Below are 141,847 nucleotides of genomic sequence, written 5' to 3' on the forward strand. Positions count from 1 at the left end.
AAGCCACAGAAGAGCAACTAACCTGAAGCCATGAGAATCTCCTGGCTCGAGGTTGCACCCTACAAAGCAGAAAATCGTGAATAGACTTAATCTTGTCCCTTCCATAGGGATGCACAAAAACGTGGAAAACTGAAGAAAAATACTGTGCCAGTTAAAAAAAAAAGATACAAGCCTCTTTCCATCTTGCACAGGACAGAACGGCAGCCCATGCAGTGCTCTGGCTCACACAGCACAAGGATAAGGACACAAAAACAGCCCGAGCTTAAAAGGGTCATCACACCACCAGCACACAGGTTCTGCTCTGGATCACTGCAGTGCCTGGCCAGAGGTGCCATTTCAAGTTGATCCTATGATGAGAAGGCAATTTCTATGCAATTTAAAGGCACAGTGGTCTGAGAGATACCCTGCAAGCTTCTGCAAAACACTTTGGAAAAAGATTGAAGCAGCTGAGCCAGTAACCTCCCACCAAGTCCAGTCCTGTTTTTAACAGCCTATATACAGGACATCAGCACAGCAGCGGCTGTGTTCCACACATCACAAACCCACATCCAACCCCTCATGCCCTAATCCCTATCCAGGCTTTCAAAAACTGCAGCTAACATAACACAGCTTCAAAAGTAGCTCATTCTCAACTGATCCTTTATAACAGGACTGCAACCACTCGTGCAGCAGCACATGGTTAATAGTGCCTGCTCCTTCTGCACTCCTCCTTGGTTCTTTAAATTTCTACTTACACTTAAGCTTCTTAATGAAAAGACTTTTCCCCTCCCAACATCTGGTTAGGCAGAAACGCCGCCCTTTGGGAGCAGCAGCCACGTGTGCTCCCCAGGGAAGGAGTTTCCTGTAAGCTGCACCCTCCCTGCTCCTTGTTTGCCAGACTGGCCCTGGCAGCAGCCTCTGCTGGCAGCACCTCCTTCCCCACTGCTGCTACCCAGGGCCCAGCCCAGCCCCAGCTGCAGCTCCCAGCTCAGGGATTCTCAGTAAGGTCTAAATCTGTGTCAGCACAGGATGAGAGGGACAAGCTCAGAGTTAGGAGCTGCTGGTGTTGCACTCCAGCTTCTCCTGCCCTGGCTGTAGGACCAGAATGTGCTTGTGGCATTTCAAGGGGCCAGGAAGACCAGAATACAGGCACAAGTTTCTTATTCAATTTCTGTCAAAATGTAACAAAAACCAGAATTTCTGCAGCTGCACAGGGTCTTCACTACATCAAGGGAAGGGCAACACACGCACACTACTGCAGTACATGGATAATCTTTATTGGTAACATCAGTGGAGCACCAGTAAACCATTACTGACTGTAGTGGTGACACACAGCTGAGGCACATGCTAAGGCACTTTTATTATATAAAAAAAATTTAAATTCTTCTGTGACAGCAATTAGGACAGGAGGCTCCTGCATTAGAGCACTTCAGGCATACAGTATGGTGCTTCATATTTAAATCTTACTTTGCTCATAAGTAGGTCTAAATGCAGCATATACAATATGGTTAAGAATACAGGTAAATCCAGCAACCAGTGTATGGTGTAGAAAAGTAAAGACTATCTATATATAACCATGGTCCCAAGAGAAAGGCAGTGATAAAGACCTTTATTTTTTTTTCTTAATTACTTATTACAAGAAATACAAAGGCCTTACATATATCTGTGCAGATTAAAGGGTTTTTTAATATACTCTTAGTCAATGGTGCACAATAACTAATCCCAACCCCTGGTTACAGAGCAGGTGCAAGAGGCTTGGACATGTCCATAAGAGGAATTTCCCTCCCCTCATCCCCACCCTCTGCCCACTACCCTATTAAATTCCTCTAGATTCTGTCTATTACCATTAAATATATTTGGTCCCCTAGAGATTCTCAGACAAGCACAAGGACATTGCTCTGCTCCCCCAGCCTGTCATTAACTACTGGTCTACACTACCTTAGATGAAACCGCTCAGAGGCAGAGACACAAACAGGACATCATTGCACTTCAAAGATCTGTCCAGACAGGAAAAAGAAGGGAGGAAAAAAGCAAAAAATGGGGAAAAAAGAAAAGAAAAGAAAAAAAGAGACAACTTTGGCAAGTCTCCCAAGTAAGCGGTCCCAAGAAGAATTTCCCTCTTCAGCCCTCCCTAGAAACACATGAAAGAAGAAAGGGCAAATTGCCATGGCCAAAGCACACCGTTTTTCCTGAAACTGCTCCCAAACCACATGGGTGGGCAGATTAAAAGAGGCAGAAGTCTGAGGTCACTGAACATGATTGCCAAAAGCAAACAAAGAGGGAGGGGAAAGAATACAGGACAAAGCTTCCCTGCAGCTAGAATTGAAGACAAAGGAGATTTACAGCAAAAATAATCTTTCCCTAACCCCACTCCCTCCAAACTGTGTAAGGATTTACCAGCAGACATGGCACAGACAGTTCTATGGGCTTCTGCAGTGGCCAAACTGATGGTCCAATTTCAGAGCCCTGACTCTTTGGCATTAAATACAAAGAGATTAGGAAACTGCAGAGAGAAGAAAACTAGGAACACAGATGCCTGATGGCTCCAGATACACAGACTTAGGCTTGCTCTGCAGATGCCCAGCCAATTTGGGAGAGGGTTTGCTGAAAGTCCAATGGAAGAGGGGAGGGTAGATGGGTCATTCCCTCACATGTAACCTGGGTCAAATGGGAGCACTTATTCAGTAGCTTTGGCATCACCAGCATCTGCCTTGCCATCCACTTCCTCGTCGGAGCACTCTCCTGTTCCCTTCCTGACCATCCGGCGTGTCATGACAAACGGCAGGTCCCCACGCCTAGGGAAGGACACAGGGCACATCAGCAACGTTCCACAGAACTCACACAGGCAGGACAGGCTCTGGGAGGAGGTGAGACAGCACCTGGCCCTGCTGTTGCTGTGGGCAGCTGCACAAAGCCCATGCTGCACTGGCTGCCAAGGGGTGGCACAAAATGTTCCTCCTTACCTGAGTTTGCTCTTCAGGGAGCTGACTTCTCTGTTCATTGCATCCGCTGTTTCGGTGGCATCCTCCAGCTCCCGTTGGAGCTTCCTACGGGACGCATTGGCTCGCTGGGCCTCCTCTTCTGCTTCCTCCAGCTGGCGCTTCAGCTGCTTCAAGCGCATGTTGGCCTTGTCCGCCTGAGCATGTACGGGGCAAAAAAAAGTCCTCAGTATTTCCCCTGAGCTGCAGCACAGTAGTTAGAGTAGCAAAAAGCAGAGTTTCCAAAGCCCTTTCTTCCCTTTCTGAAGGGAATTGCCTAGGACTTGAGAGGTCCTATTTTTTTTTTTTTAAAGAATTACATTTTCATCTGTCTCATCTTGTAATTATTACAGTGACAGAGGAGAAGTGAAATCCATAGGATAGCAAATGCCTTGGTCATAGAAGGAAAAGCCTGCTTCCCAGAAGACTCACAGACACTGCAGGTCACTGTACCCACCTGATCTTTGAATTGCTCAGCATTACGCCTCTCATCATCCACCTGCAGCAGGATGTCTTTCAGCTTCTTCTCGGCACGGCGCACCTGTTTGCTGGCAGCCTGGCGCTCCCTGAACACAAACACGGGGGGCTCAGACAACAGCTTATCTCCCACTGTCCCCAAGAAGATCACCTGACCTGGGCAAGTTAGAAGTGAGGAAGATAGCAAAAGTCCTCCTTAACTTAGGAAGAAATGACCAAAAGGCTGATGTCACACAGACAAGAGCTACAGAGAGGCAACAAGTGTACCACAGCTACAGTTTTAAAAGTGGTAAAATTCAAAAGAAGCTGTAAGTGTCTACTGTGAAAAACAAGGAAGGCGTGCCAAGATCTTACTTCTGTACTACCCTGTATACCTAGGATGAAGCTCTGACTCAGATAAATCAGATTTAAGAAGAGTGTAGAATCCCAGAGGGGGTGGTAGGTTGTAAAGCAGACAGAGTTTCTCCTAGTACATACTTTGTCTCCATGTCCAACTGCTCTTCCAGCTGTGCTATCTTTGCTTCCAAGGCCGTGATGTTAGCCTTGTACTTGGACTTGACGGCGCTCTCCATCTCCTGCAGTTTGAGCTTGAGCTCCTTGTTCTGGCGCTCCATCTGCTGGCGAGCGTTCTCGTTCTTCTGCGCGTTGCTGCGCTCAGCGTTCAGGTCAGCGTTCATCTGATCAATCTGTAGGGAGAGAGAGATAACGACTCCTCAGCACAGCCAGTGCTCCTGCCTGAAAGGCCCATTTATTTCTCAGACTCAAAAAGAACAAGGACCCTGAGGGTGAGCTGAATACTTGGAATAACTCCGATGCAGAGGGAGCTGTCTGTAGGCAGAACACTTCTCAAAGTACCTTAGTTTACCCAGATTTTCGAAGTAATTCCTTGAATAACAAGTTTATCAACATCCTCTTAGGGCTAACTAAACTTTCCAATCACATTCACTGTCCTTGGAGTCTAAGATCATGGTCTGGCACGTAACACAGTAACTATCAGTTTCTGAATTACAAAAATCCTGAGGCAAGTGGATCCAATAGATGTGTTTAACTAATTTATTTTTTATTTGCTGTCTGTCTACTTCCACTACAAAGCATCAGCTTAAAAATACTGACTTTCAGAGGTAAAAGGGCGAGAACTTGTCTACTTCCAAGCTGGGGCTCTGGTTCATAGGCAACCAAGTAGAGAACTACACTCTCATCCATCAGAATGGATGAACCCTTTGGAAAACCATCAGCGCAGCTCCTCGGTTTTGGACTGGTAAGAAAACAACATGCTTGACTCTCAAAAAAGTTGGGCAGACAAAATATGGCACACAACAGGCAGATCAAGATCATGGTTTCTATAGCAGCCTAACAAATTTCATATGTTCAGTCCATCTGAAACAGCATAGAACTGGCAGAAAAATAATTTTCCGAACACATTGTGGCACTCAAGTTGGAGTGGCATGTCAAGTTGGAGCAGTATGCCATAGATCATCTTTCTCAATATCCCTTAATACAGAAAAAAGGGACTGGGAGGGGGTTGGTTTGGTTTAAAATAACCTTGGGTGGTTGTTCCAGCTACCCAATGATTTTAAATGGCCAAAGCCAGTGAGTTAACATATGGTATTCAGCTGTTCCATCTTGCTCACACCTATGGCCTTCTGAGGGCCTGCACTGTGCACAAGGCAGCTGCTGGCATTACTCAGAGCACAGTGTGACAATTCACAGACACCAGAGAACCCTCACAGGCCACTGCAGCCTGAACAGGTACCTGAAGATTTGCCTTCTTGAGCCGGTCATTGATTATCTCTGTGTTGCCCTGTTCTTCTTCTAACTCCTCCTCCAGCTGAGCTATCCGTGCCTCCAGGCGCCTCTTCTCCTCCATGGCCAGTGCTCTACAGGACACAGAGCCGAGAAACCATTAAAGCAGCACTGATGGCATCAACGTCTTGGGGAAAACTCACCACTTGTATACAAAATTAGCTCAGTGTTTAGAAACCAGAGGGGATACAGTGTGTCCTGCAGTCTACATCAAAATAACAAGCCTCCTCCTCCTCCCTGAAAAGGGGAACATTACTCACCCTTTACCACTGTTGTTGGCAATCTCATCAGCCAGCTCATCCCTCTCTTGCTGGGCCTGGCGCTTGGCACGCTCAGCAGCTGCAAGTTCCTGGAATGAAAACGAGACGGACAGTGATCCAATAGGAAGCTACCAATTAATGCAGCATAGGAAAAAGGAGTTACTGGTAATGGCTGGTATGGTCTCTAGCATAATCCAAAGCTAACTTTGTATGACGTGGCCTGTTCCCTGTCCACCCCACAGTTTCCTTTGCTTTGTACACTCCTATCACAGCTGTCAGGAAAGGGCCTAATTCTGCATTTTGAATTGGACCTCATATTTGAGCAAAAAAAGTACAAAAGAAAGGAAATAAACACTCAAGCTTAGACTGCTACATAGTTCTCAGCCAAAGAAAACAAACCAATCATTGACTTTCATGTATATTCCATTACCTCCTGCAATTGGATCATCTCTGCCTCCATGCTTTTCAGCTTCTTCTCATTTTCTTTGGCCTGTGCCAATATCTCTTCTCTGGAAGTACGTGTGTCCTCCAGTTCTCGCATGTAATCCTTCATTTGTGCCTGAAAATAGAGAAAAGAAAGGGATGAATTTCAGACTATTCCTATTAAGAGATGTGGGTTGTTTGTCTTATGGGAAACATGGACGGAAAACAGAAACAGGAATTCATTACTCTTCAGCAACCACAAAGGTTGTTGTAAAAACAAAAGGAACCATCCTTTTTTCATTTCATAAGTAACATGTAAAAATATCAATGGAAGCAAACAGGATTGCTTATATTTGTAGAAAAAGTTTGGTCAGATAAATGGAGAGGGGAAGGGAAGGTACAGAAAGCTTTGTAGTGAAGCAATGGAACTAATAGTCTAGGGAAGATTTACTTTTTCCTAAGAACAGGTCAGACAACTGCTTGCAGGAATTTAAAAACCACATCAGAGCCATCTTGGGGCAGGAGTAGGCCTAAATGTTATTTAAGGTCCTCTAGCTTTACAGCTCTCTAATCCTTTCCAAAACAAATACCTTGAAACAAGCACTAGAGTGGACTTTACCTACAGCTTGTCTCCTCCCAGGGAGTTAAACAGGCAGATTTGGATTAGAAGGATGCTTGAAATGCCAAAAGATCTTTCACAGTGAACTGCTGCAAGATTCTGCTGCTCTTGTGACACTGATGCATTGTTCTGGCAAGGTAAAACCTTGCATACTGTTTCCCCAGGTAAAAACTCTGCCCTGACAGCTGAAACAGCTGCAATGTTTCACCTGTAGTTTGCGCAGCTGCTTGATTGCTTCTTCACGATTCTTGTTAGCAGTGTCTATATGGCTTTCCAAATCCTTCAGGTCCATCTCGAGCTTCTTCCTGGCAGCCACAGCCATGGAGCGCTGTTTTCGTTCATCCTCCAGTTCCGCCTCCATCTCTCGAACCTGTGTGGAGCAGCAGAGACATCAGCATTTCAGCTCCTTCTTTTCCAGCACCCACTTTTTCCATTCCCCTTTCAAAGGCTGAGTAAGTGCAAGCATGTGACTTGTCTTCATTCTCCCTGGCAGGGAGATGAAGCTGACATTCCTCGCTAATAAAGCCACACAGGTTCCTGTGGTAGACAAAGACTATTGGAACACTGACACACCCACAAGGGAGGAAGTCTCTCACAGCTCTGCAGTATTGCCTGGAGTATTAACATTAACAACAATCTTTGGCTTGGTGCTGTCTTTCTGACTGCCTTTGGACACAAGTGCCTTTGCGTACAGAACGCATTGAGGCTTTACAGAGCAGTTCTTACTTGTCTGATCAGCTGTTTCTTCTTCTCTTCATTCTGTTCATCACGCCCCTGGAGGTCCCGGTCAAACTGTGCCTTCATAGCCTGCTGGTTCACTTCTAGCCGCAGTTTGGCGTCCTCTGTAGCCTGCAGTTCATCCTCCAGCTCTTCCAGCTGTGTCTTCATCTCCTCTACCTGCTGCTCCAGGGCTCGCTTAGCTTTCTCCAGCTCATGGACCTAGAAGACAGGACCACACATGAGGTTTCTGTAGAGTGCAGACAATTTAATCTACCCTAACAGAAAAAAAGGCTAACAACAGCCACTCACATCAGACAAGATACAAGAACACTGCACCTCTCCCTTGTGTTAGGGCAGATGCACGCTGCCAGTCTGAACCACAATTACTGTTAGTTTTGGTTGGGGTGGGTGGGTGTGTGTGTGTGTGTGGGTGTGTGGGTGTGTGTGTGTGGGTGGTGACGGGGAGAAAGAGAAAAGCATTTGTCAGCCCAGTCCAGACTCACTGAAGACTTATCAGAGCTGGTCACTTCTTGTTCTGATAGAATTCAAGAAAATACTTCCTAGCCTCTGAATTTATTCTTTTCCTTCATTAACATAACATTTTTCTTTTTTTGAAATATTGGAGGTAATGTCTTGCACTGCCTGGTTAATTGCTGTATTTTACATGTTAGTTTCACACCATACCTTCATCTCTGCCACAGGGATACCAGGTAATTTTCAGCTTTGCCACTGCCTCATTTGGGTCATTTCCAACCCACCTTTACCACTTACTGATGTAACACAAACATAATATTTGCAAACTCACAATGTATCCAGTACTCTCTACAAAGTTCCTCTGTGTTACCACTGGCATCAGCTTCTTGCAATACAAAAGTAACAGTATCGAATGTGTGACATTTCCTGCCAGACACTTTAACTGAATACTTACACTTTTGCCAACATCATCCTTCGAGCTCATGAGATCTTCCATCTCTGCACGGAACTGCTTATTGACTCGTTCCAGCTCAGCCTTCTGCTCTATGGCTTCTTCCAGGGCTCTGGCCAGAGACAGGGCCTTGGTCTCCTTCTCCCGGGCCTCTGCCTCAGCACGGTCTCGTTCCTCCGCGTACTTGGCAGAGATGGTCTTCTCCTCTGCCAACAGCTACAAGAGCACAGCATCAGTATTCTGAGAAATTACTAATCATTTGCTAACTAGGTAAACATGCATCATCAGGGCCTTCTTAATAGTGTTCTTCCATGGATAGAAGGAATCAAGAAAATGTGGCTTCAGAAAATGAAGTGCACCATCCCATGTCTGAAAACTGTGCTGACCCCAAGTAAACAAATCCCTGATTTCCTAGGCCTCCAATCTATTATTTTGAACCTTCTCTGAGATGATTTGCAAACAACATTTCAAGCTCAGTCTTGGGTTCGATATAAATGTTATCCCTTTGGGAAAAGGAACATTGCTTAACTTACTATTCATAGAACAAAATTAACTTACGTCAATTAAAGCTTTTTTCTCCACTCTATGTGCTCTGCCTTAGTTCAGAAATAAATATGCATTCTCCAAGCAGCATTGCTTAGGTATTCTAAAAGCAGACTTATCAATAAGATGTACCTACTGAATGCTTATGACTGAAGTCATACCTGATCAAACTTCTTCTGCTTCTTCTCTAGATTGGAGACGATCTGCCGCTGATGGTCCAAGTCCACGGCAAGGTCGTCTAGCTCTTGCTGCAGGCGGGTCTTTGTTTTTTCCAGTTTGTCATATGCAGCTGTCTTCTCTTCATATCGCTGGCTCAAGCCCTCCAAGTCCTTCTGCAGCTTCTTCCTGGCTTCCTCTGCTGCCTCAAGGCAGCCCAAACCATCATCCATCTTCTTCTTTGCATCTATTGCCTAAAGGACCAGGATTGTACATGAAGCCACAGAAAATGTTCTGTGCAGTTTACCAAAAGTTTAGGACTTTCAAGCAAGAGAGTCTGCTCATTTATGAAGGTACTACTCCCTGTTCAGATAATACTGTATGATTGAATTCCCAAAGGAATTCCTAGACAGAAATTTATGAGCAGTTCATATGTTTATCATCATTCTCTCACCCAAATCAGGAAAATCACCCTTGCCGGGAAAGGCTGTGCTACTAGAGGTCAATTCTGCATTTAAATCTTACTTCTCTCAAGACAGACCTGTACTTATCCTTCTTCTCAAAAGTCACTGGTTTACGGGATGCAGACTCGGTACCTGTTGCTGAAGAATAGAGATCTGTTTCTCCAGATTTCTCTTTGCCTCCTCCTCTTCTTCCAGTTGCTCCTTGAAAGCATTCTTCTCATCCTCCATTTGCTTCAGCTTAGTGCTGAGGCTCAGTTTGAGGCGAGTCTCCTCCTGCAACAGCTCCTATAAAGCAAACACCCCAATGGAATTCAGCACCACTCATTGGATTGAAAGGCTCACAATCCTCACCCACTCTCTCCAGGAGTGCTTCTGAAATTGAGCTTAAGCATGGAACTAATTTCACAGATAAGACAACTGAAGACAGAATTTAAATAACTGCCTTTCAGTATAGAAACAAAATATTCAGAAGGGTCCTATTCTCTGCTACACTCTAATCACTAAAGTACACTCCTTGCCTCACAAGCCTTTCTCAAGGTCTTACCACACAAGCTTCTCCGCAGTTCTTTCTCAAGTCCTCCAAGTAGCACTGAAAGTATTCAGACCTTTCCCAACAATAGCAGAACTGTGCTCTGCTATGTGTGTCTCTCATATTCCAGTACCAAAGGAACACACAACAGGGCCGAGTGCTTTCGCATGGTTAAAAACAAAGTTGGTCTCAGCAAAACTGTACAGCACTAGTCATTTACCAGCTTAGGGCCCAACAACATTGACTGACTCATGCTGCCAGTGCTTGAACTGAAGGATCTGTAAAGATTATCCAATCTTCAAACTAGTGCAGAATTTTTGTACTGTGCCCTATCTTTGAGTTTGTTTTTTAAAGAGTATTAAGTAGACAGAACATCAATGACTGTTCAAGGCTACTTATTATTGATGTGCTCTTCCTTTCCCTTCCAACCTTCTTAGCACTCCATGCTTGCCCTTACAAGTCAGATTCTGCTAACTGTAAATGTTTGTTTTTCCCAAAGTGTAAGACTAAGCAGGACTTATTTCCTGAAAAAATACAAAATTATTTCAATCTATCACTTCCCCAACATCCACTGGGAAATAAAACTTTCTGCTAAATTTGACAAATTTACTGGAAATCGTACACGTGTGCACACACACAGAGAAACCTTGTCAAGCACTTGACTATGAACATCACAAACAAGGACTTCATTCCAGTCAGTTGAAGCATTAAAGTGCTCTCAGCTGTAAAGGTGATAGAGCAGGACTTCTAAGCCCAAGACAGGCAAAGTCACATATGTTCCACAGGTGGGGGAAGCAGAAGGAAGATAACCAGCTTGTTTCTGTAGAAATGCTCTCAGTACCACGTGGTATAAAACCCTTAGCCAAAAAAACACCAAAACTCCAGACCCAATCCTTTGAATTGTATAATCAGTACTTAATGGCATCCAGAGTGATTTCTCCCTTTACCTATTTGTAACAGATACAGTTGCCTTGGTTTCCAAAGCTCTCACCTGTGTATCCTGAAGCTGTGATTCCAGAGCAGAGAAATCCTTTGCTAATTTGATTGATTTACTGTCAGACTGGTTCAGAAGACCTGTGACATTGTCCAGCTCGACCTGAAGGAGATCAGAGTGTCAGTTACTGAATGCATCAGCAAAAATGACAGAAGAGCTGAGCAGCTATGAGACCTAAAGCTGAAAACAGAGGCACCTCTCAACAGGAGGGCACGTGTACAATCTTTCAAGGAATAAACACATCATCTCCACAGTCCCAGGAATTAAATATGAGAAGCTGAAAAGAGATTTTTATTTCAGATTATCTCTATTGCAACAGCTTGCTGATTTTGGTTGGTTTGGGTTATGGTTTATATGAGAATTTAGCCTGGTAAGCAATTGTAAAAAATTTTATTAAACTGACTCTCTTCTATTTTATACTGTCTGCTTTAGAATTATATCTAGAGTCTCAAAATTACATTTTCACACTTCAAAAGGTTGTGCATATGCTGGCAATGTTCAACTTTTAATGACGACCCTCCATAAAGGAGAAGGCCGAAGACAATGTTTCATGTCACTCTAAGGGATTTGCTTCTCCTTTGAAGAAAGGAGGAGAAACTCCTAAATTCCCACATATCCTTGAACCATCAACCATGTGACAAAACTTCCAGACACCATCTTCCACATGAGTTACACAACCACCAGCAGTCTGTGTGTGCCACTCAAGGTGCTCCAGCAGCTGAGTGCTCACAGAGATGTGCTGTGCAAACCACTGCTGCCTTCAGGGAGCACAGACACTGACTCCTTGAGCCTTATAAAACTCAAACAGCAACTGGTTATTTCACATTCTCAGGGCTGCTCAAAGTAAGTAATATCAATCCAAATATCCTGGTCTGGCAATGAGTTAAGGAGTTTGTATAGTACTTGGGAATCAAAATTATGGATTTGCTTTTTATAGGAACATTATCCTCACGAGGAACAGAATTTTTTAACTAGTCATGGAGAGAGACCACCCTACAACCTTTTCTCTTAAGCCCTGGGCTGAAGCTAAGGAAAACCCATGCCACTCACCTGCAGTTTGTTAACCCTCTCAGCCAGTTCAGTCTTCACTCTTTCGCCTTCTGTAAATTTCACCTGCAGTTCCTGGAGCTGAGCATCCACTTTTTTCCGCTTGTGCTCAGCATCACCTTTGCCCTGCAGAAGAGCCTTCACCTCATTGGACAGTTCAACCTTCTCACTTTCCAGAGCTTGTTTTGCTTTTTCAAGATTTGCTTTCACCTGAAGAGGAAAAGAAAAGGCAGCAAAACCTCTCAGACTTTACATATGGCAGGATCCAGTGAGTACCTGTTTTTTCAACAAGCAAGCTAATGCTGTATGTTTAGCAGCTAAGTTGCAGACTGCTTCCTCAGAAAAAAACAAGATGCACAGCCTGTCACTGATTATCAGGAGACAACATAATCAGAGAAGATAACAATGCAGAAAAAAGTCCTGCACCTTCAGATTTCCAAATTAAAGGTTGTACAACAAGGGCTAGCAGTGAGAAGAATGTCTTGGCTGTGCAGTGTAACACACGTAACAGGAGAAAGAAAATGAATGTCACTATTTAAAACAGCTTTATACATGCTTCATGAAGAATGATCTACCAAGGGAAGAAGAACACATTTATGAGTATCATGAACACCTTGTGCTATTCTGCACTGTCATTTCAGGGAGGCTGACTGCTTTGGCCTTGTGTTTTCTGTTCCACATACCCGTTTGGTTTGTTCTAACTGCTCTGCCAGCTCTTCAATAGCTTGTGAATGTTTCTGCCTCATCTCTTGGATTTGAGCCTCATGAGTCTTTGCCTCATCTTCAAGGGTCTTCTTCAAAACCGTTACTTCTTGTTCTCTCTTTGACCTGCAAAATTCATAAATCCCATTTAGATGCCAAGGAGGGAATCAAACAGAAGTGCATATCCACCAACAGCATCGCTAATGCAGAAAAATCCCAAGGTCTGTTCAGAAAGATACTTTTCAAAGGTGGCACTTAGCACTGCATCCTTCTTAAGTGCTAGCTGGGAGCATTATTTCTGCCTAAGAAGTAACAGCCTGAAAGTACCAATGCTTCAGGAGTACCACTAATACTTTGGTTAGGGAGCAAATCAACTTTATGACATCAAGTGAGATAATGCAGTCTCGACTAGGGCTTGCACCTCCTTCTGTAGTCACTGAGGTTGCTAACCAGTGATGAAGGCAGACTTGCTATGGTAAGAGACTGAATACAGCAGAATTATTAAAAACAGCCAAAACCAAACCCAAATAAAGATAACACAGCCCTATGTTGGAGTTACCTCAGCTCCTGCTGAGCAGCTGTAGAATCTAGTGTGTCTTCTAGCTCTGTTTTCAATGCTTCCAGCTCTTCTCCTAGATCCCGCTTCTGTTTTTCAGCTTTATTCCTGAATGCTCTCTCTGACTCCAGGTCTTCCTGCAGCTCAGTGATCTGGGATTCAAGTTCCCTGATCTTCTTCAGGGCCATGTTCTTCTGAGCTGCCTCTTCTTCCACTCTGTGTTCAACATAAGATTCTGGTCAGAGCCAGACTTAAACCATACACAAATTAAGATAACCTGTCCTACCAAAAATAATCAAGAAAAGCTGGTATTGGTCAGCTCTACAATGTTATATTGAGATGTCGATTCATATATGATCTACAAATTCTAAGCTCTATCTCCCAGTACTTGACACAGCATAATTACTCACCTTAAAGAAGGGGACAGAGAGAGACTGACAACAGAAGAAAGCAGAAGAGAAAGCACCATTTTACATTGGAAATTGGAGACTTTATTGAGTAGATGAATACAGCAACTACCAGAGGGACAGTGTGCTGCCACTACATTTTAATCTTAGTTTAAGGATTACTACTCCAGTCAAACACATGCAGTGCCTATTGCGTCCATAGTCTAGTTCTGTACAGAGAATGTGGCAGCGAGCAGCAGCTAAAGAACTCTAATGCCAAGGACAAGGATCTTAAAGAGTCCATAGGCTAAAATACAACATCCTCAGATTGCATTTATCCCTATTCACCCTACTACAAGTGACACAAGATAAGAAATACTTCCCAGCTAGGTGGTCCCTGAACCCCACAGGCCAGGTTCTCACCTAGCTAAGGCTGCCTGCAGCTCCTCTTCCTTTTTGGCCAGCTGCATTTTGAGTTCTGCAATCTGAGCCTGCAGCTCAGCAATCTGGTCATGCAGATCAGTGGAGTCCCCTTCAAGCTTCCGACGAGTCTTTTCCAACTCCTGCCTCTGCTTTTCCTCGCGTCGCAGGCGTTCTAACAGAGACGGGGACACGTTAAGTAACACAGATGACACACACTCAGAACATTGTATGAGAATAGAAAAACAGATCTATTTAAGCAATACCTTTCTGATAACACAACTGTCCAAACTGTCGCTGGACTGCATTATTTTGTCAGGACCTATACAGGCATCTGCTCCATATTTTGCCCTCAAAATATATCTGGGCAATTTTCCCTTCCCCTCACCTTGAAGCCAAACCTCCTTTTCCCACTTTCACTATAACAATACAAAACACAATGCCAGACTCACACCACACAGGCATAAGCACCCATTTAGTGATGCTCAACACAAGGTCTGCTCTCCCTTTACTGAAACTAAACAGGCAGTCTCCAGAATATCCTTTTAGAACTCTGAAGAACTTGTGCAAACAGGCTATCAGAAACAGCACTAACCCTGACAGATTGATGCTACTGGAAGTAGAAAAGTGGAGACACTTCCACAGCAGGAAAAGAAAGAGAACCAGCTTCTCTTCTCCATTGGCCTGGCTGCTTTGGAGAGGATTTTTATTTAGATCAAGGGCTCAGCTGACAAGGCACATAACCTTCAGCCACACAGAGCACAGCTCTATCAAACTGATCAATAGCTCACACACTACAGACTAATTTTTAACCCTTCAGAAACTTGGGAATACTAAGACGTTTTCAGAAATGAAACTGAAGTTCAACAAATTTCAACAAAAAATCACCTAAAACTAATCAGGCAAGGTTTTTACAGGATCTGTCCTTAAAAAAAAAAAAATGACCAACCAACAAACAAAAACTAAAACCACCTTCAAGGTCTGTGATCATGGCCTCATGCTTATTCTTCAGTTTGGCTAAACTCTTAGATTTTTCTTCTTCCTCTGTCAGGTTTGTTGTAAATTCAGACATTCTGTCTTCCAAGAGCTTCTTTTCCTGCAGAATTGAGAATGCAGAGTCAAAAGAGTTGCTGGAATTACAGGGTATTTTTCCAGATCTAACTGCTTAGAAATGTCAATGTCCTAAGTGCCTACTCCTGCTACAAGGAAACTCAGAAAAGAAAGAAATACTTTCTGGATCACAAACAGAACTCAAATAAATTTAGAGTTGAATTTAAATTAAAGATTTGTATATGATAGCCCTTTCAAAACTGAAAAGGAAGTCTGTTTATAAAATAACTTGATACTGTTTGGCATAACAATGAGAAAATGTTTGTTCATGGATCATTATTTAGTCAAGGTTATTTAAATATCACACAATAGTGACTGTTAAGAATACAGGTAGGCAGTTACTTTCAAAAATTCAGCTCAGAATCCTCAAAGACAAGACTGAATTAATTAGCAGGCTTCCCTGTAATAGGGAAAAGGTCAGCCTGTAGTGATTTTCTCAAAGAGAAACACTGATGCATCTTTAGCTTGTGGAAGAAGATGCAAGAGTCTTACCTTAGCCAATTTAAGATTCTGATCTTCTAGAACTAGCACATCTTCTTCCAATTTCTTCAATTTGGCCTCTGTGGTCACTTTTTCTAGCTGCAGCTTCTGCCTTGCACTTTCCTCTTCCTCAAGCTGCTCCTCTAGTTCCTTCACAACATCCAAGGAAAAGCAAGGTATTTGTCAGTGCTGCTCACCAATCCATGGAACAGCATAGTTGCATTACTTGAATGGAAGGTTTCTTCACCCTTCCTTCAACATATTATCAGTAGGTCCTAGACTGACATCTCTGCCATGACTTAATGCAACATACTGCATGCCAATCAACAAATTTTCTAGCAGAAAAAACAATGCTATTATGCGAAGAATACTACCATTCCTAAAGCAAAGCAAAGACTTGTCTAAATTATTTGAGAAGTGTCTGTCACCTTCAAGAATGGAACAGCTCATTCCAGACAGCTCAACTGACTGAATGCCTCAGGCTCAGCATCAGAACTGCTGCGTCCTATTGCTGTTTCCACGGACGGATTTTCCTATTCCTCTTTCCCCACCTTCTCTCTTTAATTTCCCTCCAAGCTGACGCAAAAGAAACACTCTAACCCATACGATCTTCTTTACTGACAAGAGACGGCATTCTTAAGGCATTACCTGGATGTTCTGCTGCATTTTCTTCTTTTCAGCCTGAAGATGTTGACATCGTTCTTCCTCTTCCTCCACCCTTGCTTCCAGGTCATGACATATCTCCTCCAGTTCTTGTTTCTTGGCTGTCAGGCGAGCTCTTATCTCCTCAGCTTCAGCGCACAGTTCGGTTTCTGCTTGCAACTGTTCTTGCAGCTGCATCTTCTCTGCCATTAACTACATTGGATGCAAAGCCAGAAATAAGACAAGCTCCAATTTACCAAAGCACTTCGCAATGTGTGTTAAATGAAGCTCTGTGCTCCACTCTTCCACAGTTACAGTTTTAAACACTGCAATAGCCCCCTGCTGTTAACCAAAAGCTAAATATCAAAACACAGTTTCCACGTGTGTGTTCTCCTTCACAAATCAAGTGCTGCAACCACTAATTATTCACAAATTTCTCAAGACCATATCCATTTGAAATATGGATATTGTCTATTTCCCCTTTAAAAAGTAACAATTATTAGCCCTATGGGAAAAAACAACTCTGCTCCTGCCTTCTGTGTTCCAAATAAAAAGGATTCCACTAATGACAAGACTGAATTAAACCAGCCTGCTGTAACACTCAGCCAAAGGAGACTTTTTTCCTATAATGGCTATAGAAGGGCAATAGGTAGTTGCTGTAGAAAAAGACCTACTGCAGGAAATGAGCTGCAAGAAGGGCAAAGGAAAGTGAACAAGAGGCAGCCAAGTCATGTTCCAGCCAGTTGGGATCCTGCAGTTTGTCCATCAGACCAAGAAAGCAAAGGAGGTGCTCTCAAGCAGTTGGACAGGTGGAGAGAACAATTTTTACGAATCAGATTTGCAAAACTCACCTGGGCCTGGAAGGTCTCCATCTCACTCAGTCTATTTTCTGCAGCCAGCTGCTTCTCCTTGACCTTTATTAGCTCTTCTTCCTTGGCCATCATCTCCTCCTCCTGTCTGCTCACTTGAAGAAGGGGTTTCACCTGAAAGAGAAACCAAGGGAATGAGATGTGTATAAGGAATAACAAAAACATGAAGAAAGGCTCTTGTACTTCAGATAAGCATTAAACAAAACAGTATTTCAGATAAGTGTCTCATGTGAAGGACCAATCAACTGTTTTGTTGTGAACACTGGAGGAATCATACAGGACTAGGCATCAGCTACTCTGCCAATAGCACACTTTCTGCCAGTCCATTTATTCTCCTCCAGGATAGGATGCATCAGGAAAGGGTTCAGTAAATTCCAGATCCTCAAGAGTTAATAGTGAGAGAACAAAAATATTGCCATACAATGGGGAAATTCACAGGTAAGTCAATGTCATATAGGTGAACTTCTGTAAGGCCTTTGGCATGGTACCCCACAAGATCTTTCTAAACTGAAGAGATATGGATTTAATGGGTGGAGTGTTTGGTGACCAAGGAACTGGCTGGGTTGAATCCAGAGGGAGGTTCTGCCCCTCTGCTCTGGTGAGACTGCACCTGGAGTGTTGCATCCAGGTCTAGGGTCCTCAAGCCCAGGAAAAACATGGACTTGAGTAGGTCCAGAGAGTCACAAAATGACCAGAGGGCTGGAGCACCTCTGCTATGAAGACAGGCTGAGAGAGCTGGGGCTGTTCAGCCTGGAGAAGAGAAGGCTCCAGGGAGACCTCAGAGCACCTGTCAGTACTTAAAAGGGGATTCACAAAATAGAGGGAGCCAAATTAGTCAGGAAGGCTTTTTATGACAAAAGGGTGATGGTTTCAAGCTAACAAAGAGAAGATTCAGACTAGATATAAGGAAGAAGTTTTTCACAATGAGGGTGGTGAAACACTAGAACAGGTTTTCCAGAGAGGTGGTGGAGGGATGCCTGATACCTGAAAACATTCAAGGTCAGGTTGGATGGGCAAACTGATGTAGTTGAAGATGTCTTTGCTCATTGCAGGGGGACTGCAAAGGGAAAACTATTACCTTGGTGAACAACCTCCACCATTGCCAGTTCCGCAGTTTCAAATAGGCAGCACAGTTTCTCTGAAGCACTTTCATTGCTGTCAGCTGCTGCTGACGCTTGGCAAAGGCTCTGCAAAGCAAGTGGAGATCAGACGAAGGAACCCAGAGCAGCACACAATTTACACCATCAAGCCCTTTCTTAGATACTTCCAAGAAGTATCTAAGTGTTTTTTCTTTAGAAGGTTCCCTCTCAAAAACCCAGCAGTTTCCAGTGAATTTTCTCCTGATTTTAATTTTTTTTCTGCTCAGGTAAGAGTGGCTATTTTTTCTTAATCCAATTTCCTATTTTAACAAAATTTCCCTCATGTCTGCTACCCTGAAAAGCTTTACTATCTTCACTTCCATAAAGGGAGATCTGAAACAGAGGTGTGTTTTCCCACCAAACTGACAAGTACTACTTTTGATCTTAGAACTGCACCAAACTGCACTACTTAGAACTGTACCCAACTGTAGCCCTACCTGACAGCTTAAGAGAAACCCTACACCTCCTGCATCAGTACTGTACTAAGATTTTCCATTTGCACCTTCACACCACTTCTGTCAAAAACTTGAGCTGCTGTGTGGCATTCTTACAGAGAGAAACAGACTTTACTGCTCAGGTAGTTTCTGGGATACAGCACACAGATTCTTGCAGGTGTTAGAAGTCTGCCACTACAGAGATGAGAAAACCCTAAAAGACCATCAACTGTTGTATATAATAAATAAATAATGACCTTTCTGACAAAAATAATTTCTAGACATAACAATCTCCTTTTTTGATGATAAACTTGTACTTGAATGGGAGAAATACATGTTTATGCGTGTACTTTAAAAATCATGCAACTTACTTTCTGGCCAGGTAGCCTCTGCAACATGCTTGGAATCCAATAATGACATCTGTGATCTTCAGATCTCTCTCTTCTTCAAGATGAGCAAGGACTCCAGCTCTGAAAAACACTTTACTCTGTCCAATTCTGTAAAGGTTGGAATCCAGCTCCAATGCTTTGATCTAAAAAGAGAGAGAGAAGAATTCACGTCCTGCAAAGACTGTTTCATGTGAAACATCACAAAAGATAATTGTGGCTCGTGGCTCTAAGACAGCCTTTCTCTACAATAAGCCACTCAGGCAAACCAAAGTTGTTAACTCCCAATAAATTCCTGGCCTATCCCAATTAGAGGAGATGGAGCTCAGCCAAGCACAGCATCAAATGGAGGTAATCACAGGCAGAAAATATGACAGAGAGCATAATTTAATACAGTATCACATCAAGTACTCAAAATACAAGGATGCTGTGAGGAATGCATGTCTAGTCCTGACAGCCCTCTTCCTTTCCTAGAGGAACACATTTGTTGATCCTTCCCATTTACGTTTTTTCTCAGTCCTACCTTTGTCAAAAAAAAAAAAACAAACAACCACCCCAGCTCAACCTTCCTTCCAAGGATTTGCTGCCACTGCTTTTATTAGCTCAGCTAAGAAGAATCAGCTATACTCCTGTAAGACAGAAAAATGGAATCCCTTACAGCCAAGTTCAGTTCAAGCCTAATCATCAAGTTAGAGCCAAAGCTTTGCCTTTGAAGCAGGCAATTCTACAGAAATTAATTGGAGCCTTTGTTGAAGGCATTTGTCCGCAGCAGGCCATTACAAAAAGTTTACTGAAGCTCATACTTTAAGCATGTGCTAAAGATGTTTGTAAGCATTTTGATTCTCTGAATACTGCTGGCATCTCAAAGTATGCATCTGTGGAAACAGAAAGGTCCTCTTTGCCTAGAATTATTGAATCTCACGCTAGACAAAAGCCTCCAACAACGAAGCCAAGAGGAAGCTTTCTGCACCCTTCTCTCAGACAAAACATGTGACTTAGGAATTTTGGTCTGTGAGCACAAGTTATATTTAGCATGCACAACTCCAACTTTTAAACCACACCCATAAAGTGTATTCTATGCAAGTAGAGTTTCTGGGATGTTTTACCATCAGCACGCATGCCTGCTTTCCATCCATAAATCCTTTGGGAATTGCATTTGGAGTTAAGATTTCATATCTGAAAACGAGAAAGCATCAGACTAGTCACACAAGTGTACTTGAAAGCAACAAAACAGAAGAAATTAGTGTGCATTCCTATGCCATTTTGAGTTCAACAGTTTTTCCAAAAACATCGCACCTCTAGGCAGCAGAGCATGAAGCAGCAGCCTTGGGACAGGGTCCTCTATGCCTCACCTTAATTACATCCCTACAGGAGAAATCAAAAATGCTTTTGGGAGGCTTTGTGCCAGGAAATGTCAAGGTACAGATGTGTTGTCTTTGGAAAATTGGCAACCTAGTTGCAATAAAATACTTCCGTTTTTGTACTTATGTCTTAACTTTGCCAGGCTAAAGACTGCTTCAGATTCTTTTCTAGGGCTCACCTTTGTCTGAATTCCTGGAATACAACTCTGTTGGGGAAACCTTGACGACAAATACGGATTCCCTCCAGCACTCCGTTACAGCGAAGCTGGTCAAGGACCAAGTGGGGGTCCAATTTTCCAGCCTAGTGAGGAAAACGTGTATTTTATGAATTTCACAAAGCTTTTACAAAAAGGGCTTACCCCCTTGCCTCTCCCCGACTCCTTTTTGTAAAGCAGCCAGTTTGCTCTTTTCTAGTTAGAAGCAATGGAAAGCTTTTATGTCACCTTAAGATATGCAAAGATCACTCTCCAAAATTCTAGTAAGCATACAGTTATTTAGGATGATCTTAAAAAATACCTTGAGAAAACAGGGCCTCTTCCAGATCTCTTGCAAAACCTGAGAAAAGCCATCAACCCAGCCACACACTCCAGGAAGCCCATGTAAGAATGCATGGGCTGTGCTGTTATAGCTGTCTTTACCTTTTTCTCATGGTTGGGGATAATGCAACGGACAAAGTTGGGGTTGGTGTTCCTCAGTGTAGCCATCAGTTTAGCCAGCTGCTCTTTGTAGAGCTGTCCCACTGTCCGGAACATTCCCTTCCTGGTTTTAAAGGCCCCTGGCAATGCTGTATCGGACATACCAGCCACCTGATCCAGCCCAACAATACGGTCCACTAGAGAGAGCACAGGAAAGAGCTTAAAAATTCTCCCACAAACAAAGGAAACGTTGGGACATACAAAGAACATCTGGATAGAACAGGATAAATGAGAGGAGCTGAAGGATCCTTTTTGCTTCATCTCTACACAGATGTCAACTCCTGTACAAAATTTGTGCAGGGATAGGAGCAGGAAGGAAAAGAAAGCATCAGCTCACTACAGGAATTTTGAGTGATGGAGTCAAACTTAATCCCAAACATATTCTACTGATGCCCTGGATGGCAGCACTGGAAGAGCAATCTAGAAGTGAGTTTCAGATGCTTCTACTTGCTTAGCTTAGAATGAAAAACAACAAGAGTTTTAGCTGCTAGCCCAGCAGAGTCAACTATTAGTTAATTCTGATCCAGAAGAGGCCACAGATAGAGAAAAAGCCTAGCTTCACTCTTGCATTACAGGCAGGACTGTCATTACTGCTGATTAGAAAAGTTGTATCTATTTGTAAACTGAACAAGCACAGTAAAAGGCATGACAAAACCCACACCTCAAGATACCACTGCTTGAGTTCTTTCTGGAGTACCAGTATTCTATGACGCAGACATAAACAACAGCACTAGGAGAAAGTCAGAACTCCCTGCCCCAAGTCTCTTCACTATGCCACAGTGACATCCAAGCATTGATGAAACTATCACCTTGATGCATGGACACCACAGATTTTTTGGTTTTTTTCCCCTCAACAGAAGTCAGCTAGATCTGATAGTAGAAGGGGCAAGAAGAAACTAAAGCTTTACTTTTTCCTATTACTTTTCTATGTGGAGACAAAAATTTACCCATCCAGCAAAAACCAACTATCACTATAAATTTCCACACCACCGGTACACTTTTATTAAGGGCTTCAAACTACTCTTTGACATCTTTAGTGGTTGGCTGACACCTACACTCAGGCTCCCAGTCTTTACTTCAGAAAATACACCAGCTTGTGCTCAACCGTCTTCTGATTAAAAAAAAAAATGCAGCTGCTAAAAGACACCCCTACAAAAGAATAAACTAGAAAGAATATTCTCATTTACAGCTAATATTAGCTAAAAACTAATTAGTTAAACCACAGAAAAGTTAGGGTGGGTTTTTTTATTGTTGTTTGTTGGTTGGATTTTGGGGAGTATTTTTGTTTCCTTCTAGAAAGGAAACTTCTAGAGCAGCTGTTGGAATAGGGTCAAGGTTGTCTTATCAGAAAGAAAAGAAGGTTATGTTACTAGATGACATCACAGGGAAATCCACAGAAGTGCATCCAAGACTGTGGCTGTGCTGATTCTCTTAATCTTTAGCCCTGCAATTTACTTCAAGATAGTGAAAAGGACAGTCACTTTTCAACAGAAGATCCAGCTAAGAACAACAAATGAAAACTGATAAGCTGTGGTCAGTTGACCTTTCAAGCCCAAAAGTAGTCTCATACAGCAAAGGCCTTGTTAGGCACACCTTGCTGATGGCCATTTTTCATCCAGGAGAATTTCCTTTGCCAAACTTTCTTTTAAATAATTAGCTGCTGAAGGAAAATCCCAGTACTAAAACCAGTGTTAAACTGGATTTCAGTTTCTATGCAGTCTCAGAAATCTTCCTTCCATATCTTGCAAGAAGCACAGCTGTGCTAGCTCTACATTCAAACAGTTGACAGGCATTTGTTCCTCCCCAAGTTATGCAAGAGCAACCTTTAGCATCTGAATGTGTCTGTATTTTTGTATCCACTTTCAAGGTGAATTTTACTTCTGTTTCAAAGTCCATGAGGAGCTACTAGCACAAAGCAGAGGAAATGAACAAGAAAGACAGGCAGGTATGACAAAGGGACAAAGAGAAGTTAACGGAAGCATTTCTTGCATGGCTCTAGGATGCATCACACACATGACACGACAGCTGGGTTTCTCAGTCACCTGGTTCTAGATGAAGAATAGGAAAGTGTTGATAGAAATAGGCTCTCTGAACCTTCTGCATCTCTGCAACAGACAGAGACGTCAAAGAAAACCTACCACAGAAAGTGACAGTAACAGTAAGACTCAAATGCAGATAAAACCATGAGAAGATAGAGTAAAATACTGAACAACACTGCAGAAAGGGCACACTTCAGTTGCAGGACTGAAAAGAGATTCCACCTCTGATGTTGGGTGTTGCAGCTATGCAAGCTGCTGGCTCATAATGGTGCTTTCATATTTTATCCCAGCATTCCTCATTTTGAGACAGAATTGCTATATATGCAGCAAGCTTAACAGAAGTTGATGCAAATGAACCTTTCTCTTGAGTTACAGTGAACTTTTAATGAAATACCATGATCTAAGCAAAGGATGTTCCAGATAATGCTCATCTTAATGGCTGAGTCTTCAGGGGAAAAAAGTAAAACAGCTCATCACAGGCCTTTGATGCTCAAACCCTTTCACACAAAAAAAGAGCAAACAAATGAAATGACGTTTAGTTACATACCATCTTTCCACAGCTCAGACACAAACTTATCCGATGACTGGTGGAGCAGAGTAGCAATGTTATCATTCAGCGGATCCATGTTCTTCATCAGCCATTCATCTGCCTTGTAGTCCACCTGGAGAAGATAAACACATCAAGAAACTTATCAAGAAGTCTGGGGAAAGGCACGGCAGCAATTTTCTGCAGCCCAAAATCCAACATCTCACACAGTCTAGAAAAGTATCACCAAGGTTTGCACAACAACAGATTACCTAGTTTTCATATAACTTCATATATTTCATATAACAGATTAATAGTTCTTGGATTTGCCATCTAAGTAAGCACACCTATGAATTTCCAACCCTTGCAAAAAGCTGCATGTTCCATTCTGTCAGCAAAGGGAATGGATTTGCAATGCTAGTTTGTACCACCCAGACTGTGACACAAAAAATGGTTGCATCAGCATTTTTGGTGATGAAGTCTTGATGCAGGTTTCTGAGCAGTACCTCCAAGTCTCACCAAGTCACACAGAACAAATTCAAATTGTTGTCAGTTTTACATGTCTTGAACTATAAATGTAGATATAACTTGCAGGCAAATCTCCTTAGTGCTGTAAGCTTCTCTGCAATGGAACACTTTCATGAAATCTTTCGATGGTTTCTCATAGGTAACCATTTTAGTAAGTAGCCATTTCTAAGAAGCAGTAGTCATGAATTAAGCATTCCAACCTTTACATTTTAGTTACTAACTCTTTACCTTGCCAGCATAATGTATGATACAGAAGTCAGCTTTGTCTTTCAGCTGTTTTGGCTTCTGAAATTTGGGGTGGGTGCCTTGTTCTTGAACAACTTTTTCCACAAAGCTTTTGTCTGTTGCTTTTGGGAACCAGCACTCTTCATCCAGCAGGGCCAGTATACCAGGAGGCCCAGCCTTAAAGAAGGGAAACATGAAAATATCAATAACTACATGACTACAATGATAATTAACACCTTCAAATGGCTAGAGGAGAAAAAAAGAATACCGAAGCCTGATCCACATGACATTCACTTCTTGTGTGATATCAGTTAAACTATTTCCATTGTAAATATAAATTGTTAATGGTTCTTCAATATCCTCATCTGAATTCTGACCATTTTTATGAGAAAGTCTCTTCTGTGACATTTGTTGAGGTTTTTTATTTTTTTGAAAATGATATTTTTTAATAGAAGAAATATTATTATACAGTTCTCTAAATATATTCAGGTGTCTAAATGCAAAAGGCCATAGCAGAAAGTTTCGCAAACTAATCCTTACTATTGGAACATCTACTATGAAATTTGTAAATTCTCATGTTTCCTTAAAGCAGAATGAAAGCAACAGAGTTCACAGCTTCTCATCACACCTGTAGTTAAGTTCACACTACTTATGTCAAGCTGCACATATATCTAGCACCATGCAGACCTGCACAAGTGAGGACAATATAGTGAAAGGAAAAAGTGGCCAATCGGATCCATTTTCATGCAGTGTTTCCTATGGAATTGATACTAATAGCCTTATTGGTGACACACTTTCAGACAAAGAAGAAACTGTTCACTCCTGCTTCTAATGAAATTACAGTGTCAGTAGAGGATTACAAAAGCTAGAGGGACACTTTCCAATCTAGGGGCAGAGATGATGTCCTCAACGATAAAATCAGTGCAGCCATTTCCTGCAATGGTAAAACAACAAACTTACCGGCTTCTCTATGAGGTCAATGCAGGGCTGCAGGTCCAAGCCAAAGTCAATGAAATTCCACTCTATGCCCTCCCTCTGGTACTCCTCTTGCTCCAGAATGAACATGGTGTGGTTAAAGAGCTGCTGAAGCTTTTCATTTGTGTAGTTAATACACAGCTGCTCAAAGGAGTTCAGCTAATGAAGAAAAAGGCAGAAAGATATTTGAGCAATTGCTTGTGAAGACACACCTAGTATCCTCTTAGCACAAAAGATCATATCTGTGGTTCAGGAATGTAAGTTAAGAGTGGGGCAGACAGTCCACTGTCAATAACCCCTTTGGATATGAACTGCCTGTTCTGTCACGTGCCACTGCACACTGCTGCAATCCCTCAGGAAGTTCATGCACATTGGTTCTCAGACTTTGCAAAAGAATGTTTAGCTGTAAACAGCAGAATAGTTACTGCAGCTACTTAACACGAAACAAGAAAGGAATCACAGATGCAGAGCCAGCAAGTCCTTCTCATAGGAAAAAGTAGCAACAGAGCAAGAAAAGGAAAGGAGGAAGGAAATTTCTTCAAAATTCCCAGATTTCTTCAAATAGTGAGGACAAGGTTAATAACCCACAGTGCACTTTTACGTTTGATCACACAAAACATAATGCAGCTTTTAAAGATTTCCTGTTCTAATTCCTCCATATTTAATAATTCTTAACTATGTTATTTCCTCTTTTCAGGAGATCCAGCAACTGTGAAGCCAAAGGTACACCAATAAGGGGGGCGGGGGGGGGGGGGGGGAGAAGGAAACAAAAATACCCCCCCAAACCCAACCAACAACAACAAAAAAACCCCAACTTCTCTGTGTCTCAGTTTTCTATTTCATAAATTATTGGTCCAATTCATTTTGCAGTTGTTCATGAGCTAGACCCAGTGTAACATAACACAGGCTGACAGGAGTTGCCTTGCTGAGATAATGGCAGGATACTTCTTTTTTGATGTGGCTCTCTGTGGCTGCTTCAGATTATAATGCAAACCACATCCTAAAATTATTTCATAGAATCCCATAACAGTTTGGCCTAACAGTTCACTGTCATCTAGAGAAAGCGTTAATGTTTCCCCTCTCTCCACCAACTCTCCTTCAGCTCTTTCTCTCCTACACTTATCTTGCATGAGATTTGATTTTGATTCCCCTTTTTGTGGACTGCACATTCTTTCCAAGAGTATGTTATTTTCCAATTGTAAAACTATTTCCTTCTGTGGTCTTTGCTCCATATTAAACTGTGCTGAGTGCAAGGACCTGACATCTCCTCACCTCAAAAATCTCAAAGCCAGCAATGTCAAGGATTCCAATGAAGGATGCACCCTGTCTCTTGGTCTTATCTAAAGCCTTGTTGATGCGCATAACCAGCCACCGGAACATCCGTTCATAAGTGGCTTTAGCCAGTGCTTCAATGGCAAAATCAGCCTAAACAGCAAACAGATAAACATTAGAAGTTGCATTACAAACCAAAGAAAGGCACAGATTACACTGTTTTAGGATCTAGCAGCACAACTGTTGTCTGACATTTTTCTCTCCACCAGGAAATTCACTGAACAATGCTTATTTCAATTTATTCCAAATGGAAACTAGATGATATAGTGATATTCCATTTAAAGAGTAAAGAATTTGTCTCTAAATCAGTGTGTCAAAATCAAATTTCAGGATCCTTCCTGCTGGAGGAAACAAGAGCTGCTATTAAAGAAAGAAAAACTATGCCCAGTCACTTTCAAAGACTGTAGTAGCACGGAGTATTTCATAGGCCCACACAACTGAATTTAAATTCTTTTGTAACTTTGGATTTATGAAGCCAAATCCCCTCCGCCACCACTCTATGTTTGACACAAATACTATGTGTAGCAAGAAATTAAACATCAAAAAGGACAGGCAGTATGGAAAGGCAACCGGACTTCTTCCAGACTTCAATCTCTTACCAATCCCTTCCATCTTACAGGGCCATGTTTCTTTATTCAGAGGATAATGCCGTGTTCATAAAGAAGCCAGGCAAAGAGGACATACGGGCGTTTGCTCCATTCAAGCAGGCCATGAGCTCCTAGGTCAAGTTTCATTTACAGCACAACCAGTCAAGAGTGTTACAAAATTTTCAATCAATTTCAAGGGTGAGCAGCACATTTTTCTGTCTAGTAGCTGACCTACTCAAAAATAGTGCTTTCTGTATTGCACCAACTTGAAAATGTCACCCTTGCATACGACATTGAAACTACTAACTCCCCAGGGACAGCCAGTCACCAAAATTAGGGCACTTGTGTTCTCTTTCTTTTTTTTTTTCAGATGAGAAAAAGTGCTAAGTTACTGGATGAATTCTACCCTTATACAGACTACACGAGCAAGCAAAATATTATGCTAGAAGCAATATGTTATGGTACAATGTTCAAGTGTGCTTGCCATACATTGCAATCATAAAGATGGTTGGTAAACACTACAGAAACCTCTGATACATTCATTAGCTGTGCAGCAGTAAGACTAGAGACCAAAGTACTCATGCATTTTTTGAGAATGCCTACCTGCTCTTTGGTCTGAGCTTTCTGGACATAATCTCGTCCAACTTTGATGCGAGGAGTCAGGATACCTCTAGTGAAATCTGTCACATTGATGCCCAAAAGGTGAGACACCTTCTGAGCAGCTGAAGATGGTAAGAGGAAATAAAAAGATTCATATTATTCTGTTTGTCTCATAGAAAGCAAGAGAAAAAGAAAAACATTCCAACAACTGTCTTTAGAAAAGTCAGGAAACAGCTTTCAAAAAACATTAAATGAAGGACAGTTTGTTGAGACAAAATACCTTCCTAACAAAAAAACTCCCCAAAACCCCTCTTGCAACCCATACTGCGGTTTACTGAGTTTCTCCACAAGTCATTAGAGTACATTTAAAGTAATAGCCTCATACTACTAAATTGTAACACAGAAGCTTTAGAAAGGTCATTGTCTGTAATCAATTCAAAAATACATCAGATAATTGATTTCTTAATCAAGCTAATTGTTCTGTCTTCATCTACTGATTAGTCTTTGAAACAACTCTGTATTTCAGATTCAAGATCCAAAACCCAAACAGTTTACTCTCCTCCTTAAAATGATATTGAATATAATATTAAAAAATATTTAGAGCATATTTTAAATAATAACAGAAAAAAACTATAGTGATAAATTAGCAATGTTTGCACTTCTGCAGTACATCTAGAATGAAGATCTAAGAGTTAAGTCTTCCAACAAATAGTCTTCTAATACGTAAAACATGGCACTATTTACACATTCAACAATGGGCAGTGCAATTAAAATACGTACACATGCTTTTACACCCACCATAAATCTATCCCTCACCTTACTCTTACAGTTACCAGGCTACCTACAAAGGCAGCAAAGAACATTCCTTAAAATCTGATAATATAGGTTTGAAGGAGCAATTACTGTAGCCTGTTTAAAACACACACTCCACATATTCCAGTAGAGTAATCCTTTTCATCTGTTCATCACGTGTACTTCCTGCCTAGCCCTGACACAAGAACAGTGCCACATTCCTGCCCGTGGGTGGCTGCAAACACACGCCTGACGGAACACTCTGTGTTTGTACGGAGCATGCCAGGCGCTCTGACAAATAATTCACCCTGTGCAAAAACAGGACTCCAGCATTCCATACATACTGCTATACATTCTCTCACTTACAAGAACTTCCTGTAGGTTTTTTTTGCTGCACTTTTCTTTGGTGTTGGGGAGGAGATTGGTTACCTGTATTGTCTGGCATAGAGGCTTGGTCTGTATTGCGCTCCTTCTTGAAGACTATGTTGCCAAGTTGAAGAACACCTGAGATAACCTTCAGCAGACCTTTTAAAATAGTAACAATAATAACAGCTTAGTATCAGACATCACCAAAAGCCTTGATATGGCCCAGTTATCTTTTGTAACATGGTTAAGAGACCCATCTCAGCATCCCAAAAAACCTTCTGAAATTCTGGAAAAACACCACAGGCTATTCCTCTAAATGACTCCCTTTCAGAACAAAGGACTTGCCTTGTCATTCCTACCAAGACTACAGAGCCTAGAAATTTACCCATTCTCAACATCTCTATAAAGCAGTGAGAGACCAGACTGAGGGTAAAGTGCCACCTACATCATCTTTTTAATAAAACACTTTTCCTCTGCTTGAGGGTCAAAATTCATGCAATGAATTCAGTATTCAATTTTCCTCAACAGTTACAGTTGAACAAAACAAAGAGACAGTTAAGAGTACACCTCAATTAAAGATTTTGTTTCTTTAACCCTGTATCACTTTCAGTTCCCTGACCAAGATCTGTTGTCCTTACAGACACACATTATGATGTACGGAAGGCAGCAGGATGTGGGCAAAAGCGCCTGTACTGTAACTATTACTAATTACATGCTGAAGCACCCCACCCCATTGCTAATAATATATTCACACTCTGCAAATGATGCATGTCAAAAAAGCCAAACCATCAGATGCCAGGACAGGGAAGATGGTGTCAATTCAATTTTCACCATGTATCAATCAAAGCTCATTGCATAATAGCTTCCAGTTGCCTTGAGCAAAGTAAATTGCCACTCACTTGGAGGAGATCTTGTAACAAAGGCATTTTTTGTCCCCCAATTTCTACTTGTTTATGCTGATTTTGGCTGGGGTAGAATCTATTTTCTTCACAGTAGCTGTTATGGGGCTGTGCTTTGGATTTGTGTCGGAAATAAGTGTTCATAACACAGGGGTGTTTTAGTTACTGCTGAACAGTGCTTACACAGCACTTCTGCCTCACCCCTCAGCAGTGAGGAGACTGGAGATGGACAGGAAGATGGGAAAGGACAGAGCCAGGACAGCTGACTCCAACTGACCCGAGGGATATTCCATACCACATGGCATCATGCTAAGCATATAAAGCTGAGCGAAAAAGGAAGGGAAGGATGTTGGGAGTGATAATGTTTGTTTTCCCAAGTCACTGTGTGATGGAGCCCTGCTTTCCTGGAGATGGCTGAACACCTGCCTGCCACTGGGAAGTGGTGAATGAATTCCTCATCTTGCTTTGCTTCACTTGCATGTGCAGCTTTCGCTATTCCTGTTAAACTGTCTTTATCTTGATCTGTGAGTTTTCTCACTTTTACTATCTCAATTCTCTCTCCCAGCCTACTGGGCAGGAGTGAGTGAGCAGGCATGTAGGGCTTAGTTGCCAACTGAGTTAAATCACAACACTATCACAAAAATATTTCTTTTAAGAAAACATCCTTTTGATAAGAGAGTGAACAAAGGCTCCATCTATGCTACATTAGGAGTAACAGAAAAGAAATACACGTTTGTGATTGTCCCACTCTGCTCGGCACTGGTGCAGCCTCACCTCAAGTCCTGGGTGCAGTTTTGGGTGCCACAATATCAGACAGATATAAAGCTACTAGTAGTGTCCAAAGGATGGCTATGAAGATGGTGATGGGTCAAGAGAAAGCCTTAGGAGGACCAACTGAGGTCACTTGGTTGTTCAGGTGGAGGAGACTGAGGGGGGACTTCACAGCAGCCTACAGCTTCCTTACAAGCGGAGGGCCAGGCACCCATCTCTCTGGTAAGCAATGACAGGATCCAAGGGAACTGCATGAAGCTGTGTCAGGGGAGGGTTAGGCTGGATCTTGGAAAAAGGGCACCGGACAGGCTCCTCAGCAACCATAAAATATTAAAGCTATTTTTGTTCTAGTGCCTGGAATCAATAACTGGTCTACATGAAAGCAAAGACATACCCTAGAGCACACATAAAAAAACAACTCAAAAACCTGAGCGTAGCAGGACACCCTGACAATGAACTAGGCTACCATTTCTTTAATGTGGTTTAGGCAAATTTCTCTTCACCTCTGTACATAAGTTTCAGTCTCAAATGATTCAGGATATCAAGAAATGTATTGAACTGTCAGTAACAACAGCATGGATTTTAACAGCTGGACTGTAAAGGGCAGAAGACAAAGGTAAATAAACGTTCCCTACAGCCACAAGACTTGCAGCCTCCAGTAGAGGAGGCGGTGACCTCAAACCACAACAGATACCTGCTTGCTTCAGTGTAGAGAGTAACAGTCCTAGCTTTAGAAGACCACATACATTTCAAAAGTGAGACTTTGCAGAACACTGATTTCCAACCAGTGGGGCAGATCATGAATGAGAGAGTACAGAGCTCTGGTTAGTACATATCACTGCGCTTTGTGCTGGCTGTGTGCAATTCTATTTTCACTGTCATGCTACTGTGCTCCCAGAATCAGACAATATTAATTTCTGATCAGCAGTTCAGTGTTAAGCTGGAAATAAAGGCACTATGACCAGCCTATTTTCAAAGGACTAATCCAGCAGTGGTTGGACCAGATACTTTAGAGCCACTGCTAAGGGACAGTGGAAGCACAGAAGCCATGCACTGCACAAAAGAATGAGAGGGTTCTTGTCTCATGGATGTGTTTTTTATAAACTGGGTATACAAGCCTCAGATTGGGAACAAAAACAGCAAGCAGAAGCATGTTTTTATTAGCTGCTTGTTCTGAAGTTAACTCTATAATCTGAAACTGTGCTGGTAGATCCTGAGGTGGTCACTCGGGGCAGGGGCAGCAGGAATGGACACAACCAAAACAAAATCATCTAAATCCCTAAACAAAAAGCTAACATATCAAACTAAAACAACAGTAAAAAAAAAGAACATCAGAACAAAAAAAAATTGAGACATGGCCTATTCCTTCTTTTATTCCTTGCATATTCATACCTATCTGCTCTTCATCTGGGATGCCCATGATCTTCATTGCCTCCATGGTCTCCTGAAACATGTCTTTGTCTTGCTGACCAGGGATTGTAACATGCCCATTGGAAAGGAAGCGGTATTTGTTGTAAGGCTCCAGCAGCAGATCGTCTTAGGAAAGAAATGAGAAAGAAGTTGCTAGAGAATTTTTCTTTTTAACAGACAACAAGCTACCACCAATATCAAATTTCTTACTAGCATACACTACCAGCTCCTGGATGAATCTAGGATTAAGCCCAGTTCTACTTCAGGCTGAACATTTAATGTATGTTATATAAACACAGTTTTTCTGTGTTATTTCTTCCTATTCATTCCTCTGGACTACTTCACCAAAGCAGTGTCATTCATCATTAGGTCTTAAATCTGTAAAAAGTGGGAATTAACTTGGAAGTAAATTTGCCCTTAATTTCAGATACCTCATTTGTTTCAAGTCAGATAAAAGGTAATATATTAACTCTTGAAACAGTAGCAGCTATGAGAAAATCCTCTCCTTGTGTCATTCCTGCAGATCCATTTGCAGCTCTTGCACAACACAGACCCAGATTACCAGGCTGAGGTATTAAAACAAGGTGTGCTGGGATTCCAGACTGCTAGAGCTACTTAGAGGCTTGCAGTTTTGCTCCACTCAGTTACATGCCCAGTGCATCACAGCAGGACCATTCCTGCACCAGAATGGTTTACATCATGCACGACTAGACTAAACATGGGACAGTGATTTATATAAGGAAGGGCGTAGAGTCATTGCTGGCAGGGAGACAAGTGCAGGAAGGAACCAGAGAAGCAAGTTTTCAGGAACTGAGAAGTGCAGGGGGAGGGCAGATGGATGTATGAGTGCACGAAAGAAGTAGAGGAGAGATGATCCAAAAGACAGATAAGAAGGAACTGTGAAGGAACTTGTCTACAAGTGTTCTGAACCCTCTGTTGTTGTAGTTATGGGACTGCCTCTTCACAACACAATCATACTTACTCTTCAAATGCTCCCCTGCCCCAGAGAGCAGGTAGTAAAAGATGTGAAAGGTTCTCTCCTCTTTGGCCTGGCGAATTGCACGTGACTTCTCCAGCAGATCTTCAGAGAGTCAAGGCACATGACAGGACATACAAATCCCTTCCTATTCTGTGGCAGAAGGAAAAAACTACCTGATGTTCTCCTCATACCAATTGACAGGGCTATTGACTTAGCAATCATTATCAGACAACAATGCATTGAGCTCCTGGTCTCAGTTCTGCCAGCTTCGGAATGATGACTATGGTAAGAGACTTAACTGGTAAGAAGCAAAAAAAATAGTAGACATCAATCCCCACTTGCCTTGGACAGAAGCAAGAATGACTTACGAAATTCCACATCCATTCATACTGCCGCAGTTTATGCCTGCATTTCATCTCTTTAGATTAGAATTCGTTCATTCATTCAGAAAAGATCTGCACCATGATCACAAAGGTCCCAAAGTACTATTGAGGAAACAGGAGACTACAACAGTGATCTTGATAGCAGAAAGTTAGAGTGCTTCCAATTGCTTTCTCAACCTAAGTCAGTTGTGAAGAAACTGCTAGGTAGCATTCCTGACACCTCTAGAGCCTTGAACCTTTCAAGAAGTTACAGGAAGGATACAGGTCTCGATATTGGCTCCAACAATGTAGCCGTTGACATCAAAGTTGATTCTGATAAATTTGCCCTAAGAGGAAGACAATAGCATTAAAATTAGTATTCTTTGTGTTTATAAAGACACAACAGTAAACAACAGAGGTAAACCTTCTCTTTTTAATTCAGGAAAGGAAACTCCAAACAGTTCAGGCAGGTTTTAGGCAAAGCATAAGGTCAGCCAATAGGCAATGCCTGCTGATCACAAGAGCAATTGAACAAAAAAAGACACCAAGCACTTATAGACACTTCTGTCATTGTGACAGTCTACAACTCACACTATGTTTCAGCCTAGATTTTCCACAACCAGGGTCCCTTCAATTTCACATTACACTACCTTGACAGTTCCACCTCTTTCAGTGTTAGCTTCAACCATTTCATTTCACTCCAGCTTCCCCCCATCTGCCTCTCAGATGTTGTCCATTGCTCTCCAGAGCAAGGAAAATAAGGACGAGTATTTGCTCTCTAGGATAAAACTGACTGTAATGATTACAATAGAAATCAGCACAGATGATCCTGGCACAGGGTCTGGTTTCTTCATTCTAGAGACCTAAAAGATCTGCTCTGGATAATTCACTGAATGAAATTAATTTCCCAGATTAATTTAAAGGAAGTCACTCAGTTACTCTATCCCTGACAGCTATTCACCCAAAAGCAGACCACTCTGGAAAGTGTAAAATACACTTTTGATGCACTTTTCGAATACAATCATAACAAAATAATACTCACAAATCTTGAGGAGTTGTCATTCTTTACTGTCTTGGCATTTCCAAAGGCCTCCAGGATGGGATTAGCCTGGAGTAACTGTCTCTCCAGTTCTCCCTAGAGAGAAATCCAAAATTAATAAAGTAGGTAGCGGTTCACTGCATTAACCTTGGGTCAAACCAGCACTGCAGTTTCAATTCACACTAGTTTGGCATCTGCTGCAGAGAAGCCATATTAAACCTTAGGAGATGATCCCTTAAACCTTCAAAGGAGACTCATTAGTTATCTGGGTTAAATGGAAACATTCATAAACAAGCCTCATTCTCTTCCTCCCATTATGTCTTTTTGTTACCAAGAAGCCCTTCAAAGTCACTTGGCTGTTACATCCTGCAGACTTCCCAGGGACAAAGTAAAAACCACACCACCATCCAAAACCAGGCCCTCATCCCAGAAGTGTACTGCCATAGAGGCTGGAAGAGTGAGGTAAATCCTGTCTTGCTACTTAAAGATAGATCTGAACACTGCTACTAGTAGGTTAAGAAGTTAGTCTGAAAAGGTCTAATGTTTTACAAAAACCAAGCACAAAAAGTCTGCACTTTTCTAAGAGTCTACCTCATACAAAGTACAAACAAGTTTCTCTTTGTAAGGAGAAACACACAAAAAAGAGAATTAGTGGTATCCCACAAACTGCATGATTGCTTGCATTCTGCTGCCATATTTACACACTCCTCCCCTCAAGGAACACAAAATGCTTGAACTGTAGAAAAAGAAATTCAGTACTTTTATCTCTGCCCAGTACTAGATCATTGTAGCAGAAACACCTTTCCCTGCAGGCTCTACATGTATCCCTATCCCTGCTTGTCCTCTGCGCTAAAAGCATGGAGTTCTCTATATTTCAAGATCAAATAAAAAGCTTCTGGAGACACAAAATTACAGTTTAGATTAATGTTTCTCTTTTTAGCAGTTATCAGTAAGTACTCAAGACTGCCAGTGCATAACAGATGGAAATGAAGTTTGATTTGTGAGAACTGGGATTATGGGGAAACTATTTAAAGTTACTTCTAAAGGAAAATTGTTCCCATTTGTTCTCAAAGACAGATTAGCTCTTATACAGTGTCTCTAAAAATACAGGGAATAAAAAAAAGAGAAAGATACATGAGAAACTGTACAATGAACTACAAGTCTTTATTTTTTGCTTCCACAATCACTTCACACTTGCAAAGTGCAAGGCCAAACAAGACCCCCAGCCCTGGTGGAACTGCACATACACAGAAGGGGTAGCCGCTGCAAACACTCTCATTCACTGTTACATATATCTAGCAAGGAGCTTAGCCCTGGTATGGGACCTGAGCTGAGACATCATCTGTCTCACAACAGACCCAATATCTGGTATTGGCAAGGAAAAAATACTTTGAAACTAGGTTTCAGACCTTGAAACTGTGTGGTAGTCACATTTCCCCTTGTGTTCTGCCATATGTACTGACACTGGAATGAATGCTCCCTCACACCAATCCTCTCCCCCATCCTTCAGTGAAGTCTTAGGCCTGTGTTTCTAACTGCAGTTTGTTACTATTCAAGTGAGAGATGACAGCAACACAGCACTTAAACCCAACTATGGAACAAGGAGGGAAGAGAAATCAGGCTTTGACATCAAATCAATTTTAATTATTGGGCTAAAATGAAAACTGAGGCCATACTTAGCTACATAAAGACCGGAAGTTTATGCAAATCCACATATAATAGACCCTACTGTTACTTAATACCTCAGGAAAAAGTGTCATTAGTTTCAAGTAGATGATGGTAAATTGTAGTTTAGAGGTGATTAGGTGTCTTGAAATACCAAGGTAGCAATGTGCATACAGAATACCAGCTCAGCCTCACCACAATATGAAGCTCTAGGGAAAGGAAAATGCTGAGGAGTTGGTCAAATCACTGAGGTCTCCTGATTTGCCTCAGCACTATGACACAGTGAGAAAATCCAAGTTCTCAGCATGCCACAGTAACAGCATGCAAGACTAAGTGTCTGCAATTACTGTACCCATTCCTCACTGCATGCTATCTTTGTTTAAAAGGCAATTCCATTATGTTTAAAATTTTTTATAAGTTTTTGGGTGGAGTTTGTTGAGGATTTTTTACCTTAAATTTTGATGGTCACCTTTCACTGATGGAAGATACTTCATTATTTTTATACAATGGGCAATTTTGCAAAGCAAAACCATTACAAGACAGAGCTGTCCATCACAAGCTTTCTAAAAATTCTAAGGTTCCTATCATTAAGACGCTGACAATTTCCTGGCACTTGTAATTGCCATTCCTTGACCAGAAACAAATTTGCTTAACACTTGGCATGCATTTGAAGTATGTGCATTATTCCTCATGAAAACAGAACCAGAAAAAGCCACTGGGTCTGTCAGCCTGTGGTTGACAGTTTCCAACACACTTCAGTATGCTCTCTTTCTACTGCTGTGAAATTACAATGCCAATTTAAAGCAACTAAAATCCTTGATATCTACCCTGCACTCTGAATTTTTTGCATCTCATACACTTTCTGAAATGTTTTCTAGGCAGGATAGAAGTTTTTCCAGCTATTTATTCTTCAGAAAGTATGAAGAAAGGCATCCAGAAATCACATCTACCTTCAACAGCATGGAATTAAAAAAAAAAAAATATGGGGAATGGTGTTTGAGTTGTTTGTTTGATTTGTTGGAGTTTGTTGTTTTGTTTTTTACACTTCAGGGATTTGCTTTTGTATTCTTCTCTGCAGTCATGTGAGAGATTATCAAAAAACTAAATCCCAGCACCAGTGGCTGGTTGGGGGAAGGAGAAAGATCATCCCTAACTGAAGTTTTGTTACAAATATTAAAATATTAGCTACTATTACCCACAAATTTCCCATTAGCTGCAAACACATCTTGAAAAATCATTACATGATTTAACAAGACAGTAGAGAAGCTGAGATTAAACATGGGAAAACATTGATTCCAACTTCCATAAATAGAAGTTTCAACAAATTTTTAAAAAAGTTTCTATAATTAGATTCAATACATCCCCCAAAAGGAGCCTTAGTGTGCTTAGAAGTCACACCATGCAGCTAGAAGCTCATTTAGCTGAATATACACTAATGCTCTGGGAATGGTGGAATGCACCACTACTTCCAGAACCACTGAGCTAAAGAATTTGTTTTATAAAACTGATTTTGCCCTGATACTTGGAAAAACACTGGTTTACATCCAAAAGTTCACAGCAAAGAAAGTACCACTACTTTCTATAATATCCTTCATTAAGTTCTGTGCCTAAAGACAAAAATCTTCCATGACCAGTATACCTGAGATTCTCAAAAAATTAAACACATTCATCCTCATAAACTCTTATATTCTGACTCTAAATTTGTTCCATAAATAAGTGCTGCAGAGAACACTCATTGCTAACTAACAAAGGCTTAAGCTCTAAATCCCCTCTGGTAAGGTCAGTTTAGCCACAAAACATGGGCATTTCTGAAAAAATCAAAACTTAGGGAAAAAAACCTAAATATCAAACTTGGGCAAATCACCCACCAGTCCAACTTAGGACTGTTGTATTCTCCTAAGCAGACTGCCTGTCCTGCTTTGGCAGTTCAAATTTTACTCACGGACAAGCAGTGGAAGAATACTTAACTCAACCTCATGATTCTATTTTCCACACTTAAAAAAAGAAGAAAGGAGAATGTTTCTAAATATAACTACTGACAGACCATGGAAAAAGCCTTCATATGTCTGAAATTTTGGCACATAGAACGTTGGGGGTTTTTGGGTTTTTTTTGGTAGAATTCCAGAAGTTCGTTACTACTATGTGCACGCACACACGCAGTGTGCCTGCATGCAAAAATGTCTTCTTATTTATTTACTCCACATGCATTAGACATGCCTACACATTAAGCTACTATAGGAAAACTCTTCTGTAGAGATGCAGTGGACACACCTGGCGCTTGGTTTTCATTAATGAACATTTCCAACGTGTTTAGATCTGGAAAACAAGACCACAGTCCTAAAACACCCTGGCTAAACACTTAAGTACATTAATCTTACTAGGAACACCACACACACTCTATGTTTAAGATTCTAGGAAAGGCTTGTCCAGTCCTATTGTCCTGGAGGAATACTTCTAAAATGGTATGTATCCGGGAAAACCCTGCAAGAAAAATCTTAAAGGCAAACTAGTATTGAGGACAGAATACAAGTATTCTTGATATCACTACAGTCTCCAACTGAACATCCTTACAAAAAGATTACTGTGCACCACACAAAAAAAAATAAAAATTGTGAACTGTTTATGGATTTGCTTTAGCTGCAGAAAGTGATATTGGTGTGGAGTGAAAAGCTGCTCAAAAAAATCACACAATGGGACAGAAAACGCATTCCTGGTGCAGAACGTGCAGTAAACGTGCAGCTCACCTACGAGGATACAACTGAAGAATTCGGCAATAGTCCATCGGGGGAGAGGGAGGGGGAAAAAAATATAAGTGAGACATCTTTAAAGTCCTCCCACCATAATCACCACCCTCCTCTCACGTGTTCCTAACACTTGGCTGTTTCTCCCCCCCTTTTAATGTTTTTCTACCATTTCTAAGTTTTCAGCTGACGTCCATTAGCCTATCATTGTATTCTCCGGTTTGGGACAGTACATGTAATGGCCAGACCTAATCTACAAGGGTACAGAAGAACAGAGACAACTCCTCCACGGAAGGATCAGTTTTCAACTGCCTAGACTGGTTATAAGCAATACATCCACATGATGCATTTATAGCAGCTCTTGCCCATCACTTGCTCATGAATCCAAAGGGTTGTGGATGAGTTTATGCTCACTCTAGATCCACTGAATTCAAAGGAGTTATGACTTTGAACAGTGTTCCCTGACTTGCAATTTTGGACAGACTTATTGTTTCATAGTTCACTGACCTCCTCAATCCCCTGACAGATGTTAACATCTATGCTTCTACTGCGCAAAATGTCTTTTACCAACATCAGCCAGTATATATTTAGTGTCCAAATTCAGCAGAGCAATAAAGCATCATTAAACTTAGTTCTTACCTGGTCTTTTTTGGACTTGTGCGAGGAAGCAACATGAGCCAGATACTGAATGACCTTCTTGGTGTTCTCTGTTTTACCAGCTCCTGATTCACCTCTATAAAGAAAATTCTGCATGTTATCCACAAACAAGATGTAAAGGAATATTATCATATTTCCCCAAAGGGTAGCCCAAAAGGGCTACCAACAGCCTTAACTGTATTCTGGCCATTGCAGCACCTCCCTTAAAACCAAGGGAAAAAAAGCTGAGCTGCAGCTACACTGCAGTATGGAAGGCAATAAAGAACTATGCTTTCTAGTCACTTGGATACAAAGACTGTCGAGTGGCTGAGGAATAGCTTAGAGGCTGCTGCAGAAGTTAGGGTGAAAGGTAATGAAGTAAATCTTTCAAATGGAACCCTCCTGACTGCAAGAAGAAACGTGCCAATTCCTTAAACAAGGCTGAAGGCAAATCAATTTTACTGTGTCTAGAAGACAAACTGCTGCATCAAGAGTATCTGTTACTCTATCAGCCTCATCAGTATGCACGTACTTAAACATAACAGCCGCATCAAATCTGAAAGATCACTCCAAGCCTTTTCCACTGACAAAGCTGTATTTCTTTAGTAGTTTGAGTATAGAGGCCATTTCAAAGCCACCCTTCCTCCATTTATTACAAAAATTATTTTGCAGAAGGTATTATATACTGGAGGAACTGTAGTGGGACTTTACTTGACTCTCCATTATTACCTGATTCTGTAATTCCACTACCAGGACGTAAAATTATGAGAGTTCTTCCACCAAGAATGTGAAAACACAAATTTTGACATGCAGACAAACTGACAATTGGAAATACTCACGTGCAAAGGATGGACTGATCCTCTCGATCTGGAAAAAAATTTAAAAGACTAGTCAGACTAGAACTCTAGAAGTAAATTTCTCCGATGGAATGAAATCAACTCCAAAGACACCAGAAACTAGTAAACACTGACAAGTATCTTCAGAAACACAGCTAAGTAACCCCTCCTCTTGCAAGACACCCGCCTCCTACCATATGCCAAAGTATATAATGCCACCACAGCAATTTAGTTTACTTCATCCAGAAAGAATATAATTTGCATTACAATTTTTCTACAAACACTACAGAAGTCTCCTACTGAATGTGTCTTTACCACACAGCTACAGTGTGATATGCATCTACTTGTTCTTCAGCCCCTGTTACAGTGGGCCCATACTGATTTAGAGAGGTTATCAGCAGAGCAGTGAAAACGGAAGAGGTATGGGGAAAGCAGGACAGCAACTGTTACAAATCCCAAAGTGCCCAAGATTCGCATGAAACAGAGGCTTTCGGACCAAAACAAACACTGGAAGTTCAGTGACAAAATATTTGTTACTAATTTTGTATAGACTGGACACAAAAACTAAAACACTGAGCAGTAGCCTACATCCTATACAGCTGATTGCTTGTGGCACCATCTCCTATTGTATTAACACAACAGCTCGTAACAGTAGAAACCTTTTCTTTTCCACGTTGACATACCAACAGACATACTAATGCCTGTGTTCAATTCCCAGCTGTGGATATCTTTCCAGTTATTGAACTTAATTCATCCAGCCCATTCACCCCTGTCTTCTCCCCCATCTTTAGCCTCCTGTCAGCATTCACCAATGACTCTACTTCATTATGCACAGTCCTTCCACCATGCCTTCATTCCAAAGCTCCTGTACATGCTCCACCAATTTTGCCCTGTTTCACTTTCATCCCTGCCCTCCACCCTGTGCCCACCTACCCCCAACCCAGGTTCCGTCCCATTCCTTCACACCACCAGGAATGAGCTGGGAGCACTAGGAAGAGCGGCTGTGCCTACACCACAACAGCCTCAGTAGCTTGTAGTCATCACAGGGACAGTGAAACACGGAACAGCTGGGCACAGCAAGTCACTGACTGACAGCCCAGAAGAGCCACTGGGGCACTCAGAACACACTCTGCCACCAAACTCAAAATCCTCATTAGGCTGGGGTTTTTTTTGGTTTCATGTTAAGTGTTGGTTTATTTTTAAATCAAGACCAGAGGAGTCTCATATTAATCTGTCTGAGAAGCTCAGTAAGACAGCAGCAGTTAGATTTCATTCAGACATCGCCACTTTCCTTTTTCCACTCATTGCATTGGACTAACATCTACTCTCCAAAGAGAGAGAAAGCAAGCCTCAAACATCCCTGAGAGCATGCAATTCACTGGCTCTCTCCAATAAAATTTTTCAGTGACATCCAACAGTTTGTGTGACTGTCTCCACATTTTAGCTACTGATTCTTTATATTCCTTTTCCCCTAGCTTAGAGAAACCAACCACACTCAGTATTCTTCCCACCAGACAGTATCATCTAAGGATGATATAATTAAGTCACCATTCAAGTTGTTTTGTGCAAGATAAAGAGATTGAGCTGTAATTAGTGATTGCTTTCTAGTCTGATAGATTTCAAGTACATGAAACCTCTTTTCATGCTCTTAAACACTGCTGCTGCAACTGCATTTAGCATTTCAGTATTAACATCATGAATGCCACATTCATCGAGAAAAATCTCCTGTACACCCAGTTTAAAAAGAGAGTAGTATATCTAGCCTTTGCACAAATTTTTGTGGAATAAAGAAAGCCGGCAAAGCTATCAGGTTTGAGATTCCATCTTAAAATATTCCAAAGCCAATAACGGAAGCATTAGATTCACATGCTATATATATATGTAACTCCTGCTCTTAAGGGTCTTTAATGGAAACTGACTGTATGCAGAGGAGCACAAAAAAGGAGAGGAAAATAATCTGCTTTTTTCCTGTTAAAACTCAGAATATTACCTGTCATGACCCTGCTAATACTGTTCTCAGAAAGAGCTGATCAGCCCCAAGCCTGGAAGAAAGCAAGTAAAAGAAAATCACCACTGCAACAGTTTTGGCCTGCCAAATTCTTAAGCCTTCAAAAGCAGATACTGCAACTTTACATAAATTAAATATTCATTTTTTCAAATGCTGAATTTATTGACTGCCTTTGAGATATACACTCCTTTTGCTGACGGCCAGGCCAAGAGCCGAAATTAGCCAGCTCCAAAGGCCTCACACATTTAAGGTTCCCAGTGGGTCAAGGGCTCAACAGGCGCATGCCAGCCCTCTGCATGACTGGGCACTTTGAGGGTGGATCAGGGGAATAACTAATGACTCATTTATGGATTGCCTAAGGAAATGTATTCTTCAGTAGTACAACACCTGAGTACAATTCTGCACCACAAAGCAGCTATGTGAAAGGACAAGACTGTGCCTCTGAATAACATCTGACTTTCAAAAGCTTGAATAAAAACAAACAGTTCACTTGTCCAGAAAAGGTTATGCTTGCATTCAGCATACTACAGAGTCTCCTCTAAGAAGTAGATTTGAGAGAAAGAAAAAAAAATTAAAACGATAACTCTAAATAAGGTGCTCCTTATTGGTGGTAACCAGCTCTGATCTCAGAATTATGAGCTGGGGCTTCTCAAACAGGCAGTGGAGCCCCAGGCACCTGAATAGCACCTGCCTTCCCATTTCCATCTTAGAGACGATCCAGCAAAAGAATACCAGTAAGCAGACAGATAAACTGACTGCCCAACAGAAAAAGAGATGATCAACATCAGATAATAATACCAAGCAGCTCTTTGGCACTGAACACTACTCGGTCATGCCAAGTTTTCTTATACTCAATTGAGAAGTTCTTTCCAGCCTGGTTCCAGTAAGGCAAGGTAGCCCACAGCACCCTGGATTGACCCTAAGGAATCCCAAAGGGGCAAGTACAGAATTTTCCTCCACCTTAACACAGAGCAAGGAGTTGAAGGGTGGTCAGGCAGGAAGAGTCACAGACAGTGTTCAAAATCCTCTTGGCATAAAGCTTTCCTCCCTCAACATACTTTCCTGGTGGCCCACTACAGCTGCCTTAGTCACCTCTGCTTTAAGTCAGCAGGAACGTACCTGCGAGTGCAGGCAAGTCTCCAGGAGTGCGCAGACACTGCCATAAAAGGCAACATTCCTGTTTGCAATCCGGGGGAAATTCTTTCCCAGGACTGCAAAGTAGCAGTCATTGGGATAGCTGGAATTCTTCTAATTGTGTATAGACAGACAACTCAAATAATGTGTTGAGCAACAGGAAACAACCCCACCAAAGGGGCAAAGAGCTAACACATACAGAGCATAACTATTAGATACTCTTCAAATTAAGAACAGTTCCAAATGACGATATTCATTCTCCATATGATACTGTGCCATCACGAATCAGAATTTGGTTGTCCAGGCAAGAGGCCACCTCCACACCCCTTCTTTTTTTCCAAAAAATCCAACATGGGCATACTATACCACTTCAGTCAGCACTTGCCTTTACTTCATTGTCAGTTGTGCAAGCAACCTACTCAGCAAAAGAGAATGTGCTGGGTACCATAAACTCAGTTGCTTATAATAACACAATCAAGAAACGCCTGATTAAAAGAAATCTGCACCTGCTTTTCAATCCTAAACAGAGTCACTTATTAAAAAAAATCCAGAATAACAACTCATTAGTTAATTATAGCAACAGTTCTGTATTTCAAACCAGCTGACAAGGAAAGCTTTTTATCTAGGCTCTTCTTCAGCTCTCATCACCATAGTATTCAAGTGATCACAAGACGCAGCAGCCGCAGACATCCAGAAATTCAGGAAGTAAAATATCCTTCAAATTTAAACTATACAGCAGTATGGTATAATAAGATCAGTAGATTAATTTTACTATGTAAAAAAACCCCATAATATGTAATATTCTTTAGTCCAAGACTTATTCTTTAGTCCAAGAATAAAAGACTGCATTTCAGACTGCTGACTGTTTCAGCATACATTAAAAACTTAATTAAACCAAAATTTGTTTTCACAAAAGAGACATCTTTGTACATAGAAAGTACTCAACCAGATATACTACTGCAAAACAGCAAGTGTGAATGAACGCTGAACTGCTGTGGTCAAATATATTGGCATAATTGATAAATTAATACAGCTCCAAAGTCCTGAATTTTCTTTTTAACTGTTTTGGGATGGAAGAAAAAGGCTAGGAGGCTAGAAGAGAATGTGCAATTTCAGCTCCACGTCTCAGTTACAGAACATCCTACCAGGCCTTTATCACCCACTTCCTCTGCATGAGTGACTCTCGTTTCAAGCCTGTTCATCTCCATAAAAGGAGAAGTAATATAGCATTCACACAATGGTGACATCACCTCTGCAGCTAAGAGGAAGTGGAGCTGAAAGGCAAAGGCTTGGCTTGCAGTCCCCTGCCTATAGCTGACTCATTAAGGCTAAAAGCTTAACCATAGCTCACGGTACCACCCACCTCCTGACCACGAGCGTCTGGCAGGCCGGAGCAACCCAGCCCTCCGCGTTCCCGTTACTGCACTGCTCCCAGCACCCGCTGAATGCCTGCAGCCCAACCCGGGCTGGCTGGCCAAGCTACAGAGCTGACCCAAAGCAAGAATTAATCTTAAATGCATCTAAGTGCTTCAACCACGCAGTAGTTTCAGCTCCTTACTGCCTTTCAAACTTCTCTTCCAACATCAACATAATTTTACATCCCATGTCCTTTCCTCAGGGCTCTTAACACAGGAGGAGCCCCAGGGACGTGACACACTGTGCTACACGGAACAACCCCACTGGCATCAGACCTAATCAAGTACGTTCACTGTGCTGCTTTAACCTACATGCTGCCTTGAATGGGATCAAAAACACTCCAGGGGAACACCAGAACAGAGCCCAAGAACTTGTTCTTACACTGTTATTTAAAGAACATATTACAGAGAAGTTTCAAAATGCTAACAACTATCATCAAGTACAAAAAGATAAAGAGAAATCAAATTAAGGAGAAACAGAATATCCAAGACAGGTCTCAACAATAGAATTTAAGATTTAAAAAAAAAAAAAAAAAATATCACTTGAGTTGGCAGGAATAGTGCAGTGCCAAGATTCAGCTCTGCATTAGCTGACGTTTGAAAGCAGTCACAAGGAGAAAAGTAAGTTTCATTTTTCAAAATGAAATATATCCTACAGAGTCAAATGCAAATATTCATTCCCCCAATACATTTTTGGACAAGAGTCCATATCTCCTCTTCTCTAGCACTCCTTAACTGAATCTGGAGATAGCAGAAAACAAGTTGTAAGCTGTAATTTTAGGTTATGCAAATGTTTATGAAGTTCTGACAGGAAAGAAAAACTAGTATATAGCCTGCAAAATGTTCAGGCAGCTCATGATACTAAAACAGTGAACTGCAGGGGAGACTGACAGCAGGGGCTGAACCATTACATAAGTGACTGCCAGAGAACTCCAGCTCTGGTTTACAGCAATGAAGCAAAAAGGGCGTGGTAACTACTAAAAAACAAGTGGGCAACCGGACTCTTTTTTAGCTCCCTGTTCTCATGAAAACCACATCGCGAGACACAGATTCTTAGAGCTGCATTTAGAAATCTCAAGTAATTCAAAGCATGTAAAACATTTCTTAAGGAAATAGAAACAATGTACATATTTTCTTGCCATTTGCATCAAAACAAATATCCTTCGTAACTAGCATCCAAATTTCATGTTGCCCTTTGCATGAGAAATTTGGACAAATCTGGAAAACACACTTGTGAAACCACAGGCTATATTCTTTCAGGTTTTAGTGGAAATAAGACTTGACCTTTAAACACAATTCACATTGTGTCTGAGACGTGTGCCAACATAATCTGAGCAGGTCTCAGTTGAGAAGCACTGACAGAATATTATATAGAAAAGAAAGATGCACTTTGGGGTAGTGCATTATACAGTGCAGCACAGCAGCCCAATGCTAAGAAGCAAGCTGAGAAATGACCTGGCAGCAAGCAAGTTAAAACAGAAGTGTTCTGCTAGCTAGGAAACTTAGAGAAATATGCAAACATTTAAGAATTACAAACAAAACATTTGAAGGTCTACATTCTACAGGAGCAGATCTAGAGACTGTCTTCCGTGAAAATCACAAGTGATCTCAAGGCACACGTGAAGATCTACAAAGCAAGTGATTTGTCTTACAACACATAACACTGTGTTTCCTCCCTTAATGTAACTAGGTCACTAAAAAACCATGACATTACTGCGCTTCAGAACATTTTCTTTTAAACAACAAACCCAGAGACTACCTAACTCCCAAGTGAACACCAGCACAGTCGTGGCTGCACAGGTTCCTTTGCAGGCTAATCCATCAAGGTCAAGGAGGATTTAATCATTGCTCAATGATTTTCAGAGTTTTGTTAGGTGAAACATTAGGAGCCCTCCAATAATGTGGAGAAAACTGGGTAAGAAAAGAGATGGAATACATTCATTAGCCATGTGCTGTCTACTCTGTCTCCTACCTATCTTAGTTGAACAGGTCTAAGCTTTGTAGACCAGAATAACCATACTGATTTAAACTATTATGGAAGTTTCAGATACTTTTCAGGGCATTAAAACAGATATCATGCTCCAAATACCAACATAACTTCTATCTCGTATCACTATCTGACACAGAAAATTCTCTATGTGTGTTCTAAATGGACAAACAGGTGCTGTTTAACAGCTTTAAAATGTTTTTTTCTAAAATGAGGCCCTGGAGACTGTCAATTGAGGTAAAGAGCGTACCTCTTCAGTATACACCTGGGGCATTAGAATAATTGTTTGCTCAAGACACCACTCCACTTGCAGGCACTGTGTTTCAATCATTTGCACCAGAAGAATAATTCTTCCGAAAGCAGATCTGAGGTTTCTGGCATCCAGGTTACCCAGGGAACAGAAACATTAAGACAAATGGTTGTTTTCCCTAAAAGCAAAATGGTACACTTTCTTGAGAGTTCTGTTCTTGAAGAACAGAAAGTCTCTCCAGGTAACACATAGCAAAATAATATTTTCATCTCATTTCTGAGAGTCACAGTCTTGGGTCTGAGAAAGGAGGGGAAAAAAACCCAGTAACAACAAACAACCCACTCTGAACACATCCTTCACCATTTTATTTCTTCAAGAAAGTACTTCTTGTGAAAATTAACAAAAAGCAATATAATCTCTTGGGATATCTAAGTGCCCTGACACTTCTCTCAATGGAGTAATCAGAAGATACAAAAAGAAGACCAAGCTCATCCACAGTGCATCAGCACAGACACCTGAAAAAGGTTAAATAGCTTGTGGATTAGCAGAGGTTGGAACTAAACTCTCATCTTCCCCTCCTGTCCTGATAAACTATCTCTTTGAAAGCTCTGCTTATTCCAATACCATAAGTGGACTGAAAACCAACCAAAAAAAAAAAAAACATTCTGAGTCCAAATCAATTAACACGTAAAGCTTTTCACACCACCAGCTTAAAAGATAACTATACCCTGTGCTGACCGAAGTCAGAGTCAAGTCAGCTTGTTATCTTTCTCCAGGCCATGAAGGATTCCCAGTCTTCAGGGCTCTGAAAGTAACCTAGGGAAGGCAGCCTAATCCTAAATGCCTCTGGCTCATGTGGAGCACCCGACTCTTTCATCTTCTATTCTCTGCGCAGATTCCTGCCATACCACTGGCTGCTGCACCAAACCTCCCCCACTGCTGAGCAAAACCGAGAAAGTGGAATAGGAATGCTGCTTTCCATTCCCCTCGAGGCTAGCCAGGACTAGAGACACTGCAACAAGCTACTACTCACCCTTACTCCCAGCAGCAGACATTGGAATGCTACTGCTACCCTTTGAAACAAGGAAATAAGGCAATAAATAACCCTAAAACAATCTCTAAAGGTTGTGTACCACACACAGGTACCTGTGAAGCCACACAGAAAAATCTTTACAAACCTAGTTAAACAGATCAAGGCAGGCTAGTTCAAAAGCTAACCAGGAATTCATCAAGCATTCCAAAAAGTCAGCAACAAGGTATCTTAAACTGGGCAAAGAAGAGCTGGGGTAAGCCTCTGGACTGTCAATACTGCTGAGAATACAGCACAGCTAGAACCATTCTGGGAAAAGTGAACACTCTAGCAGACCTCACAGCAACTTTCCCATGCTTGGAAAGCAGGCAGGCTTGCCATTCTTCAGCTTGGTACAACTACGCAGGTCACGTCTGGGATTTCCAAGTTTAGACATCATCCAAGCGGTGGTCTGACAGACATCACCTCTTTTCAACAGAAAATAGCCACATAGATTAATCACCAGCTCTGAACCATCATCAGACCAAGGAAGGTCACCTGTCCCCTGATTCAGAATTGCAGCTGTTTGGTTATCTCCTGTCACATAAGGATATACCTGGCAGGGCTGAAGGACAAGATGCAGGCACATGCACTTTCAAGTGGTTTAACTGTTGTCTATAAGGGAAATGGACTTCTTCAGTCTCCTCACAACACTGCCAAAGAAACTATTTCTGATTCTATGTAGACAAGATTTGTTTCTAGGGAACAGTAACTTTGGTACAGTTAAGTCAATAGCTTGTTTAAATATAAATTAGTGCTTGAGCTAACAAAGAGCAGGCAATGGAGGGAAGTAAGTAATAAAAGAAGCAAAAGTGTAATGAGGTTCATGGACAACATTCTGCCATGTATAATATAGGTGGAGCATCTTTTCTTGACCATCATGGCAGACCCAGTCTTTCTCTAAGGGAAGTGAGATCCTTTGGGAGTCCAGGTTCACACATTTTTATCTTCTGGATACAGCATTCATTTCAGAATAACACACCAGCAGTATGGCTGTATTTCCTCAAGACCTGCTACATCTTCAGCAAATTGCCACTAACACCCTGCCACCAGTCCACTTCAGCATGTCTGTGTGCTCACCCCTCTCCATCCCAGGCTCTTACAAATACAGATTAACTGATCCATCACATTAGCTCACCCCTGTACTCTGCTCTGCGTGGCACCATGCTTTAGCAACCTTTATCAGCTTCCTCCACATCATGTTTGTTGGAAGATCGGTAGATGGAGATTTTCTTTCTCTCTTTCCACTCTGGGAACCTACATCATTATAGTCCTCTTATGCTTGGAGGTGCAAGTGGTAACAAGGGCAGGTGAAAAGCAGAACTCAAACTGAGACCAATGAGAATTTTAAAGCATGATTTTATTATACCTGGACTTTGTTCAAAAATGTGACAAGACCTGGGAGGAACAAACATATTAATGATTTCTAGGCATCATAAAATAAACGAGTAGTAACATTCATACAGGCACGTCAAATCAAACTGTCCATACAGCCTTTAAACCTTACAAAGTATGCCTCCTCATAAAACACAGGAAGTACAAACAGGAAGAAAAGCACACAATACCTCCACACCTCAACCTCTCCAAGAATCACACACTCCACCACTGAATCTGCAAAAGACATCCTCTCAGAACCAGGGATACATGCAGGGCATTCAAAGCTCTGTATTTAGAAGTCCTCAAGCAATAAACAGGTAGCAGATAATATCCACAGTTCTCTGATTCTCAGTCGTATAATGTAAAGTAAAATAGGTCTATCCACTTGCTTTCTTTTATCCCATGAAAAGCCAATAGATGTACTTAATATTTCCTGATAGTGAGTTTTATTAACAAAGTAAGAATATAACCAAACAAGTCTTGACAATAAAGCTACCACTGACCATCACAATTCAAAATACAGGTTATACTAAGCTTGTTCCCCCCAACCAGGTTGTGCACCTGAATTTTAAGCTGGCTCTTGTTAAAAGCTTCTATCAAACAATACACATACCTGCCCACCTACAGCTATCTCAATACACAGGCTCATCACTGAGATGGAAAATTTGCTACCTCAGTTCTCCTTGCCTGCTTCTCTGAACCCCATGCCTTCACACCAGCCTGTTCTTTACATAAAATTTAGCTCTCACCAGACTTTTTGTAAGGTTCTTCAAACCACTAGAGCAGAAGAAAGCTATTCACCTGAACACAAAAGCTGGTACCAAGTAGTGTCTATAAGCAAGGACAATAATGCCTTTTGATAGCAGTGTGTTGTTGTTCTACAGTGTTTCGACTGCAACCTTGATTTGTGATTTCAACAAGAGTCATTAGCTCAGTCAGCACTCACCTTGCATCATACTCCTGTAGGCTGTGTCTGTGATGGCATAGATATGAGGGGGCATTTCATGTCTCTTTTTGCCTTTGTACATCTCCACAATTTCTTCTGAGTATATGGGCAGGTTCTTGTAAGGATTGATTACCACACAGAACAGGCCTGAGTAGGTCTGGAAAGAAAACACCCCAGCAAATATAGACAAATTAAAAATGTTGTACACTTGCATATTTTAATGGTATATTACTTAGAAAAACAAACCAAACAGTGTTTTTTTAAGTACTTCTCCCAATGATGCCATGTGGGATGCTTCCCACTAAGCAACATTAGAATCTGAGGAACAGCTGAAGTCCCATCACCTTGACCAGTACTCAACTTTTCCAAGTGCACACTGAGCATCAACTGACCCATTAGTCATGCTGATAGCACTGGCCTGCTCTCCAGCTAACTAACAGTCCACTAGGACTGGCTTTTCTTCCTTTCAAAGTTCCTACATTCAGAGTCAAGTGCTATTTCATTATATAATGTAGGTGCTTAGCTCCTAAATGCATACATTTGATGTTCTGCCTCATGCTTGATATGTATCTAATAAATGATCACTAAATAAAATAAATCCTCAAGCCAAAATAGTTACAAAAAGAAAAATAAGACCACTGTACTCCTGAGAGGTTTTCAAGACTGCCTGACCATGCCTAAGGCAGTGCTATCCTGTTCTGAATGGGAAGCTGGATTAGATGGCCTCCTGAAGACCCTCCAAGCCTGAACACTTTCATGATTTACATTGTAGCAAGTACGACTAGATTCAAATTGTAAAGTCAGCAATGTATATATAAGTATGTTCAGTATAGTTCTGAACCAGTCAAAATAGAAAACAATTCTAAAGTAGCCCATGCTAAATGAGTCAGCAATATACACCAAAGTTTACTTCTAATTCATATCAAATGGTTAATGCATTATCTATGACAGCAAACTTCAATTTCTCAATTGGTTTCCACTGGCTTAATTGCACAGTTCTAATGGAATACAACTGTCAAAACACTTCCAGTGAAAATATTAAGCTTCTTAAAAACAAAACAAAACCAAACCTTGAGATCTGAGTACATTAAAAAGAAAAAAAAAAGCCCAAACTTTTTACTTGCAAAGGGAATAAGAGGAGCAGAGGCTTCTTAGATATTTCCTAGATATTCTAAGAATAGCATTCCAAGCCCTGCTCCTGGGGTTTAGAGCTATTCTAGTTCCCTGTCAACTTTAGAAGCAGCTGTTTGCAACATCTGGAGATAAGCAGCTTTCTACAACAACTTGCAGTGCTTCTAGAAGACAGTAATTTGGCACTTTTTATTTCTATTGCCAGCATCTCTTCTATTATTTGTTCAATGAAGAAAGAGTGCTTTGGAGTGACAAAGAGTTCTCCACAAGGAGCCCAGAGAGTACTTAATCAGATTTAGCTCCTTATCTAGATAAAGGATTAGACTGCAGTGATCAGAAGGGTGAAAATAACATCTACTACACAGTTTGTGGTCTCATAGCCAAACTTTCTACATGCTGTCTGAACACTAAATAACAAGTCCACTCTTATATGCAGCAGATTCAGATATATATTCAGATATATGTCCTCCAGGAAGCAAGTTTTTCATAGATACTTAAGGTTTCTTTTCCACATCCCAGTATAAACAATCAAGATATGTTTCCAGACCTACTCTTTTTTTCCATACATTTTTTAAAAACATTTGAGGAATATTTGAATGGCTTACAGAAAATACTAAATGTCTTTAGTGGAAACATATGAAAGTTGGCTAAAAACCTTTTGGCATAGTACTTCTAAAGTTCCAGGAAGCTAAGCTTCCATAAGACATTCTAGTCAGGTTAGGTTTCAGGTAGTGCTTGAAGGGAGCAGTTCAAGGAGTTTACAGCAACCAAGCCGACAGTGTCAGCTCCTTTTGCCTCAGCTTTAGTTCTCCATCAAGTCTGACAGCACTTGCACAGCACAGAATAAAAGCTGAAGTCTGGATGATGCTTTCCTGACCTTTGACTACACCAGTGGAAGACAGTAGGACAAAGAGACAAAAATGAGTCAACGCAAGAGCAGCATGTTCACAGTGCACACAAGTCCACAAGGAACACAGAGTTTTCTTGGCTGTATGTGTGTGACTCGTCATGGCTGTGACTGCTGACAAAGTAGAATGGTTGCTTTTCAAGAAGTAGAGTGCATGTTTAAAGTCATCCAATGGATGAGAGCGGCAGTTTAGAAAAGGGAACACATTAATTTCACTTAGAGCGATGAAGCCATGAAGCAAGTATGCAAGAAGAAGCTACCACCTTCTCCCAGCATTCTGTTTGCCAGGAGAAATACCTAAGGGAAGTTTCCATGCAGTAGATTGACCTCAGCTGTGTGAAGGGATATTTTTGCCTAATAAAGAGGGGCAACTAATCACAGCTGGGATAAGCAACTGAGTAAGACTACCATGTCACAACTGCTGGTCAAGCCCACTGACAGTTACACATAGGAAGCCAGTTGAGTTGTATTAATAAGCAGAAGCTGCCAGCCCTACCACAGAGAAGACAAGAGTTATCTTCATTTTATTGAAGTACAAATAAAGACTTATATGCATAAATCCCTGAATTGAACCCAAGGTTCCAATTGAAAAGTTCATCTATTATAAGTATAGCTGCCTTGGAAATCTGTACTTTGCCTCAGACATTACTATCTCAAAATAGAATTCTGGCATTGCCTTTCACTAACTATTTCAAGTAACACACATGCCAAACTGGAACTAGTTTTATTTTTCTAACTGCTAAACTAGCTCTGAGGAGTTGAAAGGACCATCTGCAGCATGGCACAAAGCTGACAGCATTAGAAAATTTATTTTGCAGTAACAGTTAACTTCAATAAAATAACTGGAACACATAAGACTGAGTTTTGAGTTTCCCACTAAAAGCAAACAAAGCCACTCAGGTAAGCAAAAATGTTTCACAAAAGCTGAAATTTATCTTCTGACAAAGGATTCCAAATAGAAAGGGTTAATATTAAAGCCAGTCTATTAGCAAGTCACCTCAGTGCATAACCAATCCACACATGGAAACAGCAAATTGGTGCTGGGAGTCAAGCTCTTAGTTCTTGAATTGTTTGACATTCCTCACTCAAAATTTGCCTGCTCTAGCAATAAGATTTTCCCCCTTCCTATTACAGTATAGAAAGATGGAAAAATGAAGATAAAAAAAGAAAAGGAAAAAGAAAAAAAGAAAACAAAATACACAGCCTTGCTGCCAAATAAGAAAGAAAGGAGAAGAACAGAACTAAACTATGCTTGTGATCACTTATGTGGAGATGCATTGCGTGTACTCCCTTTCTTCAAGCAGATTAATAATCAACTAACAGCCACTACAATGAAAGTATTTTAAGCCTTCCCATTAATCTCCTGACTTGCTGAAAACTGCTGACAGGTGAGATCAGTCCATTTCACAAGTGCACGGGAACACAGTTTTGGCAAGACTAAGATTCTGTAATAGAGAAATACTGTGCAAAGTTTGCTTGGGTGAAGGGTTTGGAGATTTTTTACAAAAAAAAAATCTTACAATCTCCTTACAACCCAATTAGAAGAACTCAATTTACTAGTCATAGACTATGTCTGAAGTTTCAGATGGTATCTTGCAAGATATGTGAAACAGCCTATTGCACATCATGCAACAGACCTTGAGACATGACTGAATTATTTTCAACAATTATTATATAACCTAGCAGTGTTTCCTATTCTAAAAATGTTACACATGGATCTGCATATCCTAGTTCATCTGAATACCAAGATTTTTCCATCCAAGAATCGATTTTGACCAATAGTAGGAGGAGTTGTTAACTACAATAATAAACTACATCAACCTCCAATCACACTAACTCTCAAATTTTGACAATCAGACTGTGGAAGTCAGACTAAATTTATGTCAGCCTTGCATCCTTCAGATACTCTCTGATAATTTCTCCAAGAGTTGTCTGTATGCCTTCATGCCATGCCAGAGGAGCAGACACACCACTAGCAAGTCACGAGTTTCTCCCTTGTGTTCTCCTTAACCTGTTTTAACCAGTCAGTGCACACAAATTTTACATTACCACTGAGTTTAATAACTCATTCTATAACTGCAGAGTATTAATAAAGCAGAAGCTAGCATGATATTAGAAACAATATCTGCTTGCTAAACATAGGCAACATGAAGAGGAAAATCAGAAGGGAACTAAAGAACCAGGTCAAAGTTCCAAAGTCTCCTTCCCCACCTTTCCCTATTTATTGCCTTTAGTATTCAGTGAAGTGGTTGCTGCCTGCTTCATTGGGTATGACCTTTGGTCCCATAAATGGTATCTGTTATTTACACAGCAAAAAAAAGGAGGAACCTCTGCTCTTGTCCATTTGGGGATGGAAATAAATGGAACATTTCCTATATGTAAGTACATGGCAAATATGTTCCTCCTCTAGTAAGATGCTGTGAGATCCACACAAAAAGCTTGGCACTAGTGTTCTTTCCCAATGAAGCTCCAGACATGAAAAACACAATTCAGATGCTCGCTGGATTAGGACTTTGTTTTTATTATTATAATTTGGTTCGGTTCAGATCACACTCTCTATTTACCACTATCCAACTGCTCTTGAGTCTTGCTAAGTTAAAAGGCATTCAAAACATCCTGCAAACAAAGATATTAAAACATTAAAGCTAGATTTACCATAGCATTCCTTGAAAGCTTCAACATTAACCAGAGGGGGATTGGCACAGTTTAGTGAAAAAATTTTAAGTAGAGGGAAGAAGGTAAGTCACATAATGAGTTGTGTATAGGGCAATGAAAAGCTAACATACACATTTAGGAGCAAAGCAATTACAGTAAGTTCACACACTATGTAATCAGGAACTCCTATCCCAACAGACAAGATTACTTACATAGATCAGTCCTGAGTAGTATCTCTCTTTCAAGTTGTGAAGCACAGAAGCCTCATTCAGGCATGTCAGCTCTGCCATATCTTCTACTTTAGAGAATTTGGGGGGGTTCATCTTCTGGATATCATCCTTATTTACTTTCACTTTCTTCCCATTCTCTGCCAGTTCTACGATGGCTTCATCTCCTACTTCTTCCTTCAGGCTAGCTGCCTCAAACCCATTCTTCTCTGAGGGAACCCATACCAGCTTCTTGGCTGCCCAGTCAGCCTGAGTCAGGGGGTTATTAATGATGTTTTTGTCCACATAAAGGTACTTATCTGCGTCTCTTTGCGACATTGTGGCTTACAACTGGGGACCTGTGAAGAAAGGGGGAAGCAAAGTAAAAAAGGTTATTTTTAATGCCTCAAATTGTCTCGCAAATTCCTAGAGGCAGACAGGCACATTGCTAAGTACTCTGAATCCCTGGTCATCAGAGCAGGCCTCTCCCTCCTTTAATTTCATGTTAGTGAGCACTGCTAAAGTTGTCAAGCTTCCAATAAGGCCAAGGTCTTGCTTGCCAAAAGTATGAAAAAAACCGAACTAGCAAGCAGTTTCAAGAAAAAACCCCCAAACTTACAACAAAACACTGACCGTTAAACATTTGGAAGCCATTATTTGGCAGAAAAGAGGAGGCAAGTTAAAGGGGCAAGCACCAAACAATTTGTGACAAACCTCATAGCATCAGACACTATGTCAGTAACATTTAGGTCAAGATTAACCCTTTACTGCTCTACTTGATAGAGATATTGGCTCAGAAACAAAATTAAATGTGTAATTAACATTTTACTTTGTATCTCCTTATTCTGATAAGATATAAACCAAAACCCACAACCTCTCAGAAATGTCTACTACCACCCTAGAATGTGAGGTGCACTTTGCTTCTAAAAGATAGCAGTAATTTGAGGACACCAGTTAAGACTGATATCGGATACTTTCAATCACCAGCTCAGTAGTAATACTCAGCCCACCAGTTTATATCTCTTTTTTTCTAGATAATGTTCAGTAGATAGTAACAGAATAAATCAGGAAAATTTACAGCTAAATATCTTCTACTAACATCATTCTATGAAGCAGTGTTCAGACAGAGGAGAGAGTTTCATCCCTACAAAAGGGAGACTTAGGCTGCATACTTGAATAATGGCACCCTAGATTTAGTGTTTCATCAAAACCAGAACACTACCGCCAGGGATTTTCCAGTTTATAAGGCAGCAATTTTATTAGTGCCATTCAAAAGTCCTTTCAATCAGAAAAGGACTGCATGCGTCAAGGCTCATTAACCATGTAACAGCAGCCTCTTTACAAGATCCCATAAGCATTACTTCTTGAATTCTTCCTCACAAAGATACCAGTGTCTGCAATATATGTTCTTCATAGCTTGAATAGAAACTAGAGCTCTTTACCACCTAAAGAAGAGGAAATCAAAATACGAGTACTCATGTCCTAGAAGGCTATCAGGGGCTATATGGGTAACTTTTCTACAGAATTCATATTTACAAACCAGTAGGCAAATCAAGTAAGTGAAGTCTGACTACACATACTGCAGACAAAAAAGTATTGAAAGGGGGACAGAAGCAACTCAATTTCCAAAACATGCATGAGAGCAACAATAAATGTAGAGTCCCAGCATTAGCAAACAGTGAATGAAGCCAGAAAAACATCAGCCATAATAATAATGGGTGCAAATGCCCACACTGGTCATTTTTAGAGCATGTAGGGAAATTTCAACAAATGTATCACTGTAAGTGGTATGTAACTTAGTGCCAGAGACTATATGGACAGCTGTATACTCACAGTCAAAAATTCTTTAGCAAACAAAGAGAAAATTACTCTATAAATAATCACTTCCTTTAGCTTGAGTTTAAAATCTTTGTCTTAAACCTTACAGGATATGCCAAGCAGCTATTCCACACTTGACCTCATCTTTCCTTCCCCACAGGGTCACTTACACTTCCACCTCAACCACAATGGTGATTCTCAGAGCAACTCCACCCTGTCTTTTCATATTATTCCTGAAAACTAGATTTTAATGGATATATGACAAAGAGATTTGTTGTAGAGATAAGATGCAGCAATCTGGAGGCTACCATAAAAAACTTGAGCTTTTGGGAGAGCTCCAAGACCATTCTATAACAGTAAGCCTGACAGAGTATATAGCAAATAAAGAAGATCAACAATTCAACACAAGACATTAGGATTTCACGACGCTGCAGAGTATCATTTGTAGGTTGTAATCAAAGGGTTAAAAAAGGGAGTGAAAGGAAAGAGGGGAAAAAGAAAAAAAGAAAAATAAATATTCAGTTGTGTTCAGAGTTGTATCAGGTTTGGCAAGGCAACAGCTGTGCTCTACCCTCCATTACACAGCTTCCTGCCTATGCAACTCCCAGAATGTAACCAGTTGCCTTTTTTGGCTATAATCAGGCAGGACACAGAGGCACTATGCTTCAGCTAAATTCAGTTTCATCATTTCCTGAGAAATCCGAAGTAACCAGGCATCTGAAGTGTCCTACATAACATAGTCCTCACTTCCTTGCTACTAGAGTACATGCATGCATTCAGTATATCTTAAGACATTCTAGAATAAAGACTAACTCTTTTTGGCTAAGAAATAGATTAAGACAACAAGAAATCTTTCAAAGGGTATTCTAAGTCAGTCCTAGATCTGAAGAGAACTAAGGAAAGAAGATAGTTACAGAGAGGTTAATCAAATTCTTGTAGGAGGAGAACCCCAAATTATCTCACATACTACAAGAGTGCATTCTTCAGCCTGTAAGAGATCATTCTAGAGCATTTATACCTTTTTATTTTCAGGGCTGAAAACAACTTTCACAGTAAGAGAGAAATAGCCTAACACAGCTATTCTAAAATATCACCAAACACCAAGATATTTTAATATATTAAATAAATATTAATATAGTATAATATATTGTATATAATATATATAAGTGATTACATTATTGTTATAATAAATTGATATTTTTTTATATATGATATTTTTAGTACTACCAAATAGTAGTGATGAGATTCAAAAAGAGTCTGCACCTCAAATTTGAAACATACTTGAAAATTCTCCTATTGCAGGGCAGCAGCAGCCTTCTTATCATCATCCTAAACCAGCTCTCCTATGTTCCAGAACAGAACACTCACATAGTAGAGGTAAAAGACTAGAGGCTCAAACTAAGATAACATGGCATTAGAGCTATTCTCGAGGCTGACTTCAAACCCACAGGGCATCTAAACTAGCAATACCACAAACCAACCATTAATTTGTCTTCTCCACGAGAACAGTACCAGAGGAATCGAATTCAGCAAGTTCCATCTCACGAATTCCTAAACTTATCTCCCTAGCTTATGCTGCATTTCGCTGGGCATTTCTAAAAATCCCTTAAAGTGGTCAAGGAAGGACGCTAGCCCAGTAAGCTCTTACAGCAACTCACAATGAATGCAAATCATTGTCGTTTTAGGAACAAATTAGGAAGCAATTTGTTTGCCTGGTAGTTTGCATTTGGAGTGTAGATAATTATGTAGGACAAGGACATTTATCTTTACATAGCTATTGTGCAACTGCCAGATGAGAATACCGTTAACAATATTCTTTTTGATGCTAGTCTATAGGCAAGACAATCAAAGAATACAGAAGGAAGATAGACCATGCTTGTTTTGAGTTTAAATGCCTCCTTCCTAGTATTGTTTCCAAAAATGACATACTACAGTCACTTCCCCGTTAACCCAATATGTTCCCTTATTGTGGTTCACAGCAGTCTGGGGAAGAGGCTGGTTAAACTTTGCTTGTTCCTCATTATTTCAGGATCCAAGACATTTTTTTGCCATTTAACTAACGACATAATTGCCACGAAGATGCCATACAGTCACAGATAGAGACAAAACAATCCCTACAGTCATGAATAGGATGAGACCAAGACATCAGTATGTAGTGCAACCTTAAAAAAAATAATACCAACTGCCCTGCTGACATACCTATTTACCAGCAGACAGATTCTTTTGAGAGAAACAAGTCAAACACTGAATTTAACTTAAGATGACATGCACTCCCTTTGAATTAGGCAGAATTACTCCAAACCCTCACTGGATTACAGTCATATGGACAGAGGTTTGCTTTAGTCTCCTGCAATTTCATAGCCTTACGGCTTGAATTATAAGACACTTTACACACACTACTTAAAAGCATCAAGTGCTTCCCCCATAAACCTGGGAACAAATACTTTATCTGGTTTGGAAAGGTCTAAAAACTACCTCTGCTGTAAGGTCCCTTTCTTTCAATTACAAGGGTTTTACAACTGCTAAAAGCACAGAACATGATCTATTTGCAATTTAATTTTCAATAACTATTTGTATTACATCCCCCATTCCCCCTAGACATTTACTCTGTCAGTAGCCAGGTCCTGGGAACGAGCCACTGCTCAATAAGATAAACTTGGGCTTTACTAAACTATGGAGGTAACAGCTGAAGTAGAAATAGAATTCATAAGAGCATTAATGGCAACAGTTAAAGCATCACACTTACAAGAGCACTGGCAGGGCAAGGAAACACCTCCAGTTTGAGTTACCTAAACCATCCTTAATGTAGGGATCCCCACACCGTTCTTTCTTGGCTTCAGCCTCCTTCCTAGCAAAGATGCATTACTACACTGGAATAGACAGTTTTATTCACACACCGTTTCATTTCCCTACTTTAATGAATTATGAGAAGTTTGTGAAATACGGTGCTACAGAGGATGCAAAATAGCCATATGCATGCACTGAATCCTTAGCAATTCAGATAACCACTTCAGAACTTTGCTATAAGACTGAGTCTGCATGAAAAGGGACATAAGTGGATAATTAGTGGAAGTTTTCTTCTGTTTCATATCCACCAGTAAGACACTGTTACAAATTTTCTGTGATTTCATATTAACCAATCCTCCCACATTGTTTGCCTAGTGGCCTTTCTACTTGCAGTGCAAGAACTACCCTAAAGGCTGACAAAAAGAATGAACAATAAATAGCAAACATATTTAGACTACAAGTTAATTTCCCTTTCTTTAAAGAGTTCACCTTTTAAAAGCAGTTCATGAATACAACTTTTCCACCACTTTCCAAACTGTCTTACCTTTAGTATGTTGTCAGAGGGTGCAATTCAAGACAAAGGCTCTTTCACAGAACAAAAGGAACATACACCATTTCTATAGGCAAGACAAGACTTTTGTACTAGAAAATTACAGCACTACAGGTCACTTATGGCCCTATTTGAGGCACAACTAAGTTGCACTCAGTGAAGAATTTTGATTATTTGTTAATACACAGCATTTAAAAAATACTCTGACTTTGAGAAGCTGCTAATGATCCAAACTAAGTTTGGTCAGTAACATTCATATGATGGGAATCCTTGCTAAGTGTATGATCTGCACAGCTAATACTTGCATTATTCCTGCAACTCGACTATTTCACTTTCCCAGTCAGCTGAACACAGTTCATCAAATCAGATTTAAGAGAAGCTAGAAACTAGACTAAACTAGTCTAAAATAGACTTTAGTGGCCAGGCTAGCTACTGTGACCATGAACTGAAAATATAAAGCCCCTAACCCACCAATAAAAAACTTCCTATAATTCCCTTGTATTCACTAAGAAACTGTTCAGATCTCATTTGTTTAGGTTAGGGTGACACTTCTCAGCTCCAAGTGCCAGTATGTTTATGGAAAAGAAAACTGTAAAGTTTCTTAGCCCAAACTGCTCCAATTTGTAAGCAACACCTACATAAAAACTGGAGTTTAAATCACCAAGGATGAGAAATGAATCACAAGGAGGAGGTGCAGAGGAAAGTAAAGGGGAAAGCTGGCAGGAAGCTGAACTGATGGACAGGTTATAGCTGCTTATTACTCCAGTTCAGTATATTGAGACACACCAGTGCTTGATGCTTCAGGCTGAATGCAAGAATCACGACTTTCAGTTATCCCAGGAGAGAATACACCACCAGGCAAGTACCTGAGTTCGAAATTAACACCCCCTCACAGGCAGCCCCTCAAGCTGAAGGCACCAAGCTGCACCTACCCTTCGCATTCAGAATGCTGCCATGCAGACTCATTTCTTCTATTTCAGCTTTATCTGGGACTCATAATGACTGCTATTAGGATTACTGTAGTTCACTGTTTTCCTCTCTAGTCACAGTCTGACGCACACAATACATTGTTGAAAGATTTATTTCACAACTGGAATGCAGTTTGCTGGCAATTATTGTTGCATATTCAGTTTGAGTGTAGTGCTGCCCAGACTTGCCAGCTACCCTGTTTATTACTGTAAATTAAACTCAAGGTAGAGCACTAAAGTGTCCTCTCCGTATGCAGGGCCTTAAGAATCAAGAAAAAAGAATCTATCTAATGCATAAGTGATGCTTTATCGCACAGAAGTGACCTACTGGCCAGACTACAGGTAAGACAAAAGAAAGAAATTGAAGGACACTCTCCATCTTCCAAGTGGCCTAAAGGTATCCAGCACACATCCTCAGAATAGTGAACATGAAATAAATGTTTCTGGGCTTCTCCACATCTCCCTTTTCAACAGCTGCCAAGGACCATTCTATGTGTGAAGCAGCACTTGCATATATTCTACTGTAACAGCTGCCAGAAGGGATTTGCTCTGGCAGCTGGCACTTCCCATGGTAAAGTGCAAAGGCCACAAAGCCACGTACAAGCAAGACACTTACATGCCCCTAATAGTCACCTTTTCTCTCCACTGGGTTCAAAAACAGTAGGACTGTGAGAACAGCCCTACAAGCACGGCACACGTACATTTCACAAATATTAATGCCAATCTGAAGAGGCTACTTTTGGATACCAAAGACTGAAAACAGGATAGTGCAGGCTTCACCACAGGCTACAGAAGGAACGATCTTGGGCAACCACACTGCATGCAGTAATTAACCACTGTAGGTTTGGGCAAATAAAGCCACACATAGCTTCCCTAAGTTAATGCTAGGGAGGGTATGCTTGCCTCTATTTTAATTGCACCTTATGAATTCAGGGAGACATAAAGACACTACCATGTAGATAGCACCAATACAGTTAATCAGCTCTATGAAGCCTGTGCACATTGTTTAAACACACCAAACACTGATTTAGGGAGGGGGAGGGTAGCCTTCTGTTGATTTCAAGTCCAGTCTTTAGCATGACAAAGCTAGGCTGGCTGCCACCCAACCCCATTCACTTTGAATAAATATTCAAAGTTTACAATCCTGCATAATACACTTTCTGCAACTGTTGTTTCTCATTAGTGGAGTACAGTACATGCCTTCTCAGCAGAGGAGAGAATTCCTCTTACAGAGACAGTGTGCCCGCAAGGAAAACATTCCAGGGGGAGAACACATTCTTCCTGACCACTCAGCAAAGTAATCCCACTTAAGGAGACAGCTGTAGTTCAGAAAATTGCAGCCCATCCCTGCTGTTCAAGCTGTTTTGCTGGAAGACTTGTTTTCAGGAGGCATAATGGCCTTCGTAAGTTCTGATCAGGCATGCAGAGTTCCCTACAGACATTGCATGAGAGAGGGGGAAGAGCTTAGAAAGTTTTAACCTTTGTTACCTCAGGGTCACTTTTCATCCCTTCCCTAATATTCTGATTTAAGGCTAAAAAGGTATGTGCCAAGAACTCTGAGGCAGGGTGTAAGGTAGCTCTACATACATCAGTTAGCATTCCCTGTCATCTTTGTCAATGTCAGGTTTCAATTCACTGCAAGAGGGAACAAGGAATACAACAATTACAACTAAATACCGAGACGAAAAATACGGTTCTGGTTAACCCTTTTAGACGCAAATATTTAGCATGTATGTGGCGAAGATAAAGTCATCTTACAGGAACAATTACTCTTGCCAACATTAACTGACAAATTGCTTTGATCTCAGCATCAATACTACTAATCATCTTCCAGCTCGTAATGAAAAGAACCAAGAATCAGTGTAAATATGTCCAGTAAATTATTTTTTAAAGTATTATTTTTACTTTGCAGCAGAAGTTTCTCTAGACACTTTCAGCTCAACCTACTGAGCCAATCTAGCACTGTGTACAAACAGCCTTCTGCTACATCTCATATTTTTATTCTAGTTTCAAATCATTCTGCTGCACATTAACAGCAGCTATGTGGATGGCAGGCAAAAACCATGGCACAGAGAAGTCTACCACCTCCACAGAGTCCAATTTTGATTCTCACCCCTTCCAGTAATACGTAACAGTTCAATAAGAGGACCTATGTCTCTGTTTATGACGGTGATCTCTGAGGTAGAGGTCCGGAGAAGAATGACTTTTTCTGGACATGAGAACACAGCAACTCCTAGACAAAGAAGAAAAAGCCACATAGCCTTTACGTTCCAGGATGTTTAAGAAGGTGAGATTGAAAATATTTGCCTTTTTAAATTTCTATTGTATTTGTTTTAGAAATACTTATGCTCATAAATATCACGTTCAATACAGTCTGAAAATCCAGATTGCAACATTCTCCTATTGCATTCAAGGTCTGGCACAGTTTCTTAGCCATCCATTCCATTATAAGCACTCTTCTACAAAAAGCTCCTGGTGCAGCAGAGCACAAGAGGAACACTGGTGTGAACTGTACACCTCAGCCTCCAGTTTATCTTCTGGTTAGCTTACTCCCTCCCTGACCTATGGTTTCTTCTCTCATTGGCATATATATGTCAGTCTTTTAAAAGGAACAGCATTAAGCATCACTCATTCTAGAATTCACCCAACTGTGCCCTCCTGTCTGGATCTCCTGAAACAGTGATTTTTGTGTTAGAGGAGAAGAAAGGATTAATCTTTCAATCTCAAATGAGTAAAAGCAAGGGAACAGACTAAGTAGAAACTCGGTCTGGACTATTACAATCATAGTTATATGGCATATAAAATTTTCTCTATACTGGCAATATAAAAAAAAAAGACTTTGGAAAAAACAGAAAATTATCTCCTTTTGACAAGTGACTGATATGACATTCCATGGTTCCCATATGAGGAAATAAATATAATTTGAAAGTTTCCAATAAAGCATTGCTTTTTGCCCTAGAAGGATAAAAAACAACATAAGGAAACACTGACCACAGAGTAGCCAAACTGTTTCACATGTTTCCACCGTAGTTAACAACCTTATCCACAACTGTACACATGTACACAGGGCAGTGCTGCGGTGCTGAGACACTGGAACAGGCTGCCCAGAGAAGCTGAGGATGCCTCATCCCTGGAAGTCTTCAAGGCCAGGTTGGATGGGGCTCTGAGCAACCTGGCCTAGTGAAAAGTGTCCCTCATGGCAGGTGATTGGAACTAAATGATCTCTAAGGTCTCTTCCAACCCAAACAATCCCATGACTCTCTGATATTCTTCTCCTTATTTACATGAGCAACAGCTGAACCACTACTGCAGCTGCACTTTTTCCTGACAGAATTAGCAATAATACAACATGGTGATATTTATCAGTTAAGTCCACATCAAGTTTTTCGAGCACTAAAGAACAACAATTTATTTATATAGTTTTGCCCATTAGGAAAAGAATTAGAATTTGCCACACAAAAGATTACCTCCCTCCATGTGGAAAAAGAAGATAAACTGATTGTGCACATGTATATGTCAGTGCTACATGGACAACGTAGACAGTTTTTAGAAATTACATTAATTTGCCTAATAAATTGGCAATCCTTCTTCTACGACTAATACATCTGTCTCATCACAATTTTGTGTTCTCATTTTACTTTTCCCATCATATACTGCATTAAACTTGGAAAGGGCCATTAAATCAATTCACAATCATTTACTGTGTAATGAAATGTCACAGACTTTAGTGTCTGCTATAAAGATTAATACTGCAACATAAACCAGTTCGCTTAGCTTTTATTGTCTGGGTTAAGTCACAGATCTTAAGTCACAGTTTAAACAGTTTTTATGCTTGTAGAGAAATCTTATTTTGTATTTATGCTCCCCTAAGAAAAAAATTTACTTGGTCAGTATGCAGACACATCCATTGAAACAGCAATTTCAAGTATCCAATTATTTAATTATTTCAGGTAATCTGCATATCTGCAGCCATAATTCCATTTATTTAAACAATTCTGAGATGTCTGAATATATTCTACTTGATGTCAGAAAGGGATAAAAACCATTTCTATCTCTGAACAATGGAAAAAAAGCAACATCTGAACCACAACTACAAAGAATCAAATATATTTAAGCGGCAACCTGCTAAAAAAATAAAATTCCACTAATACAAAAGAAATATTTCTTGGAGTACTTCATATGCATTTACAAGCAAAAAGTAAAGTTGTTTTTTAAATAGTTACTGCAATGAGGAATTAATTAATTAAATTACTGTTTCCGGTTATCTTCATCTCAAATCCTCCCCTTCCGACCTGTTCCACTAACTGTTAAGCACACAGCTATCCATCCTCACAACCACCCAAAAAACCCAAAGCAAAATGTCAAAACCTTCCTTTACATTTTAAACTATAAATGATATAGCCAAAACAGACACCTGAGAGTATTTTTCTTCGTCTACATTAGAAAAAAGGTGCAAAAATCAATTTACCTTATAAACCAACTACTTTCAAGTGCTTAGCCAGGAACCTTCTAATCCAGTTCATTAGTTTGATTTCAGATTTACATTCAGTATATCTTGCAAAGTTCTTTCATCTAAACTCCCTATATCTGTTCACATATGTCTAAATCCTAAGATAAGGTTTCTTTTTCTTAAATTGATAGCACATCAATGAAAATTACTTTGTTCACACATTTCAAAATAATTGATTTTATCAATTCTGGCACAGAAACATTGGAATCCTGCACTAAACGGCAGGCAGACCTACATGTAACAGTCCCTGTCAAAAAGAGCTTACTCACTAACCACTGTCCTACAAACTAATACTACAGTTCAGTTAAGTCAGTCACATTTGGAAAAAAAAAAGAAGCAACTAAATTTTTAATTGAAATTTGGCTGTAGGTTTCTTTTTTTTTCCTTGAAAATTTAAAACACTTCTGTTACTAAAATTAACTGGATTGGTTGTTGGCCATAACCAACTTTAACCAAAGTCAAATCTACTGCACCTCCAAGGCTGATTAAAAAAGTCTAAATTCAAATGAACTGGTAAAATCTTGAGCTTAAAAGAAAAACACAGGTGAATGTACTCTCATCACTACAAACCATAAACTATTACAATATCATGCTTTAAGTCTTAGGTTTTAAACAGGAAGCTGCCCAGCAAGAAAAAAAATCCCTCTGACTACACAAAACTGACATAATAGAGCTGTAAAATTTCTCTAAACCGTTTTTCTTACAAGTCTGAATGTCCACTTTGCTTCCACGCGAATCAGAACCCAAGTTCTGTGTAGAGGCATATATCACAATGGATTTCCTGCCGAGACTCATTAAAATGGTAGCTCTTGATGAATAGAAGTATCCATCAGTTAAGGAGACTATATGATACAGATTTCCAAGTTAAGTTTCCCTTAACTTATTAATTATTAGCCTGAGTTTACCGAAGCCACTCATCCATGTGGTTTTATTTACTGCTCTCCATAAAGTCAGCATACATGCACAACTAGGAGAAATTTAAATTTCTAGTCATGAAGACAAGCAGAATCCAAATCCTATGTACAAAACTCTAGAGGCATAAATTTCATAAATAGGTCATGGAGTCAAGACACAACATACAGCATGACATTTCATTATACCTCTCTGCAAACAGCACCAATACACTTGTAATACTTCTACAACAAATAATTTACAGTAGACAAAGTATGTCAGATCAATTTTCCAGTTTCCCTTTCACTATGGTTAAGAAGGACATGACTTAGCAGTGCTAGCTCCAGAAGTATCACACAATGAAATCCATCACAGCCTCATTACCAGAAAACTGTAGACACTACTGTTTCTCCAGATTCTTTAGGATACTCAGAAAGGAAACATATTGTGATGAACAGTAACAGGCCAAAGGACCATTAATTGAAAATTGGGACTAACTCATTATGCTGACCACAACTGGGTTGCAGTGAGGTCAGAAGCTGTTAAGTCACTACAGTGGCCTAGGACTACAGGACAAATCCATGTCGAGATTATTACTTCAAGTACTCTGAACAAGTTCTCACAGCCACTGAAGAAAAAAGTGAAGCGGATAAACCATAATTAAGATGAACTTGTAAATTGATGCATTTCATTTAGTTGGACAACACCCATTTGCATTAGCTTCCAGGGCAGATATTGCATTTGTATTTTTGCCTCAGCATACTCTATTAAAATCAGGTTGCTAGTTTCCATCTCTTTCTACACTAGAAAACCCAATTAGAACCACGGTTTGGTTAAAATGAAAAGAAATTTAAGGTACAAGGTCACCGAGCCACCACTAAGTTAGAGCAACTGCCAGCAAAAACAATGCTGCTGTAGGCAATCCTCTGCTATTATAATTTTGTTCCAACCCACAGAAGACTTAATGTCAGGCACACAATTTCTCCACTTAACATGCAAACAGCTCTGCCTCAATTATAAACTAAGAAAGCAAAGAGTAACGAGATATTTATACAAGAAATCAAAGACAAAAAAAATGTATGTTAGAGGGCACTGAGTACACTATTAAGTCAAACCAACAAAAATACATTTTTGTTGAATTAAAGTTTTGGACACCTTTTAGTAGATGTGCACACTAATTCTGAGCCTCTAAAATGCACTCTAGTCATCAGTTAGTTTCAGCATGTTACCAAATAACCCAAAGCTACCACACAAAAAAGTAGATGTACTGTAGGGGTTAACACAACCCTAGCTTTGACTTCCCCTTTCAGTAAACCTTGCATTAACTGGATGAGTTCCTGTACCTCCCATGGGTCCACTTATAATCTCACCCTATTACAGTCACACTAATCCATAAACAACATCAGTCTGGGCAAGACACAGGCCTAGGGATGGGGTGGAAGCAGAAGACTGAGCAGAATCAGCTCAGAAATCACAATACCTCTAAAACATGTCCCGTTTCCTTTGTTCTGGAAATTAACAGAACTAAATCTGAAATTTGGGTATAGGTAGACTAATCTCCCAGTACAACTGAAGTGTATTTTCACAAAGTTAATAGTAGCTGATATACACGCACTCCCTCCCACCTGCATGTGAATAGGCTGACATATGACTAACTTATGAATTATTAATTGAAAACAGTCGGTACATTATTTTTAAAGACCTTCCAAGATAATAATGATTCAAGTATTCAAGATAGTTTGTTGAAGTGGTATAAGCAAGTCTCACATTTGTAGCAGATACACTTGCAACGCCAAGTAATGTTACAAAGAGACTTAAGCACCTGTGGCATCAAACTGCAAGGCAGTTCTCAACCTGAAGATGAGGGAGTATTAGAGCTACCAACAGCTACACAGCTTGAACACTCTCTAACGTTTTGCATAATACCCAAATAATGTGCTGGAGAAAAAAGATTATTTCAGCTTCCTAAGTGTGAGATTTTTCTAATCTCTTTCTTACAATTTTACCAGACTAGGTTGGGGTTTTTTTTCATTATTATTATTACTTTGTCATTAGATTCATTTAAAAAATTATGGTGTAGCTCTCACAAGCTTTGTCTTCTTAAAACATTCTGAAACATATCAAAATCTACCCAGAGGAAATAATGAAAAAAATCCTATTCTTTATCTCTTGAGATGAAATTATCATCCCGCAACTTTTTTCTTACAAGATTAACTTGAAAGAAAAACACAAAAAGAAAAAAAAAAAAAAAAAGAAAGGAAAAAAGAAAAAACCACCACCACAACAAAACAAAACCGAAAAACCAACCCAGGACCATGGCAGAAATAGCCTAATAATCTATGCAAAGGCCAATATTAGGGCTTCAGTTTCTCCACTCATCCTTCTGGGGCAGACAGAACCTGAGTATTAAGTCTTCCTGTTTATACAGAAACAGACACAGGCTACTCAGCAGCACAAACACTTCTCCAGAGGCTGCAGACTCTTCTCCAGAGAACTTCCAAAATCAGACCTTGGCTATACATCCTTGGCCAACCATCCAAGAGATGACACCAGATTCCAAAAAGTACCACATCACTCACCAGCTTGGTGCCAGTCACACCCACTTTGACATTTCAGGTCAGTAAAGAAGTTCAGATTCCCATTTCTACCCACTACTACAAATTCTGCTTCTACTTTAGAGTTAGAGAAAATTTTGCCTATCCACCTCCATAAAGACAGTGCACATATTGTAAGTGCAATAAACAAAGTGATCAAGAGGAACATGCCAATTCCAGCAGTTCCACCTGATACGGAGCATCATGGAACTGCTGCATGATTTCCTTGCAGTTATTTTCACAAGGTCAGATTAGCATAAAATCTTGTGTTTACACAGTTTGGGAAATTGTGATTAACAACTTCAAAACCCTTCTGTGCCAATCACATTTATCAATTGCTTTCCCCTCATTACAACTTTCTACTTAATAAAAATATTAGTTTATCTCATTGAAACCTAGTGAGAGCACTACAGATGCAGACAGTGCATCTATGAGTCGATACGTATCTGCACCATGATTTGCCATTTTTGCTGGAATGCCATCAATAAGCTAACTTAGTCACACTGTGACCTAGTGACTAATTTCAAAAGCATTTTACACAGGCAGTAACTGATTAGAAGGCTGTTACTCTGAAGTTAAAACTTTACCATACCTAGCCTTATGAACAGGAGGTGTATACAAGAGTCAAGAATCTCAAATTTAATCTTTCAATCCATGGTTCAACAGTCTCTATGTATGTTACCCTGTATTTCCTTACAGCAAACAAATTATAAATGGACCTTGGCCTGCAGACTACTACAGTATCTTTACAAGCCTCAAACATAATTTTAATGCATTATTTGAGAGATTGCTCTGTTTTGAAAGACCTGCCCAGTTATAAAGAAGCCTAGGTTCCTAGTTCACTCTGCTGGAATGTGGCTCAGGACATCATGACATAGGACACAGAAGAAAAATCTAGAGAAGAAGAAAGATCAAGAGCACAAACAGTGCTTCAAGAGAGAAAAAGAAGGAAAGGAAGTGTAAGGAGGAAAAGAAAGTGAGTTAAAGAGTCACTGCACGCAGAGCTTGCTGACCAGTGAAATTTACTTCTGAAAAATCCCCCTGTATTACCAGAAGCGTGTTATTCTTATAAAACTCATTTCACATGTGTTTAGGCAAATTAGGAAGAAGTCTCATTAAACTCCCTGGGCAGGCACCACACTCAGGGGCTACAAAACTTGTTACTTTCCACACCTACCGAGGACAAGTTGGTAAAGATACCACTCAAAACCGGAGAACTTTCACTACTCGGTTGGAGGTGATGCCTGAAAGCACAAGCTATCTGCAAGAGCTCTCAGTGCAAGCTTCATCTTGCCCTCTCACTCCCTCCTCCCTCCTTCCCTCTCTCCTGGCCCAAACCGAACGAGGAAGTGGAGCCGGGCGGGCGGGCGGAAGCCAAGCCCATGGCGGTGTCTGTAGGAGGGCTGTCAGCCCGTGACTCAGGCTGCAGCCCTGACAGCTGCCCGGCGGCCCCACCGGCCCCTGCGGGTCGGGCACCCAAGGGAAGAAGGGAGGGGAAGGAGCGGGGTCCGGTGGAAAAGAGCGCCAACTACCCACCCCACCTGCGGGAGGCCGGTTCGCGGGGCGTGCAAGGAGCAGAGCGGCAACTCCGCGGGGACACACGGTCCCAGAGCACAGTGGGGACACGGGGAGCACCCCAGCACGGCAGGTCCCACAGGGACGGAACGGCGGAGCGGTGGGACAGCGGAGCCTTCTCGCCCGGCCAGACAAAGAGGCGCCAAATCCGGCGAGGGAGGGAGGAAAGCTCGGCGCCAGGGAGGACAAACCGGAGCCACCCGCGCCCACCGCCCCGCTCGACCAGCTTCACCTGAGCCCGACTACGGTGGAGGGAAGGAAACGCCGCGGCGGCGGCGACTGCGCTCCTCACGGCAAGAGTGCGGCGTCCTCAGGCAGCGGCTCCTCCCGCGGCACCACGACCGCCGCTCGCTCACCGGCTCTGCTGAGCCGCCCGCCCGCCCGGGCGGGGCCGCCCCGCCCCCCGCGCCACAGCCCGCGCCGCCGCCCGCCAATGGCGCCGCCTTTCCCAGGGATTGACGGCCAGTATGGCCAATCAGAGTGGCCGAGGTGTGCGGAGGCTGAGGAAGCCGTTGAGCCGTTAGCAACGCCCGTGCGCCCCGCCCGGCCCCGCCCAGCTCAGCCCAGTCCGGCCCCGCGGCCGCTCGGGCGGGGAGCGGCTGCGGCCGCGGGATTCCGGGGGCATCGAGGACTCCAGCACGTCGACTGCGGGGTCGAGGAGGGTTCTCCCGCTCCGATCGGCCCGCGTCGAGCCCGGCCAAGCCACCCTCACAACGCACCACGCCGCCCCAGTCCCACAATGCCCCGCGCCGGGCGGGTACCGGCGGCACGCACCGGCCTTCGGTGCTCCCGAGGGCAGCGGCCCGGCCAGGGCCGGGAGCAGGAAATGCGGGGCAGCGGGGCGATGGGCTGCGACCCTGCCGCCGGAGGCCGTGCCAGAAGTCTTCCGAGATGGGAGATGAGGGTGGAGGGGGGTGTCAAGAGGTTCCCACTCAGCCTTGTAGTGCAAAATACCTGTGACAGGAAGATGCCAGTTAGAATTAAGTTTCACAGAATCAATTAGGTTGAAAAAAATTTCTGAGATCATTGAGTCCAACCTATGACTGAACACCACCAAGTCAACCAGACCACGGCATTTAGTGCCATATCCAGTCTTTCCTTAAATACCTCCAGGGACTGTGATTTCACCACCTCCCCAGGCAGCCCATTCCAATGTCCACCCACTTGCTTTGAAGAAATTACTTCTGATGTCCAACCTGGCTCAGCTTGAGGCCACGTTCTCTCACGCTGTCACTGGTTGCCTGGGAGAAGAGACTGATGGCCACCTGGCTAAAAACTCCTTTCAAGCAGTTGTAGAGAGGGGTAAAGTCTCCTTTAACCCTCCTTTTCGCCAGGCTCAACAACCAGAGGTTCCTCAGCTTCTTATAAGACCTTTTGTTCCAGACCCTTTCACCCAGCTTTGTTTCCTTTTGCTGAACTCTTAATGGACAAAACTGAGGCAAGCAGAAGCATAGGCATAAGCAGCCCCTGATGCTGCTAAGGTGTTTGGAACAGCCAGTGCACATGCTCACTGAGGCCCAAAATGTACTTTAAAAGGCATGCTGAAACACTGAGGTGTGAAGAGACAAAGGTGGTGTAATTCTGCCTCCTTACAGTCACTAAAACTTCAGGATGAACTAAAGGAGGAAGCAATAGCCAGGATGCAGGACCAAAGTCCTTCTGAAAAGAGCACAGCATATCTAAATGCACATGTCAGATCCAGACAAGCAGATAAGGTTTACTGCACACTTTATGAGCATATAGATATACAAGGCTCCTTCCCTTTATGACTTCCTACTTTGTACAAGGAGGGGACATTTGCAGATGTAGCTGCCAGTGACAGCTGCCAGTTGTCCCAAAAAAATTAAGCAGAATTAAAATAGTGGAGGTAATCAAATATGTCAAAAGCTTCTTAAGAACATGAGAAGCTGCATCATCAGCCAAGTGGCAGAGAAAGGAAAGGTAAGCAAAGGAAAGTAGTCAGTATCAAGTCTAAACAGAGATTTTAAAGGAGGAAAAGCAGCAGACCTTAGCTAGGAAAGCAAGTACAAAAGGCAACATGAACTGACAGCAGTAGCTATGTTGGAAATAAAAGATGATACCTGGGAGCATGACATGCAGACATAAAAAGGCTGTCACAAAGTCATTTTTGAAGAGTATATAATAATGGTAATTTAATTTTTTTATTCTTCTCTGACTCTCACACTTGTATATGTGCTCTGCTCTTCCTGATGCTCAGATATAAGGCTAAAGTCAGACTATACTGCCTTCTTAAGGTTCGGTGCTTTTTTGCATTTTTAAAAATATAAATCTAAGGACTTGGTCTCACTCCTGTATAATTGATATCAAAACTTTCTTGATGGCTTCAGCAGTAAAGCAACAAAACTGAGTTCGGAACAAAGATTGGTGCAAGTTTACATTGCCCTTCCCCTTCACAAAAAGTGTATCTCACCTCTATAGAAAACTCTGTGTGTTTCCCTTATGGTCAGATTTGTAGATGTGCCATACTTGAGGCAAAGCAGATTTAAAATGTCTGGTTTCTGTAGCTTGATTACCTTAGAAAAAAGTGCAACAGGTTTTTGTTGGCAGGAAGTTACCCAGGAAAGGGGACACACCTCAGAGAAAAACAAGTACAACTAAAAGAGCTATCAAAATGATTTTATACATCTGTTACTTTCTACAAATTCACAGGATGTTTATGTGGCTCTTTCTGATCAACTTCCCTCACATTTTCCAATGTTTGCAAGCCAGCATCATTTGGAAGAACAAACTTGTAATGGTCACTGAATTCTGGAAAGCATCTTAAAAGCAAACAGATTTACCAGTTTCATGGTAATAAATTAATGGCACGGTAGTATTTCTAGAGGGAAACAAATCTATGAAGCAGCAAGCATCCAGAGATACTTCTTCAATTTGCCAGCCTTTACACACCAGACAGAGGGCCACTGCTAAATTATTGTGTTTTCCCCTACACTTGTCTAGTCCAAGACCAGTTTGGTCTTAAGTTTGTTGCAAATAAGCTTTGCTTAAATTTGTTGGCAACTAGCCAGCCCAGGGAGAAGCCTGCACTTCATCAATCAGCAATAAATGTAGGGACATTTGATTTTGGTATCTGACAAATAGATAAAAGTGGCCAAATTAATTTTGGTGAATAATTTTCAATGCTTTGGGGGGCAGAAAAAAAACTTCTTCCAAAATTACTTTCTTACTGACTAGTTGGAGAAAGTGAAACAAGAAGAGTGACAGAGACCAAAAGGTGTTTACTCCATTGGAGGAGTCACATTGCTAAACTCTAACCACAGTGGCTTTAGACAGAAACCGCACTTGTGCAGATCTGGAGAATGTCACAATCTGGTGTTGCTAAGAAGCCTGAGCTCTGCTTTTGCAAAACTTGAAACCTTAGTTATTTCAGTGCAGATTCATAATTAGTATTTCTTTAGAGAAGCAGCTCTGAAGCGGCTTTAATAGATACAACCATACAAAGCAGCAGCTATAAATGCAGATGAGACTTTGAAGACTTTTCAGGTATTGTAGCAAAAGGAAGTGGCTCTTTGGAGGCGCATCTGTAGAAGAAAGTCACGTATGTCTGTGGACTTTGTGCCTCTGAGCAACCTGAAATTTGTCTGCAATTTAAGCACCATGTATTAGCTCATAACTTCCTTTTCCCTTTATACCAATTTTTTATTGTTCTGCCCCCAAACCAAGTGCCACATCCAAACCGTGAGAGTGTGAAAAGTGGAAAGCCATCTTAAGAGATGTGAAAGGAGTGAAAGCAAGTGTTGTTTCCCCTGAGGGGTGGGAGGAGGGTGTGTGTCAGAGAACAAGTAAGTGAAATGTGTCTCGGGTAACCTGTCTCAGAATCAGTGAGGAGCAGATGTTAGAAGGAGAGCAGTGCTTTTCTTACAGAATGATGTTACTCTTAGCAGAACTACCCAGCTTCTGGCATGGCTGTAGAAAAGGTAAGGCTTAATTGGCTCACTTTCATATGTCAAGGAGCAATTCAATCTTACCCTCTTCATCAGCAAACTGGTTTAAGGTGTTGTCTATTCTACCACTAGACATTTGGTTTTAGTGCTGTGACATAGCTTACCACTGCTCCAGCAGTGATATTGAAGATGTTTAAAAAGTCATATTGTACATTGGATCACTGAAGAACAGCTAAAAAAAGAAGGTCAAGAAATAAAGATCAGTTCACTGATCTAGTTTATAGGCCCTCAGAGAGACGCATCAGCACAACTGAGGGGATTAAACTGAGGCACTGTGATGGGAGTCTCTTAAATTATTTTGCTAATGGAGAAAATTAAAGAAGGAAATATGTATACCCCAAGACAGGAGAGGAAGGGAGGAGCTGAACCTGGCATACTGTAGCATTTAAAACAGTTATTCTATTTTTCACCTCTCCCCATCCCTCCACCCACACAGTTCCATGTGAACAACCTGCTGAACTCCTGCTCTCACATTGTAGATCTCGCTTCAACTTTAGTAAAAGAGGAACATGTTTTTACTTTCTCAATATATTAATGACAAGATCTGCTGCTGAAAAACAAACCATTTACATACAGCATCTCTGGTCATTTGGGATACCATTCAGAAGCACACTTCTCTACTACTGTACTGCAGCAAGTATATTTATCACATACCAGAGTCCCTTCTTTCAATAAAATGCAAATGACACCATCCTGTAGAAAGGACTCCACTAGGGAAGCAGGTTATCAAACAGCTTTGCTCTGGCTGAAGTCATGAAATATCCTCAGATGAGGATATCTTAGATTAAAACTTCTGTCTGAGGCAAAGGAAAAGTCTTCTTGGAGCTTGTGAGTTCCTCCAGTCCCTGAGATAAGATTACAGCTCCATTTGGCATCGTTACAGACACCACATTCCTGATCTGACATACTAAGAATAATGGCCCAGAGCTCTTTACATCCAAGAGATACCTCTGCCATTTAAATGGAACCACAGTCCTAAGCAACCGACATTCTTTAGTTCATTATATCCTCTTCCAAACTGTGTTTCCTCTAGCCCTGTTCTCTTGCTGCTCACTATGTTCTATTCAGCTTTAAATTCAGAAAAGCTTTCAGAAAAGCTTGCATCCAACAGCAGTATACAAAAGGACCAACACTAATACAAGCTATCCAACAAAAGAATCTTTGTCCCAAAACTCAGATTTGGAATCTGAGTTTCCTGCCTTGGGCTTACCCAGCATAAAACATCCTGCAACCTGCCTTTAAAAAAGCACAGTAACTGTTGGGTTTTTTTGGGTTTGGTTTTGTTTTGTGAAGAAAACAATCATTTTCACACCATCTGCTACACCTTAGCTCCTTCAGTAATAATTCAGCAAGTACAAAATTTTAAGCTTGTCTGCCCTGGCCTCACAAGCTCCCTGGTTCAACAATTGCTAAGGCGCCTTTATTAACATCTCAAATACCTCCTTTTCCTTTTCTCTTCCTCAGAGGGGGTAAGAAATGCTTCAGATTCTTGAGGTCAGAAGGGCTTGGGGGCATTCCTCTTAGCAGAGGGTAAGTTGAAAGAATAGCATCCTTCCCCTGCTCCTCTGTCACCCTGCACCTGTCATACTTATGACAAGCCAGGCTTGGGTGAGGTACTGATAAGGAAAATACACTGTAAAGAGATGGACAAATCCATCTAAACACTGTTTAATTCACTCTGATGAGGTAGGGCTGTGGAGAGCTTTCTGCCACCTTTGCTTGGATTTTTCTTCTGTACATCTCAGGCTGGGCCATGTTTTCACAGAACCAAGAATTCAGTAGCAGAGTGATTGTGGTATAACAAAAACAGGACGTAGTTCAGAGAACACAAGAGTGACAGCATTTAACTACTTCACAAAATTTATTCATTGTTTTAATTGCTTTGCAGCATCAGTCACCTTTAACAGATCTCTAAACAAAAGGCATCTAGTGGAATGTTCACTTCCCTCTTCCTCCACCAGGATGAATTTATTCTCCCTTTTTTTTTAACACACTCCTAACAAAAAAAACCAAGAAAGCACCCCTACTTTCAGCTTGCTGCCTTTCCTGAGGTTACTGTGTGAGATTCTTCTCCACTAATGGTGCCTCTCAGTTTGTCCCATGTCCACTGTTTGTTTTTGGGCTCAGCCTGCTACTGTAATCAAGGCCAAATATTTGCTCAAATGAAGTGGCCCTGTGGTTCTCATTTCAGGAAGTTGGCTGAGGACAAAGTGAAACTAGCTTGAAATTCTGTAGTATGCCCAAGAAATGTTAAGAGCAAGGGATTTTTCCAGTGCTGTAGAAAGTCATCCAGATTCCCACTGTAGCTTTGTTGTGGGAACTGCAGAAGAACTAACTCGTTTATAGCCTGCCCCAATTAAAGACACCGCTCTGTCTGCCAGAAACCAAAGTCAGTCCAGTCAAAACCAAACTTCGGGATCATTCTGTAAGGCTACAATCAGAAAGAAGACCCAATGTGAAGTTACTCGAACATCCATTCTCCCTCTTCTGCAAGGCTGAAGCCTACATTTTTCTGATAAGAGGAGGCTACATCCTTTGTGCTTGCAAGTCAGTGGCAGGTCTTATAAACACACCCACAGATTCTCAGCATAACATATTGCAAGCTCTGTGGATCTGGAGCCAGTGCATGCTTTGCTCAACAACCCCCCTTTCATTTCTGCCAAGATTCCCTCCCACATTGAGGACTTTCTTCCTGCTCCCTTGAGAGCCTCCTCAATTTTCCCAGCTCCTCCAGCTTCGTACTGTCAGCAGGGACTGTTCTGTACAGCTTTGCTGGTCAGCTCTGCTTTTGGGAACATATGGGCCAGTGCAGGAGGCTGGGCACAAGGATCTGTGCATTACCCTTATTCTCAGCCCCGTGTTTGGGTCAGGCAGATGGATCAGAAGAGTGAACTGACAGTGCTGACACAAAAAGCAGAAAATTCACCAGGACTTCCTGAGGCATTAGCTTTGAAGGATGTGAGAAATTGCCAACACAGATAGGTGAGGTGCCATCACTGTGGGAAGCCTCCTTTCAAATGAGGTGAAGATGAGCTCCATTTAATACAGTCATCCTTCTCTCCCATTTATCAGATCATCCTTTCCTCGGATTACTCTGGAACAAAGAAAGCAATTCACTGGGCATCCTGTGGGATTTTATAACACACCGATTCTGGTCAAAAATCAATAATTCGCTGAATAGCAGGCTTCTGAGCTGCCCCGGCTAGCACCTGATCTTGCAATTTCTCAGCTACCAAGAGACAGAAAAGTGTTAGACGAATCAAACCCACAGAACAGAGGTGCTGAGAGACTTCTGGAGTTCCTTTATGTGAGGTAGTAACTTGTGTTAGGCCAAGATATAAGGAGTCCTGCAAGAACTGCTGCCTTCTTGCACTGGTCCCAGGGAAGAAAAAAAAAAAAAAAAAAGGAAAAAAAAAAAAAGAAAAAAAAAAAGAAGACGGTTAAAAGGATTTTAACCTTTTGAAGGTGGAAGAGAATATTATGAATATTTTATTTGGACTTTGAGTTATAAACCCAAACATGACACAGACCTAAAGCACAAAATAAGGTAGCACTGCTCTCTTCTAGCTAATGGGGCAAGTCATGCAACCTGTGGTAAATCCTGTCCTCTCTGTCCTTGACTTTTCTGTTTGTACACAGAGTTAAAGCATCCTTAAGCCTCTTACTGCTCTACCACTCTGCTGATTACAGCTGCATCTAACACTGAACTTGAAACACACCCTTGTGCCTAAGTTTGTGGCTAATTGCGAGACAATGCAGAAGCCTGTAATTCTTTGACTCTTTATAGAGGAATGTACATGTATAAAAGCCTTTTGAATTTTCATAAGCCGCCCCTTAGATGTGGGATAGCAAAATAAAAAAGATGAAAACAAAATGCCCACCTGATGATTCAGCTTTCCTGCAAAGTTTCTTCAACCAGCCATCATAACCCTGAAAATAATCACCCCAGCCCATTTTTCCTGTGGGCTAGAAACACATCAGCAATGAGGATCATAATTTAAGGTATTTTTGTTTCTAGTAGGAACTAACAAGAAAGAGCTTTGCATTACATGGTGGAAAAAAGAATCATATGCAGAAAGAGGCTATGCATATGTTTGGTACTATTGGGTTTTGATTTTTGAGGATTTGCTTTTTTTTGGTTTTTTTTTTTTTTTTGGTTTTTTTGTTTGTTTGTTTGTTTTTGTTTTTGTTTTTGTTTTTGTTTTTGTTTTTGTTTTTGTTTTTGTTTTTGTTTTTGTTTAAGGAATGCTAAATCAGGCTTAGCTTTGCTAGGGGACATTTCAGCTGTCTCCAAGCTCTTTTTATGATGATCTCTCTTGTACCTTAATTGAGAAAGCAGGGTGTGGAAGTTTCAACAAAGGCTCCCCTTTGTGGTGTGTTAATTAGGCACAGGAGTTAACAAAACCCTTCAGTTATAAACAATTACCTTTCCCCAGGCTTACTTTCATTTTCCTGAGGTTTCCTTAGGTTTCCAGAGTGGCCAAGACTAACTGCTAAAATTAGTCTTCTAATTAGCTAGGGAAAAAACAAAAACCAAAACAAAACAAAAACAAAAAAAAACCAAACCAAACCAAAAACAAAAACAAAAAACAAACAAACAAACAAAAACCCCAAAAAACAATAACACACCAAACCTAAGCAGGACAATAAGTAAAGCAGGAGGGGAAACACCACTATAATTAGAAGCATTTAAAGATGCAAATTTTTTGTGCTTCTTCAGGATACAGGAGAACAAGGTCTTTCAGCTTCAGTGTAAAGTCCCCTCTAAAACTGAAAATCTAGATTATGGTTTTCTGGAAGTGACTCTGGGTGTAAATGCCTGGGGATAGGAAAGTATGTGATCGGGATTTGTGTGCCCTAAAATGATTGCTACCCTCACCCCTGCAGCAGGAGGAAAGAGGGGAAAGTGAGAATGGCAGCAGTTTCTCCAGACATCTCCTTGCCTGCCGGTGTCCTGGCTGGCTGCTCAGCATGTGCTCAGACTTGGGAACCTCAGCAGTTGGAAGGGAGCGGCCCTTGCCCTCCTCCCTGATGGCGGTGACCTCACCCATTGGTACCGAGCTGTCCTCAGGGCAGCGCCAGCCACCCAGGCACTGGCACCCTCCTCCTCCTTCCTCTGCCTCCTGCCAAGGCAAGGAGCAAACCCCAGGGGCTCGGGGCTGTCCTGCCTCAGAAAGAGGCAATTTCGATGACGGAAAACTGTACTATAAGGATGACTGCCATCATAACACCAAACATTTTCCACACTGTGTTAGCATGAAACCTCCCTCGCTGCTGCTCTCTAATCTTGTTTTCTGTTTAATTTCTGGAGAAAGGTCAAGCAGGGCATGTGAATCCATGGTATTGGGAGAAGCATGTTATGATTCAGTCTCCGGTCAGCATCACACTTCTCTTGTTGCCTCTGATAGTGCTGTTTGCCCAACACCTTTACAACACAGAAGGCACTAGATGTTCAAAGTTGCCTTTGTGTCCAAGGAGCTGCCCAGAAAGCAGGGCAGTAACATTTATGTGGGACTGGGGAAATAGTAGCTCAAGCTACATTCCCCATGGAGGCAGCATATCCCATCCTGCCAGCAGATCTGGAAAAGACTGTCTAGAGGAAAACTCATAACTCTTAGTGGCAGCTTCCCAAGCACAGCAGTTCTTATTGGGAGCTTGCCTCTCCTCTCTGGAAGAGACCACAGATAGCCTAGGGAAGATAGGCATTCTGACCTTTATTGCTGCACATCAAGCCACTCTTCCTTTCTCTCTGTGTTGCAGATGCACAGATTGATTCTGAAGCCAAGATCAGCTCCTGCTGCTTTCCCCAAAGAGGTTTCAAGCTCAGACAGACCAGGAAAACTCAGTGTGAGAGCTTGATCAGAAGTGAAGAAAGGCTGAGAGTGGCCTCAGTATCTGCAGCAGGTCCCAGGCAGGAAGTATGTACAGGTACTACCCTGACTGACCAGGTAATTAGGGAACTGAGGACCCCATGGCAGCACAGAGCTACTGCACGTACAATGGAAAATATTTAAACTGCTGTAGTTGGGGCCCACAGGAAACTTTTGGGAAGTGTGTGCTGGTCTAAGACAAGGAACCAAGAGAGTCAGTGTTTAAAATATGGAACTGACAATGAATTGCTTCATTACTTAGAGAAAAATTGAGAAGGGGGAAAGGCGTAAAACTCAACCACATCAGGAAACAGGCAAATAACTGGCTGACAGATACACCAGGTCTCCTGATTGCTGGTCTAAGACTTTGCTGCTGCTCAGCCCACAGTGCTTTACTCATCATGATCTCCTTCCAGGAGACATCAAGGTCTTCTCTGCATTTAGGTATGGATCTCACATGCTAGGAAAAGAAGCAAACAGAAACATAGGGCTGCTTGCCATTTTTGCTAAGTGTGTTATTTTGCCCTGATCTACTGTTTTGCATTCTCCTCCAACACTTTACCCTGTTCATATACCCAAAACTGAAGAATTAAAGTGATACCCTTTAAACCAATGAAACTTTTGGCCCATGAGTTGCTGAAGAAAGACATACAGATGGGTGGACCAGAGTGCTGCTCTTCTGCAGCACTTTCTAAAGCAATTAAACAGTCCCAGGCAGGAGCCGTGCAGGCCAGAGCACCTGGAGAACTGGACCTCATGACCTGGACTTGCACATCCATGTGCAGAGACGTGGGAAACACTGCCTTTCTGGAGCTGGAGTCGGGAGGGGAGCTCTGGAACCTGCAGGCAGGAAAAGCCTGAGTTGGGAAGAGCGAAGAAGGTAACAATCAGACAACTATTTATGGCTCTTTCTCCTTGTGACAACCGCAGCCTTATAAGGGCAAGAGCGCTGCAGCCGAGGCAGAGCTGCGGAGGTGGAGCCTCCTGGGGCACTCCTGATGTTTGCTCCCAGGCTATTTGCCTGCCCAGGCCACTGACCTCCTTCCCGGGAAAAACCCTGGGAACCCTTGCTGAATCCAGCTGTTCAAATTTCAAACTACCAAACGCCTCGGCTCCCCTCCCCTTCTCCTCATGCCTCCCACTAGCTGGAGCAGAGACGTCTGCTTTTGTAATGTTGTGGGTATCAGGGAGCACTGGGTTGAAGAGTGCCCCCACAGCTGACGTGGGAAATATATTCTCATCTGGTTGTGACAGTACTGAGAACCGGAAGAAAAAAGAAAGAAAAAACAAACAACTCTCCCCACGGCCCCCCCAGCATTGCTTGTTGGACACAAGCGACTGTGTGAAAGGCTGCAGCTGGACAATCTAGTGCACAAACTCAGCCACAGATCATGGATGTGCTTCAGAGCCCCCCAGTAACTTTGGCTGAGCTTCCAATATGTGTGTTGGGTTCTTAGACATTTCAGCCCTGTCCAATCCACCCAGCTGAACTATGCTGGAAACGGTTTGCAAATAAAACTGAACATAAACATGCTAAAAATGTCACTGTCATCAGATAAGGTTGCTATGCACATGAAATTCCTGACACGAGTTCATTAAACCAAGGACATGAAAAGTTAAACTACATGCATATGTTGCCTGAGATGGGGAGGAGGGTATAGGTGAGTGGAGATTCAGGCTGCAACTTCATTTTTAGCATTCTGCCACCCCGTAGCCATCACTCTGGTGTGACTCAGTTTCTCCCAACAGGAGGGCGGAAAAAAAAAAAGTTACAGTACCCATTGTGAATACTGGTGTGATTTGGGAAGGAACAGCAGGCAAGGTTTAGCTATGCTACTTGGGAGCTGTGGAAGGCTGGTTTTCCGCAGGGCAAAGCACACACTACAAAGCCATGCCTCAGCACCCTTCACCAAAACCAGTCATATTTAGCACTGCAGTTATCTCTGTAGTATGAGAGGAAACAGGCACTAAGAGCTTCCTCTACAATACACTTCTCGTAATTGGGGCTGGTTTTGACTTGCAGAAATGCCTGGGCTAGATGCTCCTACACGGACTTACCAGTTCTCAGACACCCAGTTTGCAAAAGTGCCAGATATAACGACCTTTCCTACCACCTACTGAGTTGTTATAGATCTCACACCACATATTTTAAGAGAGAGGCAGGAGCTGTGACAGTGGTCTACAAATGGGAGTGATTTCAGGGGATGCCCTCTCCTAAGCCTACCACACAGCAACCCTTTATTTGCTTTCTCTTTTTCAAGAAAGAGGAGCGTCCACACTTTGCCCTGGGATGAGCAACATGAGTTAGATTAATCTGCAAAGGTGGAACATCATGTTCTTCTCAGCTTCTCAAGGGTCAGGGTTGGGGTTTGATGACTGTGTGAAGCCAACCCCACTCTGAGCAGTCCCTGAAGGAGGGTTGTTCCCCTCTCTCCTCTGATCTTCACACTCCCACCACCAGTCTCAAATGACAGACAGCTGATTCAGCTGGAAACAATCCTGAATCAAAAGAAAGACAGATGTTTCCAGTTTGATAATTTCCCAAATGACATTTGACTACATGCCTGCCACAGAGGTGCTGAAAATGCACAGTCATGAGCAGCCAGAGCCACAAGCTGCTCAGAAACTATGAGGAAACTGAGGTTCAGTAGAGGCCAGAAAGCCTCCTTTTCAGGGGTATTATCAGTGAATTGAATTCAGTTGTGTGGCTGGTCACAGGTGTTCTTATAGCATTCCACACGCAAGTGATGGAATCAATCAGTATCTGAATTAAAGAATGCCTATTATCAAGTATGTACCATTACCAAAACTACAGCATCATTTAGCATAAGAGATGATTTTGGAGGTCTCCAGGTCAACCATCTGCTCAGAGCAGGACCAGCCTTAAAGTTAGATCCGGGTGCTTAGGGCCATATCCAACTGGGATTTTAAAAACTCAGAGGATGGCAAATCCACCATCTTTTCCCTCTTGTCCTTCCACTGAACATGTCTGTCAACGTGGCTTTACCTTCCACAAAACTCCCATTTGTGTAGTAGAAGTCAGTGGTTAGATAGTCCCCCTCATGAGCTTTCTTGTCCCTTTGCAAACCAACTCAGCTCCCTCAGACCCTGCCCATGTGTCAGATGGTCCAGTTCCCTTGGGCAGCTTCATACTTCTGCCCTGGAGTTGCTCCAGTTTGTGAGTGTCCCTCTTGCAAATGTGAAGGACTATCCTGAAGCAGCCTGAGAAGGGAGAGCAGGTGTGACAAGCCTGCTTGTAGCAGCTCGCGTCTTTGAGTGTGAGTGTTGGGGTGTGCATGCACAGCACCAGCATTTGTCCATGTGTGTACACAGTGTCACAGGGCAGCTGTGCATCCGCCTCTTGGGTAAATATTGACTCAGAAGTTTAGGTCATAAAAATGGGTGCAAAATCACTCAAGGCCCTGGAGCTGTGGTGTTTTTTGTAAGCAGAGCTTTCCTGCAGGTGTACTGTGTGAATGTCATCCACACTGAATCTCAGGGATGTCTGAGCATCATCCTCCTGCTGCAGCTCTGTACCTTAGCAGGTATAGATCCTCCTTCTCATTATTGTTGGAGAAGATGTTTACAGTCAGGTTTAAATCTGGTCAGGGAGCTTCTTGATTACTCACTTCTCAGCTATTACTCTGCTTCAGTAACCCTGAAGCTCAGGGAGACAGAGTGTACTAAGCAGTAAGCCAGGTCTGGAAGACAACAGAAATAATTTTGTGCTGTGGTGGTGTTGCCAGAGGGCAGTACATCACTGCTGTGATGTCACGAGCATGAGGCACAGCCTTCAGAGCATGAAAAAGAACACCCATTATTCAGAGGACCAACAGGTGTTTTCAAAGGAGTCAAGTGAAAAGTGACACCTCAAAACTTTTACCTGCTTGCAGTCTTGGGGATATGGTAGGCAAAACATTGTGTAATTGCAAATCAGCAGTGTCTTTAGAAATATTGGGATTGTGGCTTAATGAGCAATCCCCCTGGTGTCTTCATAAGTCTTGGTACTGAGGTGTTGGTGGAGTGGGCAGGGTAGAGCCAAGGCTGGGCCAGTGACTGTGTCAAGGTACAGAGGCAGCAGCAGCAGCAGAAGAGAGCCCTGAGGTGCTGGTTCTCAGCTGGCCACATCCACTCCTCATTTTACTGCAAGAACTACATCAAGCCTCTGTCATAGGGAGCTTTGGTGCTGCAGCCCAGGGTGCTTGGATGCCTGACACAGAAGGAAAAGGGATGTTGGGTAAAGACCTCCTTGGTGTTAATCTCCAGGCTGGAGCTGTAGTATTACAAAGAAGAGGAAGCGAAGCAATGTAGTTTACTGTGGGGAATGGAGATGTAGATCTGGGTTAACATAGGGTGAGGTGCTCAAAGGTCTGACACAGATCAGAGTCAGGCAGTTTGCTCCCTAGCTATAGAAAATTATTACAGAGATGCAATAAAACAAGGTTTTGCTACAAGTTAAAGGCAAGAATCACCAGCTGTTTAGTTCACTCAGCTCCCTTTATTCTGAAACAATTAAGGGACCACTTAGGTGGTATGAGAAAAAGATATTCAGCTCAGGTTTGAGAGGCAAAATTTGTTCCAGGGATCAAAATTTCTTTTTAAGAGATTTTGTAAATCCCAAAAGCAAGGCAGAGAGGTGAAATACAAAGTCAGCTGATCTTCCCTATCAGTTTCACATCTGGATCTACAGAACCCAGCTGGGATCCCCTGGGTTGTGTTGGGACAAGAAGCTGTGTCTGCACCGGCACCCCTGCTGGATATAGGTTAGAAGGCCCAAAATATGTGCACAGCCACCATGAGCCATGGGACCTTGTTCTCTGCCCAGGGCAGGGTAGCCAGTCCCGCCCAGGTTGGCAGCCTGGAGAACCTCAGCAAGGCTTATCTGGTTTTGTGCCCTCCTCCCTCCCCAGACATACCCCCAAGGCCACATTTTCCTGCTTCACCCCAAAGGCTTATTTTTCTTATTTTAAAACAAACAGAGTTGTGTCTGTTTTGATTTCTAGAAGAAGGTTAGAGGGAGGTCAGAGCTGACATCTGGGCTGGAGATAACATTCTGTCTAATTAGCAAGCCCTGGATAATGAGGGCCTTCCTGTCCCATCCCCCTGCCCTGATGTGAGAAAGGACAGGGAGTGCAGGCTGGTGCAGCAGTGGGGCAAAAGAACACCCTGTAGGGCAGTATTTCATCTTCTGGTGTCCCCAGCCCATGCTCATGGGCTGCTGATAGGTGCCTGTGGGTGACAGCTGGAGGCTGCTCCTCCTTCATCGTTATGAGGACACCATCTGAAGGTGCTCAGCCTCTGCAGACTCTTTCCAAGGCATTGGCCATGGCTTTCCAAAGTGCCAGTGGTGCTGCCATTCACCCTTTCTGCAAAGCAGGATTTATGGATTTAGACACCCTGGGTGCTACCTGTGCTGCCATGTGTGTTGCGAGAAAAGACATCAGGTGACACAATATTGGTGGGAGATGATGAGATGAGGACAGTGAGGTTCCGGAAGCATGGCTGGGCTATCAGCTGCCCTCCCCTCAGCCTAGGGAGGCGTACACTGGCAGTTCCATCCCTGCTCTCGGGAACTGGGTCATTTATCAGGGCAGTGCAGCCTGCCGAGCTGACATGATGCAGCTGTTTGTGCACAGCAGTCCCGTGAAGAGGAAGTGGCCATGGCCAGAGCCAGCTTTGGCTGGGATGCTGGGCTGGGGGGGGCAAAAGGGCAGAAGTGCTGGGGAGACCCAGTTTGTGAGGCTCCTGCAATTTGTAGACATAGCCCCAAGCAGCAGGACAGGGAGATGCTGGAATAAGGCCTGACTCAGCTAGGATGGAGGCTCCCTGGCTGAATCACCCAAGTGCTATGCCTTCCCTGCAGCTCCCCCACTGTGAGCTGCTGGCACTTTTGCAAAATCCTGGGAGATTACAGGCACAGGCAAGTGTGGCAGGGGCTGAACTGCAGCCAGGCACTCTCAGGTGAGATTATAACAACAGGCGCATCCGGTCCATGAAAAACCCCAGCTGGCACCTCTTAGCAGAGCTGGTGACACACCAGCCTCCTTTGCCTCACCGGCTCCATGGCAGAGGGATTGGCTGACAGCAGCCTCAGATTCCATCCTTAACGGAAATGCCACAGCCCGATTCCTTGGAGGGGATGTGACCATCATTCCTGGCCTCAGGGAGGGAAGGAAAAAGGAGGGAGGGAAACAGGGCTTGGGATGTAACAGTGGCAGAACTTAGCCATCATGACCTCAGCTGCAAGCTGGACAAACGAGGCTGGGAACAGTGCCCTTGGGTCAATCATGTGCTGCTGGCCACCACAGGCTGGGCACAATGTCACAGGGAGCCACAGCATTGTGGGGGAGCAGCAGAACAGGGATATGACAGCAGTCCATGGAGTTTGCTTGCAGACATGGCCACATGCTGCCAGTTTCTGGGCTCCAGTGAGACCAGCAATGATGGGTCCCTCCTGTTCCTGCATCCTTTCATCTCAAGGATGCTGCCAGCTTCTGCCTTCATGTGCAATGCCAGACAGATTAAGAAAATGCCAGATGTGCTTCCTCCTGAGAGTTGCCAAAAAACTGAGAATAGAACTTGATCCCAAGGCCAGGGAAAGGGGAACAAGAACTAAACAGTGTTCAGACAGGTGCAAGGGGGTTGGAGTGCTGGACAACTGCACAGTTTAGCATGAGAAATGCAGTGATAGGTATGACATCAGCAATCTTTAATCTTGCCTGAGCTCTATGAAAAGTTTCCATGCTCCTGTCAGGATTTTAGGATGAAGCCCATGGGACCCGGCCTGGCTGGAAAGAGGAAGCTGGATCTCCTCAGGTAGCAAGCTAAGCTGAAATCGCTAGACTGAAGGATCAACCCCTTGAGAGCAGACCTGGCAAGCAGAAAGGAAAAATGCGGGGGTTTTGTCTTGTAGCTTCCTGCCAAAAACTGGCACAGCCGTAAACATGAGTGTTGAACAATAAGGTCTCCTGTCCCAGCAGCTGCTAAAGCTGTCACCTGGGAAGCTTCCTGCAATCAGTGGCAGGACAAAAAGGAGCTCCCACATTCTTTCCTGCAATTTGTCATATGTCTGATCTCTGTTCTGCTTAGCGCCTGTCATCCTCCCTTCCCCCAGAGCTATCTCACGCTCCAATAGGAGGATGTGATTCTGAAGACCAGCCTCTGGTGCGGAGCAGGCTCATTGTTCAGCCTTGCTTCTCCAAGCAGCAAGAAGTGCTTCTCTTATGACTTTTGACTGACCCTATAGCCTCTCCTCAGAAAGTATTTCCCTTGGGCTGGTTCTGCAGGCACTGAAGAACCTTCCTGGTGGGCTTCCCTGGTGCCTCAGAGATCCACAGCCCTCTACAGATCCTCTCTGCCTGCCACGTGTTGAAGCTGCAGGGCTTACGGTGATCAGACTTGGCAGGACTCTGCCACTGTCTTCTTTTTCAGAACACTGCACCTTTCTAAGGTGTTAATCTCTGGGTCTGAACAGCGCTCTGCTGGATCTCTCCTCATGGGTAAGTATTTTTAGAAAGTTTGAGCTCAGACTATGCAGTCACTTCTGAGCTATGCCAGGACAAAAAGAAAACAACCACTTCTGCCTGAACAATACCAGCACAGAACAAAAAGCCACTGTAAATGAGGTTTTTCGGCACCGCTTAAAACTAGCCAAGCTTTGAAAGATGAAACTCATAGTCAAAAAAAAAAAAAAAAAAAAAGAAAAAAAAAAAAAAAAGAAAAAAAAAAAAAGAGAAAGGTGAACAAGTGAACAGAAAGGGCTTTGACGGTTTATTTAAAAAGCCGGATTAAAGTAAAATGATGTTATATAAATACCAGCGGGCATGCTGGAGCTTGCATCACTCCATCTCCATCCCGGCCGCTGTGACAGCCAGACCAGGCTGGGTTTGTTACCTGCTGCTGCTGCCTGTGCCACGGCCCCGCGGGTAAAGCCACGTGCAGGGACAGGAGCCGTGCAGTCCCTGTGCCCGCAGCCACGAGCGCTGCGGGGAAGTGTTATTGCCTCACGATGGAGCAAGACAGCAACCCCGGGGGGAGGCAGCTCCTCTCCTTCCAGAGGCTGTGAAGCTCCATGTGCAGAGTCCACCAGGACAAACACCCTCTCCCTGACAGCTGAGTGGGACTGGCATGAATCTGCAGCCACGTGGGTCACCAGAGGTCACCATCTCTGGCAAACACCGAAATCTCTGGTGTATATTGTACCCCCTGGATGACTTGAAATCAGTATTTCTGAGGACTCTTGCTGCAAAAATTTCCTGTTTTTCAGGAAATTGCTCAACCACTTGTCCATTCGTAAGAGAGATGGAGTCAGGGTGCCTTTAGCAGCACAGCGAAGAGAAGCGTGTAGAGGCTGAGAAGGGTACACGGAGCTCAGCCTTGCCTGGGGTGGGAGAGCCAGCAGGCTGGCTCCTGTCCTTTTCTGTCAGCAGCTACAGCTCCTGGGGACATCTGTGAGTCACAAAAACTCCTGGCACTCTCCACAACAGAGAACAAGAGTATGGGAGTAGATAAACATGTATATATACATGTATACACCTGCAGGGACCTTATTTCATGCAGGCCATGGAGAAAACCCATCAATTTTAGTGCATTTTTATTGTGACTTGCATCCTGAGAGCCTAGGAAGTCAGTGTGAGCTGGGGAGTGCTGCCCTGTTGCCTGCAGCTTCCAGCTGTCCTCCACCCTGAGTACACAAGTGGCTCCAGTGTCCCCCTCTGGCCTCTCCTTGTAGGATGTTGCCTTGTCTCACTGCCCACCCTTGGGCAAGGGACCCCTTGCCACCCAGGTAGGCAGCCACAGTGTTTCTCCTCGCTCCATTCCCTGGGATGTGGATGGATGCATTTTCAATCTCTCCCTGTAGGCCTCTCGTTTTCACCCACTTGGCTCTTCTGGTGTAAGAAATTTGGGGTTTCCCCTGCTGCTCCTGCTTCCCTGAACGGTAGAATGCACAGAGAAAGAGCAACCAGGCATGGCTCAGCACAGCAGCCCCCTCCAAACCGCATCCAGCCTGTGGCTACCACTCTCCTGAGAGCTGCAGTCTGGTTTTAGCTTGTTAAAGGTTTTATGGAGAAAAGTGTTGCTGCAGTTACAGAGCTGCAGAGGCAGAAAAACCACAAAGCTCACAAGGGCACCCTACATCCTTTAGAAGAGCAGCAAGACATGGTAGAACACCACCCCTATGTGGTGATGGACGGTGTCCTGGTTTTCACTGGGACAGAGTTAATTTTCTTCCTAGCAGCCAGTGCAATGCTATGTGTTGAATTTAGTATGAGAATAATGCTGATAACATACCAATGCTCTACTTCTTTCTGAGCAGTACTTTCTTTAAATCAAGGACTTTTCACTTCCCTATGCTCTGCCAGTGAGGAGCTACACAAGAAGCTGGGAAGGAGCACACCCAGTAGAGCTGATCCGAACTAGTCAAAGGGATATTGGGACATGTCACAGGACATCATCCTCAGTATATAAACTGGTGGTTACCTGGAAGGAGCCAATCACTCCTCAGGGACAGGCCGGGCATCAATCAGCCAAGTGGTAAGCATTTATATTGTACATCACTTGTTTCTTTTGTGTTTTCTCCCTCGTTTTGTAGTTTCCCTTTTCATTTACAAGTATTATGTTATCCTTATATTTCAATTTATTTAAATTATTAAACTGTTATTTTCTCAACCCATGCTTTTGCCTTTTTTTCCTGATTCTCCTTCCCATCCCACTACTAGAGGTGTGAGTGAGCAGGTACCCGGCACTTAGTTCCCAAATGGGGTTAAACCACAGCTTGAGCCTGGGTGTGTTGCAGGGGCAGGTAAGGAGGATAGGAGACTGTGTAACAGGTGATCTAGTCTGGTTTTATCTTTTTATTGACTAGACTATTGCAGCTGCTGTTACTCTTTGACCTGCAGGAAACTCTTGCCATCATTTAGCAGTAGTTTTGAACAACACTGAGCTTAAAATTGCTGCTAACAGGCTTGCAGGGCTGGAGAATTTAATTCCTGATTCTGTCTGAATCCTGTAATTACTTGGATGAGAGAAACAATATGTGTGAGGGGAAGCTCAAAGTAATTAACAAACTGTTTGGGCCAACTGGCTGGCTGAGCTGGTGAAAGGCTCTGCCTAAGGCAGTGTCGGTGGGGGCCATTTCTTTGTTGACATGGAACTGGTCTTTGTTTTGCTCTTTGCACAGGAGGAATCATATTTGTTGATAAAACAAAGGATTTACTGGCCAGGCTGCCAAGGTCAGACGTCACTGGAAACAAACTGGCCTAAACTATCTCCTTCAGAGGACATATACACAGCCCACTGTGTGCTGCAAGCTAAACAACCTGAGTTTTCCATCCTCTAGCAGCCCTTAAAGCTGGTCCTGGCATAGCACCTCTAGCAGAGAAGACAGCAAAGCTCTCCCGCCCCCTCCTTGCAGATATTCACTAAGAGCCAGAGTAGCTGGAAATTAACTCGGAGTTCAGCAGGCAGGCGCAAACATCTTGGGGAAAGCAGCAGCTGTGTTAGGGCTTGATGCAAGTGTAAAGCCAACAGAAACGAATGGAAAACCTCCACCAGCCTGGAATCAGGTGCCTTGGACAAGACTGTGAGGAAAGAGGCACTGTGCCTGACCCTTGGGGGAACCTTGGCATTGGGTTAAAAACATGCACGGGGAAGACAAGTGGGCTTAGCTGAGCACTGCTCCCCTTACGAAGGCAGTGACTGCCATGTCCTCTTAAAATAGAAACAAGGAACAGTAAGAGTTGAGAAAGCTACTGTCAAATGCACAGGCTTGGGTAGGAGAGAGCAAATGCTTGACAGATCAGAGGAGGATTTAATTCAAACACCAAAAGGGAAAACAAACTGCATCCTTACTGGAGAGAGGAAACATTTTCCCAGCTGAAAGAACAGCTGCTGCTGAGGAATTACCCACTGCTTCAGCTCCCTTCAATCGGGAAAGACCAACATCACATTCAGGTAGCATAAAAATTGCTATGCAACCCCTCTTTAGCCACTACACAAATACACTGCTGGCACTGCTTCCTGCTTGCATTGCCTGTTATTAACACCACTGTGGGAATCCCTGAAGCCTTCCCCAGCAGCTGGCAAACAGGGAAGCTGAATTAAAAACCTGGCACAGAAAATATCCTTGTCCTCTGAGTCCTGTCCTGTGGTGGAAACCTTGCAAAGTGCTTGAGGAATCTCAAGCTGTCCCCAAACCCCTCTTCCTACTGTCCACCTTTTACACTGTTCTGAAGGATTCTCACACAGCACCACAAATGCCTTTAGCATTTATCTCAAAGAAACAGTTGTGGCTTTCACATAATGCACCCTAAAGTGTGCTGGCATTTTAACAGCGACTGACACTTTAGCTCTGCTTTTCCTTAGAAGGAAGCAATAAAATAACTATTTTATACAGCCCATTAATTACACAATGCAGAGTCACTGTGTTTTTTCCTGTTCTGTAGCATGGTGAGGCAAGAAAGTTGATTATTTTCAGGTATGTGACATTGTTCCTCTGCTTTTCCTGCTTGTGCAGGAAAACGGAGTCTTTACTAGAAGTGTTTACTGAGCAGGAACACTGAAACTGCAGAGGAAATTGCCCAGGCTGAAACCTGAGGAGGTCAGGAGCAACACAGCCTCTATGATCTCTGGAAAAAAATGAAATACCACTTTTTATTGATCGTTAACTGACCAACAGTCCTTTACCAGATTACATCCAAGAGACATCACCTCTAGCAGCATGCCAGCAGTGAAATCAGCCCAGCCCAAATGGGAGGCACCCACCTCAGGGGACCAGTATCACCTTGTGCTATGGCCCAGGATCCAGGGCGACAGGAGGAGGTGGGAGCAGTGATGCCAGCCAGCAGCACTGCAGTTGCAGCAGCACTTGGATCACCACTCCCCTGGCTCCTTCAAAGGTCATAAATCGTTACTGCAGAGGTGCAGAAAAAAAATTACCTGGCTGCTCATATGCCAGGGAGGTGAAATGGAAGAAAAGCAAAGTAGATTTAAGTGACTGAAGGAAACAGAAGCTGTAGCAAAAACAAACAAACAAAAAACAAACAAACAAAAATCCCAAAGCAGCTTGTACATGGTTATTAAGCACTTACAAAGTTCTCATGCAGCTTAGATAAGCAAGCTGGAATTAAACAGTACAGTAGTCATCAGTGCTGGTGCTGTACTCTGCCTGCAAGCACAGGAGGAGGCTGGGAGCACTCAGAAGCCTGGTTGTCAGGAAACAGGTGTATGTGAGGAGGAGGAAGAGGCTGGAAAGGCTGAAGGCTGCTTAGACAGAAGCCCACAACCAGCACACTTAGTCCAAAGGTCAGGGTAATTGAAGTCAAAAGGCTGCCTTCTGGCAGGGCTCACCTGTGGGAGCACATTTAATTATTCACAACAGGGAGAGGGAGGCGCTCAGGCTCCACAGACTGGGGAGGGGTGAGAAATGCACACGGGGAGCGAGCACAGCTCAGGTTCCTTGTGTGCAATGAGCAGCTGTTCATCTGTGTGTGAGAGGTGAGTCCTCCCTCTGGCCCCCTGCATCCAGCAGCACACAAAGGGGGTCCTACAGGCAGTACTGAAAGCCCCATGGAAGGAATCCTCTTTGTTTTTCAGCACATTAACTTTTAGTAGGGATCAAGTCATAACCTGCACTTTCCCAACCCATCATTAGAAACTGTGCTGCTGATACTCCCAGCTCACCTCTCTGGACAGACAGATTTGTGAGAATCAAGTTTTATTCTCCTGGCTAGACAGCAGTGACTGAATAAAGTTCTCTACTGCAGACATACAAAAGGAGATCCATAAAATACTTCTCCCTATTTTCTATTATGAAATTATGATGGGAACCCATGGATTTGTGGAGGAGTTGTACCTGTCCCAGCAACACAAGGACAGAGGAAGAAAGAAACAGGTTTCACAGACAAGGCAGAGGCATTCTCAGCTTTAAATGAACCCACCCAGGGCAGGTATGTACCATCATCTTGCAGGGAGCAGCTGTCCTCTGCTCTGGGCTATCAGATGTGAGGCAAAGACAAAAACATTCCTCCTCATAACTCAGCAGCAGCAGCTCTGCACGTCAGCTCTTGGCTGATAAACACAGGCTCCTAATTCCAGCCACATTCCCTGTTTTGAGAATAAGCAGCCGTGCTCCTCAACGCCCTTTAAAACTACTGCTGCTCATGAGAAGGGGGAGAAGGAGGGAAGAGTTACAACATTTTCCATCTCCTAAAACCACCAAAACAGAAGAAACCCCCAGGTTGTACTGAGCAGGCAATTGACCTGCCCTCAGCTCTCCCAGGCAAGGAATGCACAACATGGATGTGTCCAGAGGCAGAGGTACAGCCACCCTTTTACTTCAGGCTCCGATGAGCTTCTTGAGGAAAGCCTCCAGTTGATCCTCGTCCTTTATGCCCACAAATTTATCCACAACGTCTCCGTTCTTCATCGCCAGCACAGTTGGCACTGCCGACACCTGGGGCAAGAGAAACAGGAAGACAGGTGAGCAGAGCCTGCAGGAAGCCATCTGCACCTGGTCTCCCAATGGAAGTCTAAGTGGCTACAGGGAAGCTGAGCATGCACTGCTCTAGGGTAAGATGTCCCCTTGCAAAACAGGCCAGCTGAGCTCCATGTTTCCCCTCGCTGTACTGACGTACACCACTCTACTCAAAATAAGGCTGATCTTTTTGAGTTTAATTAAGATGAAATTTTTAAAGACAAAACCACAGCTAATACAAAACCCATCTCCAGTACAAATGCTTCTTCTCCTTCCCTTTTGTCCTATCATAAATGAACACATCTAGGACACATCTCAGATATAATGACCTTTGGACATTTTATGGCCAGGGTAGCATCAGACTGGACTTGTTCTCTTCTCGAGACAGGATTGGAGCTCTAATCCTACCTGCCCCACCATTGCACAGGCAGACTTCCTGCTCCATCATATTATGGCAATGACAATCCCCTCCAAGCCTTCTTCCTTTCCCACTTCTGTTTTCAGTGGTTTATCTGGTCACAAACCAGTGGTCATTCACTGCAGATCCCTGATGATTAAGTAAGAAGTGAAAAAGTCCCTCTGACCAGAGCTAGCAGGCAGCTGTGCTGCTCTAGGCACTGCTTTTTTAGCTCAGAACAAAGTTTTCTGGGAATTATCCAAGAGAACAGTGTTTGAAATGACAACACTCCCCAGGGACTTGCTGGTTAACTGGTGACAGCAGAGACCCCAGGGACATGACTGAAAGAAGGAACAACCAGAGCCACAGCCATGGAAGATCTGATCACATTTCTGACCCCACAGCTTTGATGCCCTTATCTTTGCAAAGTCTCCCCCCTAAAACACATTCTGTCCTTATCTTGCCCGCTGACTGTCCTCCAGCCTGCGGGGCCTTCCCATGTGCACTGCCAGCCCTGCTGCCAACAAAGATCTGCAAATCCCTCTGGAAACTCATCAGAGCGCTGGCTTTTCTCCCACTGGAGCCTGAGATGAAAGGAACATTTTGTCTTCCCTTCTCACCCGGTCCCAGCCGGGCAGTCCAGCATGGCTCCCTACAGTGTCCTCTGGGGCTTGTGCAGTCTCATCTGAAGGGACGGGAGCGCCGGGGCTGCTCAATGCACAATCTTCAGCACCTCCTAGTGAATGCAGGGAGCAGATCCAGAGAACCTGGGCCCCAGCACCAGTGATGGTGCCAACACATTCCTCAGCGATTTTAGGAGAGAAAGGATGCATTACATTCATCTGCTCCCTCCCTGAGAAGGGCAAACCTCCACTGAGCCTCCCTCTGGTTTGCACAGTGGGTTAATACTGAACGAGTTGCTCCAGTCCCACCCAAAAAAAAACAAGAGCTGGCCCCTATTAGGGCCAGAGTGAGGAACAGGCAACTCTTGGAAGCGCTATGAAGAAGCGGCCAACACCATGTTGCCAGGCCCTGCAGGCTGACCAGTGCACCCTCAAGCTTCACATGGTCTCAATCCCTCTCTCTCCCTATTCATGCTGGTGAGCAAATCCCAAGAAAGAGTGGAAGGTCTGGGACTGGTGCTGCAGAGCCAAATGAGAAGCGGGGACACAGAACTTTCCTCTGCTCAGAAAACACAATGTTTTTGTCAGCTTCCTTCCTGCCAGCTGCAGCAAGGGCAGCCTGTTAATGGAACACATACTTTGTTTTGCTGGTTGAGAAGCAAATGTAATGGGAATTTCTAGAATGCAAAGTTAAGGGCATTTTTTCTTTTTTTTCCCCTGTCTTTTTTTGGGTCCCATCTGCACTGAACCTAAACAAACTTTCCTCCTCTCTGAAGAGCATTTCTACAGAAAAAATCAGTCTGCTTTTGATTAGTGTTGACCACATAAATAAAAAAATAAACAAACATGGCCATCCTGGTAACACCTGTATCAAGGGAATTCTCTCCCATCTGAAACTTTTATACAAATTCAGATGCCACACAACAGAGCAGGGGGAAGGATTTTGCCCAGGCCTCTCAATGAGGAGGTAACAGGATGGAGTCCCATTGACGAATGACCATGTCAGTACCCAGCAGCTCTCCTGCGCTGCCCACCCACAGTGGCCAGAGAAGGGGCTGCCCTTTCCCAGTCATCACACACAGGCAATTGGCTAAGGCAAGAGATGAATCTAATGAATTTTAAGAGACTGCAGATAAACAGAATTATTTCTTCTCCCTTTCTGCTCTTGAGAAGAGAGGTCAGGAGCTGGCTGGAGCAGTGGAGAAAGGCCACAACCAGAGATGAAAGGTGTTAGATAAAACAAGGAGTCCCCAGAGAAAGCACTTTTGTGCTGGGCATAACAGGACAGGGACGGGCACTGAGGACATTGCTAGTTGCAGGAAATGCATTTGTGCTTTGTGCTAAGCTGGGATGGCTGAGAGCCAAGGGCAGAGGGCCACTTGTATAAAGGAATGCACCAGCATTCCTCAGCTCTTCCAGGGGGTCTCCCCCTCCCGCTGCCACCCCTGGCGCCAAGGAGGCTGCTGAAGAGGACATTATGCAAGCAGGCAGCAAGCTGGGGGCTGAGTGTATCCGTGGACAGGGAATAAACACAGATGGAGGGAGACTTCCTTGCAGCTAGCAAAGGAGTTATGGGGGTGGCATGGACACTGAAAACCCCCAAACAAAGACCTCCTTATCGTGCAGACATCTGATCCCCAATGGAATGTCTTTAAAACAAATGTTTTCTGATCCCCTCTAAACACCACCTGTGGTTTATTCTGATCTTTCGCAAACACTGTTTGGTCTCTCTTTGATCTCGACTTGGTGCCTTCCCATCAGCCCTGACATTTCTCCTTACATGGAAACTTCCAGAAGATGAAGCAAAACCAAGCACGTGCTCAGCACACAAACCAAACTTCTACCTTGGAAAGGATGCTCCAAACTATGGAGATCCGAGCAGAGAATTTTGTCTAGGGATGGTATTTTAGCCACAGGGATAATGGCCAAGACAAGACACACACATATCACTCCAAAAGTGAAGGAGGGCCTCTCACAAAACAAAAACTTCATCACGTTTGTATATAAGGTTCCAGAATGAACTGCTGACCTTTCCCTGCAGCCTCAGTCCTACCTGCAAACAAACACACACAGTAGGCAGTGCTCCCTCAGCACCCATGGGGAAAGGACATGCAGCACATCCTCAAACCTGCAAAACTTGGAACTTTCAGCCTCAGACTTTTCTCTGCATGCACACAGCCTGCTTGTTGTTTTCCACTCATCTGAGATTATCCTCTTGTAATCCCAGCTAATTCTATCTACTGGAAGGCTTGGAACAATACGCGAGTTGAGCTAATAATCTCTATTCTCTTCTCCTCAACGTGGTTGCTACCAGAGCTTTGCCTGCATCTATTAGGATTTACACATTGTTAGATCATCACTAAAACCACCTCATCCTCTTCAGCTTCTCACCAGCACCCTCTGAGCTACGCAGCCTTTTGGGCTTGCAGCCACCAGCCCTGCTCAGGAGCCAGCAGCCATCTTCCTTGGCCTGGGATGTATCTGCCAGCACACCTCCACCCTGGAGAGCACTGGAGGCTCTCATGCTGAGCTTGTGGGAGCTGCAAGTCATGACTGTGGCCACCACTGTGTGGGCACACCATCACTGCACAGGCAGAAAGGTCTCCCTGGGGAAAGAGTGTGAGGGAGCAAGCTTTTCCACTTCCGTCTCCTTCTGGCTTGGCAGGGTGTGGGAATGGCACACAGCATCTTCTAGAGGCTCAACAAAATGACAGCTTGCTCAGGACATGATTCACACTTTTCAGGGCAGCTTGAGGACCTTGCTGTGCTAGTTGTCACCCTGGGAGCAGGACTTCATTTGCAGAGGGGAAGCAGCTCCATCTGCATTATACCCAAGTGAAAATGAGACATCTTTTTCCCTGTAAAACACAACAGCAGGTGCCCCAACTCCATGGGCAGAGTGGTTGTTTACAAGGAGAGATAACAGAGGCAAGCACGGCCTTCAGAGGGGCTTTTGTGTTTCTTAAATTACCTAAATCACTATCAGAGGAGACAAATAATTGAATCATATAGACTAAAGCCATGGCCTTCTCCAGTCATTCCGCTCCTTCCCGGGAGAAAGGCAGCACAGAGAACACACCCAGCAGTAATGTCACACACTAGTGTAGGCACCAAGGCTTTCTCCTTTCAAGAGCAGGACATGTGCTCCCGCTGTTTACGTGTTCTTTCTACCTGTCCAAACAAAACTCACTGCGTCTCCTTGTGCTGCAACTTAAGGATGGGGACGTTATGACCCAGCTAGAGATCCTGAACAAGGAAGGGAAAGAGAGGGTAGGCTGGTTGCACAAAGAACCATGTTCAGTAGCACAGCCCCAGAGCAGGTTTTGTAACTTCCCATTCTTGCCCTGCACCTGAGCAGCCCCAACTGGCAGCAAAATGCTGTGTGTTCTGGAGGCCAGCGAAGTGTTTACACTGACAGACACCTGCAAGGCCTAGAGGAGACCTCCCTGCAGAAATAGAGGTGGGGATGCTGGGCATGACCAGCAGAGCTGGAGCAGAGCCAAGCAGCAAAATCCACCTACTGAGAAGTGACCCAATGGATCAGGAACCAGTAGGCTCTGGGCTTCCCCTCCCCTCCAATGCTGCTGCTGTGCAGCCAACAGGTCTCCCCAGGGAGGCACCTTTGCACTGCCAGCTAAGGAAAAGTCTCTGCTCTTCCACCTCCTACCTCGTACTCAATAGCAAGGTCTGTGTGATCATCGATGTCCACCTTGGCCATCAGCACCTTCCCCTCCAGCTTGGCCACCAGCTTCTCTAACCTGGGGCCTAGGATCTTGCAGGGACCACACCACCTGATGGAGCAAGAAGAGAAAGAAGACATTAGAAGAAGCAGGTACAGCCATGGAAGGCATGCTGGTACACCAGTGCCTTTACCACAATTGCTGTTCCACTCAAGCGCCAGCCTGGAAATACAATTCCTGAACCCCCATAGAAAAACACTTCTCTCACAAAGGAGCAGTCAAAGGTTAAGGAAGCTCTGTATCTGGTTTCAGGCTTCAATTAATTGTCCTCTCCTCCCTGGATGATACCAACTAATGCTCACTTTGGTCTGTCAGTTGGTTTATTTAGAGCAGAAGTATTTTGGCTGTTTTGTGTTCTGTTTGCCCCAACTCAGCTATAACAGGCTCACGTAACAGTACTGGAGGACTATGAAAATACATGAAAAACCCAAGGATAACCAGTATTGTTAATAGAGCAGATAGCAACATTTTTGCTGGCAGGTGGATGATGGCATTTTTATTGATAACAATTGCTATCCTTGGTATCACATGGCTGTTATTAACACATAACGGCATTTGCTATGAAGAGCTTCAAAACCACACAGCTTTAAGAAACATGGAATGATACAACATAACAATGGTGAGGCATAGCAAGTGCAGAGCTCTCAGTGGCTGTTAACAAACTTTAATGTTTCTAAGAGGACGTTTCATCCACGAAGCCAAATAGGGCAGATATCAGAGCTTTTTCCTGACACATCTTCTGTAGGATGATGCAACACGGGGGCTGGAGTGACATCTGAGCACCTGGAAGGTGCATCTATGCCACCCTGGGGAATGCTTTCCTGGCACTCCTGTTTGACACTGCTGCAGGGTGTGGCTGTGAGGGGAATCTTCATGGATCGAGCCTGACGGGCAGAAGCATCTTTCAACACCAGACGCTGGATTTACTGGAAGCCCTCAGGCATGTTCCTCCGTGGTGTGCCCGGAGTGCCACCACATCAGGAAAGTCACAGGGGCACACCTGCACGGGTGATGGCGGAGAGGGGAGCAAGTGCCATGGGTGGAACTTACTGCGCATGGAAGTCCACCACAACGGGCTTGGGGCTGTTCACCACCCGGTCCTGGAAGTCGCTGCCGTCCTGCACGTTGAAAGTGCTCCTGCGGCCAGCTGAGGTGCTCAAGGCCCTGCCGTGGGATGCCAGGGGCCCCCGCGCAGGGAGGGAGAGCAGCCGCTGGAGCGCCAGCCTCTGGGCCATCTGTGGGGAGAGTAGTTGGTGGGGTGGGCGCACCCCATGGCTGGCCCAACTGCAGCAGTGCCCTGCTCCGAGTCCCCTCGGCAGGACAGCCCCCAGGCCAGGAGGTGTCCAGGAGAGAAACTTATGGGATATGACACAGGAGTGCTTCCTGCCCCTGTGCCCAGCCCCCGCTCCCCTCCGCGGCTCCAGCCGCACAGCCATGGGGCCCGCAGCTGGACCTCGCCCCCTCCTCGTTTACAGGAGACAGCTCTAGGCACAGGGTCCTCGTTTCCCTCAGCCCTGCAGAGCTGCCCTCATCGCCTGTTCCTCCCCACCCACAGGGCAGACAGGCCGCAGCATTCCCACTGCTCCGACACCGCGATGCTCCTTCTTCAGCTGATGTCCCGACAAGTGGCACAGGGCCCCCAGCCCCCAACCCTGTGGGGGAGAACAGCCCCAGACACCGGCAACCCGGTGCTCCCCGACTCCGAGGGCAGGAGGGCACAGCCGGGAGAGCCCCGCTCCACCCGCCGGGCCTGCATCCCGTCCGCACCTTCCCGGGCGCGGAGGTGACCCGCACACAACGAACTTCCGCCCGCCGCCCCGCCCGCCCGCGCTGATTGGCCACCACCGACGGAAGGCTGCTACAAACAGCCCGGCCGCCCTCCCAGCCGATTGGCAGCCGCCGGAAGGGCCGGGCACCTCTGATTGGCTGCTGTGCTTGTCCTTTAGGCCCTTTCGCTCAGCCCCTGGAGGGGGCTGGGAAATGTCACGTGGGGCAAACCCTGGCTGCTGATTGGCGGCGGAGCCCTCCAATGGGCGCAGTGGGCGTAGTCCGAGCCATGGCGCGTCTTGGGCACGTGGCGCGGCCCTGGCGGCTCCGGTGTCACTCCCGGTCCCGGTGCCTCCGGCTGGCGGCTCTCTTCAGCCTGATGCCAGGCAAAGGGCCGCGTGCTTCACCTGCTTCTTTAAGCTTTCCTGGAAACACACAGCTCTACACCTCCCCATATAGCAGTTCCACAACGCGCCCACCTGGGCAGGCATCAGGACCAACCTGCAGCCTTACACTCAGGGATGACCGCAATCAGCATGGCCCACACCACCCTCTTCAGCTGCATGTGAAGAGGCACTATCTTTCAGCAGCTGCATTGCCTGCACAGCCCAGTATTCTCAAAGAGACCAAGAACTCCTCTGTCACTTCATTGACCTCTTCTGCTCCCCAGCTTCTCCAAGGAACTGGAGTTTTACTGAAACAGCAGCTGAATTCAAAGGATTGGGAGAGCTTTAAGTACATGTAAGGTACAGCCTCCCTCAGTTTGGAAGCAATAGTGTATATTTCACAAGAAGCTGAAGGATTGGAAAGTGTGTGGAGATAAAAACCTCCTGTCACCCCTCCTGTATTTCCTACAAAGCCCAGGGACATTGTGAGGTCAAGCTCAAAACTGCTCTTCCTTTGCAATTCCAGGCCCATGGAAGGAGTCCACAGGGAGGTGACAGGCAAGGCAAGGGCATGTGGCTCACAGAGGGAGCAGTAAAGTGCAGCTTCCCTGTCAGTCCCTCTCAGATCTCAAGGTGGCTAGAGTGGAATAACACAGAAGCATTTTAAGGAACATTTTAACAACATCAAACTTTCTTGATGGGACATAGTGCAAATAGGAGAAATATTGGTCATGCTTTATAAAAGACAGGCTAATCGTCTAGGCTGCTTGGTGTGGGAGAAGAAAAACATCAAGACAGCAGAGCCGAACTCAGTCTCTGTGTCCCAGGCATTCCAAGCAAGCTATTCATCCATCATGGAGAAAAGAGTCCCTTGTAGTGTCCTCTGGGAAATTATAAGTTATCTGACCTATACAGTAACTAAAAAAAAAAAAAAAAAAAAATCATCTTTCCCCACTCAAGCAACACAACTGCCCTAACCAAATACAGGAAAAATACCAGAAGTTTGCCTGAAGTACCACTTCAGCATTCAATGCAGAAACTAATCTTCAAGTATACACATCCAGGGATCAGAGAACTGGCATTGGGCTGCCACAGGGTGTGAGCTGGTCACCTCTGAAGGGGGACATGACATCTGAAGTTTTCCAGGCCTTCCTGTGCTCACTTCTGTGGCCTCTGTATGTCACTGCAGATAATGGTCAGTGAGATAAACACAAACACCATCTTCAGGCAACTCTGAACTCTGCAAGGACAATGTGAGAACCTCAGCATCACTGGATTTTGGTCCCTCTCTCAATCCTTCAGAACATGTTGGTCCTCTTTGTAACAGCAAGATCTGAGCAGGTCTTTGGCAACTCACGATCAGTGAGAGGCATGGGGATGGAAAAGGGACGCTAGGAAGGACAGAATCCTGCTGTGGATCTCTTACAGTACTGTCACAAAAGCACCTATGGATTTCGGTGTGGAGCAAGAAAGGTTAAAGCTCATCCTTGGCATTAACAAGATGCTGCAGAGGACGAACTGGAATCCCATGATCTCTCATCAATTGCTCTTGTGACCCATCATGGCTGTCAGGGGGTCTGTCATCCGAAAAGTCTGTGTGAGTGTAATCCTGGAGCAGCCCAGCCTGTACCGCGTGGTGTCGGAGCTCCTGGCTCCCCACTAGTCCCTGCATTCTCATGTACCCCTGCTGGCAGGAGGGAGGCAGCTTTTGATGGGTGAAGGCAAACAGGAAACAGGACTCTGCAGGGGAAAGGATCAAAAATTAGAGTCAGCAAAAATACTCTGTAGGGAAATACTCCCAGAAACTATCAGGGACTTGTTCAAAACAAAAGGCAGAGAAGATGGGAGAAGAAGGCTGGAGTTTCCCACCCAGTACCTTGCCCCGGATGGCAGCACAATAACTGACTTAATTCTGCAGAGCTCAGGAGATGCAGAGAGGGATTCCCAGTCTGCACACAGAGAAAAAGGAGCTGGATTTGAGCTTGCATCCATCTGGTATCTTCTTTGTGATACAAGATTGTGAGCCTGATATTTTTTGTGCCTGGGAGATTTTAGCCTGCTGGTAGCTGCTAACTCCTGCCTCATGGGAAGAGTTTCTTAAGAAAGCTTCTTCCCAAAACAATCTTGGCAAAACAACTATCCTTTTCCAAAACAATCTTTCTCCAGGTGGTGTTTTGCCTTTCTGGTTCTCAGAGAAAAACATTTTGGCTTTTTCTCTAGCTTAACCAATGGGATTGGGGAGGTGTCATTCCTGTTCACCAATCATATTAAGTCTGTATTGAAACACCTTATAAAATTAGACAATTAAAGCTTTTCTATGCATTTTGCCTTCTGAAATATTTTGAGTCTTTAGTCTTTTGTTCCTGTCCTATAGCGACACAAGATGGCTTCTCTCTGTGTGCTACATGGGCTTCCTGCAGGAGGGTCCCACACCAGTCTTAAGACCAGGAAGGGAGGCAGGAGAGGCTCTTCACCTCTCACATCACAGCACTTCCATTTCCCATAGGAAAGCAATCCAATCACCAGTACATGAGATCTAGTACACAATGGCACAAATAAATGTTCAGATAATGAAGAAGAAAGGAAAGCTGCAGCTAGAAAACAGGATTGAACCCAGTATTATATGCCTTTCTCTAAATCTTGGTATGCCTGGGCCAGTCTTTTTCTAACAGAAAACGAGAGCAAGACTCTTTGGGAATATACACACAGAACAACACTTTGTACCGTCTGGTGAGTGCATTGAGGAGGTGTGACTGACAGTGAGACAAGAAGCTCACCACAGGGAAATCTCAGCTATTTGCAGAGATCACTTCTGGCACTTGTTCCTAACACTCCTCCTCCTTTTTCTGCCACTTTGACCCTGTGCACAAATTACCTGCAAAAAAATTGCGCAGGTCGGTGCTGAGGCAGTTCTCCAAAAACCGCCTCAGCGGCAGGATGTGAGCATTCGGGGCTGTCCAGTCAGTCAGAAAGTCCTCCACAATGTGATGGATGGCATCTGGCCGGGGCAGAGGCCAGTCTGGGTGATGGAGTCTCATCTCACGCTCTGCCAAGAGAACATTGAGAGTCTCTTAGAAACAAAATGGCATTAAAAAGAGCTTGGGGAGTGGAAGGCAGCTGTGATGGCTGTTTCTGCTTTTGTCCTGACCTTTTAATCCATTACTTTCATTTGCAACCCCCTCTGCTGGCTCTGTCCTCAACAGCCTTGCCACTGCACAGTTGTCTTCTGTCCCTGACTGTAGCATTCCTGTCATTTCGTTCCTGTTCCCCCTGGGCAGGGACTGCCAGATAGGCTAAGCTGCATTTAATGCTGCTACCCATCATGCTTATTTCCATGCAAGGCAGGCTGGACCCTGACCCTAGGTTTCTGGAGATGAGGATTTCAACACACTCATTTCCCAAGAAGGTCTACTCTGAGCCTGTTCGCTGCTGGATAGAACACGCCTCTTCAAACCCTTGCCTTTGGCTGCCTCTGTGTCTGTGTGACCTCTCAGACCTGGGCCTGCCAGAGAGCAGCTTTCTCTTGGCAGCAAGATGGCCAAACAACAACAGCCCAGCCTCATCTGTCAGGCTCTGGAAAACACACATAGTGTTCCAGCCAAAGGGAAGAACTGTTCCTCTTTTTGGGCATGGTGAAATTTCAGCATGCCTGTTTGTTCCTGTCTTCAAACGTGAGGTCTCTGGTACAACCTCCATCCCCTACATCAGTCTTAATGATGGAACTTTCTTGCCAACTCTCAGCTTCCTTTTCAGCTCCTTTTCACCCCCCACAGTGGTGGGGGGTGTCTCACAGGAAGGGGAAATAGTGCTTTCAGGTACCACCCCGACTTTGGCTCTAATTTATCTTTATCCCTCTTCATTTTGGTTGTGTCACATAATTAGCAGGAAAGCTTACCTGTTGGGAGGTGTTTGTAATAGTAAATAACAGGGTGTAAAAAGTTGGACTGCCAGGCATGTTGCGCCTCTCCCACAGCACGGTTGTAGTAGAAGACATCCTTGTCAGCCCCAGAGAAATTCCTCCCATACTCCATGATGACAACGAAGAGCCCATTTCGAGCCTTTCTTCCAGTCTGCATTTCCAGCTTGGCCAGGATTCCAATGGGGTACTCTTCCAGGTATTCAAATGCTGTGGCATTCCTGTGAATTGCAAACACACCAGCGGAATTTTCCATCAGAGAAGGCCAGCTGGGATCCAACTCACCCTCAGTTGGTCAAGGCTAAAGCCAAAAAAGTCATCAGATGGCAACTTTGGTCATTACAGGGCTGGACTTGATGCAGAGCTTAAAAAGGCTGCAGATACTGTTACAGACTATTGTTTTCAAGGGATTATGGGATTCTCTCTACAGTAGCACTGCTCAAGGAAAGTTTTTCCCTGGGGTCAGTAAAAGGGTACTATACCTCTAAGCCTAGAGGGAAGGTCTGGATCATTTCAGCCCTTTAAGAGGGAGAAATAATCTGCACAACCTGGGTACAGGTTTGGGGTGGCTGCCTATGCGATGGCAACATCCTTAGGCAGGAACAGCACAATTTGTGTGGTGGCACCATGAGAAGCAATGGTAAAGAAACAGAAATGAAATTATGGAGTGCAGTGCTGGGAATAATTACTCACTCACTCACTCTCTCAGCAGTATGATGTCAGCCAGGACACTGAACATCTGGTAGAGGCCTGAGGCCTCATTCACCCTCTTGATGATGGAATTGGTCAGCTGTGTAATGGGGTAGACTGTGGATGGCCAGGGGACACCATGGTGACGGTTTTCCAATAGGCGATGGACTGCCCGAGCTAAGACATGGAGAGAAAGAAAATCAGCTTATTTAACAAACCCAAGCTTATGCTTGAAATCCAGTCTCTGCACTGCAGCAGGACTCAATAAACAACCTTTACAGCTCCTCCGTGCTCAGGATCTCCCACCCCAATCGCTGGTAACTGCAGTGGAGATGCCCTCGGAAAGCTGATGTGATGCTAAGTGGTGGGGGAGGAGATAGGGGTGTCCTTGGGGATATTTCATTACTTCTCAGCAGTCCTTTAATGATAAAGATGGGCACACACAAAGAGGAAGGAAATTCTCTCTACTGCCCACAGCTGCTGGGTTTTAACTCCACAGCACAGACCTCTCACCCACAGCCTGTCACAAGGCAGAGCGTCTGGCAGGAAGAAATCTATTGTGTTACATAAATAACAGACAGCAGGCAAGAGAGACACAAGACAAAACAAAGACAGACAACCACAAACCTCATATATGACCCCAAGTCACTTCTCCTCCACTTCAGATGATGCAGTTGCAGCTTGACCCTGTTTTGTCTTTTTTATTGCCAGAACAGGACTAAGGGCAATCTCTTTCCAGTGGTAATCTATGGTTTGTTCCTTTGAAGGGAGGAACAATTTCCACCTCTGCCCTTTCTGTCCACCCCAGTACTCACTTGTATACCGGAATCCATGGATGAAGCCCCCAGCAGATTTCCTGAAGTCAACTGAATGGCTAGCAGTGCCAAGAACAAAGAGCCCCCGTGTGCCTCTAGACTCATAGCTGGGTTTGATTTGAGGGTACTTCTTAATATTCCCTTTTCCTGGCATCATTCTCAGGGATCTGATACGCAAAAGAGAGTAGCAGGCTATCAGGAAAGACAGGAGTAGAAAAACAAAAAAGGTTTCTGATACACATTATATTGCAGCCACTGCAAGATTCTGCTTCATAGCCCTGCTGCCTTCAGTGGCATTTACTACTGAAATGAGGATCTTTGGAAGATAAGGGTGTTTATCTCAAGATAGCCCCGGACAAGATCTAATTCTCAGCTGAGCCACTAACAGTGAATTTTGGAAGACAGTGAAGTTAGCAGTATCATTTTCAACTGCAGGATGTACCAAGGTGGAATGAAGGTTGCATCCTCAGGGAACTGTTTTTTCCCCAGACAAAACCTTTTTACAGCTTTATCATCCCCATTTCAAAAAAAACCCTGAACATTGCTAGCCTTGTCCATGTGATCTGGCAGGTCAGGATGTTAAGTTCTAAAGGTACAAACTTTTCTGTATCTCTCAGGTCTCATTGCTGCCATCTGCACAGCCTTACAGCCCATCAGTCAGAGGGCAGTGACACATTCCCACTGGGATACAGTCTCACCTGCAGTATAAACAAAGGACTGTACAGCACCAAGCAGCTCAGAGCACACAGAGGTCCAAACAATGCCACCAGGAGAAGACTTGCTCTTCCCCTTTCTCCCTACTCAGACCCTTCAGCTTAAATACCTTATTTCATGAAGATCCTGGTTCTCCCTCACCTATTATAGATAGAGAAGTCAAACTTCCAGCCCAGGCAGCGGATGACACGGTCGTAAGGTGCACGGGTGGCAAAATTGTCCAGTTCATCCTGAGGGAGGGTGATGGAGTCGATGCCTGCGCTGATGTTCCTGTTCTCCAAGTAGAACCGCAGTGTGATGTGCAGCTTTCCCTTTTTGTCCTTAACGATAGCCAGATCTTCCAGATCGCCCTCCAGAAGCCCATCCAGAGATTTCAGCTGGTAAGTGTCCAGCAGGCCATTGTTAATTGCTCTATGGAAAATACAAGAATGTAAAGAAGGGAGGTTCTGTCTTAGCTGCTGAAAATGGGATCATTTATCAGGCATCCCAACTCCTCTTTAGTGTAAAGGTTATCCCCAGAGCCTCAGGGCTCACCAGAACAGCACAGGTAACATAGCCTCGCTGTCCTTGCAGGTTGTAGCCAACCTCTTAACTTTCCTCTGTGACTGGAAGAAAGGGAATAACTTGAAAGCCAGTAGATTTTAAAGATTACAGTTTCCAAGTGGACATGTTTCTATTGCAGACATATCCTATAAAGCTCTCACCAAGCCTCTGTATTCAGCAACTGCAACCTGGATTGCTTTAAACCAAGGCCCCATATTTCCCATGTGGCCCCCATGACCATAGCACCAGTCCAGCCTGGGAAAGAAGTGGTTTTCCTTGTTTGTATTCCCACTGTCTTAGAAACAGCTACAGCAGTGGTTTCTTACCTCAGATCCCCGACATAGTGGGTAGCCCACGAGAGGCGCACGCGGGACCGGCTCACCATGTGGATGAAATTCGTGACACCCAGGATATTCTCTGCTGTCTCAAAGGCTGAGTTCCCTCGGCCCAAGATCAACACGGTTTGGCCAGTGAAATCCTCTGGGTTGGTGGACACAGTCTCGTAACCCTCAACATACTCTGAGCCAGGAAAGTTTACCACATTGGGAACCCATGTCCCAGCAGCAACCAACAAAGAGCTGCAAAAACAGGGATAGCACTAGGAAATACAGGAATTTCTGGAAAGGGGCTCCCTCTCCTCAGTCCCTCCTCCCACTGTGGAAGGTGGCTGTAATGTGACCTCTACAGTGACACTGGATCAGCTGCACAGGTCATAGTTTCAAAAAAAATCTCTACCGGGCTTCAATTAATGACCTGATCCTCTCTTCTCTATCCTCAGGACAACTAGAACACTGTTATATATAGCAATACTAAGTGTGGGTGCTGTACATATGCATCTCTCTTGCCTGTTCATGAATGCAACTTCTAATCATATGAACTCATTGGCAGTATACATAATATAGCTTCAAAGGTTGATTATATGTTGCATAAAAATGACTTTGATTTAAAATTTAAGTTGACATTTGGCAGAGCAGAAGTCATTTTGAAGACAGAGAAGAAATAGTTTTGATATTTTGAAATATAACTCCCAGTCATAAAAACATGTTAGCAACATCACTAATTGTTAACACCAAAAATAACTATAGTGATCTTTTTATATCACTCCTTAAGAGCTTTTACTTGATTCTTGAGGAAGTTTTTGTGATTTAGATGGAAACACCAGGCGGCTGAGGGAAGCAACACTGCCTACTGTCCCAGCCTTGCTTACACAGCATCCTGAGAGCAACTCGCTCCTGGTACGTAGGTGTCCAGGATTGCCTTCTGTCCCCTCACAGCCTGCCAGCAGCACACTGTCAAGTGACAGCCAGCATGACCTGCTGTCGTAGAGCTAAGGTTCTCAGGAGAGGTGAGAAATACACTCCGTATGTTCACACGAGTAATTTCAAGGTTTTTAGGAATGGAGCTCAGTGGCGGAGCAGGATACACAGACGTAAATAGGATGAGTGGAAGGGGAATTCAGCGACCAGCAAACTTGAGGGTTCTTACAGTCCTTGTCCCTCCCCCAAAGAAGCCCCACTTTCCTCTGCATCCCCTCTATGTTCCAGCTCTGTGCCAACCAAGAGCTTCACCTGTCTGGCACATATGGGAAAATGAGATCGAGTTTCTTTTGAAACTATGGCCTGTGCAGCTGGTCGAGTGTCACTGTGGGTGTCACACTGCAGCCACCTTCCACAGTGGGAGGAGGAAGGAGTGAGGAGATGGAGCACTGACTCAATCCAGTTTGTAATAATAGCAGTGTTGGCTGTGATTTACTCAGTTACAACGGAGTTGCTTTCTTCACAGACAACAATTATCTAGCGATAAAGCAAAAGTGATTTCAAGCATACCTGTCAAGGACAGACCCTGCAGTGATGGCCATCGCAGCCAATTTGTGTCTGCCCTCCCAAACTCCTCAGCTGCCCAAAGCAAAACACTGCTCGTGAAAGGCAATGCCTTCCCAGGAGCAGTTATTCCACCCATCTATCTACCTGCCAATCCCTAAAAAATGTTTTCCACCTCTGATGGTGACTAAGGCTCTAAGAGGCTGTGAAATCTCCATCCTTGGAGATACTCATGCCTCAACAGGGCAAAGCTCTGAGCTGCATGTCAAACCTCAGGTTCGCCCATTACCTGCACTTGTAGTTCTTCCTGTCCTGGTCAGTCAACAGAAAGTAATGGCCGTTCCAGGCCTGCTCATTCTTCTCCAGTGTCACATGGATGATGGCCGTGTTGTACTGAACCCGCAGCTTCAGCAGGGAAGCGAAGTCCTCCAGGTAACGCACCATCGTGTCAGCGTCGGGGAAGAAGTCGCGAGAGTAGCGTCGGAAAAGCAGCCGCCGGTCGTGGCTGAGGAGTGAATTCCAGTCATGGCGGAGGTTGAACTCGCTGTTGGACTTGCCCGTATACTGCTTGTTGATGCTGATGAGTTTGCGGTGCCGAGGGTAGAGCGCGAAGAAGCTGCCGGGAGCATGGCTCCGCTCGAAGACGATGTAGTCCCGGCCGGCTTGCTGGAGGAAATAGGCCGCCTGCAAGCCCGCGGGGCCAGCCCCGATGACGCAGTAGTCGTGGTAGAGGAACGCGGTACCACTCACCACTAACAAGCTGCCGGTGTACAGGGCCAGTCCCAGGAGCGTCCCGCAGACTGCTGGGGCCATAGCGGAGCTGGCGCAACCGGCTCTGAAGGGAAGAGGACCGGGAGGCGTCACCCCAGGGGCTGCAGCCTCCCCACGGGAAACCCCCGACCCCACCAGTCCTCGTTTGCCGCCGCCCAGACCCGGCCGCCATGCCTCCCCCACACAGGGTGGGGTGTTGGGGCTGGGCCCTGCTCCCTGCCAGCCAATAGCAGCAGAGGTCCCGGGCCTTCCAGCCAATGGGCGCACAGTGCCCCCCGCCCACAGGTGGCAAGGTGGGGCAGCACCTGTGGACTACTGGTCGCGAGCGCCTCTGCGCCCCATCAGCCAATGGGAGGCGGGCCCCGCGCTGCCCTCGCTCCCCCGCCCATACGGTCCCGGCCCCGATGCCCCCGCCCCCGCCAAACGGCGCACGAGTCGCGGCGCACACGAGGCGCGGGGCACCGCCGCCCGGCCAGACCCGTCCCCCCCGGGGCCGCACCTGCACCATGGAACTCCCGCCGCGCCGCTCCTCCCACTCTGGACTCTTCCCGCTCCGCTCCCTCCTCCTCCTCTCCGCGCCGCCCGGGCAGGGCGGGGCGGGCACGGCGCTGCCTCCGGGCCGCTGCGGGGGTGAGCGAGGGGGCGGGGCGCTCCCCGCGTCACGTGGCACCGCCACGGCCGCTTGCCGCCCCCGGCAGCATGGCGGCGCGTGCACCACGTGTCCGGGGGCGGGCGGCGCTTAAAGGGGCGGGCGCGGGACGGAGCCGTGACGGCGGGGCACCCGAACCAGGCACACACACACAAACAGCGCCGGCACTCGGCAAAATCAACTTTATTCTGCTTTCCCCCGGTTTACGATCGATGTGCAACACGGCCGGGGCGATGGTGCAGCCACAGCCCACCCCTGGGACCCGGGTTGCCTAGGCACTGCAGCCCCTCGGTGCTGGTTGCAGGGTTCAGCTCTCTTCCTCTGAAAAAGATGAGAAATGGATATGAAGTGAAGGCAGCTGGGGAAAGAAAAACATCCAACCCCAAAAATTATACCGTCGCTGACGAAGAAATGCCACAAGAAACACAAAAAAAAAATCAAGGCTGCCACTTCGGGAGATTATCCCACCTCCAACTGTCTCTTCGCCTCCCCTTCAAGTTCCCAATAAAGCCAAGACCACAACTTTTGGAATTACGTAATTTACACTCCTGAACAAATTACACAGCAACCTAACTAACATATCCATAATAAAATCCGGAGTAGCCAGGCTAAGCTTACAGCCTAAAAATAAACTGGGACCTATCACAGAAGCAAGAGCTCTAGGATAAATGGTTTCCCACTGTCAACAGAGCAAACACAGATCTCAGGTAAGACATCCAAGATGGTTTTAGGCAGCAAAGGGAAGGCAGCAGTTGTCCAATGGGCACCACTCATGCTCCAAAATTCCCATCTTGACCAGCCAGTGATTGCTCAGCTTCAAGAGTCACTTCAGAAAAGCCTTCACCTTGTCCTCTCAATTACACTCTGTCACCACGTGTTTTAAGTATGTCACCTTATAGTCTGCCATTTCTAAAACTGGAGTCAAAAAGTATCCCAGTACCAACAGAAATTACCAGCCACCCGCTCCTGCAGAGCTTGGGGCTGCTGAATGAAGGGCTCCTTGGCAGGCTTTGTCTTCCCAGTTAGTGCTCTGGATCTGGGACCTCCCTCCAACCCCTGCTAAAATCACTCCTCCTCAACATCTGCATTTCCAAATCTCCTCTTTCTTCCAGCTGAGTACTCCCAATATCACTCATACCTTTTCAACAGAGTCCCATCCTTGGGACCACACACTCTCCAGCCTCGTTCCTCTCCTGCCATTGTATGGGTCAGATCTGACCCTTTAGCTCTGGTCATTATAAATTGCTGCTTTTCATCCAGACCAATACATCACTTAAAAGCATAAAGCACTAAGTATGCTACAAACCTTCCTCTTCCTCTTCTTCTTCCTCATCCTCCTCATCTTCATCAGAGCTGAAGGTGCCGTCAGGCAAGCTGTAGATGCGAATCACCTGCTTGTTGGGGTCCTTGAGGATGAGGTACTTTCCCTCATCCAGCTTCATGCATATGTCAATGACACATCGCAGGATGCCCCAGGCGTTCTCTATGCTCAGATTAATCTGGCTGGCAAATTCATTTGGCTTGAACTGCTGTGTGCCCAGGATCACGTGGCGGGCAGAATCCTTCACATGGTAACGGGATACGTACCTAGGGAGGCAAGAAGTAACCAGAGGGGTATCAGGAGATTAAGCCCAGACAGCAGAACACCACCAGCAAGAAAAACAGCGTGATCATCTTATTTTTGTCTTCTGGGCTGAAAAATCCTAATACTCCAACACCCAAAGCTAAGAGGATCTGGCTAGAACCTATCAATTTGTAATGCACCTGGAAATCCCCAAATCGGATGGAGAGGTACGAAAGATGAAGAATTAGCCCCAGAGATAAAATTAAGCAATATAATGATTAGCTGGGAGTTTGGAATGAAAAAGATGGAAAAGTATCATTTCCGTGTCTGTGGATGGAACTGAGGGTTGCAGAACCACTAGAAATTATTTAGCAAAAGCCTTTTGTTCATTACCTACAGTACACAGTTGATTTTAAACGGACAGTTTAAAGAACGCTGTGGCCATATCTCCACCCACCACCTAATTTCTCAGTAACTAAGGATCTCAAGATCCCTGACAGGCACCACAGTCACTGTATTTATTTCCCTTGCTGGTGAGCACAGCAAAGAGGCTGAGAGCCCATGCAGGCCACTTGTCCTTCATGTGTGTGGGGTCAGTCACAGCTGGATGCTGAAGGGAAGCAGCTTACACCAAGGCTGGTGCACTCACCACATGCTTTCCTTTCTTGGCCACCCGAACACTGTGTGATTTTAGGATTACCTGTTCTGTAAATGCTTCACTCAGACATATACAAAGTTTAATAATGGAAAATGCACCTGGAAGATACTCTGTGTGAACTGCCTCCCTTACCCAAGCTTAAGATACTCTGATCCAGCCAGCAGTGCACAGCATGTCCAGCGGGCCAACTTGTAGCTGTTGTTCTTCAGCTCCGTGGCTATAACAGCCCCTCTCTGAGAGTCCAGCTTCTGGCGCCAGTCCACCCCATTGCAATACTGAGAGGAGAACCAGAACCAGCGTCAGCCTGACAAGCCAGCAGCAGGCATCTCTTCAGCCATCTTGTCATCATATAGGGAAATTGTCTACCCTATGGTACCATGTGAGGGAATGTGAACTGCAGCCTACAGGAAAAGCTCTTGCACAGGGAAGGGAGAAATGCAAACACCTGGGATTGCTCAACATGTGTGGCACTGGTTGGAAAGGGTAGTTTGGGAGGGAAGAATTCTAAAGAGAACCATAAGAACAGAATGGCTACTGTGCTGAACACCCAGGGACAAGAGGGTTCAAGCCAGCTACCTCACAGTTAGGGGAGAAGCCCATCAGCACTGCTTATCCACCAAAGTTATACTCCTTAGTGGAATGTAGCACCCGGGGGACACAGCCAGATGTTGGTCTCATCTTCCCTGCTGTACCTGGCATGTCAGGCAGCAGTGAAGCAGTTAAGAGCTAGCTTGGGGATCCTGTTCTTCCTCACCCTCGAATCCCATTCGTTCAGTGTTTTGATGTTGATGAATGACACTTCTCCATTAGCTCCTGTCATCACTCCATCATGTTCACAGCGGACAATGAGATCTATATCGTCCCCCAGCTTCCACCTTCGGTATCTGCCAATAAACAATCCAGCTGGTTATTTCTGACCTTTGTTCTCTTCCAGATGCATGCCAGCATTCAGCAAAATCCTTTCCTCATCTATCTTTTCACTGTGAGGTCATCCATGAATCCCTCTCAAGATAAAGCTTCTATCACTAACATTCCCAACCTATTTTGCCTCCATATCACACTGACATCCTGCCCCCTTGCCAAAACTGGGCATCAGAAATACCAACTTACCTGTATGCAACAGAGGCTACTTCATTTTTATCCATGTCATCCTCCACAAAGGGGTTTGGGTTGGGAAACTTGTATTTCTCCTTTCCCTGCAGATGAAAACAGCAGAGCATGCTAGGAGACAGCTTTCCTCTATTAAAAAAAATACTCTTTTACAGCAACAGTAGCTGATTTCCCTTTTGTAGCGACACACCAAAACATTAAGACAGCTGATGAAAGCCTCATGCCTACATTAGTCACAGCACTATAGGCAGAATTTGTACTGGCACTTAGGCTTCATTAAGTGTACTAAGAAGCCTGTTTGCATCACCAATTGGAGGAGGATGACATCTCTGCGAAATCAAGGTGAAAACCTTTCTACATCAAAGTCACACTGCTCACCAGAAATAATCCCACCTCTTTCAAAACTGCAAGACCACTGGTATAACACAACTGTCAATTAAAATGCTTCTGTGTTGCATTAAAGCAGCCTTAATGAGGCCTCTTTCTGAGACTCTCTGAAACACAAGCCCCACTACTCATCACTGTTCCACCTTACCATTCTCAGACACTGCTGGGAGAAGTTATGATTGATGTAGGTAGCTTCCATGGCCAGGTTGCGTGGAGAATTAAAGGAGTTGCCCTCTTCCTGTGGTGGTTCATTGGCTGTTTCACTCACCGTCAGGAGGTCTGGGGAGAAAACCAGATGCAAGTGGTTATACCTGAGGGAGTGAGTATGTCAGCTTTAGTGAGTTTCTAGCTACACATCAGAAAGATCAGTACTGTAGTTCCCCACATAGCTATCACATATACTGCAGTAACTGGCCTGTTCAGGGGGCTCAGTGTGGACACCCACATGAAGAAAATTAGACCCTTTAGCTACTTTAACAGAAATTCCTTTCAGGACTTCTCACCAAAATCTGAGTTGTCCCTCTTGTCAAAGAAAAGCTTGGATCCAACTCTCTGAACAATGATGTCCCAGGAATAGACAGAGCGAGTGCAGCTCATCAGTGTGGCCAGGATGGCATCTGTGGCAAACACATTCCCTTGTGTCTTGGCCAGCTGTAAATGCAAGAGGAGAAAACTGTTTCAGCAGTAAGAACAGATACCCCTTCCCTAGGCAGGACGAGAAGTGCAAACCATGTCACTGATTTCTTCTGCTGCTCTGACTGAGAAAGCCGAACTGGTAAGTACCACACTGGCTGCCAGACAAAGTGTAAGGTACTACCCAGCAATCCTGGCCAACCCTCACCCACACACGGGGAAAATACTAAATTACTACAAAATTACTACAAAATGTTAATTCTCTTGGAAAAGACATAGTTTCTTATTGCTAGTCAGGTCACAAGAGAGAAATGTCTGAGCCTTCCTCACCTCCAAAACCAAGGCCCCAAGGATCAGGTCTCTAACATAAGGTTTCATCCCAACATAGCTCAAGTACTGGTCTGCTTGCCCTTCCACAATTACAGCTTTTCCTTGGCCAGTGTTCCTAACTCTGCATTAATCTAGCTCTGCCTTCTACCTAAGAAAAATACTGATACCAGCTAATGCTTCTTGTTTTTGCCCTTTGGTCTGACAGTGACAGCTGGTCTCCAACAACAGCACACACAGAGTTTTACAAACTGGTGGATACCTTTCGGATAACCGGGTCATCCGTAGTGGTGACAGTATGGAAGATGCGCTTAATGCTCCTCAGGAGCTTCTCATTCCTTGTTGTAATGCGGTCAAAGGCTTTGTCATAGTACTCTAGGGCTCCACAGCACTCTCTGCAAAGGTAAGAGGACCATCTGTATACCCCTCCCACAGATAATACCTCTTATGAACCACACAGGGCTTGTTGGATGTTCCATTACCTCCCCCTGGTTTTGGTACCTTAATGAGAACATTGGGATCAGGCAGGAGACCCCTGAGCTCCTGCTTTCCAAAAATCTGGTCACTTCAAGGAGCAAGCAAAGGGCTGTTCTAGGAACTCACATGTCCTGTGGCTCTGACACCTCCAGGTAGCGCATTTTCATCAGCCGAGGGAAATCCATCTCCTCCTTCACCTCCCAATCGCTGCGAACTTCAACAGAGGAGTCGCGAGGTTTCTGCTGCGCAGCCAAAGGCGGGACAAGTACAGAGAGAAATGGAGACACATCAGGATTTGTGCAAGAGGAGCTGCCCCAGGAGTGCAGCCAGAGAAACCTAACCATCAGAGGGGGCACAATGTTCAGCAGTTTGTCTACCTGTGATTTCTGGTCCCATTTCTGCCTCACTCCAAACTGCTTCTGAAACTTCTTTTGCAGGCGCAAACGATCTCTAAAATGACAAATGTGAGAAAAGCCATGAAGTTCTTGATGCCTATATGCCACAACCATTCCTCCACTTCCAAACTACTACTAGAGGAGCAGTGCTTTCAGGCACTGAGCTGCTGAGACATTTGTTGAGCCATCTGTTGATCAAGATGCCTGAGGCATTAAAACGTCTGTTCTTTGCTCTGAGCAGCTCTTTATATAGTTTTACCTGAAGATTGAAATGCAGTTTTCAGAAAGAATATTCTCTGCTTAAAATGCCACCTTTACTTTCTAAATACAATTAAGTTTTCCTAAGTCTTCCTAAATTACTAGGTAGCCATATGAAATCCATGTTTTTAAGTACTACTGACACCAGCAAAACAACTGGACTTGAAATATCCTGAAATTCTTTGCTGACTGTTTGCCCCAGCAGATTCTGTTACTGTCAGTTTGCAAATTCATCAACAGTATGTTCACACACTCCAACCCGAGCTCGGTATGCTCGTCTCTGCAGCCTCACCTCTCCTTCTGCTTGGCACTCTTTGGCAGTGTCTGCATGCTGAACTGCAGCATGTTCCGACGGTCCTTGTCTCTCCGAAGGTTCCTCTGCGGAATGATGGAACGAAAAACAAAGACATTTTAACTGGGAAAGAATCCTGTGCTGCTGAAGCTCCCCTCTGATCTGTCTCTGAGAACACGTCACCTGTGCAAACCTCATGCGGTTCCTCTGGTATGCTGTTTTCTGCGTCCGGGCCGTGTCCACCAGCTGGAAGCTGGTCTCATCCTCCTCATGGAAATAGGCATATTGGCTTCCACCGCCAAACTGTGAGGAGTACTTGTCTGGAAATAAAACAAAGTATCTCAGCACCAAGATGAGAAACACCCTGATGCTTTGCTCCATTCTCTCCCAACCTCCTTCACCTAAGTCTGATATCTAAACTGGGACTCCTGCTTTACACCTGCATGTACTTCCCCCACCAAACCGCCTCCCTTATAAGCCTGGGTAATAAGGCAGTACAAAACCCCAAACCCCAAGGACAGGGAGAGCCCCACAGAGCTCTCCCAAGGGTAAAGCACACTTCCTGAAGTAAGCTGCCTGTCTTGATGAGGTGTGCAGGTAATTACAGGGTGGGTGTGAGACATGAAAGTAAGAACAACGCTTGGAAGAAAACTCTGCAGAAAATAAAGCCCAGGAACAGCCAGCAGACTACACGTACTTGTGTATCTTTTATCCTGATAGGTGGCTCCCGTCCAATCGGCCACCTAAGAATGAGCACAAACAGTCAAAAGAAAGTATTAACACATTTCCCCCCCACACCTCTAACTTCGCACACACAGGACTCCCAGCAGCAGAAACAAACACCAACATATGCTTGGGGTCTAATCCTTTTGACTCCCATCTCTGCCTGCCAGCCCTGCGAGGTATTCAGTGTGTTAGGACGCACTGCCGAAGGTGCCAGAGGAGCAGCCAGGGTAACAAATGCTAACACCGGAGGTAGCGTCCAGAGCTCACGGCCCAGCACAGGTACCTTGCCCAGGCGGTCTCCTTTGCTAAAGGGCTGGTAGGGCATGTCCTTGAACTGCTCGGGCACGGCACACGGGCCCCAGCCGGAGGGGTTGTCCTGGATCACAGGTGCCACAAACTTCGCCATTTTTTAATTTTCTGAAGATAAAAAAATGAAAAAAAAAACAAAAAACAAACACCTCAACCCCCAGCTGCCGCACGGTGTGGCAAGATATGAGGCCTTGCCTCGGCACAGGCCACCGCGAAGGGAAGGCGCGTCCGCCAAGCAGGCCCGGGGAGGAAGAAAGGGTCCCGGTGGGTGCTGCGTGTGCCAGGGAGGGGCGGGGACGCGGCCCCACCGGAACCGGCAGGGCGGGGCTGGGGGGGGGGGTCTCGGTACCCGCGGGAGTTGCCGGAGCGGCAAGCGAGCGGCTCTGGGGCGGCCCCAGCGGTCCCCTCACCTGCGCGGCCCCGGCGCGGCCCCGATGGCGGCGGATCCAGCGGCGGCTCCGGCGGCGGCGGCGGCGGCGGGCGGGGAAAGGGCCGCGCGCAGCCCTGGCGCGCCCTCGGCGTCAGCGCTGCGCGACGGCAGCGCCCTGTCGTAAAAGCAGAAAACCGCCAACTACCCGGTAAAGGCAGCGACCAGCGGGCTGCCGTAAAGCGGCAGTGTTATCGCAAAATGCCAACTTGCTAAAACATTTTCTTAAGCTATTCTTTAATGTTTGATCTCTGTGTAGTTTCAACTCTGATCAACAAGAAATGAGGTTTAATCTGTGAAACTGCAGCTAAGAAACAAACTCCAAGTGCTGTTCAGGTGTTAGACAAATTACTTGACAGTAGAATTGCCTTGTTAAGGTGTAGGGTTCACAGAGCTTGGAAGGAAGGATGTAGCACAGATAGTGGACACAGAGAATGCAGAATTTATAAGCCACAAAGACATTTGGCAAAACCCTCAAGAAAAGGAAGAAACTAATAAAGATAACTCAGCAACTGGGTTAAAGATAATTTGGCAGGGGGAGATCGTGGCCACTGACCCATGAAACCACTGACTCAAAAGGAGGGAAAGACTGATCATGCAGACTAATTGGCATGGGCAGAGAGAATTTCATTAACCAATAGAAGACAGAAGACTAATTAAAAAGAGAACTAGGTAACTTGCAGCCGAGGGTCATTAATGCCTTTGTTTGCCAAAATATATAAAGAGTGAAAAGTTTTGGTAGTTGTGCTGGCTTTGTGGATTTTCTTTCTATGCAGAACTGTAAATAACTCAAATACTTGGATTATATGTGTGGATTGGCCTCTTGTAGACTGGATGAAAGAACTTATTTTGGGACAACACTGTAATTTACAGAAAATTCATTCCTGCTTAATGGCCATTTAATAAGGAAAAATATGTGGTAGTGGAAGGAGCGTGACGTTAAGGATAGTGCCCTGTTGGTTTAAAATGCTGGAGTTTGGCTTTTAAGTGTGAAAGCTGGGGGTGACATGTGACAAAACCCATTCACTTTGCACCCAGATGTCATCAAGAGGAAGAAAACTTGGCTTTCTGTGTGTGCTGAAGGCCTAGCAGAGCACAGCAGCTCAGACAATGGTGAGGTTGGAAACATCTCCAGTGCTAATGATGGGTAAACTTCCTGGAACTGTGGAACGTCTCTTGGCAGAAGTATCCAGCCCTATGGCAGGCAAATGCCTATTGGGAATGGTTTTGGTGTCAATGACTTGCTTTTTTTTTTTTCCTCTAGAAAAACTTGAGTTCAACTCACTTTACAAATCATATATTGGAAGAATATTGATCCTCAGCTTAGTCAAATACAGATTTCAACTATTAATGTGCAATTTCCATCTAGTAAAGTTTGCTTTACAGTGATGGAGTTACTGTGATGTCTGGTTGGTAAATTCCTGTTTCCCCAGATAAAAACAGAAATAGAGGTTAAGAGATTACTTTGATAGAGAACAGACTTAGAGGACTCTGGACAAGAAATATGTCAATAAAGTCACATGCTAGGACAGGAAACATGACTTAATGATGTGTCTCTTCATTTTCTCACACACAGCTTCTAAAAATAAAAATATATTCCAAACTCTGCAATGATTCTGTGGAAAATCAGGTACTTTTCAGGCTATAGTTGTATGATCACTCAACCAACTTTTTGTTTTTAGAGGGTTTTACAAAAACCACTTGACTCTGACAGTTAAGGGTGTGCGAAGAATGGGAATTGCAGTTGCCCTTGCTGTGTTCAGTGTGATATTCAAGCTTTCTCATTGTCCCTGGTGGCTTCCCTGGACCTGCTGCAAGGCAGGCCTAGGGCTGGAAGTTGGATTCAGCCCTATGGCCTCTCTAGGAGACCATGAACCAGTGATTTAATACAGCAGTGCCTCGGGTCCCTGTCTTGTAATTGGGATAGTATTTCTTCTCAGGGAGTGAGGACAATAAATCATTAAATCCCAAATGTTCTCCTGCCAGAGTGACTGAAATTTTCTCTACCCCTAAAAAGTGCAGGATCTGGTTTACAAATCTCTTCAGCTCACAGGCTAAAAAACTCTTTAGAGAATTTTACTGAGTGTCTTTTACCTAGGAAGAGTCTAGATCAATATTTTCCAGGCAGAAAGGTTGTGCATTTTCTCTTTTATTTTCCACTTGTGATTCCTCCTCGAGAAAGAACTGAAGCTGCAGCGGTCTTTGCTTTGACAAGACACCCTGCCATTAATCAGAAGTGGGATTATTAAAGTGCCTCTTCCCGCTAGCAAAAAAAAATCCACTTACAGAAATACAGTTTATACAATGCAATTTGTAACTGTCTCACCTAAACAGCCTTTTTGGAGACAAACATCAGTGCTGGAAGTGCCTTGCTGGTTGCTTGCAGTGGCTCCATGGGATCCCAGCTTCAAGTGACCCCCACAGCGCCTGTCCCTCATCCCCCCAAGCTGGACAATGGGCTCTATGGGCTCAGAGGAACTCATAGCTTAGGAGATGGTGAGGAAAAAGAGGAAGAAGTTCTGAAAAGAGAAATACACCAATAAAACAAAATCCCATGCTTTCCACAGTTTCGTCTTCCCTCCCAAGCCTGAGTAAAGTGCATGCAAGAGAATGTAGTGCTGCTGCTTACCAGAGATGGCAGATCCTGTGCAGTTTGGTCTCAGCCCATCAAATTTCTTTTTCTGGTGACACAGTTGGATATAGGTGTGGGTTGGAAGAGATGGCATGCATAGAGAGTGGCTGGTGCGGCATAAACGCTCCCCTGGGCATGGATCTAACCTTCCATTAGCAAAGAGAAGAAGAGTTCTATGAAAAAAAAAATTCCAGTCTTAAGCAGGGGAGATTTTCTGCCACATTTAGAATCATGGAGTGTTAAGGGTTGGAAGGAACCTCCAAGACCCCCTAGTCCCAACCACGCCTGCCATGGGCAGGGTCACCTCCCACAAGACCAGGTTGCCCCAGGCCTTATCCAACCTGGTCTTGAACACCTCTAGCATTGAGACATCCACAACCCCTGGGCAACCTGTTTTAGTGTCTTGTCACCCTCACAGTCAAGAATTTCTTCCTAATGTCCAGGCTAAATTTCCCTCTTTCATTTTGTAGCCATTAGCCCTTGTCCTATCAGTACAGTTCCTGATGAAGAGTCCCTCTTTGGCTTCTTGGTAGTCCCTCTTCAGATGCTGGAAGGTTGCTATGAGATCTCCATGAGATCTTCTCCAGAAGGGTGAACAGAACTGACTTTCTCAGCCTGTCTCAGGTCAGATTTACTAGGAGAGGGAGCAGGTCTGCCTTGCTTCCCACCTCACACCAGACACTGCACCTTCCGTGTCCTGCTGGGGCCCCACAGCTCCATGTGCCTCTGGTCTGTCCTGCTGGCCCCACACGCTGCTGCTGCTGCTTCAAACAGTTCCCCTGCTGGCCTCTGGTTTTCATGAAAGGCACGTGAAATATGTTGCTTCCTGGAAAAGTACTCCAAATACACTTGCCTTGCAATCATTTGATCCTTGATCTATAATTTCAGTTCATCAGCTAATTAGTCATTTAATCAGTTAATAAGACTAATCTCTCTTCCCTGTAAGATACTCATGAGAACAGCCAGGATAAATTGCTCCCATTGGTTTCTCCATTCTTCTCTCCCACTTCTCTGGCTTTGGGCTCTGTGCTGGTGTTAGCAGGCCCATAAAAGAGGGGCTCATTCCAGCACCTTAGATGTTCCAGTCCAAAACCTCTGCCATCCATTTCCTCTGTGGTTTGGGGCTCACTGGAGAGCTGTTGCCCCGTGAGCTGGTGCTGTGTTGAGCAGCCTACTCGGGCTGAGATAAGATGATACACAGCTCAGGCGTGTTACCAAGGGCTTGCCAAGGAGAGCAAGTTCAAGCAACCAACCTGACATCACTAGGGGCCTTTCCTAGAAAATAGATCACCTCTACCTTGAAAAATCTTTGGAAAACCTTAAGATTTATTGCTTTCCAGCTTGTATGATGCTTCTAATCAAAGAGGCAGCTGAGGATTGGAAGACTAATGTTCACATTAAAACACTATTTTCCAGTAGTTTCTTTCCTCATTCTTATAAAGAATGCTTAAAAAATAGACAGTTAGGTTTCTTTTCCTCACTAAAGACCAAACACACCATATGCCTGTGCCATATGCTTAGTCTCCACTGCCCTGTGCTTCTTGACAAACCCAGAAAACAAGGGAAACACCTTAACACCTTCCCACTGCCAGGAACCCTGATGTTCACACACACCTCCTCAGGTCAGATTCCTCTTCCGCAGTCGTTGTCATCATCTTTAAAGCAGCAAAACTTACTGCTGGCTCCAGAGCTTTTGTTGTAACCAACTTTGGCCATGTATGAACTGGCTCATGCCCCAGATGGATGCTCATAGGCTGGGAAGCCCTCCTTCCTTCCCTGGCCATCCTCTTTGCATCCCATCTTTTCCATGGCACTTTTATCTGCCTCCTCAATCTGTTGTTCTCTAAGGCCAGGTGATTTGCTGCAATGCTTGGCCTCCTTTCCAAGAGCTTCATTCCTTTTGCTGGTGTCCTGGTTGCTGAACTATAAACCTGTCCCCTCATGTAGTGGTTGCTCACCAGCTTTGTCAGGGAAATTCTTGATTGGATTTCCAGGAAAATTCTTGATTGAATTTTCAGAAACTCTGGAAAAATGGCCGTAAAACAGTGTTATTGTGTACGTGCGGTGAATATTATTTTTAATCTGCTGGGAACAGGTGGCACCTGGCAGATTTGCTGTGTGTGTTCAGACCAGCCATGTCTGTCCAGTAAGGTCCACACAAGGAATGCGCTGAGTTTATTATTCTTGGTAGCAGATAGCTTTCACTTTTCTCCTCTTCCTCCTCCTGCTCTCCTGAGCTCTCCCTGGCTACTGGGCTGGACTGTCTTGTCCTCACAGACAGAAACTGAGCAAGGGCAGACTTCCCTTCTTAAACTAGGCTGCTTCTGTAGGCTGGGCTCAGAGCCTGACCTTGCACTGTCTGCTCCTTCCATGCTACCAGGAAAAGCCACAAACTTATGGTGTACCCAGAAATTATCTTTCTGTGAATTAGTGCTGTCTCTTGCCTGGATTTGACTATTTTTGCCACCAGTGTAAGAACTCTCCCAAGGTTTCTGTAGCTTTGACCATCAAGGTCTGGACCACATGAATTGCCGAAGAGGCTATGTGTGTATCATGCTGCATCGTCACCCTTGGCTGCTGAGCACTGCCCTTTCCAGAGCTGCACAAGCCTGCTGCCTCGCCTCAAACTGTCAGCAAGATTGTCTCCTTTGATCTGCACTCAGTGCTGGATTTTATCCCAGCAGCCAACAGGCTAATTCCACAAGTTTATTGTACAAAGCTCAATTAGAGCAGCTGGCGGCAGCAGCGTCCCTGCTGGCTCCAAGCCTGCATCAGGAGAGGAAGGCTGGTGCAGTGGCTGGGGTATGAGCTTGGGAGTCCACAGGCTCAGCTGTAAATCCCTGCTCTGTGACTGTTTTCTAGGCCACACCAGTGAGCTTCTGCAGTGGGAGCTTGTCACCTCTATGCTGTGCAGGGAGGGACAACATTCCCTGCCTGATAGTAGGAGATACAAACTGTGGTGATAGGGAACTGTGTCAACAGAGGCTGCTGCATCTGGGAAATGCTGCATAGATCCAGCCAGATCTATAGCAGGGAGGAGGATAGGGCCTTGCGTGGTGGAAGGTGCAAGGCACACAATGCCTCCTCACCCCTGAGTTAGCGGTTTGCATTTCCGCTGCGGGAGCCTGCTCCGTGCCCCTGCTATTATCCAGTGCCTGTATCGTATGCAGCACTGCCCTCAGAAAGATCTCAGTGTGAGCACAGCTGTGAGCAACATGGGTTTTCTTTACAAGTGTCCTTGCCCAGCACAGAAGCATCCACAGTTATTTCCTTCAACATCATCAGTGTTAGAGTAACTTCCATGAAAAATTAGAATCTTCTGGGGCAAAGCATGCTGTGCAAATGCCCTTGCCTGGCTGGTCTCTTCTCTGTAAAGCTTAATGTTTATGCCAGACAGGAAAAGAGGTCTAAGCAGAATATCCGGAGACAGAAAAAGAGTGCAAGCAATTTCTGCTAGGAAACACAGTTGAACCATATTTGCACAAGACCTAGTTTCAAGGCAGTAAGGAACCAAAAGCAGATGCTACCTATGTATAACATACTGTTCCCTTCCCAGGGACTGTCAAGAAGGTTCCCACAAAAGGGAATAGCATCAAGGGATAAGTTGCGGCCCAGCAAGTCCATGGTTGCCATTTCTTCTCTGCTCCTTTGTAAGTCAGGGACAGGGCTGCCTGACACGCTTGGCCACGGACAAATGTGCCTCTCGGGGTACAGCGAGTGTGGAGGGTACAGTGAGTACGGAGCCTCAGGGCCCTTCCTTCCTCTCCTCTTGAGCAGATTTCAGCACCATCTGCTCTCCTCTGTCTTTGGAGGAGTCAGCCGAGTGCTTTTGTCCCTTCTGGCAAAGCTGTGTTGCGTATGTCCCCCATCGGGCGTCAGGTACCCCGAGGCAGCTGGGATGGATGCGCACTCTCAGCCTTGCTCCAGAAAACTCCCACTGCAGCAGTCCAAGGTCTTTCTTTCTCTCCTCTTCCCTGTCTGCAGCCTGTTCCTCGGGATCAGGCACTTCCCAAGGTCACAGATGTCTCCCAAGGTCAGGCCCAGGCTTTGCTTGTGACCTCTGCTGTAGGGGATGGGAAGGGGTTTGGGCTGGGAAGGAACCTTCTCTTCACCCCTTTGTCCCCAAAGGACCCACAAGCAGCACCAGGTACTCGAAGGAGAGTAACATGGGGCAGCCATGGGGCTCCCTGGCCTGGGAAATGCTCTGTGGAATTACTCTTTTCTCCACATGTGTGAAGTATTACTGCACTAAACCCTCCTAGATGATCCCTGGCCAGGTACCAGTCAGAGCTGCAGATTTTAGAGTAGGAGAAGTGGGGGGACTTGCTGATGATAGGCAGCTTCCTGGGACATGCTGCGTTGAATCTCAAGGCCACACCAAGCTCACAATAAGAGCTTTGTTGTCTGCCCTCTCCTTCTAAAATAATACGTGCCCCTGTGCTGGCTGGAGCTCGTCATGGGTGGGACTAACCTGAACCCCCAGGTAAATTATGTCCTTGTGACGCCTCTGAGCTGCTGTCAGGAGAGGGAGAATGAGGGAAAGGAGGCAGTGAGGAGCCCTGGCAGAGTGGAAGTGTCCGCTGGCCACCTCTATGCACCAGGGGGACACCGGGCAAGGGTCCCAGCACTGCATCTTCCCTGGAAGCTGTAGGTCTGCTCCAGCTCGGCACAGTGCGGCTGTGAGGCTCCGCTGCTGTGCCGAGCTCGTCCCACGGGATGGCACTGCCTGCTCAGGAACAGGCAGCCCGGCTGGCGCTCCTGGCAGGCATAAATGCAGCAAATTAAACGGTGCTGGCAGATTCTGATTGACAGGTCCCTAGAGAGCAAAGTCCTTGTTTTTTCCATCCCCGAGGGGATGAGGAGCAGCAGGAGGAGCAGCAGCAGAGAAAACCCTATCCCAAGCCTAGTACTTTGCCCTTGTGGATCTGTTTCTGGGACTCAGCCCATAGCCATGTATCTTGACCCCTTTGCTGAAGCTGCGGGTATTGGGCCAGCCGGCTCCTCTGCTGCGGACGTTTTGCAATGTCAAGAGCTGACTGCTGCAGAGGATGTCGAGGCTGCCGAGGCCCAGCCCTTGCTGCGTACATGAGCCATGGCACCCCTGTCGCTCTGAGCTTGGGGTGCAAGGCACGGAGGTTTCAATAAAGGGCAAGCGAAATGAGGCCAGCAGGGTTTGGCGTCATTCGCACATTACTCCTCTCCACGGTGTAAAATTGGCACAAGTGACAACGCTCTGCCAGAATGGTTCATGTCTGTGTTGGCTCTGCCAGAGCCAGGTCAGAGCTGGGATTTGCAGCCAGGAAGATGGAGTCAGTCACCCAATTTTTGCTGCTGCAGTTGTGGGAAGCAGCATGGCCCATTGGGGTCCTTGATTCTCTGGCAGGGTTCTCAGTGCATCTCCATGTCTGGCAGGTCCTCAGTACCCCTCTACCAGCCAGTGGTTGATGACTTCAGTAAGGTGCAGCCACCATGGGCACTGGGACATCACAGATGTCCTCCCTACCCTTGTGGGCACAGATCCCCAGCTAAAGGTCTTTCTATGACCATGCCTGGGTGACATGGCCCTGTTCCCTCTCTCAGGCTGGAGGGGCGTTTCTCATCTCCATGGGGGCATCTTAGTTGCACAGCTACTCTGGAGCTCTGTGGAGCCAGCAAACTGTGGTACAGGTATGCTCGGCTTGTTCAGAAGTTCTGTAAATGCCCTGCCTGGCTGAGGAGCTGCATACTGTACAGCAGTCCACGTGTGGTCCAGCTCCATGCCTCAGCTTATCTTGAAGGGTGATTTGTTCCCCATTCTTGGAGGTAAAACTTAGGCTGGTGGCATTTAATTCACATCTGCCTAATCTGCATAGGTTCTACTCAAATTTTGTCCTCCATCTGCCATTCTTCCTTACCAAAACTCTTCTCTCTTCTTTCTGTCTCTCCAGAAGGTGTCCATAAGAGCCTGGGGAGATGAGAGGAGAAGGCCCCAGCAGCTGGAAGGCGCCTGGGAAGGAGATGCCAAGGTGTCTGGACCCACCTCTGCCTTTGGAGATACTTGCAGGGCATTCAGATAGCCTGTCCTTTGCCATCGTTGCTCACCTAGCAGCTTTAGTTATGTTGACTGTACCTCTTCACAGACTCTCCCTCTCCATCAGCTCTCCATCTTGAACCTTTCTGTGTCCTTAGCCTCGGCGCTTGGCTTTTGAAAGGCGAGCTATGTGGCTGTCTCCTTCCCCCATGGCAGTCCTCACACACAAGCAAGACAGCAGGCTTGCATGTCTGATGCTTGGCCTCTCTCTGTAGTCATCTGGCACTAAAAATTATCTGCAGAGAAAAATACTGGGCTCCATACCTGGGTCTTAATATCCTCCCTCACCAAACCATAATTCCTCATTACTACTCCTGGGTGTTTAAACCATTTCAATGATGCAGTTAAATGCCCGGCATTAATTTAATAGCCAAGTATCTGGGTTTCCCCACATGAGGAGCTCTCAGAGCGTCTCCCACTAAAGCAAAATGCAGCCAGCTCTGGCTGTGTTCCACGAGAGAGGCAGCAGAGGAGCAGCAAACACACGTTCACAGCAGAACCACACACGTGAGGGCCCGGGCATTACTCAGTAGCAAGTGCTCCCTTGCCCCACACCATCCCACAAAGGGAGCCCTCTCTCCAGCCATGCTATGCCTCCATGGGATGGAAGACCTGCATCACTGCCAGTGCAGGCCAGCATTCCTTGGGCAGTGCAGGCCCTCTGGACTCAGATCCTTTTCCAGAGCCATCTTTGCAAATTGCTCTGTCTGAGTAGGGCAGCACTCTCTCTAGCAGATGCCCTGCCTGCCTTCTACCCATCCCTGGCCAGTATTTGAGACCGTGTCCTCAGGTTTGGAGGGGTGCTGTCCAAAATCAACACCATGCAGGGCCAGACACTCCATTTCTCTGGCACCTGAAAGCAGGGAGTGACCATTGGCCCCAAGGAGATTACGAGGCTGAGTCCTGACAGGGACCTGGCTGAAGGCATTGAACCAGACTTTGCCTGCTCCATCTCCACTCTGGCGGTGTTGCGAGGGGCCTGTTGTCTCTCCTTCCCCACTGCTGAGGCTTGGGACTGGGGCAGGAACTTTTCCAACTCAAATATTTTAACTGACCTCTCAGTCACGAGTCTTCAGCTTCCCTTAGGTCTCAGTGGCTCAGTGCTGTGGAGGAGAAGACCCTGGTGCCCTGCTCACCCCTGGCATACTAAGGACCTGCCAGAGCACACAGTCAGCAGTGGGATAGGCATGGGGAGCACTGAGAACTAGGAGGGATACAGGAAAACATATTAGAGGCTCTCACCTACCTAAGTGTTAATGTGCCTGGGGAGAGATGGGGAATGAGAGCTTCTGCCCACGCACAAGTCATTTGCTTTCGATGCTGCCCCTCTAAGACATCACTTAATATGACATTAATTAGTTAATGTTTGCAAAGTGCTTTGAACATGAAAAGTGCTGTATAAGTGCTGAATATTAGTACTAATTATTACAGCATGGAGGCTGGCACTGTCTGAGGAGCATTCCCCACACCTAATTTCAGCCCAGCGCTGCTTCGCTGCCTCATCCTATAAAAGCCAGACAGAGACGGGGAGAAGCGCCTGCATCCTATGAGGAAGGAGCCCCTCATGGGTTGTGCGGAGGGGGCAAGCCATGCACCCCTTTCACTCCAGGCAGGACATTGTGTGGGCAGTGTAGCCACATCTCCTCAGTGCCTCTCTGGCATGGGTGAGGATGAGAGAGCACACTCTTGCCCCAAGCTCTGCAGCAGGCCAGGACTGGAAACATCAAAGGCCGGATGGAGGAAATGCAGGGGGGTTTCTTCAGCTTATCCCACCCATGTCTGAGTGGGAGCACTCAGCACTGGTGGAGGCTTCAGAACCAGGCAAGGAGATGAGGAGGAGATGAGAAGGTTTTGGGGTCTGTGCACTGGATAGGGTGGGAAGACAGCTGCTGCCTAGATGTGCATGTGGCTGGGCTGGGAGCTCCCTGGTGTCCCCTAGACAAGCTCCTGGCCTGCTTTGCTGCCTCTCCCCTCCCTGTACCCTCCTTCTTGACGAGGTCACTGCTGGAAAGGGTCCCTGGAGGAGGAGCAGAAATGGGTCAGCGGCTGCCCCCAATTACCTTGTCAGTGAAACATCCTGCCAGCTGGAATGCTAGGGTGGGTGTTAGGTACTACCAGGGGCCCGAAGAAGAGGGGTGAGCTGGAGGAGGTTGTGCTGGAGGGGGTGCAGTGAGGGCCAGAGTGGGGACCCACTGGTGCTGGCCAGGGAATACAGATGTGGAGCACAAATATCAACGTGAGGTGTATTGGGCAGCAGGGAGAACTGCAGTGCTGTGATCACACTGCGGCCCACCAGTGTCTGCTGGGATTCCTGGAGCCAGCTGTGCCTTCCTTGCTACTGCCAAATTAACTCCTTTGGTCATAGCTGCTCATTCAGCTCAAGGTCTCACATGTCTGCTATGGGTCACACACAGAGAAGATTTGTCACTCAGGTGACATCTTCCATGTCATCCCTCCGAGGTAGTGGTGGTGGGGATCCTGATCTGCTTCAGAAAGCCATGGAGGGTCTCATGGGAAGTGAGAGCCCAGTGCAAGGTGAAAGGAAGCTCATTGGTGACACCCTTGCTGCCAATGGTGAGTGGGAGGTGAGGGGACATGCCAGGAACCTAGTCCCCATTGTGGGAATCTTGCCTCCCTGCTCTGCTGCCACCTAACCTGTTTCTGGGTCTGCATCTCCAGCTGTAAGTTATTCCCCTGCCCCCAGCTCCTACGCTGAGCCTTTCCACCAGGCACCCACTGGCAACCCAGCTACTGAGGAAATTGCCATGAGCGGCTGAACAAAACCCAAAAATAATCCCGGGGTCACTTTTTTTTCCTTTTTGAGCCCTCCAGTGTGTATGAATTCTGACCTTGCTGGCAATTCTTGGCTTGCCATGAGAGCCACTGTCTTCCAGTAGGAATTGGAGCATCAGCCTTTGTTATCTTCACCGCAGGAGGAATGGAACAGGATGGGAGGCTAAAGAAAGGCTGGAGCAGATGTTTCGGAGGGCAGCAGAGAACACCCATGTATGACTTGAGTTTACCCACACTTACTTAAAATAAAAAGTTGTGGCAAAGCCCTCCTCTCTTGCTTCATCCGTTCCTGTATCTCAAAGACCATCTTGAAGTAAGACCATCCTCTGAACTGCCAATGAGGACGAAATTGTCCCCATCAGTAGAGTCTCTTGCTGGGTTTTGAGGTACACTACGACTCCCCCCCCCAATAAATCTACATAAACGAGGACCAAGTTATATATATATATATATAAAAATCTTTATTTCATGTACCAGGATTTTTTTTTGTCATTTTCTCTTTTTAAAATTTTTTTCTTTTTTAACAGTCTGAAAAAAACCCATGAAATAAAGAAAATGGAGGTTGGTTTCTTGTACTGGTTTGAGCTGGACATGAGCAACACCCTGGGGGAAAACTTCCCCGCCAGTCCTTGCCTCCTGCACACGCTCTCCCTTCCCGCCTGGCCCCAGGACGCGCTCAGCCCTGTGAATGCTCCCCAGCTCCGAGCAGTGTTGGATGGGGATGGAAACCCCAACGCTACCTTCCCTCTGCTCTGGGATCTGGGGAACTGGCTTCGACGTATTCCTTGGGGGGCACTGGAGGGGGTGGATGTCCCCTGTGGAAGGTTCTGGAAGGGCTGGGGGGCTACGGGAGGGGATGTCAGCAGTGGGGTGGCGTCTGAACGCCCAGCCAAGGCGCTCGCATCCACCTTTTGCCCTGCGATGCCGTTTTTGGTGGTGGCCCCGTCCCTCTGCTGCTCCCCGCCCTACCCCAGGGCGGGGAAGGGGGGCTGAAGTAGCAGTGGGTGGGGGGAGCGGGGAGGATCTAGCTGCTTTAAAGCAGAACCCCCGCTGGGACCCGGAGCGGGGACTGCGCAGCTCCTAAAACTGGAGCAGCAGGAATGGGAACGGAAAAAAAGTCAAAAAGTGGGTCTGAGCTGCCGAAGGGCTCAGCGGCCCCATCCTGCAGACTCTCGGCTTTGTGCCTGGCCCGGGCGCTTCTGCTTTCGAGGGGCAGCCCTACAGAGGTCCTGTCCTCGCCCCGGGCTGGCCGGTGTCTGTGGGTGTCACGGAGGCACCCCATCACCCCTCTGCCACCCCCCCTCCTCTCCCTCCATCAGCACGGCTCTTGTGGAGGGAGCTGCATTAAAAGCTGGCACTCCGGTGCCCTCCTTCCCCGGGTGGCTGGGAGGAAGGGGGCGGCAGCCAGGCCAGGGGGCCCGGGGGCGATGGGGGGACCCAGCTCGCCTTGCCTTGCTGCTGTGGAGGAGACCACGGCAGTCGGGAACCCTTAGGAGAGGGGTATGGAGGAGGACAAAACCCGGCGGGCACGGGGATACCCGCTGGCTTGGCACCTCTCCCCGGCACGGCTGCTGGGGCTCGGGGCCTCTCTGGGATGGGGACTGGCAGGCTGCGCGAATCAGCCCGAGGCTGTCCGTGGGTCAAGGCGGTGCTGACTGTGCCCAGGTGAGGACGGGAGTGATTTCAGGGGGCGGCTGGGTTGCCTCACCGTGCCCCTACATGGCTGCAGCCCCACTGATGTGACCCAAGGGGGATCTGGGCAGATTTGAGGGGTGCATGGCCACCCTGGGGAGCCTCTGGAGCATTCACAGGAGAGCATGCACCCACCAGGGCATGAGTGTGTGAGCACGGGCACACGTGTGTGTGAGTGCTGTCCCCCCCACAGCATCCCATGTGTGTCCCTCCCACAGCATCATCACCCTGAAAGGATGGGAGCCCCAGCTGCCCTCCACCAGCCCCCCCACCCTCCACCTGTGTCTCCCACACAGCTCCCTGCTGTCTCCTTTCCTTTTTTTTTCACAGTTTAAAGCTGAAGAAAACAAAAATTAAAAGAAAAAAATACTATCTGTTCTTCTTGCAAGTAAATCCACTTATTATATTTACATTTATTTATAGCTGTTGTTTTATTAAAAAATTGCCACTTTATTTTTTTAAGAAACCTCTTTTGTCCTTTTTTATTTTTATTTTTTATTTTTTGTCTCTGCATGTGTGTCTTTATTTACTGTGTCTGTGTTTTGCACTGTCACCATTAACCCCAGGGTCCCCAGGGCTGGGGAAGTGGGGACCCCCCTGGGGACACTGTGGAGGATGACTCGGCATCATCTCCTGCACTCCCTAGGGTCACTTAAACCCCTGTGGACCTGTGGAGGATGAATGGATCCTCACGGATCCCAGGGGAATAGAGTGGATCCCCATGGGTCTCGGGGTAACAGAGTGGGTCGTGGCTAACTCTGGCATCCAGAATCTTCCATAACTGGCCCAAGGACACTGAAGTCATTGGCAGCCGAAAACCCCCATCCCCTGTTCCCCAAGAAGCCTGTGCTGGATTAAAGGTAAGTGGGAAACAAACCATAAAATGAAAGAATAAAACCTCCCAAAATTAAAAAAAGCTGTCTCCTCCTCCTCCTCTTCCTCCCACTTGATTTATTGTCATTTGTTATTTCTTGGTTCCCTTTTATTTTTTTTAATCTGTTTTTATTAAATGTTAAAATAATGGTACATGGGAAATCATGCATTTTCTTTTAAATTTATTTCTATTTTTTAAATCTCTTTCTCTCAGTTTTAAGGTTTTTCTTTTTTTCTTTTTTCTTTTGCTTTTTTTTTTTTAAAGAATTTTTTTCACTGTTGTCTCTTTCCTCATATTTCCTTTTTGTTTGTTTGGGTCTTTTTTTGTTCACTCGCTTGTTTGTCTGCTTATCTGCTTGTTCCTTTTTTTTTTTTTTTTTTTTTTGTCAGTTTTTTGTTTGCTTTTGTTGGTTTTTTTTGTAGATTTTTTTTTTTTAATTTTTTTGCATTGGGAAGGTCCCCACTCCACCAAGGGGCACTTCCACTTCCTCCTTCCCCACCCCCCTGCTGCCCCCTGCTCCCTTCCACCCTCCCCACCCTACAGCCCACCCCTGTCTCCTCCTGCCCGTTCCTGCCCCATTTTCAGCTCCTGGCGACGGCTTCATACCGGGGTGGTCCGGCGATTGGCTGTGTTGGTGTGGATAGAGTCCTTGTTCTCTTTCTGGATACAGTTGTGAACCTGGAGGAAACTGTTATCCCTGTCGGAGTTGTAGGTGGCGGTGGGGGTGGTGGTTGCCTTCAGCGGGTCCCTGGACAGGGTGTACATCGAGATCTCTGTTGATGGGAGGGTGTTGAACCCTTTGATCCCGACGGGAGAGGCATCCCTGGAGTGTGAAGGCTCAGTGGAGCGGGAGCTGGAGCGACTGCGTCTCTGATAGCGGTACCGGTAGCTGGGGATGCGGGTGATGGCGGAGGACTGGAGGTAGTCCGTGGCACGAGCATTAGCACGCAGCTGTTTGTGCCGGTCTATGAACATGTGGACAGCCAGCACTCCCACCATCTCGGCTATAATGAAGGACAGGGCCCCGAAATAGAAGGACCAGCCATAGGAGTAGCTATTCTTCTTAGAGTCACTCTTGGAGGGGTCTCCAGCGTTGGCTGATATGTATACAATGATGCCAATTATATTACTCAGACCTGCAAGCCAGCCGGCAGGGGAGAGAGAAGGAGATGTCAGAAAGGTCACACATGGCAGTAGTGGGGGCTGTGGGGTTGAATCCCTGCCCATCCCCTCCTGGATGTGCAGTTTTCCTTGGGAAACTCAGGCAAAGCCCTCTTCATGTGCCTGGCGCTTCCCTGGACTGCACTCCTGGTCCCTGAGAGATGTCAGATGTTAGGGAAATTCTCTCTCTGTCAGTTCCCAAGCAGGAGGAAAGTCTGCAGGGTGAGCAGGCAGGATAGAGAGGCATCCTTGTGATGCTGCTTTCAGCCCAAACAAGGCTTATCAGGGCTGAGAAATGCACACACTCCTGCCTAGGCAACTGCACCCCTGCAGGTGTCCTGGCTGGGAAGTGCCCCAATCCCTGGAGCCCACCCCCACACAGGCGTCAGGCCCTGTGCTTCCCTTTACCTGCAGACACGAAGAAGATGCCGGCACTAAGGATGATGTTGTGTCGGGTTTTGTAGAACTCACTGGCTGCAATGCAGAGTCCACCCATGAAAAGCAGAATCACACTCAGGATCGGGAAAATACTAGAGGCTCTAACAGCCCCTGCAGAGGAGAGAGGGAGGGCAGGGCAGAAAGAACACAGGTGTGAGACACAGCAAACAGGGCATGGAAATGGGGCCGGAGTGAGGGGATAGGGACACGTGAGCACGTTTTGTGGGTGGGGGTGAAGGGGAGAGACAGTGGGCAATGTGCAGTAAGGGAGTAATTTAAGGAGAGATAAAGGTGTTGGGGGAGGGAGGGAGGGAGGGAGGGAGGGAGGGAGGGAGAGAGAAAAAAAGCTTGTCAGAAAAAGAGTGGTCCAAAACAACTCTCCCATGCCCTGGCCACTGCTGCTGCCACGAAGCTGGTGGTTCAGCACGAGGAGGCAGAGGGGGCTGTGGGGCTGGTGGCTGAGCTGGGAACCTGCCTGCATTGTCTGTGCCCCCTCACGCTGTCTTTTCCTCTCTTCTGGGGGGGACTGTGGGCTGGAGGGGGAGCCCAGGCACCATTCAGCTTCTCCTTCTGCAGGGCTCTGCTGCTCAAGGCTGCACTTCAAAGAACAGCAACCCAAATGCTTCCTGCAGAGCTGCTCAATCTCGAATCCTCCCAAAAGGGCATGAGCATCTCAAGGAGATTTTTTTTTTTTTTTTTTAGGGCTGAGAAGGTGCTCGTGGTGCCATGCACTGCTCTGCAGCTGCAGTGAGGACTGAGAAGAAAAACTCCCTGCCTGTGTGCCGAAATGCGAGGCTTATCCTAGTGATTAAATGACTGGGCTCCTTCCAGAGGGCAGTGATGGGTTTGGATGTGTCAGCTCCCACACACGCACACTCTCCATCGGTCGATACGGGAAGAGCTCAGCCAGCAGAGGGCAATGGCATAGATGCACAGACGCACGTATATGCTCATATGTGCATGGAAAACATATCCCAAAGGTTCTGGGGAGCCTGACTCGTGCTCACGCAGCGAAAGGCCAAGTCTGTGTATACGCACACCCACGCACACAGCCACGCACACGGGCACGCACGCACACACTGCTCGTGGGTGGCTCAGTGGGAGCCAGCACTCTGCCTGAGTCTGCATTGCGAATATTCGTATTTTTTTTTAACTAGGAAGGCCTTCTCTCCTCCCTTCACAAGAGAAAATAAGCTGTTAAAGTGTGAAATGAAGCCTTGCTTGATAAAGAAAGGTATCAGACGGGCTGGTGCAATTCTGCTTGTGGAGCAAAGATCTGGAAGGGGGAATGAAAGCTAATCCTTCCTTGCTTGCAAGAATGAACCCAGTGAAGCAAATGCAGGACTTTTTCTTTAGTGAGCAAAGACCCTGCTTCAAAGACCCTGTTGGCCTCTGGATCCTGCTAGGCACAAGCAGTCAGCTTTTTGAAGGGTGCACCTAGCCCACTGCCTGTGCATAGGGAATGTAGAAGGCAGGGAGAAACCTCTCTTGCTTGCTTTCCAGCTCTGCCTGGCTGTGTTTCAGGGAACAGGATAAGAGTAATAACCATCTTAATAGCTTCTGGAAAACAAGGTGGCATTTGATGATGGGAAGCTTAAGTGGCAGGAAGCAAACGTCAAGCAGACACCCACTGTTGAGAGGGTGTCTAAGGGGATGCTTGGTCAGTCCTGCAACCTAGTACTGACTACATCAGTTTTATCTGAGTCTGAATTCTGAAATTCACGTCTGTTGGGAGAACAGAAAGCTGCTGATTGACATGGGAAGCTGCAGGTGTCATGTGATGAAGAAGGACAGCAACCTTCCTCAGCCTTTCATGAGGACCATGCCAGCAAGAGATAGGGAGAATATCATCCAGTCTTCCTGGTTCCAGAGCCTGTGGCCTAAAGGAAAAGGGTCTGGTGGTGTATGCTCCCTAAACTCATCTGTGTCTGCTAGCAAGGAAACACAGGGATGCTTCTACTTCCTGTCTAATGACAGGCATTTGATTTCAAAAATGGAAATTTTGGCTAAGAAATAATGAAATAATGAAAAATAATGAAATAATGGCTAAGCCCTTCTAGCCAGGCCATGGACACTGCCCCATGACTGTCCTAGTCCCCTGGGGCATGAGGGAATTTATCACCGCGAGCCTAGCTAGATAAGGACACTTAGGAGACAGAGGTCTGGGTTCAAACAGAGCAGCAAGCAGGAAAGCGAGAGCCCTGCCTTTGTTTATTATTCCTATTATATACCTCTCACAAGGTGACCATGGATTGGAGGGTGGTTATTCCACCTCTCACTTACATTGGTCAAGGAGGCTGTCATTCAACCTCCCCTTGTCTTGGAGAAGGAATCTATAACAAGGGCAGTATTTACAAAACATGGTCTACTGTTTAAATTTATGAGCGTGAGAAGCTGCACACTTCCGCTTTAGTATGAACGCTCAGTAAACTAGGAAAACTCAGGGCAACAGGAATTGCCTACTCTGATCCTGATAAACAACTTCCTAGTTGTTCCTGATGGTACTGCCAGACATCGCCCATGCAAAGCACCCAGGGACTGTGGTTTGACAGAAGTTCAGGGAAAAAGCTATTCAATGGGGTCTCTCTCCAGGCAGCTCTAATCCAGCAGAAATCCCAGTTCCCTCAGGAATGACCCAAGTCATCCTTTATTGACTTGCCAAATCCCTCTTTGAACGTGGTTCTTTCTTAAAAAGGGCTCTACCCTGGGGGCATTGTCAGGTCCTGACATTGGGCCAATTTTTGTCTTCAGATCTTGTCCCTTCAGAACAAACCCATCCTTCTTGAGATGCTTGGTCCCCTCCCCCAACTCTTTTTTCTGAAGTGCAATTGATGCTGCAAGCAGATTCCTTGTTCCCAAGCAGCTCTGCAAGGGCTGGTTTGCCCTCAGAGGCAGCCTGCAAACCTTTGGCATCCCTGTGCCAAACAAGATCAAACCCCTGTCTTCAGCTCTGCTGTTCAGGAGCCATGCAGCAATTAAGAGATCAGTGCTGCAGAAAGGCAGCTGAAAGAAGCAATCTCCCTTGGTTATTTACAATTTACAATGGATGAAGGGCTGTTTGAGAAACCAAGAGGAAGCGGCATAAGATCTGCCTCTTTTCACATACAAATGAGCCTCACAGATCCTGAATTATCTCTCTCATCCCTGCCGCAGGGCTGGGTCTCCACATCTGGCTTGGAGCACACCCGGATGACAAGGAGCTATTCTGAAAGACTCCCGGTCTTTGGAAGCCTCTGATGATTAACCTTGGAAGGTCAAAAGCATTTATCTCAGATTTCTGGTGGGAGAACATCTCACGATGTCAAAAGACATTGGGTTTGTGGAGGGAGGGCAGAATAGCAAGGTGGAGACCTAAAAGGAGGAGTGTTCCCTATTCATCTGTGCTGAAGGAAGAGTAAGCTCCTGCCTCTGGGGTGAGTGGAAATGCTGGCTGGGCAGGGCAATGCATGATGCGGATCTGTCCTGCTGGCCAGGATGCTGCTGTGCAAAGTGGTGTGAGCTCCACTCACATCCCAGGCTGGACTTGGAGCTCAGGCGAGGTTTCATACCAGATGTGCCTTGTTCCTAAGGTTCAGCACCTCTCCTAGGAGCTTACTCCAGGTCTTTCCTTCAAAGGGCTCTGGCTGTCCTTATTCCTGCTGCCTTTACTAAAACCAGCAAAGATCAGATCTGCAGCGTCTGCAGGGAGACGGTGTTTGGGGAAAGGTGAAGACAGCAATAAGAGCTCCTCAGACAAAATACAGCTCATTTCTTAAGTTAGGTGCCACTGGAGTATCAGATAAAGAAATATAAACTTTCTCTGCTTTAGGAGGACATGCACACTCACATACACACACTGCCCCAGCTAGGCCAGTCTGACCTTAGGCCAAATCAGCAGCTTTTCAGTGGATTTGAATTAAGAGTCTGATTTTATACCATAATTAATTGCCGCTAATAAAAAGATGCCATTGGTTGTTACTGTGAGTGTGAGTTTGCAATGTCTCATGGGCAGGGCCCCTGGGAGGTGAGAGTGGAGTCATTTTTAGGGGGTGACAAGGCTCTGGGGTTTCCACTAAGCCTCACAATCCCAGTGTCTCCACCACCCTGTGTTCAGAAAACAGAAGGCGCCCGACGCTAGGACCTACGAGTCATTGCAGAAAGAGCCTGTGGACTTACGGAGGAAATATTCTGCTGTATCGGCTTCATAATCTGCATCCTCAGGGAAGTGATCGATTTGCTTACACAGACCTTTAAAATTCCCTAGGGAACAAGAGAAAAAAAGAACAAATGAGAACACCAAAACCTGCCTTGCAGGAACAGCTGCCCTCTGTGTCACCTTTTGTGCCCGCCTGCCTTCCTCCCAGGCAGCATGCCCACTTGTGTGTGCATGACCGGAAGATGCCCGGGGCCTCTTCTTGCACACTCGCACAGTGACATCTCCCTCGTATGGGCACAGGAATGCAGGGTTTGCTGTCAGGATCCAGCCTGACGCCCACCAAACCCAGCAAGCCTCGCTCCGCAGATGAGAGCACCGGAGGCTCAGTGACTCCTGCTGCAGACAGGCGGCAGAGCACTGCCCGCCTCTGGGGGAGGCGGGATGGGAACGGGAGCCAGGGACTGGGCAAAGCACGGGTGTCAGCGTCCCCTCCCCCAGCATCCACAGGCGTAACTGAGAGCTACATCATCAGACCTCAGTGTTTCCCCTGGCATGGCCTCGTTGATCCCAGCAGTGATGGGATCAGGGCAGGATGATTAGGTGTGACTTGTAAAAGTATTTGTTTCTCTCAGCTGTGCATTTGCTGTCCTCTCATTCCGTGGGCAGGATACATCCCTTTGTTCTGGTTCAGTGTGAGAACAAAAGCCCTCAATCTACTTTCTCCATATGACTGCTTTTGCCTGCCTTTGTCAGGCCTCCTCCTGTGTTCTCTCACAGGCTGAGGCTACAAGAAGCTCGGTGCAAGTGTATACAGCTCGACAGCAAAACACCCTTGTGCTGGGGGAGCAAAATTCTCCACCATAAGTGAGGGAATCTGGGCTGGACACAGTTCCATCAGGCTGGTGTATGTACAGGGCCTTCTGCTAGTCTCAGTCATGGCACCCTTTTTCACACACTCCATGACCAACAAGGCCATCCCAGCAGGGGGCCAGTGACATCTTCCAGTTCTTAGGTTAGCTGGGATGTCTACCAGACTTTTTTTCATCACTCATATCTCCTCTTGTCGTTAGGAGTACCTCTCCAGAGAGGTACACCTCAAGCCACATCATAATTTTCACCATGACTACTGATTAGTTAATATCCCAAATGATCAGGTTGTCCATTCTTGTACAGGGTTGACCATGTGAAAGACAATTTCATTATATCTCCTGGGGTTCCCAGAAATTTTTTCTCCTACCCTCCACTCCATTTCCCTCTGGACACTTGCACTGACTGGCCATTAACACAGAGCTGACGGACATAGTCTGTCCAGAAAGGAGAAATGCATTGTCTGCATGAGGTGAGTGGGTAGGCATAGTGATTCCGCGGGCCTCCTCACCAGAAGTCAACCAACAAAGTGGCTCAGGCTCATTGGTCCCTCAGCAGAAGCATTTGGAGGCCTAGTCTGAAGAGTGACAAATGCTATGGCAACCTGGGTAAGCCTCCTACCACCCTTACCCTGCACTCAGCTTCTGGACCAGCTGGGAATGCAGGGCAAGGGGAAAATGAAGCCACCATACTCGAGGCTGTTGCCTCTGGGAAGAGCAACAGAGCTCTTCTGACCAGGCTGAGACCTGCAGTCACCATGTCAGGTCCCCAAGTCATGTCTTAGAATCTCTGTTCCAGATGAATTTGAATGATCTTTCAGATATTTGCAAACAGATGGAAGAAGGACCAAGCTCAAAGGATTCTCCCTGAGTTTCTTCTTGGGGCCAAGCCTCGATGGATTAATGTCTGGGATGCTTTGGGAGGCAATCCTGAGTAAATAGCTGAGTAAATGGAAGGCAGGTAGGTGGGTTCCTTTAGGTCAGCCCCCAAGTCTGGCTTCTGCATCCATCTGGCTTGTGTCTGATGCCTCCAAGGTACCTATTGCATTTAGCTACTCATTGGAAGAGCTTGCATGAAGAGACTAGAGACAGCAGAGAGGAGTGTGTGTGTGCGTTAAGAGGTAAGTAATTGGAGAAGAAAGTAGGAACAAAGCCTCTCTGTGTAGCTCTATTCCCACATACTATTCCCACACGGAAACTGTGGGTTATGAAAGGTTATTAATCACCTATCCCCAATACAGTTACCTAGTTCAAAAAGAGTCTGCTTCTCAGCCATTGTTTTTCTGAAAGGAAAGCTTCATAGCCAAGTAAATCACCTTGGCACACTTCCACCCTGCTCCTTGCCCACTGAAATCTCTATGAGACAGGCAGATACAGCATGAAGGGGGTTCTTTCCCTTGCTTGCCCCTGACTGCCTGGGGCCATCTGCCTGTGACAGATGAGGAGCTCCTCATCCTGGTCCTTTGGCTGCTGTCACTGCTGTACAGTGCATGTGAACACTGGCACACTCCAGCGCACTGGGGAGGTCTCCAGCTTAAGATTTCAGTTCCTTGCCCAGCAGATCCTGTACACTGAGTTCTTCCTGCCCATACATGCTGGGGGAGCAGGCAGAACCTGCATACACCTCCCAGGTGATGTTCTTGGCACACAGCCAGAGGCTCCCAGTTGGAATCAGCCAGGGAGGGAAGACGCAGTGCATCTGGAAACCCCCTCACTGTGTGACATCCTTTCCCTGCTTCCTTTTTTCTCCCTCTCCCCCGCTCTGTTTCTTGCTGAATTTGAGGCTGATTAATTCCTAAGTAAAGAATTGAGCTTCTTGGGGAAGATGCTGCATCTGGTGCAGGCTGTCTTTTATATGGACTTGCATGGGATAGCTGGTTAGAGGTTCAGCCGCTTAGGAGGGCTGAGGGGATATGCAGGCACTTTGAAAATCTGTTTGTGGTGCTCAGTGTCCCAAAGGCTTTGCTGACCTGGCTCAGCAGGGTACTTGGCCTATGGAGTGTCCAGCCTTGGCTTGCTCAAAATACTGTGACATTGTGGAGCTGCCCTTCTCCACAGGCTACTATGCCGTGCCAGGTTGATTCCCCTCCCTGGATCAGCCCTACCAGGATTCATGAGGGCAGTGTTTGTTCCACTTTAGCCCCTGCTTTGTCTGTGCTCAGCAGAGTGCTGTGGGTTTGGATGCGGACTGTTTGCCTGTGCTACCACACCCTTTCCTCCAATGCCTCCTAGCTCCTCTGGGCAATGGATGGGGAAAGGATGCAGAATTTAGGTCATTAATGCACTAACTGGGAATATAA

The 141,847-nt window shown here is 44.9% G+C and overlaps 5 protein-coding genes across 9 annotated transcripts; all 5 read right to left on the reverse strand.

Moving 5' to 3' along the window:
* Positions 1 to 1,235: 1,235 nt before the first annotated feature.
* MYH9 (myosin heavy chain 9) lies at positions 1,236 to 71,580 on the reverse strand. The gene is made up of 41 exons (XM_063395796.1): positions 71,416 to 71,580; positions 55,497 to 55,849; positions 50,592 to 50,748; positions 40,409 to 40,436; positions 39,573 to 39,666; positions 34,531 to 34,623; positions 33,772 to 33,835; positions 33,130 to 33,228; positions 32,130 to 32,273; positions 29,131 to 29,226; positions 27,913 to 28,031; positions 26,663 to 26,815; positions 25,376 to 25,549; positions 24,419 to 24,592; positions 23,684 to 23,798; positions 21,041 to 21,234; positions 20,582 to 20,703; positions 20,148 to 20,217; positions 19,027 to 19,187; positions 18,161 to 18,269; positions 17,065 to 17,196; positions 16,220 to 16,426; positions 15,584 to 15,721; positions 14,954 to 15,077; positions 13,985 to 14,156; positions 13,179 to 13,391; positions 12,601 to 12,745; positions 11,921 to 12,127; positions 10,868 to 10,972; positions 9,480 to 9,632; positions 8,889 to 9,137; positions 8,188 to 8,400; positions 7,266 to 7,478; positions 6,748 to 6,909; positions 5,928 to 6,056; positions 5,498 to 5,586; positions 5,188 to 5,311; positions 3,912 to 4,120; positions 3,415 to 3,523; positions 2,943 to 3,115; positions 1,236 to 2,774 (listed from the first exon to the last, which is right to left on the reverse strand). Exons 2-41 carry the CDS (start codon positions 55,827 to 55,829, stop codon positions 2,657 to 2,659), a joined length of 5,883 nt encoding a protein of 1,960 aa, XP_063251866.1. The 5' UTR covers positions 55,830 to 55,849; positions 71,416 to 71,580; the 3' UTR covers positions 1,236 to 2,656.
* A 21,064-nt stretch (positions 71,581 to 92,644) lies between these two features.
* Positions 92,645 to 101,142, reverse strand: TXN2 (thioredoxin 2). 2 transcript variants are annotated; one of them, XM_063395804.1, is made up of 4 exons: positions 101,020 to 101,142; positions 100,303 to 100,487; positions 99,180 to 99,303; positions 92,645 to 94,471 (listed from the first exon to the last, which is right to left on the reverse strand). In XM_063395804.1, the coding sequence occupies exons 2-4, from the start codon at positions 100,485 to 100,487 to the stop codon at positions 94,355 to 94,357; spliced, it is 426 nt and encodes a 141-aa protein (XP_063251874.1). In that variant the 5' UTR covers positions 101,020 to 101,142; the 3' UTR covers positions 92,645 to 94,354. The 2 variants fall into 2 exon arrangements, with proteins under 2 accessions (XP_063251874.1, XP_063251873.1); XM_063395803.1 differs by lacking the exon at positions 101,020 to 101,142 and adding an exon at positions 100,806 to 101,013.
* Positions 101,143 to 101,311: 169 nt separating this feature from the next.
* FOXRED2 (FAD dependent oxidoreductase domain containing 2) lies at positions 101,312 to 111,460 on the reverse strand. 2 transcript variants are annotated; one of them, XM_063395797.1, is made up of 9 exons: positions 111,174 to 111,460; positions 110,193 to 110,738; positions 108,410 to 108,661; positions 107,682 to 107,951; positions 106,827 to 106,993; positions 106,023 to 106,188; positions 105,301 to 105,542; positions 104,281 to 104,451; positions 101,312 to 103,145 (listed from the first exon to the last, which is right to left on the reverse strand). In XM_063395797.1, exons 2-9 carry the CDS (start codon positions 110,714 to 110,716, stop codon positions 102,880 to 102,882), a joined length of 2,058 nt encoding a protein of 685 aa, XP_063251867.1. In that variant the 5' UTR covers positions 110,717 to 110,738; positions 111,174 to 111,460; the 3' UTR covers positions 101,312 to 102,879. The 2 variants fall into 2 exon arrangements, with proteins under 2 accessions (XP_063251867.1, XP_063251869.1); XM_063395799.1 differs by lacking the exon at positions 108,410 to 108,661 and having other exon boundaries at positions 111,174 to 111,309.
* A 28-nt stretch (positions 111,461 to 111,488) lies between these two features.
* EIF3D (eukaryotic translation initiation factor 3 subunit D) lies at positions 111,489 to 119,013 on the reverse strand. 3 transcript variants are annotated; one of them, XM_063395802.1, is made up of 15 exons: positions 118,870 to 119,013; positions 118,434 to 118,567; positions 118,122 to 118,167; positions 117,608 to 117,744; positions 117,425 to 117,510; positions 116,857 to 116,929; positions 116,606 to 116,718; positions 116,265 to 116,397; positions 115,546 to 115,693; positions 115,191 to 115,321; positions 114,656 to 114,741; positions 114,300 to 114,429; positions 113,678 to 113,820; positions 112,630 to 112,910; positions 111,489 to 111,644 (listed from the first exon to the last, which is right to left on the reverse strand). In XM_063395802.1, exons 2-15 carry the CDS (start codon positions 118,554 to 118,556, stop codon positions 111,631 to 111,633), a joined length of 1,644 nt encoding a protein of 547 aa, XP_063251872.1. In that variant the 5' UTR covers positions 118,557 to 118,567; positions 118,870 to 119,013; the 3' UTR covers positions 111,489 to 111,630. The 3 variants fall into 3 exon arrangements, with proteins under 3 accessions (XP_063251872.1, XP_063251870.1, XP_063251871.1); XM_063395800.1 differs by having other exon boundaries at positions 116,606 to 116,721; XM_063395801.1 differs by having other exon boundaries at positions 116,606 to 116,721; positions 118,809 to 118,945.
* Positions 119,014 to 133,510: 14,497 nt separating this feature from the next.
* On the reverse strand, positions 133,511 to 139,802 carry CACNG2 (calcium voltage-gated channel auxiliary subunit gamma 2). The gene is made up of 5 exons (XM_063394864.1): positions 139,758 to 139,802; positions 138,862 to 139,108; positions 138,702 to 138,785; positions 134,517 to 134,657; positions 133,511 to 134,083 (listed from the first exon to the last, which is right to left on the reverse strand). Exons 1-5 carry the CDS (start codon positions 139,800 to 139,802, stop codon positions 133,548 to 133,550), a joined length of 1,053 nt encoding a protein of 350 aa, XP_063250934.1. The 3' UTR covers positions 133,511 to 133,547.
* Between the last annotated feature and the right edge of the window lie 2,045 nt (positions 139,803 to 141,847).

The sequence above is a fragment of the Prinia subflava genome, chromosome 4 (assembly GCF_021018805.1).
Source record: "Prinia subflava isolate CZ2003 ecotype Zambia chromosome 4, Cam_Psub_1.2, whole genome shotgun sequence".
NCBI lineage: Eukaryota > Metazoa > Chordata > Aves > Passeriformes > Cisticolidae > Prinia > Prinia subflava.

Excerpts from the sequence above, each read along its gene's own strand:
- MYH9 (XM_063395796.1), bottom strand. The coding sequence starts at position 55,829 with ATGTCGCAAAGAGACGCAGATAAGTACCTTTATGTGGACAAAAACATC. Across the intron at positions 33,836-34,530 it reads ATGACAACTCCTCAAGATTT|GGCAAATTTATCAGAATCAA; the intron begins GTGAGTATTATT and ends TCTTCCTCTTAG. Across the intron at positions 4,121-5,187 it reads TCAAGAAGGCAAATCTTCAG|ATTGATCAGATGAACGCTGA; the intron begins GTACCTGTTCAG and ends CTCTCCCTACAG.
- TXN2 (XM_063395803.1), bottom strand. The coding sequence starts at position 100,826 with ATGCTGCGGCCTGTCTGCCCT. Across the intron at positions 100,488-100,805 it reads TGCTGCGGCCTGTCTGCCCT|ATGGCCCAGAGGCTGGCGCT; the intron begins GTGGGTGGGGAG and ends CTCTCCCCACAG. Across the intron at positions 99,304-100,302 it reads GTGGTGGACTTCCATGCGCA|GTGGTGTGGTCCCTGCAAGA; the intron begins GTAAGTTCCACC and ends TTGCTCCATCAG.
- FOXRED2 (XM_063395797.1), bottom strand. The coding sequence starts at position 110,716 with ATGGCCCCAGCAGTCTGCGGGACGCTCCTGGGACTGGCCCTGTACACC. Across the intron at positions 105,543-106,022 it reads GACATCATACTGCTGAGAGA|GAATGCCACAGCATTTGAAT; the intron begins GTGAGTGAGTGA and ends TGCAATTCACAG. Across the intron at positions 104,452-105,300 it reads TTACAAACACCTCCCAACAG|AGCGTGAGATGAGACTCCAT; the intron begins GTAAGCTTTCCT and ends TTCTCTTGGCAG.
- EIF3D (XM_063395800.1), bottom strand. The coding sequence starts at position 118,556 with ATGGCGAAGTTTGTGGCACCTGTGATCCAGGACAACCCCTCCGGCTGG. Across the intron at positions 116,398-116,605 it reads GTGTCAGAGCCACAGGACAT|AGAGTGCTGTGGAGCCCTAG; the intron begins GTGAGTTCCTAG and ends TTACCTTTGCAG. Across the intron at positions 114,430-114,655 it reads GTAGCCTCTGTTGCATACAG|ATACCGAAGGTGGAAGCTGG; the intron begins GTAAGTTGGTAT and ends GTTTATTGGCAG.
- CACNG2 (XM_063394864.1), bottom strand. The coding sequence starts at position 139,802 with ATGGTGAAAATTATGATGTGGCTTGAGGTGTACCTCTCTGGAGAG. Across the intron at positions 138,786-138,861 it reads AAGGCAGGCGGGCACAAAAG|GGAATTTTAAAGGTCTGTGT; the intron begins GTGACACAGAGG and ends CTTGTTCCCTAG. Across the intron at positions 134,084-134,516 it reads CATCTTCTTCGTGTCTGCAG|GTCTGAGTAATATAATTGGC; the intron begins GTAAAGGGAAGC and ends GCTGGCTTGCAG.